General features: G+C 38.9%; 1 protein-coding gene across 2 annotated transcripts; it reads right to left on the bottom strand.

Annotated features, from left to right (window-relative positions):
- Positions 1–26,182: 26,182 nt before the first annotated feature.
- Positions 26,183–116,783, bottom strand: USP25 (ubiquitin specific peptidase 25). Of its 2 annotated transcripts, XM_072333221.1 has the most exons (26): positions 116,610–116,783; positions 98,127–98,204; positions 97,001–97,145; positions 87,886–88,009; positions 82,196–82,358; positions 67,016–67,102; positions 62,403–62,540; positions 61,798–61,874; positions 61,009–61,082; positions 59,364–59,512; positions 55,550–55,677; positions 54,450–54,545; positions 53,845–54,006; positions 51,871–52,079; positions 51,313–51,383; positions 46,931–47,159; positions 45,638–45,835; positions 44,885–45,024; positions 41,884–41,997; positions 39,961–40,056; positions 36,244–36,422; positions 35,327–35,405; positions 33,335–33,414; positions 28,606–28,729; positions 27,765–27,960; positions 26,183–27,260 (listed from the first exon to the last, which is right to left on the bottom strand). In XM_072333221.1, exons 1-26 carry the CDS (start codon positions 116,652–116,654, stop codon positions 27,088–27,090), a joined length of 3,354 nt encoding a protein of 1,117 aa, XP_072189322.1. In that variant the 5' UTR covers positions 116,655–116,783; the 3' UTR covers positions 26,183–27,087. The 2 variants fall into 2 exon arrangements, with proteins under 2 accessions (XP_072189322.1, XP_072189330.1); XM_072333229.1 differs by lacking the exons at positions 39,961–40,056; positions 41,884–41,997.
- Between the last annotated feature and the right edge of the window lie 27,396 nt (positions 116,784–144,179).

The raw sequence follows: 144,179 nt of genomic DNA, 5'->3' as shown, positions 1-144,179 counted from the left end.
TAGTTTGTCCCTTTGGTCCCTGGACAACAGAATGTAATCATTTTATTTACAGTATAAATTGTCCTCCTACTGAGAAGGATAACACTGCATCCCAGCAGAGAAAGTTCAGTGCACTGTGTACAGTGCAACTTCATTTATTTAATTTTTCATAACCCACAGAGAAAAAAAGTTAACTAAAAAGACAAGAAAGTTAATTGCCCTAATTCCTTCTGCACACTCAGGAAAGGCATTCCTTTGGGTTTACAGTCTCAGGAAAAGAAAGCAAATGCTACCCCCAAACCAAGCAGAGTGAGGAGACAAGCATTTGTTAAGAGCATGTTGTTATGCCCCTACAAGACAGAATGTGCAGATTGCCTCTTCATTCTCTCCGAATTTTTAAGGAAAAAATAGAGCTCACACCACTCAGATAGTTCTAAAATACACATACTTACATTTTACAGAATTACTTGCTGTTTCAGAGAGTTATTAAACAGTCTTCCTGAGGATTAACCAACTTTTACGTATTTAAATCAAATTATCCAATGGTCCACAGATAAACCCTTTTGCATTCTCTTGCATTTTCTGTGGAAAACAGGTATAATGCTAACCTTCCTGTTTTATTTATAATATAAAACCTCCAATACATATCTGTTAAAACTTATGCCAACATACGTCTTACTCTTTAAGAAATACTAAGTTAAAATAACTGGAACTACATACTGCTGAGCCACACAGAATTCAGGGAGCAAGCAAACACCAAAGAAGCTTCCAGTAAATGGTGTAAGAAGCAATTAACCAATTTGTATTTAAACCAGAATAAGCTTCCCCTGCTTCAGTTACAGCTCTAGTTTTAAAATCAAAAAGAGGATTTTAAACTACACTAAATCACAACTGATTTATAAAACACTGTTTAAAACACATCATCTCAAACAGCCAGCATTAAAAGGTGTAATGGTGGCTGGTTTATGTAATTTATGCTTTCCCCTCTGAGGGAAACAAAATTTGCAGGGCTTCACTGGAGTATGAGCTTCAAATGCAGGAAAAAAAAAAAAAACAACTGGCTTAAGCAGCTTACCCTGAATGAACAAAGTAAAATGAAACCCTTTAAACACAACAATACTGGTCATAAACACTTGCAGTACAAACATTTGCAATTACTAATAGCTAACTACCTGCCGATTAAACTTACTGCACCCTAACCAGTGTCTGTACTGACATATCACACTATTTCTTTATACTAAATGGTGATCATTGCAAAGCGTAACTTAAAACTAGTTCCACGAAAACAAAGCATGAAATCCATAGCTGTTTGCAGCATATTCAGGTTAACATCAAACTTGGCCACAGTCTTACTGAAGAGACAGTTATACTGGCATGTCAGTATATAGAGCTAGGAAATGCTGAGAGTGAACTGAAAACAGCTCTACAGTCTTATGTCTCACTGGGGTATTAGACACTAAACAGATTTCAAGGAGGTGTCCGTCTGCACCCCTAGGGATCCAAGGCTGAAAAAATATGTCCACTCCTTTTTGAATCCTTCCTTGTGGCTTGAGGCTCTGCCTACCTTGTCCTTAGGCTAAGTAGTCTCTTACCTGGTTCTTTATTTCCTTCTAATAAATTGTCTAACTTTTCATTAAACTTTCATTAGCAATAAGTAACACTAGGATGCTGTGTTGCGTGATAAAGAAGAAGGAGGTTTTGAATATATAAGTTGTTATATGCTTTGGCACAAATTTATAATGCAGTTTGATGGATTTCTTTCCTTACAATATTTAGCAAGCATAAATTTAATGCTTTATGGGAACCTTAATTCTTCTCTATGCTTATAAAGCACAGAGAAGGCAGACATTAGGAAAAAAGGCTCATTAGCCTCTGCAAACCTTCCTTCCTACTCCATAATGCCCCCATCGAATGCCGTGATCACAAACGTATAGGATGGGAGAGGCAGTCCAGCCAGTGAACCTGGACATAGGAGGCATAAGGGAGAATGTCAAATGAGGCAAATGTCATTCATTCTTGAACCTAGTCAAAGCAAAACACTTTGTGGATTAAATCATACATAAAAAGCAGCGGATTTGATTAGAGAATGCCAAATTAAATAAATATTTGAATCACTGTTTTTCCCGAGTGGCTCATTATGTAGCAAAGAAAAAAAAAATCATTTTTCAAAGATAACATTTTTAATTTCTGTGGCAGAAAATCCTGGATTTGGATTTACTATTCTCATAACTGAAAGAACAAGGGAGTTCTTTCCAACAACTTAACTGAAGCTATTCAGCTTGCCATACTGTTCTACTCTTCTCTTACCTAGCCTCCCCCATATGATTTGCAAAAAGATTTCTTGCCAACATAAACAATGCTTTCATACTTTGATTGAATTTTGAAGCAATTCTTTATTTCTTCTACATAAGGCCAATCAAAAAGAAAATAAGCATTCCTTAGCCAAAGTGGCATTACAGAACAACATACTCAACTGTTTCTCACTTAAGTGATGGAAAAATTCACATGAATAGGCAGAAAAAAGTGAGCAGGAAAAGAAAGAGAGAAAAGCAATTAGTAATGAAGAACTCAAGGAAGGAAAAGCTCACGTTTCCTATAAGCAGAAGAGAAGTGCATGTGTGCAAATAGCAGAAACTACACAGGGAAAAGGGAGGGCAGGAGAATAAGACAGAGGTTTGTTTTTAGTTTAAATTACACATGGATTTTTTTCCTGGAATGATACTGTAGGCTCACCAGTAACTCTTCCTGATAGGTTTACGTGTTGCTTTGTATATTTATTTATAAAAGGCAAAAATGTTAAAATGCTGAAGTAGTCCCAATTCAGTTTGATATGCCAAGATCTTGTCAGCAGTCAATACAGAGAATATCTCTGTATCATATAAAAATAAATATTTATGTCCTTCTGTGCCAAGTCTGAATTACATCATGCTATAGTTCAACACGGGGATTCAAGTACAACAGCAAGTTTCCTAACTTACTGTATTTCCAATATTTAACACTGGGGCTATACAAAGACGTTTTTCTTAAAACAAATAGTGACAAAGACTGATAGTAAATGCTGTAAGTTAATCTCAGAACCATGATGATATCAAACCACTTGAGCATTGTATACAGTTTATGGTATGGTACCATCCCAACCTTTCAATGGAATTACAGTCTTGTAACTAATCTCTCCCTATCAGTTACACTGTGCAGAAACTGTGAAGTCCAAGTACAAAGAGACTACAGGTGTGAATAATTGCACTCGAGACTTTTCCCCCCACCATATTTCTAAGCCTGAGAGTGATAAATGGCACAGCAGTTATAAATGGGCAACAGGGTCAGTGGAACTAAAAGCTGAGAGTTCAAAGAAAAGTCACAATTCTTAAGAGTTCAGGAAAAGGCCAGAGACTGATGTTGCAATGTTTCATTGACAGATGGCCAGAGTTGTTATATTCCAATTAAAGAAGATAGTTGATTGACAAATAACCATGGTAACACAAACATTACAGCCTCAGACCATTCAAATCACCTTCCTAGCCTCCAAGTGTTATAGTTTTCTCAAATCCATGCAAATTTTTTCTTTGACAAAGACTGAACAGCCACAAATAAAATACCCCAAAGAGGTTCTTGCAATTGTGAAATGAATCATACGGATTCAAGTAAATCAATCACATCGAAATTGGTCCACATGATGACAAAATCTAAGATGGACTTTGCCTTTATGTCTGTGAATAAGATTTATCATGACAGACTGAAGGCCAAATGTACTGACAATTTAAGTATCTAAAATGAACAGAATTCGGGAATTGTAAGCTAGACACATAAGTTCGAAAGGCTGATCCAGGAAGCAGCTTAACTAAACAAATCTGCACATGCATCTGAATTTATACCTAATAAATAAAGAATTCATAAGAAGAATAAAAGCTTATCTTCAGGAGGAATGCCTGAACAACATTTGCTTGGGTACTTAAAAAAAACTGGTTTCTTGTAACTGTCACAATCCAAGTGAATACATTGCACACAGGAGTATTTTCCATCCTTGCCACAGTAGCTGCACAAATGTAAAATAAAGAGATGAAAAGGGTTGGCTCTAGAAGCAGCACAGGCAGGAGAGAACTCAATGACGTGGCCTTTTGCCATTCTCACACAAGAGGAAATGATAAAACGGTTCCTCATTTCAACCCCAATATTACTTCTACTTTTTAGATAGCTGCCTACCATAAAAATAACCACTGCTGTAGGACCTGGAACAATCCTGCTTCCTGCTAGATAAGATACAGACTCTAAACAAGCTAAGTTGGAAGCATTTCCAGAGACTCTCCAGCTCTACAAAAGATTTGCTGAACAGGCTGCATTTCCAGGCTTTGCTCAGATCTGCAGGCAGCAGATCCCCATGATCTTATATCATGATCTTAGGTTCTTTAATTTGCAGTACTAGGGCCTAAAACTGGTAATCAAATCAGACTGCATACTGTACGTACATAAAGATTTGCATTAGGCATTAAGTTACATTTAATTTCTAGATTTTCCTATCCAAAAGAAAGGACCTTAATTTTTGCTTGTTGCTTTTCAATACATCTCTACAAAATAAACATTTAAATTATCACCTTTCTTACCCATTTTCTAAACAAATAAACAAACAAACAAAAAACCAAACCCACAAAACCCAAGTTTGAGTAGTAATGAACCAGAACTAGACATATATGAAGCCTGCTCCAAAAGTAATGCCTTCAGTGTTGGTGGATGTTGGCGGTATGATAGTAGAGGTCAAACCTTTCCACTATATTCTGTCACATTTTGTTGTGTGCAGCAGATGACAGCAGACAGGCAGTCTGACAAAATAGTGTTTGACATGGAAGTGTGGATGAAGCAAAGGTCTAGCTGAGCAATGCTGGACCCTGGGCCAGGGATATCTTTATCTTTCTCTAACACTCCCCATCTCTCTCTCTCTCTCTCCCCTCCTCATTGTGTTCCCTTATAAAACTGTCAAGTAATTGAAAAGCTTATTTTGATTTCTTATAAAGTTGTGTCATTTAACTGCACAGCTTAGACAGATATAATTGTGAGAGTGCCAGTTCCGTTAAGATAATTGTAGTACAGAGATTCTCCTTAAAATTCATGGATGTGTTGGATCTTGAGTGTTGTTTCACCTTAATCTAGCTGAGGGGATTTGTGAATCTAGTCACCCTTCCCTCCTTTTCCTCATGTGACATGTAGTATTATGCCACAAGATTCACTAAGATGGAACATGAAGAAATTTCACATGGAACAGCTATTCACACCATCTAAAAATATTATCTAGAGATTTGTATCAGCTTCTGCAATTGAATTATACAAAAGAAAAATAATTGGCCATGATTGCTATCATATTATAGACTTACATTATGGATTAAATATCCTAGTAATAATAAAAGAATTCACCTACAACATGAACAAAATGGCAACAGTATTTAAAACAACGTGCTTAGCACTGAAGATTAGCGTTGTGATGGGAAGAAGGAACACTGTTCACAACATCCAGAACACTGCTAAATATTACTTTAATTATCACTCTTAGATTTCCTTCATCAAAGCATTCCTTATGGTACAGGGCTTCAGCCTTGTTTTTCAGAAAACAACTGAAAACAGTATAAATGTTTTTAAGTAAAACATTCATACAGCAAAAAATGGGGAATTTAATTCCCCATCTCCCTTACTTGTATATACAGACTGAACACAGAGTCTTTACGTATTCATATAATATTTGGTTACAAAGTTCATTCCCTCATTACAAATACTAAATGAGGAGCTATTGAGTTTTCTCACTGAAAGGATGCTACCTTTCTTGAGCTACAGATTGCTGGAGGGTCAGAAAACATCTTTCTGAAGTAGTACTGTATGTTGATACATTACACATTCTTGCTTAAGCATCCACTAGTGGGCAATTGTCTGAGTTAACACTCGGCTACATGGAGTTGTGTTACAGCCTGGTTACAGCTGCACTAATAATGCTGGAACTGGATACAGACCCAGTGTCACAAACATTACACATACCTTTAGTAGTCTCATATTCTCCTATGTCAGAGAATTGTATTTACTGTATCACTTCTTTCAGTATGCTTTGGAAGATATCTGAGAATGAGGGACATCTGGTTATGCAACTCAACGTTCACCAGCATTTAAAGATACCTTTTCAAAGAGGCAAGCAAGAAAGCTTGACTCATCTATAAATTATCTGCAACTTAAAATGCAATGATTTTATTTCATTTTGTTCTAATCACTGGAAACAAGCCAATATCTTGAATACTCAGCCAGGCACAGTGTGGGCAGACTTTGTTTAGCCTGGTTCCCCCATGCTTCACAGCCAGCAGAATAGGAAGGACACATAAGAAGGCAAGGAGTGAGCAGCAATAGTTTGATAAGATGCTCAGGTGGACAGTAAAGGGAAAAAAAACAAGCAGGAGATAATGAAGAAAGACAAGAGAGTAAGGCAATTGTTACATTTCCAAATAGACTGATCTAGAATAGAAGAGTGGTTCCAGCTTATAAAGAAAATTAAAAACACTGAAATTATTATCAGCTCACAGAAATCCACTGTCAGAGAGTCATTTCTTCCTCAGCTAAGAATTTCGTAGTTCATTGAGGACTATTTTGTAGAGGGATCTACTATAAATACATTATCTAGGATATCACTCAACTTGTCCATAATTCCATTGTCTCCTTTTGCACTTCTTTCTTTTCCAGTTTTGTCCCTCATTGCCTACATACCTCCCAAAGCAAAGCTGAGACCTAACAGACAGCATAACTTGCTACAGAACCCTGATTCACTGCTAATTTCACATCAGGATGGGTGAAGGCCTCCAAACTTTGTCATTCACACTCAATTATGGACTCATTTAATTCACCCTAGCTCTAAGAGCACACCTGCCAGCCATCAAAGACACAGACTCAAGCACTTGATTTGCTTGACATGAGATTTTGCATGGCAGAAAATCCTCTGCAAACACAAGGATTGTGCTCAATCCTTTTCAAAAGTTAATTCTTCTCAGTGATTCAGTAAAGGAGGCTGAACCTTGGTCTCTAGGACTCCAAAGCTTTTGCCTGTTCACCAACTACTTTGGAGAAAGTATCTCCAGCTCTATCAGAGCTATTGCCCTTTGTACAAACAGAGTGAGAGACCCAGCCTGTGGATAACTGGTGGCTGGGGGAAATTGACTTAATTTATTCAGGAGAAATGGTAATCTCAGCCCAAACTTCAGCCTCTCAGTAGAAGCTTTTCATGATGGAGTTACTTGATATTTGGCAGCAGAACATCCACATTCCTATTTTCCCCTATTCTCTTCCACCCCATAAGGTGAGTTTGGGATAAATTTTTATGAATTAGATGAGATTTCTTTCATTAGAAAATTCCCAATCATCTCTATTCATACAAGGCAGACACAGGGCAAATGAAAAACTGAGCACTCTGACAATGCCTATGCAGAAGTAATCTGTCAAAATGAAAACCAGAATTCAGCTTTAGGGAGGTCTGTTTTTTCCCTGATAATTTCAACCTCTGAGACAGAATTAGCAATTTGCAGAGCAAAGATCAACCTTGTTTCAGAGTCTAGATGTCAAAAGCTGGCAATTGTTGCAAGGTAAAAAGTGAACTTTGAAATCATGAACTTTCTTTTAGGACAGCGTAAGTCCTTATCACTCATACTTAAATGACAGTGGTTTTTCTCCAAAGTGCAGATTACACTCAAACTCTCTTGCAGAAGACTGAATTTTATCCTCCATTTGGAGAATATTATTCAAAAAAAATACAATCTGGCACTTCAAAAGAGACATTTGACTTATCCTTGTCTCATATGATTGCCCCTTACAGCCCTCAAGCAACTGCAGCTTTGGGAACATTTCAAAGAGAAATGTTCTAGCAACATGTTCGTATGACATCAGTGCAGTCAGACTGAGCCACTGTAATCCACATTATCATACATTTGCAAGTGCACTGCTGCTTAACTATACAGATAGCTTAGTTTTCCCAGCCTTCTTTTTAAGCTGAGGTACCTAATGGTGCTGATATTTTACGATGCAGTAAAGGTGCGTCCATATTTTTCTCTCCATTGAATCTGAAGCAAAAATAGCTGCAGCCATTTGGGATATTAATAGTTGGAAAACATCATGATGTTCTTAAAGTTTGTGTTAAAATGTACTCCCTAACTCGTAGGAAAGCAATCACCATCTTTCATCTCAGTGAATTGTAACATGCGTATAGGCATATATGTATCACATGTACATACAGTTTTCTTTTTTCAAATTTAAGTGATAGCACATGCAAACAAACACATTTTGGGTTGTGTAAACACTTTGGGTTGTGTAAACACTCTGAAGTAATTTCTGTATTTGAAACGAAAGACAAAAACAAAAGACAAAAACTAGAATTCTCAGCGTGTCTTTCTGCACTTCATTAAAGCGCTTTGTTATCCACACTGCCTTCTGTTAGGTTCTCAAATATTCTCCATCCGATTTAAAGCCTCATATCAAAGTTACTGAGAGGAACAGAATTGGGTCAACACATTAAACTAGACCTTTCTTTTACATCAGCTCCCAGGCAAATCTTCAGATTTTCCTTGTTATATACAAGGACGTTAAGAAGGTCTTGTTCTTTCTACCTCAGTGACTTATTCTTCCCACATGCAGATGCGGTAAATCTTTAGATGCTGGTTAGTTAAACATTCCAGCAATAGCAACAAGATCTTAATAGAACAACTTTGATTAATCAATCTTATTAAAAAGTGTATTCTTTCTTTTCAGGAATCTGATTTTGCGATGCGATGTGATAGATTAGAATTACAATTCTTAAAAAAAAATGAGCTAAAAAGGTCTGTCACCTCAAGATACAGACACAAATACAGACACTGTGTTACTGCATTTGAAGATTCATGAAATATGTTTACAAAAATAACCTGTCATGTTAGAAATAGAAAAAGTTAAGGAAGCACTAGAAATGACCCAGACAGAAGAGATAAAGAGATGCTCTTCAACAAATACCTGAGGGAAATAATTATTGACCTGGATTTTTAGTCTCTTTTTTCAATGCAAAACACAGTTGAAAAAATCTTGCTACTTTTTCTTTGGGGGGGAAGGCAGGGAAACGATGTGGATCCTATTCATAACCTTTATTTGACACGAGCCACAGAAAATCTGGAAGCACACATTTGGCTGACTTGCTTCATTCTACATATACATATTTTAAAGGAGTCTGGTTCACCTCAGCTGCTCACTGTCAGTCGCAGCCTGGGGTCCAGCACTCTGTCAGGTTCTTCCTCCCATAGATTTCCGGATAAGGAAGCACCTTGTTCTGCCTTATTTTTCCCTTGCAGGAGTGTGTGCTCAGGTACCCAGTCATTCTCATTCAGAATGAATATACAAAGCTCACGCATCTCACAGATGAAGGCAGTGAACCTACAAACACATGCGTGCTTAAGATTGCACACGTGAGTAATCTCAAGGAATTCAGTCGCATCATAAAGGTAAGTAACAGGGAAAGCACACAAGAGGTCATATAGCACATTACCACTAGAAAAAGCATCAGACACCATCTCCACTATCCTGCCTGCTCTTTCCAGTATTCTTGCTCTCATCCTGTCTGCTAAAAGAGACTTCGATTCATGAGGATATTAGATGCTGTATGTATTGCTATGGGGGTGCAAACCAGACAGTTCTCTTGCAGGAAGTTCTAAGTTGCTTGTGAGAAAGTTTACAGTAAACATATATTTTATTTTAATAAAAAACAATGGATGCAGAGAAATCTGGAGCCACTAGCCTGCTTATTGTTTAGGTCAGTTAATTCAACAGGAGATGTAATCGCTTACAAAAGATTTTAAAAGGGAAGGAGCCTTGTAGGCAGGCTCTGAGTCATCTCAGATAGACATGGGAGGAAGAGCAGAACGTGAATACAACAGTGAGTTCTGAAAGATAATTAAGTAAAACCAGAACCATATTGTTCAGGAGACTATTTCCAAAGAGCATGCCATTTGTGTGTGTTTGCATTCAGTCAGGCCCAGACAGACATTCAAAACCTGATCCAAACTATAGTAGAATGTGCAATTAAGGAATAGATTCCACAGCAAAGATGCTAAAGTTTTTCTTCACTGTCAGTTAGAAAGGTATAGTTTATAACATTGGAAAATAGCCCAACAGTAGTTATCTATACAGCTTCATTACTATTCTGGTAGTAACCAGAATGCAAATACTGGGGTCCTAACAAATAATGACAACAGATGAGTCTTGCCACTGTTACTGCCACCTGAACATGCTCAGTAGCTTGCATGACTGGACACCAACCATAGGATTAAACTAGAAAAGATTCTTCCCTAGGCCGCTTTTGTTTACATTTTGGGGGAAAAAAAAACAACTATTCTGTTCTTCATAGTTACATAGCCCATCGGAGAGCATTTAATAGTCTTCCTATAGCTCAACAGTACAAGTTAATATTGAAGATACTGCTAACTTGCCTGGAAAATCACTTAGGAAAACTCTTACCTTATGTGGAGGAGACAAATTAAACCCAAGTTTGCAGCTCGAGCCATTCTTTTCCTTCTAAGGATGAATTTATCTCTTTTCAGTTCAGTACCTCTGTGCTCTCTTCTGACCTAATTTTGTCTGTGATAAATGCCAGGGTTTCAGTGAAGTCACTTGAGCTCCTGTAAGAAAAGAACTGAAGTAAAAAATGAATGCACTCAACATTCCTGCTCTGACAGATTGCTTGTCAGGACACTAAAAGCCTTGTAAGGCTATAGGTGAGGTAAAGCCTCTGAACTGCCATTATTCAGACTAAATTGCATTTCAGTTTTCTACTAATTATTCTGTTCTAACATAATGAAGTTAAAGCTCATTCAGACTGAACAGGTCTACAATTCGTACAGGCCTGATACAGACTGTTTTATAGGATTCATTCCCAGGGGAATCACATGGCTAGAGGACATTCAAATTAAATTTCAGCCTTGGTTTAGATGGGAAAAAGACAACAATTGCATTCTACTGAGAGACACTGCAAAAGTGGCCAAAGAAATTCCTCATTTTGACTGCTTTCTTTTCTTCCCTTACCCAAGCAATCTACAAGGAATGATTTCCAAATAGCATGAAAGACTGAACGCAGCTGCATCTGCTCTTGCAGAAATGGGCATGAAATGACCACGAGAAGTAACATGCCACTTCAACCCTTCTGGATGGGCCCTGCCCTGTGATGAAGGATCTGCCACCAAAGCATATGGCACAGCTGATACCACTGACTAGATGAGAACAAAAGAGCTTCCATTTCAGTATTCTGCTCTTAACATTAACCAACAACAGATTCTAGGTGAAATCCCACGATAAGGACTTGATAATTTTTCCTCAGTGCACCCACCTTCTCACACCCCACAGCCTTAAGGCATGCTGAACTCTGAGGGCTGCTTTAAAAGTAATGCCTCCTATGTTGGCCCATGATGTCAGATGCAGACATTGGTGGCATGACAACAGAAGTCTGACCTTGCTACCTATATCCTGTTACGTGTTGTTTGCATGTGACAGATGGCATCAGGAAGGCAGTCTGGCAGAATGCTACCTGACATGGAAGTGCGGATGAAGCAAAGGAGTGTCACTGAATTCCTCCATGCACAAAAAAAATGGCACCCACTGACATTCAACTTTTATGGAGACCAACCAGTGGATGTGAGCACAGTGAGGCAATGGGTGATGAGTTTCAGCAGCAGCAACAGTGAAAGCTCATTGCTGGTGAAAGTGGCAATGGCAGTGACTGGGTGAAACACTGGCTGGATGGCCAGGCCTAAAGATTTGTGCTCACTGGAGGTAAATCCAGTTGGTGGTCAGTCACAAGCGGTGTCCCCCAGAGCTCGGTACTGGTGCCACTTCTATTTAACATCTTTATTAACAGTCTTGATGAGGGGATTGTGTGCACACTCAGTAAGTTTGCAGGCAACACCAACTTGGGAAGGAGTGTTGATCTGCCTGACAGAAGAATGGCACTACAGAGGGACCTGGATAGACTGGATCGCTGGGCCAAGGCAAACAGTATGAGCTTCAATAGGGCCAAGTGTGGGGTCCTGCATTTTGGTCACAACAACCCCAGGCAACCCTGCAGAGCTGGAGAGGAGTGGCTGGAAAGCTGCCTGACGGAAAAGGACCTTGTTGTACTGATACAGTCAGCTGAATATGAGCCAGCAGTGTGCCCAGGTGGCCAAGAAGGCCAAGGGCATCCTGGCTTGTATCAGGAATGGTTTGGTGAGCAGGACTAGGGAAGTCATCCTGCCCCTGTACTCAGCATTGGTGAGGCCTCACCTCGAGTACTGTGTTCAGTTTTTGGCACCTCAGTTCAGAAAGGACACTGAGGTGCTGGAGCAGGTCCAAAGAAGGGCAACAGGGCTTGTGAAGGCCTTAGAGAATATGCCCTGTGAGGAGAGGCTGAGGGAATGGGGGCTGCTTAGTCTGGGGAAGAGGAGAGTGGGGAGAGACCTTATTGCTCTCTTCCAGTATCTGAAAGGTGCTTACATCAAGGGGTTGGTCTCTTCTCACTGGAGACAGGTGACAGGACAAGGGGAAATGGTCTCAAGTTGTGCCAGGGTAAGTTTAGGTTAGATATCAGGAAACACTTCTTTACAGAAAAGGTTGTTAAGCACTGGAATGGACTCCCCAGGGAGGTGGTTGGGTCACCATCCCTGGAGGTGTTTAAAAACCATTTGGATGTGGTGCTCAGGGACACAATTTACCGGAGGGTTGTTAGTTAGGGTAGCATGGTTAGGTTGTGGTTGGACTCAATGATCTTTAAGGTCTTTTCAAACCTGAGCGATTCTATGATTCTATGACTGTGTTGAAAAATAGTGTTCTACAACAACTAATATGTGGTTATATGATACATACACTTAATTCTTAAGAGCATTTAATACAAATATTGCTAAAGGATTTTTTTTTTGACAGTAGGAATTATACCAAATATTACTACTTTATTACAATGACCCAGTTCAGCAATCCATTACAAACATTCCAGAGTGCTTTTAACTTGCCAGGAAATATGTAAATCTATACAACTATTCTTCTGAGGTACTGGTTTCTTAAACTACCAAAAATTTGTAGTTAGGAGCAAACACCTATTAAAAGGAGAAGGTGTCTTAATCTTACCTGACCCCACAAGAACAAACGTTGTCTGTGTAAGCTGTTATCAAACATTCATTTCAAAATGAGATTAGCTAGAAATAGATATTTTCATCAGAAGAGAAAATTATCTTCTACTGGAACAGCTCCATTTTTGCTATGATGTCCCCACAAGCTCTGAAAAAAATAAATAAAAAAATAAATAAAAATTAAAAAATTACATAAAAAGAGTAAACAAAAAAGTCACCATATTTTTGAATGAATAGGATTATCAAATTTCTGAGCTGCTACCAAAACGCAGCATTACATGTGTAAAGAGTACAATGTTTCCCAAGCCTATAACACTAAAATTCCACAACGTCTTTAAAGGTTCACTGAGGTTCTGAAAAGTCAACATTTAATAATGCATATAAAACCTGACTTCCAGATGACCAAGAGAGAACTTTAAAGAGAAAATAGTCAATATTTAAAACAACCCAGCTGAACTTCTTCTCTTCCTTTGCTGCTAGAAAGATGGGTGCTAGAAAGACTGCTGCAAAACTGCACATGCATTATTTAGGTAGCATCAAAACCTGCACAGCTACGAAAGAAAAATAGGTTTGTGAAAGTTTTCACTGTTTGTGTTCTCACTTCTGAAGGAAGAGTTCACAGCTTCCATACTCTCTGTTGCTTAATCATTTCTTCACCCCTTAGAAAAGCATCTGGACTTTCAAAGATGGTTTGAGGAAATCAAGTGTTACCCTCCAGTGTCAATGATACTGTGACATTCTGAAAGCTCAAACTAACCCCATATTAAAAAGAAAGTTTAAAGAGTTACAGGTCTATTAATTGTTCATCACCTTGCACAATCCTTCTCCATTGCTTTCACAGTACATAAATACCTGAGCTAAACAGAGTCCTATTTGCAAAAGCACCCCAACCATGTAGAACTTCACAGAAAACAATTTTGATTTTAAAAATAATTTAAGCAAATATCTCAACACAGAAATTTGGCACCCAAGACACTTTCAAAGCATTAAAATTTAAAGGCCTCGGTGCCTCGTTCCCTTCTGAAAACAGTAATATTTTCTAGTGTTCTTTTCTTAAAATAAATTATACTATTACTTACACGACACACCACCAGTATCAGAATATCAACTAAGGAAATAGCAGCACCTTCAGAGCTTCTTATTGCTGTCGTTATGTTTTTGGTACTCTTTTTTATAGCCGCATTTTAATCTGTACTGGAATTATTCTGGCCATTAAGACTTATCCTCAAATTGCCAAATGAGACTTCAGGAAATGCTGTGGGGCTACAGTATTGGAGGGAAAAGAAAGTCATGTTCTAAATGTGTACCTTGTGTTGCTCTCTGCCTTCTATGATCAATTACAGAGGGTGATAGTATTTCCAAAAACTGGGATTCCTGAGAATTTTCTCCACTTTAAAATCAAAAAGGGCATTAAATTTTGGATTTGAAGGTAGAAATGCCAGAATTACAATTAGCATTACTATCTAAAGCAAGTTCCTGAGAGAGAGGGAATTCAAATGATCATCATTTTTATTATTACTACTATTATAAGGGCACCAGAAGTACTTAGCACCAGAAACTAGCAACACTAAGACCACCAAGTCTCACTGCCGTCACATCAGTCCCACAACAGGACTCCCAGCTTGAGGTGCTGCACAGTAATTTTGCAGCCCCACGCTGAAGTTTTTTGCATGGAAGCACCAGCTGCATGACAACAACTCCCTGCAAGCGTTCCCCTCTCCTTCAGCAGGAGAGAAGTACAGCTAAATAAGGACTAAAGGCTGGATCCCAGAAGCAGTTGTCACTGAACGGTCATCTCAACTAGGCTGTTTTGTGCTGGTATCCAAGTCGCTGCTGTTGTTTATACAAACAGTGATCTATGGTAGCCATGTAAAAAGCCATGCACAAAATGATTCTGGTTGCTGGAATCCCTCAGCACAAAAAAGGCTCTAACAAAGGAAAAAAGGCGCAAACACGAAGCTGTAACCAACACTCCAAATCCCACTTTTATCTTTAGTATTTACTTGGAAAAAAAAAAAAACAACAACACAGAAAACCTTGGCTGAAATTCCATTTAGCACAGAAATAGCTAATAGCTGAGTAATTATGGCGTGCAATAGGGAACATAGGGAATTATTTAAATACTGGCATAATAACAGTGAATTTTAATTGACTTTGACATTACTGTATGGTAGAGTGAGTGTTATTCTGCTTAAAACTATATTTTGAATAACATTTTCTTTTTTATTACCTATAAAGCGATAACGTTATCCAAGAGAAGACAAGAGATTAGACTCGGATTGTGAATATACTGGATACTGAAGGCACTCTGAATGTGACTGCGTCCCACACGGCCCTCTAATATGTACTGAATTACTTGCAGACAAATCTGCTCCTATGACAACATATGGTCTTCCAGAATTCTTAAAATGCAAGTCTGCAGGCTTCCATCTTTTGCTGAATGTGCAGTATATTTTACTTTCTCCTTTGTGGAGAAAAATCAGAACACACACACATAGATACACATACATTTTGTACCAAATACCTGACTATGGGCAGCAGCTATTTTGCCTAATCTGTAGGAGGAAGAGATGAAGCCTGGCCTGGCAGCACACAACTGAGACTCGCTTCCTTCTAACTTGTGTGGAAGCTCGTGGTTTTAGAAGTAAGATTCAATACCCTGATCACAGATGCACGCCTCAAGGTAGAAATGGTGCTGAGTACCTCTTACTTTTACCACACAGAAAAGCAGAATCACAGAATCAATAAGGTTGGAAAAGTCCACTGAGGTCATTTAGTCCAACCACACCACGCCTTCTGCCCACATCCCTCAGTGCCACATCCACACGGCTCTTGAACACCTCCAGGGACATTGATTCCACCATCAGCCTGTGCCACTGCCTCACCACTCTTTCCAAGAAGAAACTTTTCCTAATGTCCAACCTGAATACACCTCCCAGTGGTCATCAACTTGACTACAGCAAAATACAAAGACTACAGGGAAAACAAAAGGAACAATTTGCTCTGTAACAAGGCATGCATATAGCTAGTGCTAACATAAGGGAGGGTAAAACACTGTTTGGAGCTTGTAAGCAATGCTGGTTTTATTTCACTTCCCTGAGCAATACAGGTGGCTCCTTCGGAAAAAATCCCATATCTCTGTTCAGTATGGTCTAGTATTAGATATGAAGGTTTGTGGCCCTGCCCGTGGCAGGGAGGTTGGAGCTTGATAATCCTTGAGGTCCCTTCCAACCCAAGCCATTCTATGATTCTGTTTGGCCTTTGGTGGTCACAGGTTGCTCACTCCACGTTAAACCCAACAAATCTGCACAAAAAGATTTGGCACACAGTCCCTTGGCACCATTTCACCAAGAAAAATACAAAGAAGTCTGTTTCTCAGTACTCCCTCAATTAGGCCCAAGATGAGAAGTGTTTAAAATAGTCTCAAGTTTTACCAGACATTTCTCAGTTTTCACCTTGAGGTGAGAAGCAAGAAAATCTCCCCACGCAATCTGCTGCTGAGCATTCCAACCACAAGCACCGCTTCAGTTCCTTGCTTTGGCAAGTTTCTCCCTAAGTATTTGGTAATGAGCACAAGATGCACCTGAATGAACCTATTGCTCCCTTTCAGCAGAGCATGTGGAAGTGCAGCTCCGTGCTAGAAGTACGATATATTTCCTCTCGCTCAGAACTGAGGCTTTGATAGCTTACCCTGGTAGCTGAAGGTTGCTGTCAGCCCCCAGACTTTCCATGTGCAAAGTGATAGGAGTCCATCACCACCAGACTAACACTGTGTCATCCATCCACACTGCAACACAGCCCCCATGGAGATCCCCGTGGAGCAGGTGAAGAAATGTCTTCAGCCAGGGAAGCAGGCAGGGAAACAGTTAGCATGGAGCAGATGTGGCAATAGTAAAAAAAACATCAGGCAATGCTCCTTAGCTTGAACACCTGGAATGGCCTCATGCTAGCCTCAGTTCTGCAGCCCTCGCAGAGTGCTGTGCCTTGTGAGCAGGGGAAGAATATTTATTACAGCCAGGACAAAAAATGCAACAGTCCAGGTCTTAAGAGTTTTGTTGTCCTGCTGCTGTGGCGTCTCTTTTTTTAATAAACATTTACTGGCTCTCCTGCCCACATGACTTCATACACCATGGAGTTAAGGAAAGAAAGAACATTTCAAAAGTCCTCAAGCATGTATGGCAATGCGAAATGCTCCCAGGAACACCCTGGTAGAGATGGTACAGCAGAGTCACATACCATCTAACTTTATAATGTTGATCATGAGTACATCTACACACCCCAGGTTCTCTCTCATGTTTTCACAGGTGTCTGTATAAAGCTATTTTAAGCCTTGCACATGTGGGACTGAGTGACACAGAGGAACAAACATTTAGCAGGACTTAAGTTCATCAAGAATGATAAAGTTGCCAGCAAAAATAAAAAAAACACTATATGTACCTCCCAATACATGCAGCAAATAAGATGCTGCTTTCTAGCTTTTGCCCCTGCCAACAGCTTTGGCCATTTTAGCCTCCCTGTATGTTCAGCTCTTTAGAACCTTATTATAGGAGGAACCTTTGGACTGTGGGAACATCACATCATGCACCAGATGAAAGGTAAACACGATGGCAAGACAGAATCAAGGGGCAGAAAAACTTCAGGGACAGTTTTCTTTCTCTATTCAGGACACTGGTAAAACCCTAGCTAGTTTCAGTAGCGGTCAGAAATACAACAGGCAAGATGTCAGGCTCTTCAGTCACATAACCATCCCAGTGAGATGTGCTGAGACTGAACTTGTGTGTCAGCACCCAGAGCACTGCCTTGCTCTTCAGCAGCTCACACTTCATTACTGCTCCTACCATCCCATCAACAGCAGGTGGCCCTTGCCTGCCCCTCTACTCATCAGCCCTGTGAATGGAACCAACACTGGCTGAAAATTAGCTCAGTGCTTGCTGACATACCACCCCGGAGAGCCTATTTAAAAGGTTAATAACTTTTCAAATCCAATTAGAGAGTCTAATTAGCTAAAGTAATCTTTGGTCTGCCTACTTAATCTCAAACTAGGTAAACATAATGAAGATTAATCCCATCAGTGTTTCTTCTTAGGCACCACACAGGGCGCTGAATACTGCTGAGCACCTCTGTTAGCAGGTAGGCACTCTGAGGGAGCCTTCATCTGAGCAAGTCTAAGTAAAGCAGAAGAGCTCAAGCCACAGACCTGGTGTAACAGATGGGATGCAGTCACTTCAGTCCTGGCAAAGGTGGTAGGGGACACTGCTGTACATACTGGAATAGAGCAGTTGCATTTCTTCAGCCTGGGATTCCTCTGGAGGTTTTCCCTTCCTTACTTTGACCATGCCAGATCACCTTGTTTTCAGTAGCGCGTCTTCACACGCATGTATTTCCAACAAGGCAGTAATCCTGTTAGTTAGTTACTAACACACTAGATAGCTGGCAACTGGCTCTGGGCATCCCCTGACACCCTTCTCCATCATAGGAGGCACGCTGGCCGTTCCTGCTAGAGATCAATTGCCATCATAAACAAACAAGTTAAGCTCCCAAGAAATATGTCTGCCCGAATCCACTACACCAAGGCGGAATGATGACATTCGCAACATGCTGGGTTACTTTTAAACACCTCCCAACACACCTTCCATGGCCCTCTTGATTACAGGCCTCAGCAGGCCCCGCTAGGCTCATGTGAATGCTTCCTGGGAGCCCGCAGGTCCTTGCCAGCGCCATATTTCTGGCACCAAACTTAAAGGGAATTACTGAGGAAACTACCCGCTCGCTCAGAACACTGCACTGCCCGCCACAGGCCATTCGAAAGAGCAGAACGCCGTGCGAGTTAAAGGCAGCACTGCCTACACCAATGAGAGCAAACAGCTGCAAGAAGCCGCCCACCACTCCTCAGCCAATCACTGCAGGCTTTTTATGTTAAAATCTACACCTCGTGTCTAACCCGAGCAGGAGGTTAAGGGAAAGGAGTCAATGTGATTCAGGGGAAGACAGCAGCGGCAGAAAAATGTGCAGAACCGCTTCCAGTTGCTACGGCCAGGGACGGGGGGGGGAACGTCACGAGCAAAATGAATGTCCGCAGCCCCGCAGTGTGTGCCTTCTACCCAGCCGGGCCGGCACGGCGTTAACAACGGAAAGGTCAAATTCGTTTTAAAACAATCCTAGGTTGCTAACGACTCGCTCAGCTTTGCTGCAGGGCCAAGAACGGGGCGTTAAAACACCTCAGACGCCGAAACAGCCGCCCAGCAGCAGCGGTCGAGACGGCGGCCGGCCGGCAGGGGGCGCCCGCACCCCGCAGTAGCTCGGGAGAGGCTCAGAGGAGGCGGCGCCCATGGAGGGCGGCAGGTTCTGGCTGCCCGCGGCCGCGCACCTGAGGCAGCAGCAGCCCGGGGTTGGGTCCAAAAGCGAGCGGCGTCCCCAGCTTTAGGTCTGGGGCTACTCATCACCCGAAGCCAGACCTGGATACTTTCAGTCGAGGCATTAGCAGGCTGCGTGCCCTGAGAAAACATACCATCGCTGGAGTTACTGACACGGTTGCTGATAACAGTGAGCCATCTAGAACGAACAGCAGTATAACCACCACGGGCATTACAAACAACCATTCCATAGGAAACCCACGGGCGCTGTAAATAATACATACATTTCATCCACTTAAGAGAAAGCTATCCAAATTAATGCATTCACTTTAAATGACTTGTTATATAGGTCAGCTGAAAAGCTCAACAGGTAAGCCTGCTGTGAGCCCAGCTGCCAAAGGTGGTGCAGGGAGCACACACCACCCAAAGCCCTATCTCCCATTACAGCCCCATGGCTCTGCCTGACGAGGCTTTAAGTCTGAAAGCTGATGGTTTATTACAGAGAAGTTTTTGTGGAATCCTGACACAGCTTTCTTGTTACTGGGAACTACTCTTTGCAGGGGAAGCGCTGCTAGTGAAGGGAGGGGAAGGTGTCAAGTCACTTAATCACCGAACCGAAATATAAGCAATAACTGAAAATAATCTGAAAATGCCATAAAATTTGAAGGAGAGGCATATGTTGCCATGAGTCATTCAGAACAACAGCACAGCTGAGATTACTCAGTGGGCGCAGGGTCAACACAGCATCCTCTGCTTCAGGGAGAAAGGACATCATTTATCTGTCAGGACTGTGCCTGCTTCTCCATCCCGGCAGCCTTGGAGTTACCATCCTGCTGGTGATGCAGAAGAAGACAGGGGATGGATGACAGATGTCAGTTACTCCTAAAGAAAAGGCTCTTCCCAGCTGTCGCTATCATTCCCACCTCCTGAAATGGCATAGTTGACTCCCTCAGGCTGCCGTCCAAAACATGCCCACCTCCTCTTCTGCAGAAGGGAGCCCAACTCATACTCCTCTCATGGCAAAACTCAGTTTTGATGACTTTGATAAGATGGACACAAGAAGGAACTTTTTCTCTCAGAGTGGTCAGGCAGTGGAATGGCTGCCCAGGGAGGTGGTGCAGTCGCTGTCCCTGGCGGTGTTCAAGAGGTGTCTGGATGAGGAGCTACAAGAGATGGTTTAGTGGTTTGTTGTAGCTGTGATAATGGGAGGACTGTTGGACTAGATGATCTTGTAGGTGCTTTCCAACCTTGTGATTCTGTGCTTCTATGGCTTGAGTCTTGATCAAGAAGGAATGTAGTAGCCTTTACTCCCTCTTACCCTGCAGAAACCCCGACAGAATACGAACATCGCTCTCTGTTCACACCTCTGAGTGTTTTTGTAGGTGTTAACACCTCTAATTTCTTTACTGAACTCTGCTGAGATGAAACTCCATAATACTTTCCCTCTGGAAAGATGTCTTAGACTACAGTAGCTGGGAGCCCTCAGCAGTCCAGCACTTCCTTTTAGACATTCTTTGTACAGCACCCTGTTACAGAAGGCTTGTAAATAGTATTCACAACCATTAGCACACCATTTAAAACCAATCTGTTCACTCTTAATAGCAGAAATAAAACAGATTAGCTTAAAAGTGGCTACGTTACAAGCTTCTTGTAGCTAGAACTTACCATTTCTTGGTAATACAATCGCCATCTGAACTCATTATACTTTTGTGCTTATAACCAAGAATTGACATCATATAAATAAAAAAAACCAACAAGAAGCCTCTTTAAAGCAAACAAGTATAAAGCAAAATACTTAAAACACTACAGAGCAGATAAAAAAAGTACATCACAAATACTTTGGAGTCAGTAATTTTAGCTGTATGCCTTCTCCATGACAGAAGACAGAAGAATAAACATGTTATCTATGCAGTCTATACTACCTATACAGGTTGCAGCCTGTTTTTAAGATGAGTCAGTTTTTATCACCTAGTTACTTCAATTTTCTTAGGAAAAATATTGAGCTCTCCAATGCTTGTTAGGCACCAACGCCTAGGGAGAAATTGGTTAGTTTTACTTTGTTACTATTCAGGAAACATTACGGTTCTTCTCTGTCAACTACAATAAGCACAGAATCAGGTCCATCACTTCCCATTTCGCTTAAACAATTTTACAGAGCATAAAGCTCTAAAGTCTCCTAAGAAACTTGAAAACAACAGACTGCGATGGCAAAATAATCACAATTGGTACTATTTTGCTTGCTCAGTGCAAAGTAATTGAATAAGTGGCCTACACCAGACCAAAAAAAAAAAGATGGGGAAATAAAGGCAAAAAAGTAGGGTCAATGAGTTCTTTCCACAGCACAAACTCCTGTACGCAAAGCATATTAAGGACTCCATCCAGCATACAGTCAGCGAAGTGGAAAACTGTCTGCATCATCTGTTGAAATACCAACAACCACCAAATTTAAATCTCCATTGGCTGAAAGCGAACACGCATCTGTGCCTATATAATGGCAGACCTTAACCTCGCATTCAAAGGTTATGAAGAGAATAAATTCCCTTTCAGAAATTCCAGGGGAGCTGTACACATACCAAAGCAGAACTTACTTGTTAAACGTGGACTGTGAACACAGAAAGGAGGAAATGAGACTTTTGACCATCCAAACTCAACTTGGTGTACTCAAAACAGTATTCTCCCCCTCAAGGAATGGAGGCTTTGGTACATTAGCTGGTGGAAAGTTGTATTTTCTTTCCTTTTCATTTCTTTTTTTCTCCCTAAATCATCTGCTTCATGAGATGCAACACTTAAAAATACTTCTGAACAAAAGAGTTTCATACCTAGATTACAAGAATAAATTCTGTTAGGCTATTAAAATGTACAAGATACCCAGTTACACAGACCAACGCTCCTCTCAAAAAACTTCACTCTCCAACTTACTTGCTGAGTTGCAAGTTGCATATTCAAGTTGCATATTTAAAGTTGCATATTCAGCTCTGAATTATTTTGCTTAGAACTTGTAAGTTTTTTTTAGCCTAATCCATATAAAAGTTTATTATGTTTATATAGTAATTCCCTCCATCGTATAATTATCTGTAGAAAAAGAAAAAAAAGGCAAAACACAAAACACACACATTTTTCAAGCTCTCAGTCCACACACCAGGTAGAAGCTTCTCTGACACCAATTAAGTTCACAGACAGAAATGCAACCCTTGTTCCTTGAAGAAAATCCACAGAATTATTTTTTCCCTCCCTGTCGACTGCATGTGAGTGAAATATAAATGGGATCAGAAAAATTTAAACACAGGTAAGGAAAATCTCCCAACGCGATAGGAAATACATGTGATACTGAACAGCATAGCCTCTGCAACCTCCATAAACCTGGATAGTAAGCAGGGTACTTCTTGCATTTCTACAACATTCAGCTACCAGACAGCATGTGTGTGGACTGTGGTTTTTCGGCCTCAGATCCTTCACATGCAAACACACCAGAATGGTTCCAAGGAAAGCACTCCAGTACCTGTAAGCGGAAAGTTACACTGGTACGGAGACGGAGGCTGAAGAACAACATTCCATACCACAAGTTCTACCTGGTAAGGAAGGCAAATTAGGAGTTAAAATGGAGCTATGGGGCAGGAGAAATAAATAAATTAATAAGAATGAAGTTGAATCCTTTATTTGAAAGGTACTTCAATTAAAATATAAAGGGTGAGATGAAGGATGACCTTCATCCATCATAGTCATGATGATTCCAAGCAAGCTGTGAATGCTATCCTGACAATAAGCCTGTCTCATTACAGAATTCGCAGCCACTGAGAGAAGGATTCGAGCTGATCCTAACCACCAGAAAGCTAGTCAAGCTGCACTTTCAAAGCACTGTCTCAAGAAGCTTTTTCTGGGGAGAACTGCATCACTTTCTGCAACTCACAGTGAAGATCTGAAATCTGCAATAAAGAAAAGTTTCTATTCAAGTCCAGGAAATCAAATGCATGACACTTAAGCTGGAGCATACATCTATGGTCAGAGACAGAAAAAAATGCAGGTGTTTGCAAAGTCCTTTTGGCTTGGCTGTCATAAGAATCAAAACTGAAATAGAACAGAGCCATGCAGCAAGGTTCTCCTGATGGAAACCCAGTTTGATGAATATCAACACTGCTGGTTTGCCCAGCAGTTGAGATCAACGTTTTCAGTTAAAGGCTTATCCATTAAACCTTGGATTTGGGAAGCTCTTCAGGGACATAATGCATAAAGGAAAACTGGGCATCAATCATAGGAGAAACAATTTCATTTTGTCTGAAGGAATGTGCATTTTGCTACAAGACTTCTTCAAATAAGAGCTTTTACATGCCATGACTGATACCCAGTTTTCTTGCATCATTCTAGACAAAAAGAGGATATATTTAAAAAAATAATAATGATGCATACATTACTTGATTTATTATATACTTAGTGTTGGAGTTTTTCACCAGCATTCCTGACTTGTGATTATATAACACCTCCACAGACACCTGAACTCACTGTAAAGAAGCTAAATGGAGAATATGAACCACTACCATCACCTTTCTTCAGAGACTTTTACTTTTGCTGGACACACTCAGCTTGTTTCCAGTGTGCTACTGTTTATCTCATCTGTGTGCTTCTGACTGCACAAAACCCTTCATGCTTTCAAGAACAAATCTGCTGACTGTATCAGTCATTAACTGCAGTTAAAAGTACTGGCTGACTAGAAAGCCATGATGACTCAGTAATGAACTTTCAGTATATAACCTTATATCAGGTGTGATTTCAAGGTGATCATTTCTAACAATTTCAAATTCATACCACCAATGCTTTTCTCTTCTTCAGACTAATCCTCCTGCTGCTCATGGTCTGCTAGGCTGAAGCTAATGCATCTGCATTAAGAGCTTTAACTAGAAATTACATGATTTCTGACAATACCAAAATATTAGTGAAAGCAAAACAATATGATAAGTCACCTGAAATGAAGTCACCTGGAAAAAAACAAAATAGCACACATCTGAAAGACTGCAGAGCCGCGGCTTTGGGGGTCCTCCACTGTATGAAGCAAAATCCGGATGAATACCACTGCATTTAATACCTGCTGTAGGTGATTCTGTAAATGAGCTTTGTGTGAATTCCCCTATAAACTGAAAAGGCCCAATAAAAATCTGACATTCTCCATTTTTAAAACAACAACAAAATAATCTATATATTAAGGAGTCAAATTAATTGCATGCATTAGTACCCCACAGTTGCTTGTATAGGTTTTGTGCTAGCCATGGCAAATACAGGCTCTATTATTACAGTGAAATAAGTGAGCTTTAAAAGACAAAACAGTACTGTAATTACTTCACTGATGGTTTAGATTCATACACAGTACTCCAATATAGCAAAATACATATATAGTATACATATTTATTTACTTCTGCTCTACTGGACAGACCTTTTCAGTTCTACTCAGAATGCAAGTCATACTCTTAGAAACAAACAAAAAAAAGTAAAACGAAACAAAATCTTGTCCTTGTTTATGTCCTTGTAACTTAAATATCTCAGCTATTCTTCACAAGTGAAATATCTGCTTCCTGCTGTCACCTTAGAAAGAGTGCCTTTTCTCCTATTTTTGTCACAGAAGATTACGCAGACGCTGTGGCTCTGTCTCCTTCAGGGTTAGAGAGGAGCTTTCCTTAAAAGCTTTCACAAACAAATTCAAAACCCGCTAGCCATAAAGAAATAGAAGCCTTCTTTCACTTTTAGTTGCTTTCACCGTTATTTGGAAAGGCAAAGGACAAATTTTAAGTGCTAAAAAATACACAGTGTTAAGAATGCGTATTATTCAGGTTCAAATGAAAGCACAACTTTCAAATGCATCTTCAGCATTTTCAGAAGATGCATTTATTCTTTCCTTGAAATGTGACATTTCATACACAAGTAGTTTCAGGTCTAAGAAAGAAAAAGCTTCTGAGTAGTCCTGTGATACTAATAGCTCAGTTTAATACAACTAATGGGTAGACTGACAATTATGAAGCACTTCAATACTGGAAAAAAGAAGAGGAAAATACTCCTGGGGGGGTAAAAAGAAAAAAAAAGGAAAGAAAACCTTTGAAGTCAAGCCCACATTCTGTTTACTATATATTACAGCCCAGTGTTTTCTCAAGAGTGAATAGTTTTCAAAACTGAACTTAGCTTTTTCTTGAATGTAAGCTGCACACACTTACTCCCACTACAGTTCTAGGTGATCTGAACTCAATTAATCCTTCCTCCTTCTCTCTTTCCTCAGTTATTTTGTTAGCAGAAATGAGAATACTCTCCACTAGAAAGCTTGCAATGAGAAGTTCAGTGCCGCTCCAATAAAGCCAACAAGCAAACATTCACATATTTTACTGTTCTAACACAAAATGTTCTCTGTAACGAGTAAGAATGAAAATAGTGTCAGGTAACAGGATTAATTAAGGACACATTAAACTTCTTTCTCCACAAAATAAGTAGCACTCTTTGTTTAAACTAGACAGAGTTTCAGTTCTACAAAACAAGCCCCGTAGAACTTTTCTTTCACATCCAACAGAAATGTGATTAGGACACACATCAGATTTCTCAGATTCTTGTTGCATCAATAGCAACACATTTCAAGTCAGGGATTAGTTGTAGTTTTACTTCTGGTCATTTACATAGCTAAAATACCTGGGTTATTTTTTGTTTGTTTGTTTTTAAAAAACAACAAAATCAATTAACCCTTAAGATCCGCCAAGTCCACTTTTTCAAAATCTTTATTTTCTCTATTCAAATCAACTCCTAAAAATTTTGCTTAGAGATTTTAATATATTTCTAATGAAAATAGTTTTGTTTTTTTTTTTTTCTTTCAAGCTTTTTCTAAGAATAGAAGTGAAGTATCATTGTTGTTTTGCTTCAGAAACCAGTCCTTGTCATCAGAATACACGTGGCATAGCCACACACACACACACACAGAAGTGTTCAGGTGCAGTATCATAAAGATCAGAAAAGTATATACAAAAGAATCCCAACCAGAAGTATATAATACTGCGACAGTTTTTTAGTATATTCACATACAGTAATCTCTGACTACCTTCATATAACTGTCCATAAATCCTGAAGAATCTTGTCTATAAAATGGAGTTACCCATCAATATACTGTATCTCTCCTAAAAATGCCCATATTTTACACTAATATACAAGGTATCTGCTTGCAAACACAGAAGTAGCCATAAATAAAACTTTATTCTTTCATTTCATTTACAAGCTACCGAGTACCATGTATTTACACAGCACTGGACACTTAAAGTAGTTGCAGTCACAAAATGATCCAGACAGCTGTTGATAAAGTAAAGGATCTTAAGATAAAAGCAAAGTAATACTGTAACAGAGAAGTGGCAAAAAAAAGCAGTTTTGCCATAATTATCAGACTTGCAAGTTGCATCAATTCTGGTTGAAACGACTGAGTGCCATGCGATTCTCAGCTTTAACTGTTTGCAGTCTGGCTAAACTTTGTACAGTCATTTCTCTTCTGCAGTTATTAAAATAAAAAAAAAAAAAAAAAAAGTTAAAAACTATAGCAGCAACAAGCAAACCCTGTGACAGGAAGGCAAGGTTTAAGAACTAAAAAAGTTTATACAGTGTGCTCAGGAAGGTTGCAGAATTTATCTTCCATCAGCTGGAGTTCGACTGAGTGACAACATGATTCGGGCGTATCTTTCACACAGTTCATGTGTGGAGTAGGAGGGTAACTTTGGCGGGTCATTGAAACCTTTAATCTCTGTAGAACAATCTAGTAGTTTTGGCAGGAAATCCGTCAGCTTTTCTTGCAAGTTAGCTGCAAATGAAAGAAAAGAAAACAATCATAAGCTTTTATGTCCGCAGGTGCAATTTTCCTCTTCCTGACCCAAACTGACTCTTTTTCTTTCTTTTTTTTTTACAGGGATAGGAGTATGAAGAGTTTCACTCGGAATAATGCACTTTCTTCAGTGAATACTGAAGGACACGTTAGTTCCTAGGAAGATGTTAGCATAAATACCCCTTCAAAGGGTCTATCAACATGAATGTCTTTCCTTTTGGGGAAGAAAAAAAAAAAAAAAGAAGTTTCCTTTAAGGACTTTGTTACATATAGAAAATATCGCAGAACTTCATTATTATGCATGGGAAAAACTGCTGTTCATTTAAATGTGTACAGTATTACTCTAAAGTCATGGTAATTCAAAATATGTTAGCAAAACACAAAAGATTCAGGCTCTGTTCAAGACACAAACCAAAATATTTTAAAAAGTAATAAATAAAAATCAGGAGCGTGTGAGCACCTTATACTTTAATAAATACTTACGTTCCATTTCTTGTCCAAGATAGGAACACCAACGATTTCTCATATCTTCCACAGCAACAATATCTTTTTCTTCCATTTCATCCACCAGAAGTAATGGCAAACATGGGACAATAAGCTCATTCATAATGATCAGGCCATTGTTTACTTCCTGATCATCTCCTGATTCAAACAGTGCTGCAGCATGTTCATTTAGTTTCTTCACGTACCACCACAAAAAAGAAATTCTTTAAGTATACAGCATTTCAAAATTCACCATTCTGTTTTTGTTTGCCTTATGGCAAATCTGCAATAACAACTGAGCTTTAACGTTCACAGCAATGGTACATAAACTTTATTAAACCATTTGATCTTGTACTACTCTCCTCAGGCCACTTCAGTTGATACCTGCCAAGTCAACTTTTTCAGCTACTCCTTTTCAAAACTGAGGTCCTACTGTCTGCTCTTGCCTAGTCTTACGATTGCTAAGAAACAGGTGACACAATCAAGGAAAAAAAATCATACTCTGCTGATACCTTTTTCTAAACATTGGCATCCCTGTCCAACTGCAATAACATTGCAAGTTCACCCACCAATACTGCCCACTGTTGCTTCTACCTAGCCCAGACACAACAGCAGTGAGAACACTACTTAGAATGATAAGGAAACTGATTACTTAAAATAAACACATGCATTATTCTCACTACACACATTTCTTCCTCTCACCTTTTTCTTATTGAAATCTTTGTAATTTTTAACGAAAATGCTTTGGCTTTTGGTTTTTTGAAAATATGGCAACATTGCCTAATTTGTTAAAGCTATGTGGAAAATTCAACTTTTGTAGTATATTTCACCCTTCACTTACTAGCAAACATTCTCGTCTGTAGTGAGATATCAGCTCTTCATCATGCCCTCTGTATGGGCCTTTGGACAAGAGTTCTTTGTTATTCTGGTAAGCATAGATAAGGTAGAGCAAGGCTTCCATATAGCTAAAGCAAAGTAAAGAAACAAAGTTGTTAGATGCAAATCCAGGTAACACCTATTTCAAGTTAACTACTATGTTCTTCATAGGATATGCAACTTCACTTACTTGCTTGACTGCAAATCCAACCCTCCCCATCCATCTCTTCATAATGTTGCTTTTTCTACCACATATATTCTTCTTTTGTATAAATTAGAACAATGTATTTTATTATCAGGCTAGATAACTTGCACATGAAGTGTGATCCAAAGCTCACTGACATAAACCTATATCATTTCACCCACTTCAAAAATGGCTTTGGATTAACCTTGAATATGCATGAAAGCTTATTTTTTTCCTGTATGCATTTATGTCACATTAGAATTGATCTTCTATTGCCACTACCCTGACTGCGTTCTATGCCTGAGCAATAAAACTAACCTTAAAAATAAATTGTGAACTTTCAGCCTCGCTAACTTTTTTTCTGGACTAGTGAAGTCTAAAGCGACGTAGGATGCCACAAGAGCATTTCAAAATCAGAAGTATCTCTCTATTGGCATTTCTATCTGTAACCTAAATGCAGATAATAAAAACACGCCTAACTGGTAAAGGATAAGTAAAAGAGGGCCTAAGAACCTAACTGTTAATAATCAACAGAGATCTCATCACACCCCGTTCAATCATCTCCCCTCACACTACTGCATACTATTTCTAGCTAACATCTTAAATTGTTAGTCCACTGACTTGCAGAAACCGAGTTAAGACAGACAGCCACTGAAAGCAGTTCAGGCAACTATCCTATAAACAAGCAATTAGATGTCTCATTTTAATTCAAACAACTAGAAGAATTGGGAGAGAAATGTTCTAATGGAGCATTAGAAGAACAGTGTATTATACACTCGTAGTGAGAACAGAAAGTCAAAGTTAGAGCTTAAACTACCAATACATCAAACTACTAAAAGTGGCTAAAAATTATGTGTGAGCACACAGAGCACAGGGTACATGAAGAATACGTCAGAATTTTCCAAAGTAGGCAAACTCGAGACTTACAGTAAGGCCTCCCAACAAGACAACATAAAAAAAAGGGAAAAGGTTACTTTAAATAGCAATGGTTGCTTAAAGCTTTACTTTCAAATATCACTATTTTTTCTTGTAATCCTAAATATTTCCTACTTAATATATGACTTATGTACAATTGCTACTCTCTCTCTTTCTGTCCTCAAAATACAGAACTGTTTCTATTAAAGCAAGAAATCCTATGGCCCTCTTCTTAAGTCCATGTCTGCTCATAAAATCTCTCCAAGCCACAAACTAACGCAACTAACTTGACAGCAGAAATGTTAATGTAGGAAGACAGTGGAAAACATGACTGCAAGAAACTGGGACTGATGGATACAAAGCCAGAGGAGCCAGACTTTCTATTCCTTTCCATTCTTGGTTCAGTTATTTGAGAAACTGCAAGCCGAACTAACGATGTCAACAACTCAGTTGATCCAAATTAAAAACTTGTACCTGGCAGCTGCTTTATTCCCAGATCCTCTCTCCCGCTCTGAGAGTTGCGTAATCCCTACCTGAACCAGCAGCATTGCTACCTCACAGGAAGGGAAACCATTTATCATCATTATTGTTGTAAAGCCAGGCTCAAATATCTTACATATCTTGAGAATTCCGGGAATGTAACTTTAGCTTAAATTAAGCAAATAGATGCTAGCTTTTCACATATGAATTGCATTTAGCTTCCAGTTCGTTAAGTCTGAACTTAAAATGGCATGCGGAATTATGGAGCTCACTGGGTCTAGACTTTGGAAAGCACAGGTATGGATAAATTAAACTTTAACATGTCCTACAAATAAATAAATAGATAGATAGATAAATTCTGCCAAAGCTGAAAAGTCAAACTATTAACAATAAAATAATAATAATAATAAAAAAAAATAGAATCCAACTGCTGCTAAGGTCTAGAGTTTATTTGCTTTTCGGTCACTACCATGAGAACAAGCTACAAGCAAATGCCCTGCCAAGGTTCCTTAGTTGACTACATTCACCTCACCCACAGCAGTTTCCTACTCAATAGCACAGTCAGAGAAGGTATGCCTAAGGACCCTTCAATTCTTCACCTGCAGTGAAAAGGCCTTGTGAATCACCATAAAGGATCACAGTGAACTCTGAAGCTAGGCATGACTCTTAAATCATGCATACTTTCAGGAAAAAACTTCAGCAAAAAACATACTCCAGGTAATTTTCAGAAATACTGAGAAACTATTGTTTCCTTTGCCTTCAAAGTACAGTCTTCCATGCCCAGCACTCCAGTACCAACACCTCTAAAAGTAATCTATTAGCATGGTAGAAGGAAAAAGTAAAAACATTTTTAATGTTTTTGTCTTTGCTCAGCACAGCACTATTGAGAAAATCAGATTCCCTGAGTAAAGGCTGTTTTTTTGGCTCCATCTAGAGACTGAAGGAAAATCAGAATAGATGATCAGTTTAGTCTCATTTTCAGAATATGGACAGTAGCACTGTCCTCTAAGAATATAACAAGTTGTAGATGTCGGTAATTACCTCAGGTGTTTGGGAACCAGTAGCTGAAACATGGGAGTGTCATTTCAACAGACGCCTTTAAATTAAGTCAATGGATACCCCATCCTCACTCATCCTTTAAAGCGCGTTTACCTCTAATCTAAGTGTCTTTGTATTAAATACCACTTGAAGTATTTATGAAATTGCATTCACTGACAAAGGAAATGAACGCTACACTTTCCTGGATGTTAGATGAGTCTGACAGTATCGTATTTTTTACATTTCTCACCAATATCAAAGTGTACAACTGGTCAATATAGGCTTGTTTTCTACCTGGGTCACTCGAACCTTTCAAATCAACATAAAAACTAGATAGCCGTAACGAAAATGCTGTTCAGCACATACAGAAACTAGTTTATGGTTTCTGTTAATTTCCCTCCCACTGGACCAAGGAGAATGTATTATTGTAAGAAGTGGAATAGTGAAAACACTGCAATTTTGCAGCCAAAACTGTCATGCTGGAGACCTAATGTTAAGGAACCAAAAGTACTTCATGCTTGGAGCATTATGTCCAGGAAAAGCAGGATTCCTACACACCACATTGCTTTCTTTTTTTCCTCTATAAGGGATCCAGCAATACCAGACTGTTTTGTGTTGGCTTTTTTTTTTTCAGTTAAGCCAAGCAATCTTCTGACCAAGTTCTATATACAAGCTGTTTAATACTAACAAACTGGGATGTGCCAATTTAGATTATTAGTAAACATACTAACATTTACTAATACAGTGTAGCAAACCTGAATTATGGGCTCACTGTGTTAACCACTACATAAACACATAACTTATTACAGAAATAAGTATGTTATTATCATTTTGTTTTGTTAGAGACTTTTTTCTCTGGAAACATACAAGACAAGAAAGAGAAACAGGAAGCAATTTGCTACACAACATACAGACAAGAAACTAAATTTGGCATATAGATACCACAGAATGGCTTGGGTTGGAAAGGACCTTAAAGACCACCTAGTTCCAACCCCTACACTAAGGGCAGGGCTGCCTTCCAACAGTTCAGGCTGCCCAGGACCCCATCCAACCCAGCCTTGAGCTGCTCTAGTGATGGGGCATCCAAAGCCTTTCCACGCAGCCTGTGCCAGTTCCTCACCACCCTCTGAGTAGATTTTTTTTCCTAACATCTAATTCAAATCTCCCCTCTTCTACGTCAAAATTGCTCCTCCTTGTCCTATCACTACCCTCTCACATAAAAAGTCAGCCTCCCTCCTGCTCAAAAGCCCCATTTAATTACTGAGAGGCTGCAAGGAGGTCCCCACAGAGCCTTCTGTTCTCCAGGCCAAACAAGCCCAGCTTTCTCAGCCTTTCAACAGAAAGGCTCTCCAGCCCTTTTCTCATATTCATAGCCCTCCTCCGGATCCACACCAAGAGCTCCGTGTCTTTCTTGGGCTGGGGGCCCTTGGCCTGGATGCAGTACCCCAGATGACGCCTTATAAGGGCAGAATATATGGGGATAATCAACTCCCTTTCCCTGCTGGCCAGCCCTCCTTTGGTGCAGCCCCAAGATACAAGTGGCCTTCTGATCTGCAAGCACACGCTACTTGCTTATGACAAGGTTTTCATCCACCAGAATTCCCCCAAGACTTCTCTACATGGCTGTTTTCTGTGTGTTTCAATCTGTACATGTATCTGGGACTGCATCAACTGAGGTGCAGCACCTTTCACTTGCACTTGCTGAGCCTCATTAAGCTTGTGTGGGCTCCCTTCTCAAGCTGATTCAGGTCCACATATATGTGTACATATGGTACAACGGAGGAAAGATTCTTATATCTGAGGAATACAGAGACCGTTCAGAGTAGGAGAGAAGAAGAAATAGAAGCGCTTGTGGGGCACTGAAGAGAGTTCATGACTTGATAAGGGACGAATAAGTGGAACTTAAAAGCATGAAGTTGTAGGAAACTGATCTAGATGTGAGACTGAAGAAATTAATTAAATACAATGAAGAACACATTAAGCAGTTCTTAATTTTCATAACAATTTTTAACTTAATCAATGTTACATATTGCCTTCAAATCACTCTATCATATTTGAGTTCTATACTACCACTTACCTCTTTTTTTGGAAAAACTCCAATCCTACCATGAGAAACATGGTTGTTTCCCTGAAATTTCTATAGTCTTGATGCCATCTCTGCATATAAGAAAGGGTATATAGAATTTCATCCACAAACATGAAATACAAGTATTTTACACACTTAGTGCTGAATACTCACAGTAAGTGATAAGGACTCCTATTAAGTTTATATGTTGGAAATGTCACTCTGAATCCCCCCTCACTCAATGAAAATAAGATTCTTAAGTTCCTACAATATTTCTAGATGAGTTTCCGGTGGGATTTTTATTAAAAACATAAACAAAACACAGGAATGCATTACCATTTGAACTGAAAGGAACACAAAGGTTTTTTTTTGGAGAACCACAGTCAGAATTATGAGAATCGCTGCTTTCCCCCCTCAACAATGTAGAGGCTAACAGTCTGTTTTTCTTCTTTTCATTACACACAGTTCTTTACTCAGAAAGTGAAAGAAAGCTTATATATAAACTTAATGTTAAGTTTCATTTAAGAAAGACATACAAAATGCCTGAACACATGCAATAAGAAGTGACAAAAAACCCAAATGGCTTGTACAGCTTGTTGAGTACTTCAGACTGTGGCAATGTTAATGTTGGTGCAAAACATTTAACTCGCTGCATCACCACTTATACAAAGTGACTACTAATACACTTTACAGATGACTGCTCTATAAGAAAAGATTGTCTTTTTTGCAGTTGGTTAACAAGCTTTTAATCATTCATTAATAGTTAAATAAGGGACAACATACCATAATATATAGCCACCTACAGATTCAACACAAAAAAACTTGAGAAGAAAGGTTCTATGAAATGTGAGTCTTATACTGGACAATGAGTGATACAGTCTTCAGAGTTATCACCAGCTATCTGCTTCAGGAAGGTGGCATGTGCCTTTAAGGGAAGAAGATTCCTCCCACTCCCTCATTTAAAGCTAAGCCCAGGATTGTTAATTCTACTTGTGCAATGCCTTACAGGAAACTTAAGTTTTCTGAATTGTGTGTAGCCTCACACAGCCTAAAAACACAACATTATGAGAGTTCTTTCACCATAGCCTTTGAGGGCACATTTTAATGTAGTAATATGTACTGTAGTTTCTAAACCTGGTAAACAGAAATGACAAGCTGGCATTTTTTGCTGTTGTTTTTGAAGGCAAGATTACTCCCATAGTCCTCCTGAACAAGCTGTTTTGGACCTATAAGCATAACAATGAGGTTTAAGTGGTGTATTGGAATCTACCCAGGATATAAATACGGCCTTTTCAGAGGCCTTAATGAACAATATCACAGAGAACTGGAACTTGTGTTGCAATGACAGCTACAGAGTTAGCCTTAAATATCAAATGAAGCGTTTTAGCAAATATAAGGCACACTTGTATAATGTCTTCAATTTACTCCTTTCTTTGTTTTCAAAGGTTTTTTTGTTTGTTTGTTTGAAGTAGCACAGGAGAAAAAAATAAATGCATAAACTGAAAATGTATGGTCTTAGCAAATGAAAAGATGTAGAGAAAGGTGTTAGTAAGAAAAAGGAAATGGTTGCAAAAAAAGCTGCATGAAAAGCACAAATGTGACCCTGAACCCTGTGACCCAGTTCTCTAGATGTTTAAAGCTGGCCTTAGATCCCTTTTACTCCTTCAACTCACAGCAGTTTCTGACTAGAGAAAGCCAATTGGTTCACACGGTGTTAAATTATGAAATACTGTTAGTGACGTCAAAGCACATTAAGGAGTATGGACAGAATCAGCCTTGACATTTATCTGTGGTTCATGTCAAATCTGACCTAGAAATTACAGATGTGGAAAAATTGGCTTTAGATCAACTGGTCAGAGCAGCTTGCCTATAAGGAACTTATAGGAAACTATAAGTTTCAGGAACTAGTTTCATCTTCTCAGTGTAAAATAAGAAGATAAATTCAGCATATTGATAATTATTTAAAGTTACAGTTGTTTAATTTACAGCATAAGAAATACTGACCTCGTATTCCTCCATGTTTACTTCATCTGGCTTTATCATTTCAAGCTTAGCTTGAGCAACCTTCATTATGTTACGGCACCTTATAAAAAGCCACAAGAAATCATGAAAGAGAAATTTTCAAAGAATATTATCTATATGAAGACAGCAAACTCAAACAGTTCAGAATACAGCCTTATACAAAACAGCATGGAAACACCGTGAAAAATCTGCTTGCTACTACCACTGCACAATCAGCAGAAGGCATGCTTTTCAAGTACGTGATAGACATTCATGCCACTTAGGAATTACTTCCTGGTTTATTAACTAAAATGTTGCATTACTCTTTTTTTGTTCTTTCAAATTTGAAGTTCAGATGGCTTGAAGCTCCCCAACTCTCACTTTGTGAAAGTAATACTAGAGGATTAAAACCAAAGACTGAACAGCTGTCAATAATTAAGAAATCAGACTAGCACTCTCTACCTTTCATTTTTTTATTTTGTTTTAGTAAGTATATGACACTGTCTTGCACTTAAATAAGTTACTCGTCTAGACTGCTGTCCCATTTTAAGAGATGCCAGGATTTGTTTTCTACTGCTGACTTTTAGGCCAGTGAAGAATCATGGCCTTAAGTGTTCCAAAAAACAGATACAGAGAACTGTATACAATTAGGAGCAACACTGAGGATTTTTCCTCACTTTTTACAAATAACAACCCAACTTCTTGTTTACTCTTTTTAATAGAGATTTTTATAAAGATTAGAACTTGCATAAAATTATTCTTCTACGCATTTTATACTTTCAAGCTATTAACTAGAAGATAAAGCCAAAAGTACAAACTCTTGTTCTTTTCACTACATGCATATCTGAATATAAAAGAGCATCTTTACACATCACAGAACTCAAACAAGCACAGGAAAAGAGACATGCTGATCTTATTACCTTTCATCAAAGCTAAGATTGTGATCTCCAAACTGTTCCAGTAACGTTCTCTCAATTATCTTCTTTGGTGCCTGGTTCTGGATGAAGTAAACTATTGCATGACGCAAACGGTAATCGCATTCAGGTGGTGGATCTTCCTGGGCTAATTTTAGCAGTCGCGTATATTCCAACTTAATTGCCTAAATAAATTTTAAAACATTCATTATTCTTTCTGGCTTTTAACTCAGACTTTTCAGACAGTAGGAGTAATTTATGTCCATGGCCCACTGACTACAAAAGAATTTTAACAATTCCATACCCTGCCCTTTTAGCAAGTCTGAACTACAGTAAAAAAACTGACAAATGGCAAAGCTGCTCCTGCCTCTCCCTGATGAGGGCTGCCAAAACCCCAAGTGGACCTGTACTTCAAAAGCAATCCCAGTCCTGCACTATATCACCCCTGAGAGAAGGTTTATCTAGACCCTAAAGAGGCTTCTTTAAGCATGCACTGTCCTAAAACAGTATAAAAGGCATTTTACTTTAAGGATTTTTCTAACATCTCTGAAGACCAAAAAGTACCCCTAATACATAGTTGAAATGCCAATACACAAATAAATTATATGTAAAGTTTAATGAACATGTGTGATTTTGAAAACAGCAAGTCAGAACAGAAATCACTGCACATCAAAAATTTTCTAAACAAAATACTTCAATATGGTTAGTATTAGCCTCCCATAAGGCAAAGACAGGTTCCTCACTGAGTATTTTAGGTCCACTTTTGAGCTTATAGGAAGAGCTCCCTTTGCCACACACTAGATTTTAATAAGTCTTATCTGCTATGTTTGTTAGAAATTATCCATTGAAACTATACAGCACAAACAAGAACAACAATGAGAAAAATAATTAGAAAAATGGTGACAAATGTTAGTATATTCTGTAATTTCTCCTTCAAAATATGGAGGTGATCAAACTGCTGTCTAATATTACAATCAATTTGAAACAACCGACCTAACACAGTAGTTTCACACATTAGTAGTCTCAATACCATATACATAGAAAATAAAGCCAGGCAGAAAATGCCCTATTCAATATTCCAATTCCCTTTATGCCTCTACCTGACAGTAGAATATTTCTTAACATTTAAATACTAGAAATCCGGGCTAATAGCCTCTACCAAGAAACATTCTGTTTTGAGACTGAAGACATGAGTAGGTCACTATTCATATTGGTTTAATCAGAGAGTGCATGGAGAACCTTGAAAGAGAGGAGAACATTCTGCATTCATATTTTAAAACACTAATGATACACATTATTATTAAAAAAGAGCTTTGGAGAACCAGTGATAATTATCAAAAGTCACACGCAGTGTTTCTATTATCTTACATCATAAGACATTCTACCATTAGAAAACAAACACAGATAACAAAGTTATTAAAGCCTCTTTTCTGAGGTTGGCATGAAATAAAAAGCTAATGCTGTCCTGCATTTAGTTCTTCAGAGAATTACCCAGATAGGAAAAATGCAAGGAAATCTAGATTTTCAAATACATATTTAGAAAGAAGGTAAATGTTATGCTCCAGATTCATAAATTCTACACACTAAAAGAAACAAAAAAAAAACAACCAAAAAACAACCAGTATTATTCCTTCAAACAAAATACAGGAAATAAGTATTGTGTGCCTCCGGTGGCGCAGCGGTAAAATTCCCGTTTGCAACACCAGGGGGCCCGGGTTCGAATCCCCCCCTGTGGAGCAGGGGGTAGAAGTGCCGCTCTGCTACACAGAGGGCTCGAATCCCGGGAGTTGGACTTGATGATCTCTAAGGTCCCTTCCAACTCGCACAATACTATGATACTATGATATGATACTATGATAAGTTTTAAGTTTCTCACTAAGAATGTTATATAAAAATCTTAAGGCAAACACACTGCAATAAACTGTGTATAAAGTTTAGAGACATATGACTGATCGATAAACATCTTAGTTGCTTTGCATCAGGTTAAGCCTGAAGTCTGAAATGTAAAGTAGGACTCAAACTTTGGCAGTAACAATGACTCTCATCAAATGGGCTTTATCTGCATTACACTTCAATAAGAACATCACAGAAATAACACCCAGTCTTTTGTAGATGCTTGTTATAAAAAACAAAGACACAAACAAAACCAGAGCAGAGCCGCATAAAAAATATCACAGAACCTTTCTGATAGCAATTCCAAGGAATAGGAGGGGTTTTCACCTCACACATTTCAAAATACGAAACCTGGCAGTAGGGTAGAATCACTTCATCTGCAAACATCCAGACTAATATGTTACTAAAAAATGAAGTATGTTTCAGCAATGCTAAGTTGCTTTGAACAGGACTCAGGAGGAAATGAGAAAGGAGACTTCTACTCTCTCCAACATTTCAGTTTTAAAAACACTTTCTCAAAGATAAATTTTACCCCCAACCTCCACATCTCAACCGAGCTTTTCATCAGAATGCTTTCATCATCAGAACACAATTAACGTTAAAAATAAGTAAATAAATCAGTGTAATTAACCTTTCTGAAAAAGAAGTTTGCGCTTTTTGATTTGCTTTGTTTTGTTTTTAATTAAAATAGCTTCTCATTAAGTGTCAAATTTGAAAACACAGCACTGAATGCCAAACAAAACCTATTTCATTATAGAAAGGCCATGGCACTTGTCTCTTCGATGCCTGATGGTGGGCATGATTAACAGAGACAAATGCAACACAGTTATAACACTTCAAAAAATGTCCATTTAAAAAAATGCACACACACAAAAAAACCCAAAAAACCCAACCTACCAAACATAAATAAAAAAAAGAAAAAAAAAATAAACAAGCAAACATGAGATGTAAATTTTTTCCACAGCAAAGGATCATAGAGGTGGCTTGGGATTTTTGTTTTGTTTTCGCCTTGTTTTGGGAGAGGGGTTCAAATGTTTTAAATGTTTTCTTTCAGCACAACTGCACCATAAAAATTAAATGGAAGATAGAATGTTACTCAAACTTTTTCCTCTCCTCCAGTACATAAAAATAAAGCCTCATATTTGAGAGGATTCTACAACATGTGAAAGTAATTCCCTTTTCATACTCTGAAAACTCAAAAAATTACAAGCTAAAATCTCCAGAAGTTTGCTTATTTAATAAAACTAATGCATCTTTTAATCTAGTTAGTGTGTGGACTAACAAGCACGATGAGCGTAACATCCAATTCCCTGTAACAAAACGCTGCATAAATAAACTGTATTGACATCAATGCCATTAAACAAAAGAAAAAGATTTTGATTTACTAAAAATCTTTTAAGGACAAAACAAGAACATTTCTCTGAAATAAACAAGTGACTAAACACTGGTGTACCCTGTTGAAAACACTGATGTCCCAAATAGTCCAACAAAGACATACTTATTATTATGAACAGGGGAAAAAACCACCAAACCTATTCTTATTGATTACCCATCCAGGTTTCATGCTACTTGCGGCTATTATTAAGATGTTAAATACAAGACGGTATATAAGTTACTGAACTCAAGGCAACACATTGCTAAATCAAGATGGAATCAGCTATAGATATTTCTCCCTAGCAGCGTTTATAATTTAGTTACTATTTAAATGGAAAACTGATGCCACAGAATACTTAGATGTGCTGGAACAGTCTTAATATGCATCAAAGGGTGGAGGGAGAAGGTATATCTAACATAAAAAGTCAGAGAAAAAATTGAAAATGTTAGTTGTACCTTAAAGAACCCTGCTTCTGGCCCACACCTGTCATAAACATTCCTGGCTTTACCTATAGCCATGATAATACCTTGCATGTTCGGGGTCAGCATGACCTGCCATAAGGGATTTAAGGTAAAAGTTTGGAATGATTAATATTTTAAGTTTTAAATTCAATATGCTTTTAGTCTCATGCAAGATAAAAAAAAAAACAACTTAATCCATGCATACACTGACATGGCACAATTCAACACAAGAACTGTTGTGCGTGTTCTGCAAATCAATCACGGCACGTGTATATATTTTTACTGCAAAACATATGACTTAAAGGAAGCTTAACAAAAACTGAACAACAAATGTGTCAAATACAGTTTGAAAAGTACACGGTCAAAACCTCTAAGGAAAAGAGCATGCATTGGTTCAGCATTAGTATCCATCAGGAATTTCATACTGAATGAGTGCTACCACATGGCTACCAAAGGATAAAATAAACTGTTTCAGATAATCATCCATTCACACTTCATATGTACTAGACACAAACATAATGAACCACACTTTGTGTATTTCAACATCAAAGTAAATGGACTTATTGCTACAATCACAATTGGTCCCAGAAGCATTTCCAGACAAGTTTTTAAAGTAAAAACCAAAACATTTAACAGACACAAAACCAAACATAACACACACATCTCACAGCTACTCACATCAGTTGAACACAAACAATATGATACGCGTAGGATACTCAGAGGGGCCTTTCCCCTTTGCTTATCTGTGAGCAAGGAAAAACACTCCCTCCTTCCCTGCCCACAGTCTAGCTGACACAGCTGGCACAGCAACAAAAGCTGGCTGTAAAGAAGTGAAGATGCCCTAAAGCCTCCAGAAGAGCTTCCCTACACATAAGAACAGAATTTAAAAAGCAAATACACTTACAAAAGAAACAATAACATGATGAAGAAAGTTACCACCCTCTAGAAAAACAATGGCAGGTGGTCAAGACTGCCTAAAAATTAAAAAGGCACGTCTTTAAAGGCAGAAACTGCACATTTGTGAGAAGACTAATCAGTGCAATGATGGCATTTAAATAACTATTTCCCATCCCCCACTCTCAGTTGCGATTGCTCATAATTATGGGACAGAACTTCCTGAAATATCCTTTTCTGCAGCAAAGCAAAAGCTTCTCATAGCCTACCAAATAACACATACCCAGGTAGCAAAGAATAATAGCTCTAACCCCAAACCAAAGCAAACACGGAATAAGCAGTGTTAAGGCAGAACAGTTTGACACCCTGGCAGTGCTGCTTTCAGTTGTTAAAGTAGGCCAGCAGAAATTATTGTCTCCTGCATAATGCAACTCCATCATCTGTTCCTCAAATAGTATCAGGGACACTTACCACTCTGGGTCTGAATTGCAAAAATACCAACAACAGCAATTTACTGTTTCAAGCTTGGGAAAAAAGTCACTTCCAGCAGCCATATAAATGTCAGGTTATTTCTGTAGATAATTAAATCCTCACAGTCTAAAAAGCTTAACAATGGCAAATAAGACTTGAACATTACCTTAGTTAGACTGACAAGAAAACACAAACATTAACACCACCGCTCTCTACCCTGATATTGTTAAACTAATGCAGAAGTCTACAGGCTACCACTAGCATTTCAGAGACTATCTGGCCTGGCAAAAACATTCAACTTCCACAGCTAAAGAGACAAATATACCTCCCGTGTACACAGTACCATGCAAAGCGTGCCCAATTAGAGTAGCTAGTGCTTTCCTTTCATACTTCATTACCAATTAAGACATCACTACAATTACAAATCATTAAGCATATAGTTATGCACAAATTTGTTAGGTGTCATGATGTGCAAACATGCCAAAAATTCTCATCAGGCAGCACAAGAAAGCACCAAGTAGGAGCGGTGCACACAATTGCAATCAAATGTACCTCATCGTCATAACCCCCCTCCTCTGACTCAATCACAAAAGTCCCTACATCAGGAATCGCCACCTCTACAACTCGCTGGTTAGGAGCTGGTTGAGCTGAGGCATTATGAGAGCTCTGCAGAAGAAAATCATGATCAGTACGTGTGCTGGGAAGGGGAATCACACAGCAGAGAAAATCACAGTGAGACGCAAACCAACAGGCTGATCAAATAAAATGGAACGCGCTTTTGAAGTGCATTTCTGACAAAAACGATAAATATCACTTACACTCTCTAATTACTTACAGTTAACTTTAAGTAGCACATTTTACAATTAAGATAGAATTATTTAAAAACAAAAACAAAAACAATAACAACAACAAAAAAAAAAACAACATTTTTTCCCTTTTATTCACTAATTAGATCTTCATAGGCTAGTAGGCCACAATTGCAGCTCCGCAGCAACAGATTCAAGGCATTTTTTTTAAAGGATGAGTCTGTGAACCACCACTTCTCTTCATATTGTCATATCCTCCACCAAAACGTTACTAAATATAACCGAGGTATCTGAAGAATTCATGCTAAGAAATGGTACAAAGTCAAAGGCTAACATTTTCCGATACACTGGAAAAAAAATACAAAAAGCCTCTAGAAATTAAGGTATTAGAAAGAATATTTAAAGGTGAGTCACACTCAACAGGCCTGTTTTTTAGAGAAATAACTGCACAGAGATCCAAAGGAAGATCATTTTAGTCACTGAAATTCTTATGTTAACATGAGCTTGTAAACAACGGAGATGATCTCAGCTACTGCATTCTATCATTTTATGATCGCCAGTTTACAACACTCGCAGCACTTCAACCTCGACTCTAATCTGAGCAATCACAGAGTGCAGAAAGAATTCTGTGCTGCTGTTCTCCAGCAATCACAATGGCTTTATTTTCTAGTAAAAATTCCAGAAACACACTATCAATTTACACCCAGCACTGTAGAAATACAAAGGAAGACTGCAGGGAAACAAATAAATAAAAAGAACCAAGGGCAAAAAATGGACACAAATGGTCACGTGGTGAGTAACCAATAATTCTGTGTGTTATATGTTCTGATGTTGTTTTTCCTCTGTCTAAAATGGACAAACAAAAAGTGAAGGAAAGGGATATGTGACTGCACACCAGAATGAAGATGAAAGTAGAATAATTAAAGAATATGATGATACACTCCAAAGTAGCTCTTATCCATTAATAGAGGAGCCTCAGATTAGGTAGCACGCAGCTTTATATTTTAACAGTTTAGGGACTCTGTAAATAAGAGAATTTGTAGGATTTTGGTTTGTTTTTATGTTGTTGGGTTTGGTTTGTTGGTTGTTCTATTGTAGGTATGTGGTTTTTTTGTGGGTTTCTTTTTTTTTTTTTCTTTTTCCTTTTAAAGAACCATTCTCTTTGTTGCAGAACAAAGCAGTAGAAAGCAGAATAACTGGGAAAAGTAGGCCTTTATCTGCCTCACTCGGTGGTTTCCCAGCCACTATCTTGCAAAGATCTAAGGGTGATGATTGTGTACAACATCTAGCCTAAACAGAAAAACTTGATCCGTGGAATTTGGTTTCTAAGACTCTTCCACATCCTGCCAGAGGGATACCCAGAGAGCCCAGAAAGAGGACAGCATCAAGCAAGACATTTTATCGTGACTGGATATCAGCATGGCTACCCCCTCAGAGATCACTCATGCTACCACAGAGGTAAGTATGAGAGGTATTAATATAAGAGCTAATTAATATTAAAAGCAAGCTCCCCCTTAGCTGGTTTCTGCTCTGAGAACTCAACAAACCAAGTATGCAGTAGCCTAAATTATTAGTGGTAGAGTGCATCTTAATGTATGATTAATTTCCCTCCTGGCTCAGATTTAGCAGAGAAAGCATGCTCCTTTGCTCTCCTCACACCACAGGAAAAAGGGATAGAACACATTTCAGGTAGAAAATCATTTCAGCTTTAAAAAGAGTTTCCTGTTGTCCCAAAGCTATCTGGGCCCAGACTGCTCTTGTTTAAAGAAAATTCGTACCAGAATTTAGGAAACGTATCAGAAATTTTGAGCACGTTGTTTGTATCACTAAATTGTTTGTTTCATTACGTATCACTATTTGTTACTAGCTGTGTCCAAAGAAGCCATACTGTACATTTTGCATGTCTCATTCTGTGGCATATGGTTTCAAGTCAGACAAACATAATACTTTAAAAGATATATTATTTTTCTGGCAAATATATTTGGCTATTCATATAGAGAAGCAAGACATACTTGCTGAAAGAAAGGACTTAAATGTTTGTTTCTCTAGCAGCTCACAAAGCAGTTAGTTTCCAATTTCCAATCAGTATTTATTCAAATACGAAGTGAAAACAGTATCACCCAATAGTAATTGTTATTATCATTATAATACATGCATCTGCTTAATCACAAAATTAATTTTCATGAACTTGTGAATTTGCACTAAAACTACAGAATACCGCTGAACTAAGAGCTTTATCGCATTTCAGATTTTCTTGGCTATTTTTGAGCTTTCTTCCATAAACAGAATATTCAGTTAAAAAAGCCTCTTTCTGAAAGCTATTTTAAATTCCATAGCTCTTTCAGGATAACTCACATTCTCAAAGTACTCTGGTAAAAATCAATGTTTAAAGCAGTCTTTTATACGGAATGTCAGTGTTAACTCCTTAAAATAAATTGAACCATCTAACATTTTGAAAAGTTGTCTGATGGTGGGCACAAATATGATTCTGAGCAATGTACTGTACTCTCAGCAAGTACTTCAATCACAGAGAGTACATCTATTTACAGTATTTTACTTCTGCTATGCTCATTAACATAGTACACAGTTTCTGGATGGACTTGTAGTGTTCAACAGGCCCTGAAGAACAAATATGTTTTTGCTCATTTTTGTTTCTCCTCCCCTCCCCCTCACCTTTGAGCAGCTATTATCGCTTGCACTTGCAAAATCAAAGAAAGAATTATTTCAAGCTTGAAAACATTCCTCACCGTATCCATTATAGCTTCTGGACCTCTATCTTCTTGTTCAGCTAAAGCTTTATTGATCGCTTGTACAGAATCTTCTTTTAAGTGCTTTGAAAGATCAGTTCTTGATGGCTGCTCTAAATATTCTGGTTCTCCTGCTTGAACTTAGTGACAGAAATAAGATAAATTCCATATGTTAACAGAAGCATGAATTCTAAATTCATAGTTTTATCTGGATCATCATTTCATAGATAAGGTAACCCACACAGAAGATGCAGGGTAGGTCACTGCATTCACAAATCCAACTTTTTGTCAGTCAGCGTCTCGTGACATTTTGAACACTTTCATACAAATTGACTCATAATTTTACGTTAGGAACAAATACACCTGGTACTGACTAGAGAACTGTTAAGGCCTGAGCAAGGAGTGTTCAATCACATTAGAGACAACTGAGAAAAGAAATGAGGATCTACCTAGATTTTAGTAGTATACAAAATGATCTGCAGATGCTTGATTTCCAGGTATATTTTCACTTTGGAAAATAATCAAAAAATCAAAAAATTAGCACAAAACTGGAAGGGAAAAGGCAAAATAAGATAAAGAAATAAAATGAAAAAAAAATAAAAGATTAAAATTCAGTTATGCTGGTCAAGCAAATAACTAAAATTCAAGATTACACAAATCAGTATTTCTTCCTATTTTAAGCAGCTAAACAATTTATTGCAAACCAACCATTTCTCATTCTACTCCCTTTGCAAACAAGTAGAAACAGCTAACCTGGAGCAGGTGAGGGTGCTGGAGCTCTGGGAATCTGAGATAGCAATTTTTCCTGCTGTGCTTTCTGAGCAAGTTCTGCATCCCATTCTTCAAGTTCTTTTTCAAAACGTTTATTGTCTTCCTTGACATAATCCCTTAGATCAGAAGGCAATGTGTCCATTCCTACAAGTATCTGCCCCGTTTCCTTGTTAAACTCCTCTGTAGAAAAGTACAAATCATATTTCAGACAAAAAATAGGGAGAAGAAAAAAAAATGTTAAATTTTCTCAAGTGAATCACTTAAAGCATGTAATACTACACCAAATCTCCCAAACTTTCTCACTTTTAAGTTTTCCTAGCATCTACTGAGCACTCTCCTGCTAAAAGAACATATTACTACTGCTCTTTCAATCCGGACAAATTCTTAGGCATCATCATCAGGTCATTACTACTTTGTTATTGAGAGCGAGGAAGAACTGTAACAGGCTGCCCAGAGAAATTATGAATGCCCCATCTCTGGAGGCGTTTAAGGCCAGGTTAGATGGGGCCCTGGGCAATCTCATCCAGTACTTGATCTAGCAGCTGGCAACCCTGTCTGTAGCAGGGGGGCTGGAACATGATGATCCTTGAAGACCTTTCCAATCCAATCCAAGCCATTCTATGATGATTTATTTTACAATTCTATAAATCTGGCCATTTTCAGTCAGCCCCCTAGCAAACGTTAACACGGTCTATAAAACTCATACTAAGGGCCTTTCCACTCCCTCCCAGTGTTTTCACAAGAGCCTTACAATCACATATAACTACATGACATGAAAAAAAAATCCAAATCCATTAATTCCTTTAATTAAACATATGGTTAGTAGGGATACGCAGGGATGCATTTCAATATCCTGCAAAAACGGTCATGTTTCCACTCTCCAATAAAGTTCACGTGAGTCCCAAAGCTTATGAAGAAAAGATTTTTATGTCAAGAATCACTTCTGTATTTCCTTATTTCTATTCTATTCTTCAGGAGATAACACTTCCAGAACACTGAGCACACGATGATCCAAAATCTTACGAAATTAGCAAACTTACTTAATTTTGCTCTCTTAATAATACAGAAACACTGCAATTATCTCTATTAATCTGAAAGTTGAAAATAAATTATTTAATCTGCAGAAGAGATTTCACTGACACTTATGACTATAAATTGCATTTTCAATAATTTTTAAAGCCATTTTGAAAATCTGGAAATCCACCAGGAAAATGCTCTCCCTATAAATGCATTCAGTAATTCTGTATCATGCTGAAAACATAACCACAATGTTACCTTCTATCAAGTATTGTTCCTTATCATTGATATACATCAAACAATATGCACTGGCATTCCTGTAACCACCAAAAGAGTCCCGTTCCAACTCTTCCCAAGTTGACTTTGTCACAGAAATGTCATTGTACTTCATCCATCTGTTCTGATGGTGGTCATAAATATATGCCCAGTAATGTCCTGCATTGGCTTGACCTTCATGAACCAACACAGCATGCAATCTATAAGGAACCTACAAAAACAAACAAGAATCATCAAACTCCTTTGTCAGTGTTTTGTTCTGATTATCCAACAATAATAACTGCCACATGAAAAGTAACACAAATAAAGAGGATCAAAATATGACAAAGGAAAACCAAAAAGCTAAAATCAGCAAACCATTATGCAAAATAACTTTGAATTATTTAAGTTACCATTATGAGCTAAAAGAGATCATAAGTACATGAGTAAGAAGCCTGCAGAAGAAATGTTTGCTCTGTTATCTTTACTGCAAGGTAACCTCTTCTGTTAATTTCTTACTTATTCTTACTGTTCTTCTATCTCCAGAAAAAAAACAAAAACCTAAATATGTCAATCTTTAGCACCTAAAGTTTGCTCCAGTTCTGATCCAATAACTTTATACTAAATTTTGTAAAGCATATGTGAATTCGAGGTAATGAACCTCATGCTTTCTATGTGCTATAAAGCGATTTTATTTGAAGGCATAACTGGGAATTTTAGTACTTCCATTTCAACAGAGTAAAATCCCTCTAGTGTGTCAAATGTATCATTAAAGTACCGCAAAGCGAAGGCTGGAACACATAAAGAGGTCCTCTCATTATCCTCCTGCAGAGAAGGAAGATAATTTTTTGGACCAATGTAAGAAGTATCACAGGTTACATGTACTCATTGACAAGTGAGAGGAATGAAATACTCAGCTCCTACTTAAGTCACTGGAAATCTGAACAACAGAGAGTAGAATGAGTGCTTCCTTACTTAGAAACATTTTAAAAGTATCTTAGTGGTTGGCCTGTTTTAACCTCCTGAAACAGTACATGCAACATAATAGAAAAAACTAATCTTCCCTGCTATGCACAGCATGCCTGAATGATAGCAGCTTAGCTAGGATGAAAAACCTGACAACTTTCACTGCAGTAAGTCTGTACTGTGGATTTTGCTACTCAAAAAGCTGCAGAAGATATTAGTTATAAGTATCATTTAAGCACCAAAGTAATCAGTAAACATAAATACATGCCCAACTATGACTTAAAACTCCCTGAAGTTATTTTTAACCTCATTACTCTCTTTCAGACTATATGGAAATGCTTTAGATTTTGCAACCTCCCTTGAACTGTAAAGCTGGCTGACTGCAGTGCAGCTAAAGTCAAACAGATTGTCATCCCAGAGACCAAACCACACTGTAAATCTCTCAAACCCAGGAAGAAATTCAAGCAAGTCCTTAAATCTGAATGTGCCTGGGGGGGGTGTTTAACATCTCATCAAAACTGTACAGAAGTTTTCTTAAGATGACTGCAAATCCAAGCACATGCATAAAAATATACGCAGATCTTGAATAAAAATGTTAAACCAAGTCTCTTGAGACTTCAATGATAAAATTTCTTAATTATTAAACAGAACAGTACTGATGAATTTAAATCCTTACACTTTCCTCCAGCTCTGGAGGGCTGGCTGGCAGTCATCCATGCTCGATTTCCAAGCATATGCCCCTCAAGAGTCCGTGACTGAGGGACAAGCAAGTCTGATACACACAGGCATCTCTTACAATACGCCATATACTAATGACAATTAAAGGCCGAGGGCAACAGACCAAGTAAACATTAAGTTTCATAGCTTACACTTAGTACTTACGAAACAGAAATGGAACTTCAATACCTTCCTCACATGCAGTTACAGAACAGATATATCAGAGCAACAAAACAAAACAAAACAAAAAGAACATACCCCAAACCAAAATAGCAGCCTGGTGGAAAAAATTATGAAAATCAGAATGGCATCCTTGCAATGGTAACAATACAACTGACACGAAGAATGCTTCACAGTGTGCATCACTGTCCAGCTTATTATTTTAAGAAGAGTAGGAGGATTACAAACAATAAATCCTAAGACGAACAACATTTTCAAATGGCACTTGTGACATTTTTGTATGACTTTTTACATGATTGTATGGCTTTACCCAATCCAGATGGCAGTGAACTTGTATGTTGCATGTTTGAATAGCAAAACCAGCGTAAGTGGATAAAACTACCAGTCTAAGCATCATCAGTGAATAGTCACTATAGCAATCTTCTTCACCATCAAAGGCCAATTTGGGTGTATTTTTCCCTTTTTGGTTTCTACATTAGAAAACAGAGGGTAATGTTCCTTCTTTAAGATATGCACAGTAACCTACCATACAGATTACTGCTAAAGTCATCTGTGGTACCAGACAACAACCACTGATGTCAGCTCTGCTCTTTAAATACAACAGAGTTCTTTGAACCCTAAGACAGAAAACAAGCTATGAAGCTCTCTTTAGTACAAATTGAGACTTGATGTTGCTTCTCCAGCACCAGCTGGCACCTCATTTTCCCCCACAGCACATTCATGGAAGGAAGAAAACAAAAGAGGAATGAAATTACAATGAAGTGGTCTACTCATTCAGGAGGAGGAAGCAAAATAAGGAATTTATGTCACAAAGGGAATATTTAACTATTGAACCTGTCTGAAATCACACAGACTGGAAGTGAAGATTACTCTTCTGCAGCTCAGCTTTTCCATTTGCACGCATACTTCGGCACAACAGCAAAGAAGTGAGTGCATATAGCTGTCTCCTTTCCCTTGCCTCCCTATATATCTGAGCAACAGGATAGCTTAATATTCTTCCATTCCCTAGGAGAAGATTTGTAGTATTGATCTTTTCCACGAAAAGATACAATTACAGGAAGTAAGAGCTTTTATTCTGTGAGGCAATACGGTCTGGAAACACAAAATTAGACTTTTTAAGGAAGGTATTTTTATTTGCAGAATAAATAATAGCACATTGTCACGGGTTAACCCGTGAACTATATGAACTATATATGAATATGAACTATCTAAGAATCTCCTTACTTTCTCATCATTTTTACCCTTTATTCGAAGGAAACTACAGATGCTCAGAGTCCCTTGTCAAAAAATGTCCCCTAACAATCACTTAGCAATATGCCTTGCCGCTTTCAGGTGTGGCACAAAACCACCCTCAGCAGAACTACGTTTTCCTCTATTTCTGGAATTTTCTTTCAAAACAGAATAAAATCTACCCCACACAACCATGTACTAGGAAAAAGTGTTTTACTAAGTAATCTAATTTTTCCAGTGTAACACATCCAAATGCATATCCTCTTATAAAAACATGAGCCAACAAGGGCTACCTATTTGGGCATGAAAACAACAAATTTCTTCATTTTAGCGTTATATAACACAGAGTGTAGCCTTCCTGCCACAAGTATTATTAAAAAAAAATAAAAAGCCTGCCAGTAACAAGATTAACAAAAGCCATCTTGCAAAGTCTACCTGAAACTCTAAGCAGCAGAACTCAGATGCCATGAACAAGCTGTGTTTCAAATGAAAATGAACCTCAAGGAAAACTAAACTAAATAGATCTAATTTGGAAGGAAAACAGTTCCTTCTATTAACAGAAAGTAACAGAGTTAGTAAGCTTTACCCTTAAACTTGTTTAAGTGAGTGAACATGAACATATGAACATGAGAAATAAATACTACAGGAGCCACCATTCCAGAGTAAAGCATTCTAAAATTGCTATTTTGATTACAGAGCAGAAGAACTGCCCTAAAATTTTCCTTAGATTAACAAAACAGACAAAGGGAAACCAAAACACTGAAAAACAAAAACAGTCACTTTGGCATTAACTTAATTATTATTATAGCCACATTATTAACTAAAACTAGGTGCTGTAAATTCCCAGATCTCAGTATGGAAGTTGCAATTTGCAATGGCAGTAAACACTGAGTATACAGCATAAGAAAATAATAGTTTTGACACCAAAAGGAAGTTACACTACCTAGCAATCAGGATGAATTAGACTGAGAAAATTCTACTGTTACATGAAAACTGAAGTTCCGCATTCAAATCAAAAGACCTGATGGAACCTATTTTGGTTTTACACCACAAAGTTGCTTAAACTTACATACATCATGTTACGTGCATCTCATGTCATGTAAAATACCATAATGTTGTCTTTCATCTGACTGTGCGTAATTAGAAAGCTTGCAAGACCCATTATGATTTTCCATGTAATTTCTCAAGCCACTGTATATAACAATTGCATTCTCGCTCACTTCTCGAGCATCTAAAAAATTTAGTAGAAGTGACAAAAACATCTACTTATCTGATGCAGAAAACATACTTACTTGAATCATTGTTTTGTCAAAGTACATCAATTCAATTGTCCGATGTATCCTAGATATACTTTCTTGTAAATCTAAAAGAGAAATAAGAACAGAATTCCTTTTCTATTAGGCTGCATAATTGTGCCGAGCTACATCTTTATTTTTTCTCATTAAAGGCTCAAAGGTACATCTCACATTTCTGCACCTGCTGAACTACCTATAGGCCAAACGCCAAATCTCAAATGAGAAAGTAGACAGAATGATTGTGATCCACTGTTGCTCATTTCCTAGAGCTCAACTAATTCCACCCCCGCTGGAAAAACTACCTTATTTGTTTTCCCCAAGGCATCAAAATGGACCATAAGGTCTACCCATTCTGAAAAAGTTTTGCTCAAAAATGCGCTAAATTCTTCCTCACTGAAGGGGCCACTCTGCTTCCCCTCCTATGTCCTAGAAGCAATTTCAGAAGTATAAAACAAACAACTCAGCACAAACACAGACATTAAGACTAGTTCTCTCCCATCCGAATTCCAGAAACCCTTTCCAATTCCAACTACATTCTCCAGGTTGTGGCAATACCTCTAGTGTCGTTTTCTACTTCTGTCCTCCAGCGATGCAGACAGCCTTCTAAGACAGAAAGCTCTTCTTCAGTGATGTGCCTTGGTGCCGGATGCATTGGCAGATCAGGAGGAATTCGTGATTGTGTGAATGGTTTATGTATTACAGATCTTTGTACAGGAGATGTGCTTGGAACATCTGAAGAAGAAGGCCCCTGCTGCTCTATTGTGCTGCATTCATTCAGAACATAAAATACCAAAACTAAATCAACAAGTACACAAACTAAAGGCCATACTATAAAAATAAGTTTTTCACTTGACCAGAAACATTTTAAAGGTAATTACAAACAGAGCAATCCAAAAAAGGCACTGAAAATATCAATCCAAAAATTGCTTCATAATGGCTGGAAACTCTGTGGCGTACATGTTAGCACAATGACAACTATGGTTGCTATTATCAAAGATAAAGGAATTGGATCAATCAAGCCACAATTTGCTGTACTTGAAATACTATTCAACACTTTCAAATTATGTCACAAAAGTTGTCAATGTAATTTGAAACACTTACTGCTATACTGCGGACAGAAAAGTTACAGCAACTTGGTTCTTGGTCTATTCACCATAAAATCCAATAAATATAGTTCTGTGTTTAACAACTTTTCATGCCTTATACCTAGCAGGCTTTCTTTTCCTGATCACCTGGCAAGAGGATATGTTAACTGAAGAGCAACAACAAAGAACCTCTAAAATTTATGGCACACTGAGAATTTAGTATCAAACCATTTGAACTTGCTTCAAACGAGTTTTGTAACTCAAAGTGGCCAACTTATGAAAACTATACAGAAGCAGTAGAACATCAAAAACATGTTACAGATTTTTCTTCTCCCATTAAAAAATATGGTGTTTACGTAATCCTAGGCATAACATGAACCTGAAGATCTTCCTAGCAATCCACTACTTATTTACATGGGGTACGGCATCATGATAAAGCCTGAGGAATCTGGAATCTTCAGTAGCTGAGAAAGTTGACAGAACATTAAGAGCTCACAATGTCACTCCATGTAACGTGTTCACGTTTCTACAGGCAGACAAGAACAGTCCTAGTATTTGCATTTTTACATAATGAATTTTCTACATAGGAATATAAACAAAGAAAAGCACTTTTGATGTGGTATGTCAAGCAATCATCAGTATCTCTCACTTTTCTTGTCTCATCAATTAACAGTAGTTACATCAGCATTATGTCAGTAAGATTTAAAAATATTTTAAAAGCATTTTAGACTACTTTTCTTCACTTCTCTGTAGTCCTAAGATAAACATCTTGACTGAACTAGAACCTAGAACCCTACTTCCAGAATGCACAATAAAGAGCTCTGTTAGAAATTGTTAGTGTCCACCAATTCTAATTGATACTCTGCTTAATTAAGTATTACTAACAGTTTCCAGCTTCAACAATGAGAAGAATATTGGACATTTACCTCCTTAGTACTTTGGCTATTATGAATTTAAAAACTCATACCATTAAGGTACTTCAGAATCTCAGTCAGAAACGTAAGGAGCCAAGCAGAAAAGTTTAAGCCCCAGGCAGAACTAAAAGGAAGTCTACACCAGAAACCTGGAAGCTCTGCAGCACACACATACTGCCCAAATTCAGATTATTAATACATTCCACCTGGGAAACAGTAACCTCATCAGATACTGTGATTTGTTTGGAACTGTAGATGTCCTTTCAGGTAAGCAATGGACAATGACCTGCTATTAAAAAAACTACACAAATACTGATGTTTAGGACCATCGAGCACTATATTCCCTGTGTTTTGTTTCAAAGTGGAAGTTCTCCACTAAAGTACTTATAAGTGAATTAGACAGCCCTGGATTTTTAACAACTGGTTAACCCCAGGAGACGCCTACATAGCTTTCTTCCCCTCTCTCTCAGCTGCTGGGTTTCCACTGAGCACACTGATGGCATCTCACACTGGAAGGAAAGTGTGCTTACCTGGGTGAGGTCTGGGCAGGCAGCGTCCCACTGGAGGGGGCACTAGCACCCAGGTCATCCACTGGAGACGTACACACCGGCTTGCTGGAGGCAAACTCCAAGGCGTACTGCAGGACATCTACCAAGGGGAATCGTTTAGGACCAGAACCATAGCTTAAATATCTGTTAACCATAAAATGTATTAATGCCATCACTCACATATACAAAAAAAAAAAAAAAAAAAAAAAAAAAAAGAAAAAGAAAAGAAAAAAAGGAAAAAGAAAAAAAGAAAAAAGAACAAAAGAAACAAACAAAGAAAGAAAAAATAAAAAGCCACAACCAAAATCAAAACACACACATACATACAAAAGAATAAAAAACAAAGAAAAAGGATTTTTTTTTCTGGTTGACTGCAATTAAATAAAGCACACTTCTCCTAGCAAGTTTCATGCATCACAGCTACCACAATTAAACAATTTCCAAAAGAAACACTAAAAGAAAAGATAAAGCAGTGAAATTTAGAGCACCTATCTACAGTCAAAAGTGTAGAGCTGAAAGGAGTTATTCTGTTCTACAGAGCCTATAACATCATTTACATTTACATTGTGAACAGTTATCTATAGTACCGTTCTAATCTCTGCTGTAAAACCGTGAGATACTCTTTGAGTCTCTTGATTTCATCCCGTTTAATTCTTGTTAATTCTCTGTTTTTGTGCATGTATCTGTAAAACATGAAGGTTACAAAGATACATCAGCTCATATCATTCCAGCACTGAAACAGAAGTCTGCAGCCAACCTTGCCACTTGGCACTAAAAAATTACTCTCATTCTCCAGAACTTGTTTTACCTACAACATATTAAATAGTAAAACAGAGCTGAGAAGTAAATAGTGAGCCAATTAAGCCTCCCACCATACCTTTCAGTAGAGACTTTATCCCCAGTGTCAAAAGCTCTGTTCGTATCATGGATGTGTCTTATAAATGTATTACAGACATATCAGAAAAGTTCTAAATTGACTGGTTTTAGTAGCAGCCATGAAGCAATATTCTTGTTTCACTGTTTAGGCTCACAAATTACATTCAGTAGCTAACTGAAAGCCATGACAATAGTTCACCTCTACATACAGACACCATGCACTGATGCTGCAGATCCTTACATTCTGAGTATCTTCATACCATGCAGTCTATCTGGAACACCATGAAATAGCTGACTTCTCACCCTCTTTCCCGAACTGACCAATAAACACTGCAAGACAGTGACATTTTTCAGAGTATTTTGCCCATATATACAACTATCTAGCAATAAGTTAAAGACTGAATCACAAGAAGGTTATGGCAATGATGTAGCATTATGTCTTAAATTCTCATCTATGTCTATTTTCTGAAACAATCACTAAAACCTACGAAATTACAACCTTTTCAGCTAGTACAGAAACCTACTAGGTACACCAGCAACTTTACTAAATTCGTGAAATTAAATTTATACTCATACTAAGACTTTGTTGGTAACAGACTTTGTTTGGTGTGCCCCCAGTGGCGCAGTGGTTTAAGCTGCTGCCTGCGGCACTGGAGGGCCCGGGTTCGAATCCCCCCTGTGGCGCAGGGGTAGAAGTGCCACTTCGCTACACAGAGGGCTCGAAACCCGGGAGTTGGACTCGATGATCTCTAAGGTCCCTTCCAACTCGCACGATACTATGATACTATGATATGATGATAATATACTGTACCTGTCCAGATACAAAATTGGAGGAAATTCTAATTTGTTGTGTATCTTCTCTGGTCTCCCCAAAGCCTGATTAAACTCAAATCTTGACAGCTCGAAAGTTAAGACAGGAGGAAGCTCAGTGAACCAGTGCTGAACAAAAGAAAAAGACAAAACCCCACAGTGAATGCTTTTGGTAACAGAACTTCAGTAACAATGGTACAACACTTGCATACTGACACAGCTATGGAAGAAATTACTTCTAGAGAGTGTATCAGCATAAGGTTTTCAAAGTTCCCACCTTTTCAACTTCACTGAAAATAGAGACAACACGTTACCCATGCACATCAGAGCATTTCAACTCACCTACTGCTTATTGCATTAGATTAGAGAAAACTGGAAGGCTTCTTACTTTTTCACATTTATCCCACTTGTACTAAAAGCAATCTGCACTTGAATGTCCCTGCCTTTTCAAGTATCCTATTCTCCTTTAACTCTCAAAGGCCATTGAAAGGCTTGTTTATGAAGTGTGCTTCCCTCAAGTTCTTTCAGATTTGAGTTGCTGACCCTTTCACTCAACTGATAACACTCGAAGTTTCTAATGACCTCCTCATAACCAAGATCAGTAAGTGTTCTGTGCTAAGTTAGATAGGTGCTTTCACTGTTGTAAAGCTGATACTTTTTCTTGAAATCTCACTTGTACAAACAACATCTTTTACAGTTTCTTTTCATTTCTCTAATCGCTGCTAACCTGTCCATTAACAACCCATGCTATTATCACCTCATCCCAGCTTCCTCTGGCTATTCAACATGAGTCTATCCTTAGCCTCTTTTTATACTTTTTTTCTTTTTTTAAATAAACACAACTGAAAGAAAAACTCAGCTCCATCTCCAGCATTAGAGTTTCTTTTTTTCCCCCTCCATTCTCAAAAATAAAAAGCCTGGTCTATCCATTTATGGATGTGTAATACATTTTGTATGTCTAACCATCAAGGCAAGCTTTTGATTGCTGTGGGCATGACTGTCACAATTTTGATGTGAGTGCCCAATGCATTTGACTTGGGGCTCATTTCAAGCCTTCTATTCAGTGAAATGTCTCAAATCTTATTTCCATAACACCTCCACAACAGGCTTTTCTTTCTTTGCTCATGGTTAAAACAAAACTCTAGACTAAATTCTCAGCGTTCCATATCTCAGAGCAACGTTTCCTCTTTGCTCTCCCTTAGCAATCACACAAACAGCTATCAAGGAAGTTGCTGAATTTTCGTAGTTCGTTACCATCAGGATCATTTCTCTTCCTGCCTGTAAAAGGAACTGCCTTGTGTTTTCTTGCCTATGTCAGCCTTTACTAACTATTCCTTAGTTTTAAAAGAGACAATTTATTATGTCTTTCAACTGCTTCACACAGTAGTGTATTTTATTGCTAAAATTAGCAAAACCAAATCACAATGCCTAAAGCCCTTCTACTGCAAGGTCCCCAAACTATTTGATGACTAAACCGCTAATGTGTTGAAGCTCATCAGCATCAGCAATGCTGTGGATAAATTTGATCTAGTTTTCTCCACACTTTGAACCCCATGTGCACACACTGACACCCATCTTCTACTGAATTTGGATTTAAGTTCCTTGAGACAGGCAATGCTCTCTTTTCATGTTTATTAACTCACATGTGGATATCCCCTACTGCATGGTTGAGCCTTTTACACACTACTTTTATAATAATAGTGAACTAGCTAAATATCCCATTAAAATCAGTAGTGGGAGAAAGGGTGAATGAATCTTAACACACGACAACCACATCAATATCATTACCTTTAAGCTTGATATCTACCAACTCTTAGGAATGCCACTTGAGTCTTCCTCAACAGAGACTCACTTTGATAAAACTACAACTAATGCAGCTTCCTTCAGTAATGCCTAACTTTGAGGCACTGATGTTTAAGCAAACTAACAGCTGCAGCCACTCCAAATACATTATTTAAGTCCAGGGAAATATAACGTATTTAGATGACCCTATAGTAATAACAGTGTTTTCTAGATTAGGACTTAATGTTTCCTTTCTCATTTTGCCACTGTTGTCAGTATCATTATTTCATTCCATTTTCACATGCTAACCTAAACCAATTAAAACACAGCTTCACAGAGCTCAAAGATTAACACTCTAGAACAGTATGTGATTATCCGTCCATCCCCTGTAGAAATATTTTTTACCATTAAGGGTTGAAAAAAACAAACCCAAAACAAAACAAAGTCTGACATTTCTAGTCAAGCGTTAACAACTGAACTGACATTTTATGCATGAATGCACACAGATTTTAAGTTCAAGACAGCCTACCATCTATAAGATGGACAATATTGCTCTTATTGTACCTACATACAAGATTTTACCTCCCTTAAAGAAATCAGAATTATGCCAAGATATTTATATAATTTTTATTCTTGTTGTTTTATTTCAGAAAACATACTCAATTTTTAAGAAGTCATTTATATAAGTACTGGAATTAAAAAAAAATAAAATAAAAATTGAAGGGCCTTGGGAGTGAATAACACAGTAAGATCCGTAAATACACTTGAAAATGTAATGATTGAAAACGTACACATTTGTTAACATCTAATTTGGTTGATCAGTATTTGATAAGCATCAGCTGATCAGACAAAGCAAAAGAGGTGCTACAAAACTTCTGTTGTTAACACAAATTTTAAGTAAAACTTCAAATTGGAGGATGATATCAAAGCGCATCCCTGGGGTTAGTAATTAAATCCTGCATGCATACTGAGATTACTAAAGGCTGCAATATTTAATTATTGCAAACAACTGGCATCAAGGACGAAAATGTATCTGAATTTTTTATTTAAACAGAAGAAACCTCACAAGATTTTACACCTTTTAAGTAATTGTGATGAAACGTGAGTGAGTGACTGTGTGAAGCACAAGTAGTTCAGCCTTTGAAGGAAATGGGAATTATTTTATTTCCACACCAATAAACCACAGGTTATTGAAAGGAGTCCTGCCAGAGAAAACTGCTGGACATTTACAAGCATGCCAAGAAAAAGAAGGGACAAATACACTTCTTTGTCCTACAGCTACCATCAATCCAATTACCTCTATTCCCTAACTTGTTACTTCTGCTCAAGAAATTTCATTCATCACCTTGACTCAACATCACAAACTGCCTATCCCACTTCCTAGAGGGGTGCCATCTTATTCCCTCTACCCATCCTTACAGCACACTCCAACATTTGGGAGGAACAGCACTGGGACATCTGGAAGGAGATATTGGAAGGAACAGCAGCTCTTAAGAGCAAATGCTGCCTGTCCACTGCAGTTAAAAAAAGAGAGGAAAATTGTCCACTGCAATAGGCAGAGGAAGATGCTAGGAAAAGCCAGTAAAATGGGGGAGGGGATGAAGTACAGAGTGCTAAGAAATTACAAGAAAGAGCAAAGAGGAATAACAACTCTTTGAAGCAATGGTCAAACAGGCAACATACACATGTTGTTTACAGCATGTCACAGGGCAGTAAGTCAGTAAAAACAGTGATCAACTACCACAGGGCGTTATAAACATGACATCTTTGGAGATCAAATATCAGCAACAGGTGGGAACCAGTCTCTGCCATTCACTTAAAGCAGTGCTATCATACAAAAGAATAAGACTCTCAATACTCAAAATAAGGTACAAGCCCCCAGAATTTACAATCCAATTATGCCAACCACCAGAATGCACAGAAGAATTAATAGTGGTTACAAAACAAAAAGGAACAACAAAAAAAGAATCCCAGTGAAAAACATAGGGCACTACAACAACATCCTGAGAAGCGTTCAGAAGCATTCAACTCACCTCCTGACCAGACTTCGCAGAGTTCTCTGAATGGAGGGATTCAATTTCCCCTTCAATCATTGCAGCTTCTAGGCACTCATGCAAATCTTTAAAGCCATTAACCTGTAGTGGATACTGGCCAAACATTTCTGTGTTTTCGAATTTTTTACCTTCATAGAAGAAATTAAACAGGTAAGGTGCTAAGAATTAATATTTACTTTTAAAACAATAATAACAACCCAACCACTAACAAAAACACACACCAAAACATCTAAGAAAACTAACACAAAGCAAAACAAAAACAATAACAACTACCAAACAAACAATTCTAGGTGACCTGGCCTAATCTACTGAACAATATTCTTATTCTCTTACTGAGTAATTGACTCATATGTATGAAAACAAGGTAATACTTTCCTCCTTAGATAATTTATTTTGTTTCTATATGCAACCGCAATAAACATAACTCAGAATGCTTTATGTGTGTAAAACTGTAGTGCTCAGTCAAAGCTCTCTTGCAAATAGCAGCTGAATAATAGAACCTGCACAGCATCAATGAAGTCAATGCAATTGCGGTTAAGATGCAGCTCTTCGTATAAGTATTTTTTTTGCAAAAACAAACCACAAAAAGAGAATATTCATTATTTCTGTCCTGAAAAGTAGATCATAATGTGGTAACACTGTACAAGCTCAAACATGAAGAGAAATACAACTGGCAAGTAATTTCAATTTATAATTTCAATTTATTTCATCCTGAAGTCAGTAACAACTCTTTTCACATCAGACAGTTTCCTTGGTGTTGTTTTTTTTTGTTGTTCTGTTTGTTAATATCTCCTCTATAGAGACGTGACTGGGAAAGACAAAAGAATCTAAAAGCAAAGGAGTGAGAATGCTGGCTAACAGCATGGAATTCAGAGAACAGTTTTTGAGTCTGACAACAAAGCATTAAAGTGTTCCAGGCCAAGGGATAATGTGGAAGACACTTTAAAGATTATAGGTTCTTCATTCAAATGCATCTCAACAATTATTCGCTCTCTGTAAATATTAAAAATGCTTTCACAGTTTCTGGCCACTGGTAAATATAAAATGCTGCATTTCCACATCTTATATGCTGGTCAGATAAAGGAAAGCTTGTTGTACAGTTCTTTGACTCCTCAGCACACTCTCTGACACTGCCCTTGAGCAAGTTTCCAGTGGTTCCTTGAGCAATACTTAAAAGATTAATTATCCAGACCAGAAACTGTGCAGACAAATAAAATTGAAAATTCATTTAAATGAAGAAGATTGCAGGAGACTAGCTCAATAAAATGTAGTCACTTGTCTTCTGTATACCTCCCGTATACCATTAGCAAATGACAAAAATGCTCTGATGGTCAGCACCTGTAATCATCTTTGGTCTGCAACTCACCTGAACTTCTACTACACTTCAGGACACACTCAGCTTTTGAAAGGTACTGCAACAGTCATTCATAATGGCTGAAGTTCACTGCATTCACTGTTAGTCTCGTCTTCTCAGAACAAACTGTTTGACACAGACTGCAGGCATATTCTCCAAGTGCATTTTTGCAGACAGCTACAAAAGCTACAACTGCATAATTCAACTATGCATTTAGACTATCACTGAAAAGACACCTGCACAAAAGTCCAAGTAAACTCCAGCACATACCTTCAAGTACACCAACAGCTAGAAATCGTCCATAAAATAACTCCACCATTGGGTTCTTTGGTTTCTCTCCATCCCTGAAAACAGAAAGCACATAAGTACAAGATCACAGAAAGCCATAAATTCTAACAAAAATGTGTAAGATATTTTAAATTTATTATAGAAATGATGACTATTTTACTTAGTTACAGTTCACTGTTTTGTACTTTCCTCTAATGGTAATAAGAACCATTCACATATTTGCAATAGTAAGTAAAGTCTGAAAATTAAGTTTCAGAAGCACTTAATTCCAGGAAAATTTGTATAAATCGAATTCAAATCAAATTAATTTGAGTGTGGTTAAATTGCATATAGACTTCTAAACAACTACTTTTTCAGACACCACAGAAACATATGCTCAAAAAGCAGTTTACAGGCAGATGTTCACTTACACAAATTATAACTATTCATCTTCTGAGAAGAAAAATATGAGCAAGATTTTGAAGAATATGAACTATGGTATTGAAAAACAGCATTCAAATGGAAAAAATAAAACTTAACATTACTGACAACACATATCTCTACTGTTTACGTATTCTGGTCTTCACTCAGTAAGATTTTTAACAAGAAAGAAGAAGGCAAAATAGAAAATTCAGAAAATCGCAGGTATCAGCATACAAGGAAAATTATATTTTAACTAATACAGCTACAGGCTTGGATCGTTTTCAGCCATACAGTTAAAAGCAGATTTCTGCTAGGCTTGTCTTTTCCTCAACTAAATGTTCAATACACAGAGCTAAAAAAAAATCTTACCTCTCTTCTTCAGCTTTGATTTGGAAGGCATCTTCTAACCAATCTAACAATTTGTGTGTAAATTCGCTAACATCTTGCTGTTGGAAAATATTAAGTGATCAGTAAACGTTCACATACAGTACAGAATACAGTGAAGTGTCATTTTGCAATATCAGCATAGCAGTATTTCCCCCCTCACCCTCCCCCCCCAACATGAATTCCAAAGTCACACAATGCCTAAGACTATGCCATGGTTTGCTCTTGAGTTTGTTGGGTTTGCTATGTGCAGCTCTTAGAGCAAATTAACATTCTCATTTTCCTCAGCCTCTACAAAGTCTTGTGATAGTTATTACTTGGACTCAGCTTTCACACCATAGCTGTTCAAAGGCATCCTATGAATCTTATTGTTCAAACCCTTTGGCATCCAACAAACGATGACTAATATTACTTTCACCAGGCACTAAATTCAGCACATTGTTGTAATGAAATACCTTAACCATATAACCTCATGCAGGAATAACAATACTTCTGAAGAAATGAAGTATTTCTGAAAAAGGCAAAATCCTACTGTTATATGACTGTATGAGAGCATACATAATTTTGAATTAAAGAAACGTTTAAATTACCTGTTGAGAATCATTTGATTTAAAAGCATCTTTAAGAATTTCAACCGCCCTAGATGGGTCGACGTATTTTCTTTTTGAACCAACCAGAAGTGCAAACAGGTACCTCAATTCACGCATGAAAGGCAAATTCCTATGTTCCTGTATTTGAAGAATTAAAAATATTTAGTAAAGCAGTAACAAAGATACAGTTAATAAAAGCATTAGTGAATGAACTAAGAATATATTTTGCCAATTGTCGGACTAATATTTAAGTTTACTTCCAGTACTACTGTGTTGCCTTTTACTTGTCAGATTTACCACAGAACAAAGGCATAGCTGAGCTTGGCAGGGATCTCTGTGTTCATCTGCTCCAACCCCTAACTCAAGCAGGGTCAACCGGAATATGGTGCCCAGGTAGCTTTTGAAAATCACCAAGGAGAAAACTTCACAACTCTTTGGGAAACCTGTGCCAGAGCTCTGACACCTACACACTGAAGATACGCTTCCCAATGTTTCAGGAACATCCTGTCCCAGTTTGTGCAAAAGACCTCTTGTTATTACAAAATAATGTCCTATTTACAAAATAATGTAGTTATCTGGAAAGAAAACTACACTTCAGAAACTGAAAGCTTTTTGAAATCACATTGAGATGTGACTGCTTAGCTTAAAATAAAGCTGAATGAACAACTGGACAGATCTGTTAATCCCAAAGCCTACTGACAACTAAAACTTATACACTCAGGGGAACAAGCCCAAATTCTCTATGCTTATTTTTATTAGGTCTGTATAATGAAGAATAAGTAAACTGAAACACAATCAATCACAACACAGATTAATCCACTGGTTTAATGTGGAGACTGACTATCATTCTTAGTCCTCAGTGGGTAGTAGACACACTTGTGAAACTAAAACCCATGTAATATCCACTTGTACTTAGAACGAAGTATCATTCAAAGAGCACAGTTGTCAGACACCCATCAAACTGGAATTACTTGATGACAAACATGCTTATCAAAGGCCAGACTTGTTTAGTTATCCCCACATCAGTACAGAATGCATAAAGCTTCTAGTACATAAAGGCTTTATTTCAGCTTGAAATACCATGGCAGTGAGGAATTAGAACATAATTATAATATTCATAATACCTAAAATCTAGTCATGTAAATCCTCAACCAATTTTCTTGCTCTTTTAGCCCACTCTGCAAAACACCAATTATAACCAATGTTCACAGGAAAGATCAAAGACTTCATCAAATGCCACCCTAACTCCACAATGAATTTTCATAATTTAAGAATAAAATTTAGTCTTCCATTTACATTTTTGAAACATTCCACAACTATAAAACAGGGAAACTAACTGCAATTTGTTCTGGAAATTTTCATAAAGTGATCTATTGAAGATGAACAGAATTTCCAGTTTTACTTACATTTACCAAGAGTCTTCTGTATTACCAATTATCTATTCATATGTGTAACATACACAATTGACCACAATACTCTATATATCACCTCTGTTATATTAAATTGCAAGTACATAGTCAAGGAACGCAACTGCATCAACCAAATTTACACTAATGATTTGGTTGACTTTCAGGCATAACTGTAGTTTTTGGTTGAGCAAAATGGCACTACTGATTTCAGAAAGAATTTATTTGGATATTTATTTGGAATAAATATAACTGAAAAGTCTAAAAAGGTTTTCTAAAACTAGTGATTTGAAAGAGCTCTCTTAATGCATTTGTCATGATCCTTGACCAGAATATGCGCAATGATTCTCACTAAACAAAGCCTAAAATATTCAAGTGGATTTAGCTGGGTCACAAAAGTTGTATGTTACATAAGGAGTTGTGTATTAGAGCAAAAAGAACAGATTGAGGAAACAACACAGCACAATGGTCTCAATTTTAAAGTACACTCTGCTTGCAACAAGAAAAAAGTTGAATTCAATTTTAAATTCAAAGTTATATGGAAAATTATTATCTAAGATGTTCTCTAATTAATCACCTATCTTGCCTGCGTAAGCAACTCCTAATGCACTGATGTTGGGACAATTTATGATTAAGAAATACTACTAAAACAATCTACATATTTAAAACATAACAAGCATTCATTACTGTCAAGCACTATGCCAGCACGCTGGCATACCAGTAATGTTGAAACAGTGGATGATGTCCTAACCTGTAGCACGTTAACCCTTTTCCTGCAATAACTGAATGTTTCTTAAGGATTCACTCAACACCAAGCATGTACTTGGCCTTCCTGATTACACCAAAAAAATACCTCATGCTTTCATATGGACAGACAACTAGGAGAGCACATAGGATGCAGTAACTACAGAGAATCATATTTTGTTCTACAGGAAGAAGCTGAGTAACACACTAATGAAGAAAAATTAATTTCAAAATGGAAGAAAAGTTGATTTGAGATTTGAAGTGCTTGTTGAAGTTTAAAAGTCAAGACAAGCAAAGTTCAATCAGCCGAAGTGTGTGGGGGTTCTGTTGTTTCTGTGATGTTGGTGGTAGTTTTATTTGTTATGTCACAATTTTTACCAATGATTGCCAGATAGAAAATTTTGCATGCCAAATTATTCACTGTATCTGAATTCAACATACTGACAAGAGATGACAGAAACACTTCACTGTGCACTGAAGAGCAGCCACGTGCTTTAATTCTGTACCACAACACTGTCCCAATCCTAGCATTAAACTCCACTTTCTGACAAGAATTAAAACAAGCTGTAAAGCAAGGACTTGAAAATCTGAGGTTATTAAAACTTGTTCTGTGGTCAAGGAATATCAGTCACAACCAGGATTTAACACTAGATGGGGGGGGAAAAAACAAACAACACACCACACATACACACACAAAACAAGAACGTATCTCCACCACCTACAAAAACAAAACAAAACAAAACAAAAAGAAAAACATCAGAGTGGATTAAAATATTTGTTAAAACGAGTAAGCAGACAGATGTAAATCCCAGGGCATTTTTATTCTTGTTATTTCTCTTCTCAAAATATTTTAATGTTAATGCAATCCTTTTTCAGCTTCAGGTCTGAGATACAAGTATATGGATTAATTACAATTCCACTCTGGAATCTAAGTTAAGTTTAAACATAGGAGAGGATATGAACTACCGCCAGAGATTCTTACTAGCAGGCTTGCAAGCAAGCAAGTTTCCTACATGAATCCTATGATTTGCTGTCTCTTCATTTCATACAACCTTAATATTGTTTGTCATGATAAGAATTTCTAAGAAAAAGCACTTTAGAATTGCTAAATGCATATGGCTGTAGTGGCAATGCTTGAGTAACATATTTCTCAAAGACAACAGCTTGTCGTTATCATCTCTTACACATGAACTGCCTTGCAGGAGCAAAGCATGATTTTATCCCGTCCTTCTTACTAGAATATACCAGTCTGCCATCCCCTTGTAATATGCTCCTAGATCTATCGATGCTGTATTTTCACAAAATCTCGTGATTTAATGCAAACAGTTTTTCCTAAAGAAAACAAGTGACAACTTGCTCTTTAAGCAGAGGGGGGAAGGGGTGGGAAGGGAGGATTATACAGCTCTGACTGAACATGCAGCTTCCCTTTTATGGTGCATACCTAAAGGTTTAGAAAATGGACACTATCTCTATTTGTTTTCTTTTGCTTTTCAAATTGCAGCTCTTAGCGAACATTCCAGTCAATCTTCCAATGCCAAACAACTTTAAGGCAGGCTGTCAACATGCTCTCTTTGTAAAATCTTAAAGAAATGGACCAAAGACAATAGTCTTATTTCTGGGTATGCAAAAAATTCACTGCTCTGCATTGCTGAAATTACGATACTAGATGTTTTTATATAACATACAGCAACTTCCTCTTCCCATTTCTTCCTTATAAAAGAATGGGTAACACAGAATTCATTGTGTTCCCATGCATCTTTCATCAGAGGATATCCTCTAAAGGAAAATAACTTGGTCTATTTTGTCCATCAGTTCATGCCCATTCCTCCACAGTAGTCAAAGATTACAAGAAATCTGAGCCAACTCCTCTACTCCCCATCCCATATGAATACCACAATGAACACTGAAGAACTTACGTTTACTATCACCTTGCTAAAGGGCTAGAAGAGGTCAACTAATAATCAACAGCTTATTCTCTGATTTTGAGTTGCAAATAATTAACACACACATTCCATACCAACAGTAACAACATTACAGGTAAAACTACACTAATCAAAACTAAGCAGAGTAACCCTTTTGGGTTTTGGCTGCCCATACCTGCAGTGTGAGGATCAGAATACAACATATTAGTTCATACAAACTACTTTCACATTAAAACTGCATACTCACTAGCATCAGTTCTACCACAGCTGCACCAGAGAAGCCCATTCAACCAAACTAGTCTAGACAGCATACTATACTTAGCATAGTACCTTAAGCAAATTCTATAGGCCAGGAAGTTAAGAAAGTACTACTCTATTGCATAGACAACATGTTTTAGTTAAGAGCTGTAATAGAACGCTCAGAGCAATGTTTATTGGCATCTATAAAACGTGCTAATTTGTGCTAAAGAGCAGTACAAAATTCAATTACAATAGAGAAATATCCACATCAACCACTAGGGAAAGTCAGCTTCTAATTTACCTTTTGGTTTCGGGGCAAGTCTTGAGCATTCGCAGGAGGATTGAAATTCAAAACTAGCCTTCGAAACTCCAGTAGGTTAAATAATGACTGAAAAGGAAAAGAAAAAAGTGATCAAGCACTACTGAAAACAATAAAAAAATTCTTCAATTGTGACAATAAAATAAATGCTTAGCATATACAACTAAAGTTTCATTTCAGAAGCTGCATTATTTCACTCAACCTGGTGAAACATATTTTCAACATTACACAATTATTAAAAAAAAGAACAAAAACAAAACCACAACTCCCCAGTAAAATTTAAAAAGATCTTAACAACCATGTGAATGGGACAAGAACAACATAGGATAGATAGAATAAATTACTTTTCTACAGCAAGTATTTTATTAATAACATAGCCATTAATTTTCCAGTCAAAATGAATGCTTGTTTGGCCATGGGAAATTAGTTTTGTAGCTTCTCTATAATCTACTTCCTCAGTTGAGAGTGGCTATATCTTTGTAACCTAAATACACCTGCAATTATTTATAATTTTTGCATTCTGTCAATTCTTCCCATTACTGAAGGATATGAATAATGCACATTAGAGTAAGGAAACTGGGCTACTCAACTTGGCAAAGAACTGCTGTTATTTTATGAACAACAGGACATGAAAACAGGTTTCTACTGGCACACCTACAAAGAACATAATACTGCAGAACAGAGCCTGAACCAAGACAGTAAAAGAACAAGACTTTTGATCACAAGAATAAAAGTTCAAAGCAGTGGCTGAGAATTAACATCCTCAGCACTTAAGTAACTGCATCCTTGCTTTTCAGTACAGAAAGAAAATTCTTCAGTTAAAGCTGAAGTTCTGGAGATTCTTAAAAGTAATTTAGGCTTAATAATATCACTTTATTACAACAGACCAGCATTTTGATGAAGAAAGGGTCACAAAAAGGATCTAATTTAACTATGTATGCTCAGAGAAATGGAGGAAAGACCCTCTTATTCATTCGACTTTATTCATCACTTTTGCTTGTACAATCTACAACATTGTTTTTTTTTTTTTCCTCTGTTCACATATTGGCTATTTATGCTGGAAAGGCAGAGCTTGACAACCTGGCAGTTGAGTTTGATCATGCAACTTGTCCTACAAAAGATATGTCACAGACCACAACGGTTTTCACAGGATTTCAACTCCATAATGCACAGAAAGTGAAACCGATGCTATGAAGATCCACTGGGTCTATTCTAAGAATTTTAAAAAATTTTGAACAAGGTAAACATGAATTTATGAGAAGCTGCAGCATTCCCAACTCTCCTCATAAAAGTACCTTCTCTGAACTTGATATTTTCCCATACACCAGAGTATAGAGCATCTCCAAAGTCAGAAGTCTTTCAATGTTATCCTTCCTGATGTCTTTACAGTTAAAAACAAACAAACAAACAAACACTCCTGCTAAAACATCAGCAAGAAAATACCTTTCACATCTTGCTAAACCAATACAATCAAGTAGGCGAGTTTTTATTTTTTTCCTTTCTGTTTTGACATTCAGAATACAGGTTCCCCTTTTATCCTTCCTCATAGAGAGGGAAGATTAAAACAGAGTTCTTTATTTACTTACTCAAAGCACAGAAAATGTTAATATTTAATTCAAGTGACATTCCAGAGGTTCATATTAATTAAAGTTATGTCTTATGATGTAACAGCATTCCACTTGTGGGCTCTTCATCAAGTAAAACATAGCAATGTCTTACGTACAAAACAAAACAGCTGTTGAAATGTAATGTCCAAAGACTGACCTCTCTCCACGACTAACCCAAGTGCTATCAAAGTGCACAGTACAGAAAATTGTACCAAAGTTTATCATTTTTGCCTGGCATTTGACCCACATTTCTTTCGTATGTATATCTCTAAACCAGAATTCTCAACTGGGAACATGTAGCTCTAGTAAACTGAACTAACCTTTTTCTGCAAACGGTTGAGGATAATTAAGGACCGATACATCCTTTTTTTTTAGCTTTATTCCATTCAAAATTATTTTGCGGGTTTCTTAAAGGTATTGAGTTACTAAACTTTTCTTAAGAAACAAAAGTTAGTTTTACATCTTATACTGTGCATGTTTGTTCCGAGATGCAGCAAAACACTCATACAGTATTTCACTGCCCACAATGCTCCTGCTAACAGCACAGTCTCACATCTTAGCTCTTCTATGCCAAACTATATCAACTTCAGGAAATTTCTCTGTATTTAGTAGAAGAACATTTCCAAGCATACAATATCGGCATGCCCGAGACCAACCAGTTTTTGCACAGTTAAGTACTTCAAAAAAGAACCTCACAGGACATAAAAAGAGCCCACCTAAATCCTCCTTGCAGCAGTGTTACAGAATCACAGAATAACTTAGGTTGGAGAAAATCTTTTAGAATAAAGCCATTTCCCTGGTCCTATCACTATCAGATCATGAAAAGAGTCAGTTCCTCTTTCACTTATAATGTCCCTTCAAGTAGTGGAAGGCCACAATGAGTTCACCCCAGAGCGTTCTCTCCTCCTTGTTAAGAGAGATACTCCAGCCCTCTGATCATCTTTGTGGCCCTCTTCTGGATCTACCCTACAAGCTCCTCATCTTTCTTGTGCTGGAGGCTTTACACCTGAAGGAATCTCGGTACAAGAAAACAAGCCTGATCTAAAAGGTGGATATTTCACATCTACTGGCCTTGATGGAAAATAAGACCATTTACTAAAGTATGTAAAAGTAACACATGCAATAAAAATTCCTCTAAATGTTGATGCTTTTTTTTTTTTTTCCCCCCTCCAGTCTATTTAAACTTTCAGGATCTCTCAACTATTTTACTCTCCTGAAGAACAACAAAGTTCAAGGATTCTATCAAGACTGATTTCTAACACTCACACAAGTTAAAAACTAATAATAAGTCTTACACTTAACTACATTAGCTTACAATAAAATTAACATCGTACACTGAAAATTAAGCTCTTTGTTGCACTTAATTATTTCTAATTGTACAGTAGAACTATAGAGATATTAGGATTGAAAGGCACCCATGGAAGTCATCCTGTGCAACGTCCTACTCAAAGCAGCATGTCATGGTTTCATCCAGAACTGAGCCAATCATACACCATTTGGTTGTTGCTGAGTGATGGGTGCATGCCTGGGGCTGAACCAGGACACGCACTGGGGCAGGGCCACTACTATAATAGCATGAGGCAAAGGGTGGGGCCAGGACAGTGCCTGAAGGACAGCAGGGGTCACTCCATATGATGTGGCACCACACTGAAAGCCATAGCAATGAGGGGAGCTGGCTGGGAGTAGCACTGCTTGGGGGTTGAGAGTATCTGTTGGGAGGGTGAGACCTTGTGCTGCTGCAGGGCATTGTGTTGGCACTGGCTGTCAGTCAGCAGGTCATAATTGCAGTGAGACGCATATATTGTTGTTGCCTTTTTTTGTTTCTGCTTTCCTCTTCAGTCTTAATAAATAAGTTTTTATCCCATGAGTCTGTTCTGTTTCCACTTCTCTCCCCCATCTCACTTTGTGGGAGAAAGTGGTCATGTGGCGATGCTGAGTTGCTGCTGGGTTTCACCACAACACAGACCAGCCATGATATCAAAGCAGACCGCTCAGTACCTAGTCCATGCAGATTCTGACATCCTTCAAAATTCAACAGAGCCTACACAGTTTCTCTGGACAGCCTCCTCCACTGACTGACTCTCCTCATGGAGAAAAGTGCTCCAAAAAACAAGGCACAACTGTTCTTTTAGATCCACCACCTGTGCTTTTGTTCATATGGTCCATGATGCAGCTGGCCTTCCCTGCTGCCAGAGCAGGCTCTCACTCAGCTTGCTGATGGCCTGGAACCACCAGGGCTTTCCAGCAGAGATGCTCTCCAACTAGTACAGCCACAGAGACTTCCTCTTTCTTAGGAAAATGCATTTGCCCTCAATAATTCATAATGCTCCTTTCAGACCATTCCCGCAGACTGCAGAACTCCCTCTGAACAGCAGCTCTGCCCTCAAGAACATAAACTGGGCCTCCCAATTCATCTCCTTCTGGCAACTTCACTGAGCTAAAGCTGACCATCCTAGTGACTTGCATTGGCCAAGTAACCTCTGACTCAGTCCTCATCTACTGTTCAAAAGTTGTTCTCCCACAGCTAGGCACATGAATACAGAAGACAGTAGTACGCATTAAAATTACCATGAAAATTGAGATTTTTAGACTACTGCCTCGTACTGTGTCAGTTTTGGGAAACAAAAGAATAACAGAAGTGCAAATGAACAAGGAAAAACAACTCTATGTCAGTTCAAGGAGTTCAAGCTAATGGTGCTGAATGGCAACAGAACATTTATGGTTGTCTTGGTAGTGATGTGGACATACGAGAGCTGTTCCAGAAGGAACATCTCCTATTTTATTACATTGGTCCATGACGTCAGAGGCAAATGGTGGTGGTACGGCAGTAGAGGCTGAACCTTCCCACCAGTATTCCATCACATTTTGTTGAATGCAACAGATGGCAGCAGAGGGGCAGTCTGACAGAACGGTGTCTCATGTAGAAGTGTGGATGAAACAAAGGTGTGTCAGTGAATTCCTCCATTCAGACAAAACTGCTCCCCACTGACATTCACTGACACTTGCCAGATGTTTATTGGAGACCAAACAGCAGATGTGAGTGCACTGAGGTTGGTGTATTCCAGCAGTGGCAACAGCACCATGAAAGACAAGCCACGTTCCAGACAGCCATGTACAGCTGCCACACCACAAAATGAAGAAACAGCTTGATCAGTTCATCCACGCAAATCTCTTATAGGCAGTGATTATGTTGAAAGAGTGTTTTGTAGCTGAGAATTTACTCTATCAACTAGCGTTACTGTGTTATTTGTATCCCATATTGTAGATCCCATGAAAATATATAGGAGGCATTGCTTTCAGAGCAACATAAGTATTTTCTGTCATGTCAATGTGAATTTGGTAGTTGCAGCTTCAAGAATATATTAGAAACATTCGCTTTTCTGAGTAACATATAACCTACTTACATGGAGTCCAATGATTTCAGAATATAAGCCTCCTTGATTTCACTTAAAACATCCTGCCCATCCCCTTTTCCCCTCTTAATGTCTAGGATTATCAAAAGGACCCTGGCAGAATTTAGGTTGGCAAAATAACAGATTAATTCTTAACAAGAACTGTGATGCTATATTAATACTGCAAGAATATAAATTACCAAATTAAATCCATAAAAGCGTAGTATGCAACAGAGATCATTAACAGCTGCTAAGAGTCCCAGAATAGTAAAGGTACTGCCATCAAACATACTTGGAGAGCAGGAAAACAGTAATTCTGCATCCCAGTAAAAGAAAACATGCCAAGTTGTTGCATGTGGCTTAAGGCAGGCACTTTCTAACGGATTCTTCTAAGATCTGTTAGCATGGGGCACTAAAACCAGCTATTTCTGGGACATGTACACATTGTTTTCCTTGATTAGAAACATTTTATTTGTTTCTACCACAAAGGGCAAAGAAGCTAAAATTTCTGAGCAAGAGATGATGATTTCTAAATCATCTAAAGTTCACATAGTTCAACTAATACATATAATACAATGAGCATAGTTATCTTCTTATTCATTACAGAGATTAAGGTCAGAAGGAAGAACCTTCAGATGATTCTGTGAAGCTCACACTGAAGAGATTCAGACTGCTAATTCTAAACCAGTCTGCAGGATGCCAAAAACATCTTCCTTTCACAGAAAATCACTGATGACATTGAAGTAGAATGACCACACTTGACCAATGCCATAATAGCTGCAGGAAATCAAAACTCTTCCTAAGGTGATACACTAGTAAAAGAAAATATCTTGGTTACTAAAAAAGCTTAGCCAACAAAATAGGACATGCACAGGCAGAGAGCTGGGACAGCACAGACTTTTGTAAAATATGGTCATCATTGAGGTTTCTCTTACAACAGTCTCAAGAAGAGCTGTGTAATTTCCATTTTTGTGGCATGCTATTTCGTAGGCGCCCTTTCATGAAAGAGGACTGGATTTAAAATGAACATGAATGTCACCACTAGTGTATGTGTGAGTAGCAATACTAACGTGTCTGCAGCAAATATTAGCAAGGAATTTGTCCAAAGAAGTGTTAAGGCTTAAGATTTAAGAGGAAAAAAATATAAACTTGAATTTTGGCAAAGAAAATTAAGGACTTAATTTGGCTACAAGCCACACATTAAAAAATGTCTTATTAGTGCAGCTTAAAAAACAAGTCTTAGGAAGAAGGAAAGAATGTGCATTCATACAGAGTTGCTTCAGGTACTGGCTTTTAGCTAAACAAGATTTTGCGTAAGACAAAAGCTTACATACACATTAACACACTAAAATACTAATTCACTAAGATAGCATTTAGTCATTTTGGCTTTTTGTGCATTTCTGATTTTATATTTACTCAGATTTTAAAGCCACAAAGAAGAGACCATATATACCTTCATTCTGTACAGCAAGAGTAAAGCAATCTTCAAGAATGACTACTGTATTGGTCTAAAAGCAAAGAGCAGAAATAGAGTTCTGCCTGTGTCACTAAGTACATTATTCTGAATAGTTTGCCTTGGCCAACATGACAAATTCAACTTACATTCTTGCTTCCTTTATAAGCAATTTTTGGTGTTTTACTGTACGCAGAGCTAGTATTAGTGAGGTCAACCGAGCATTACTAGGGTAAACTTTCTCATCCATGCTGATAACCTACATCAAAGAAAATGCAGAACAATATGGAGCATATGCTAACACCTGCACATGTTAGCATATACTTAAACTTACTACTTACTGATATTTGAAGTGTTCAGAAATAAAACGCTATTGCACTTATGCTTATTAGTGATTTAGCACTCCTACAGACTGAAGAGTGAGCATTAGTGCCATTTTGCAAAAACACAAGTGGAATTTATAGCCAGTGAAGTTGCTTATCTCCAAACCTCAAGTCGTTTGGGCTCTACACCACTAATTTAGCAGCATTGTTTCTCTCATCTTTAAGGCCTTCCTCGCCTTTTCAATTCAATGATATACTTTACTTTGTAGTTCATATTCTTAAACCTACTCTTTTGAAAACAGAATTCAATGAATAGGATTGTTTGTTGCCACTGCACTCTTCTGCTTATGCACTGTGCTCCTTCCCACCCAGCACACCCATAGAACTTACACTGGAGCTGCTTGTTACTCCATTTGTTCAAGTCTTATTCATGGTAAGTGATAAATCCTGTTTATTGGAATAGTGACTAATGGCAGCTATTAACTGTGGTCATCTGACCTGTATTTAAGCTGATACATGCATCATATATCAGTAAAACAACCAGCAAACACAATACAACATGAAGCAGAGTATATATGAATATTAATGCTTAAACTAAAATGAAATTGACTACTGTAATTTATTTGCATATAAAATGACATCTATTTTACTTATAATGTAGAAAATAATTAATGTTAAAAATTAAAGAGAATTTTAAGTGTAAGTTTCCTCCTAGGTACTTCGTAGCCCCATGTACTGTCTTCTACCATTTAATGAAAAAGACCTTACAAAATGATGAAATCACCCAGAGCATAATCTTGATGCTGACTATTTTTCTGTGCATTGATAGTTTGGCACAGCTTTCCTGGGAATCCACATGTTCTTCAGAAAACTGCATTTAAGGAAGAAAAGGGAAAGTCTTGCAGCTGAATTTGTGCAGAACAATTCCACTCGCACAGTAGAGTCAGGAGAAAACTCAGAATTTTCAAGTCACTGAGACACTCAATCATAGATCTTAAAAGCTTTGGAAAGTACCACAAAAAGCATATTTAATCATAAATGTTCAACAGTTCAGCATTCCAAACTGCTGAAAACCAGCTTTAAGCTGTCATGTTTTGTTTTCTAGAAGGCTTTGCTGTAACATGGAAGAAGATGGAAAACAGTTTTTGCACTGTTTGATCGAGAAAGTCAGACTAACCTAAGAACTTTTGCACACTTGGGTTAAGTCAACATTTTAAATCAACAGCTCACCATAGTATTACTGGACTGCAGTTAGAGAATGTTTACTCATTTAAAGCAACAAATTCAGAACATGACCATAATTCAAAATACAGATAAGCATGACCTGAGATGCTTCCAGAATAACTCATCTTATACTTGCGTCTTGGCACGTAATAAGAAATGCCATTCAGCCACTCCTCTGTTACATGTTCAATGCACGAAAAGATATTCTGTTAGGACATAAAGTAACAGCCAAGTTTTCCTAACACAGTAACAGTTTTGAAGTTCTTTCTCAAATGAACAAGTAAACAACACACATAAGGAATTTTATTGCTTTATATCCTCCTGAACCTAGAAACTGCACAAATACTCACAAGTCAGCACTTCTATACCATATGCTTTATTCTCATTAAATAATCCTGTTAATAGTTAAAGTTAAGGCCACCATCCATTAACACTTTCCAGTACTTCACAAAGCAAATTTGACATTATAATCTAAATACAAAGGAAGTCTGAAAAGCCATAGCAGAAACAAGAGAAAACTGGCGCCGCAGAGTGAAGCAAAAAAGGAAAGGAATATCCCATATGAAAGGATTACAGGATGTCTGAACGCAGAAGAAACAGACTGATTTTTACTCAGCAGTGTAACAGGAATAATAGTGGAAGGAAAGAGAGAACCTGGACTCCCAACATCCTTAACTCCTCTGTCTATGAAACTCAACAGAACAGTTTAAACCTTATTCTCCACACACTTCCACCCCAGCTGTTTTGCGGACAAAAGAGAAGAAAGAAAATATTATGTCAACGACAACTGGAACTCAGAGACTGCAAAAGCCCTTCAGCATTCAGTCTGCCATTACATGCCCAGGGAAGCAAGATTTATCTACAGTGAGCGTATCAGCAACTCTTTCACATAATAATACGCTTTTTGATATCATTCGTCACAATCTCCTTAATTCAACATGACCAAAAGGGAAAACAATTCAAAAATTAGATTCACACTGGAAACTGCTTCAAACATAGTAAGAACGGTAGCTGAGCCATCAACCATGAGGAAAACATTTCCTTGATTCACAGTCAAGGCTGAGAAGACTTCCTTCTTCCCAGAATTAAATACTTAGGATGTAAAAGAGAGCCAAGCCCCAAATACACTCACATCAAGAACGAAGAGAGATTTATCCTAAACAGAAAACAAGAGTGGAACACCTGAGATACTGTTATGAAGTCTGAAAATAATAGTTGAAGGGCAGCCAGGGAAAATTATGCTTTTGAAGACTGAAGCCTTGGTTCTGCAAGCTATGCAACTTAAGGGAGGTAAATATTAACATCGTATTTTGGAAAGACTAACTTTACTCTGAAAGACTCCCATAGAAAAGGCAATGGAGACATCAAATCCCATTTGTCTTACTGAGATAACTCATTTGCTAACGTAGAGAGCTCCAATCCAAATAAGCACTTCGGAAGATGGGAGTCCCAAATAAATACTGCACCTAGTACTCTAAATATGGGACAAGGGGTGGCAGAAATAGAACAGCATCTACAGTACAATTCTCATGTGATTCATACACACCCCTTCTTCCTTCATCTGAACTTTGTACCAGGGCACTGACTCCATGGCATTCACTCAACACTCAGCTACTTGATACATCTCCTCTGACACATTTTTCAAGGGGTAAACACATCTATAGCACATTTCCTGCTTCAAACTCAGAAATAAGTTACTCTTATTCAATGTCTTAAAATACAAAATCTTGTCAACAATGTGCACAAGCAACAAGCCTAAAGACAACAGTCTCAGTAAAGCATGCACCCTATGAATTCTACTACTTCTACATCTTAAGTCCTGCAAGCACTTCATTCATGTTTAGAATGACAAAAAAAGAGACAATTGGACAGGCTCAACAAACATTAATCTACCTGAACAGTATCAAGTATGTATGGGTAAATTCATCAGAAATGTAGGCTTATTGAAAGCCAAAATAATGGAGGAAACTGATGAGGGACTTGATTAGTTTACTGGCAGATAAGAATTGAACGTGCTTTAATCCAGCTTTGTTTCTACACATATTCCTGAACGCTGTTTTCTAAACTCAAGTTATTATTAAGTTTTCAACAGCAGGACAGACTTTTACACACAAGAAAAATATTAATGTTGATTCTAGTGATACTGAATGTAGCTGTTGAAAATAAAGTTTTGCTTTTGGAAAGACTTCCCTTTTCCCTATGAAAGAAAATGCCTTCCATGTATACATGTTTCTTTAACACATTAAAAAAGTCAGTATTTCTAGAAATGTTTAAAACTTGTTAGCGTTTGCTGTCACTCACTGCCAATGTATTTTAAGGTATTTCATGCTATTAATGCAAATACAACAAGCCACTGATAATTGCATTTGACTAAGTTATCTAATTGGTGGCTCTAAAAACAACGTACATTGCATACGGAAACTGTCAGCATGTCAAAAGCATATTCCTTTTTAAACAAGCAGATCTGAAAGAGAAGGATCTATTTTCTCTGCAACTTAGTTTTAGATTGTATTACACAATATATCATTGTGACTGACAGTAGTTAACATTTAGACATTGTTGACCTATGCGATGTGTCAAGTTTCAAAAGACTCCTAAAGAAAGCCTGAAAATATTTCTACACAGTCAGTGCAACCCAAGGATTCAGTTTGTCCCTGTGGATAAATAAATACAGTATTAGCTAATGCTCTAAATTAACATGCATTAAATTTCCTGGGGTGGCTGTTTGAAACACAAGTCCTTCTTGCTGACAGACAATATTAATAACCTAAATTTTCAACCTACTGAAGTTATAAACCTTTCAGTGGTTTACTTGAATTACATTCTACAGACCTAATTAGGGCCAAACCACTGTAATTCCTGATGCCACAGATTTTCATACAATATGGATGATGACCACAGGAACTAGCCAGTCCTCCTTATAACCAGTTTTCAAAGTTTCATGTCAGGTATAAATAACACGAGATCAATAGGTCTAGATCTTTTTCATTCCATGTCCCCTTTTCCTTATATCAATGGCTGATGAATTAAAATTCAAATTCCCTTTAAAAAATTTCTTTAAAAATCTGCTATCTCCTATTAAGAAAGAGCACACTTTATGAAAACAGAAATACACACAAAATCAGTAGTCTTGAGATTCTGAACTGTTATGGAATGTAAAATCTGATTACACAACAGAGAAGGTAAAATGCTAAATCGTATTAGCTCTGCAAAGACCTTTACTGAAATAAAATGCTCCTCTGTAGCAGAACCAGGACAATTCTGCTACTGAAAAAAAGACCTATGAATGAGAGGGAATAGGGAAAGGAACAGAGAGGAGTAAAGCTTCAAAAGATCCCAGGAAAACAGAAAACTCAAATGTGATAATTCATTAGATGCTTAGAGTTCTAAGAACAGGAACAAACTGCCTTAGGTGGTGAGGGAAGTAGAAGGGAGAGCAAATACAGAAATAGCATCAGTGGGACTAGGGAAGTGACAATCTCCCTATATTTAGCACTGATGATGCTTCCTCTCAAATCACCTCAGGTGTGGGTCCCCCACTATACGAGAAAGTATTGAAGTGCTGGAATACATCCAAAGAAAGGCAATGAAGTTGGTGAAGAGTCTAGAGAAAAAGTCTGATGAGGAGTGGGTGAGGGAACTAGGGTTGTTTAGCTTAGAGAGGCACAGGGGAAACATTACTGCTCTCTGTAACTATCTCAGAAGAGGCTGCAGCGAGGTGGGGGCTGGTCTCTTCGCAAATGCAACAAGCAACAGGATAAGATTAAATTACCTCAAGTTGCACCAAGGGAGGTGAGATTTAGGTTGGGTATTAGGGAAAAAAAAATCTTCAGTGAAAGTGTTATGAAGCATTGGAACAGACTGCTGAAACAAAGGTGGGATTCCTCCATGCAGGAAGAATTGCAACAATTGATGTTCATCAGTGCTTGAGGAACATTTATTAAGACCAAGCATAGTGAGGCAGTGGGTGATGCATTTCAGCAGGATGACAGTGACTTAAAAGACAAGCCACATTACAGACATCCATGCAGACTTTTATGAGCATAGCATGACAGCTCCTGCTCATTACTGACAAAAATGCACAGTCACACATGGTGACTATGTTAAAAATATATATATATGTGTGTGTTTTGTAGCTGAGAATTTGTTCTATCAAATAGCATTATTGCTCTCTTTGTATCTGCTGTAGTTCCCATGGATATAAATAGGAGGCACTGCTTTCAGAGCAACCTACATAGTTCAATCACCATCCATGGTGGTATTTAAAAGATGAATAAATGTGGTGCTTAGAGACAAGGTTTAGTAGAAGTATGAGGCTAACAGCTGGACTTGACCTTAGAAGTCTTTTCAAACCTAGATGATTCTATGAACTGACAGAAGGTGGTCTCCCTGGAGCCTCTTCCTCTTTAGGCTAAACAACTCCAACACTGGCAGCCTATCTCAAAAGAATGGGAGAACCACCTCCTTTGATCTGTTGGCCATGATTCCTTTGATGCCATCCAGGATGCAACTGCCTTTCTGGCTGCAGGCTTATGTCAAATATTTCGTTCACCAGTAATCCCAGCTCCTTCTCTAGAGGACCATTCTCCATCACTTGTCACTAAAACTGTAGTAATGTTAGGGATTGTCTCCACTCAGGTGCAAGAATTTGCACTCTGCCTTCTTGAACTTCATGAGGTCCTCCCAGCATGCACTGCTGTGAAAAAGCCCAGCTCCAACTTTTCACTGGTAAGCAAAGGCCAACCATCCCAACACTCCCAAGGGTGACAATTTTGCCTTTCTCCAGTTACTGGAAATTTCTCAGCCTTTCAATTACAGTAGCCTTGCTAAGGCTTTGCCCTCTTCCCTTAGCTCCACTGGACAGAGCTCAGTGGGTCCAATGGACTTTCATGGGCCCAGCTAGCTTCACATAACCTCTGACTCAGTTCTCTCAGTTCCACTGCTTATGGTTCATCATTCACAGGGAGCTGAGAGACCTTATTAGTGAAGTCAGGCCGAGCAGACACAGAATAACTCAGCTTTATATGAGCCAGCTATCTCTAAGTCAACTGATTTATTCAGGAATAGCTCCAAGTTCTTCTGGTTCAGCTTTTTCCAACTAGTACAAGAAAAAAGAACAAGTTCTGTTTATCATAGATATCCTTTGACAGTGATAACTCTAAGTGAGTTTTCACTTTCCCAACACCTTCTCATGCTTGGGTAATGTTTCCAAACTCCTCAGTAGCTCATCTTTATTTCTAAATCTTCATTGCCTGTAAGTAAGGCTTTATCCACATTCTCAACCAGATCAGGTGCTCTGTAAAGATGGCACCCTGTTTAGTCTGTTATGATCCTCTCCTTTGATCCTGACCAATAAACTCATCTTAACAAGTTTACCTTGTCCAATATAAACACTACGCATATTTGAACTGCTTTTTCCCAAGGAAAGCAATGCCCTGTCTTGTCATCCCTGCTTGCCCACCCTGAAGAGCCTTATCTGTCCATTGCACTACTCAATAAATTCATATCCCCCCCCCAGCGCTGCTGGAGAACTTTTCCTGGTCTCTCAGCAAAACAGCTACTAGTGCTAGAGAGCACCTGGAGAAGGACATGAAGGCTGACATTGGTTACAAACAGGTTTTATATAGACTCAGTAGTCACCTTGGGGAATAAAAAAAAAAAAAAAGACACAACTTGTTCAAAGAGAAACATGAGATAAGTCTACAGAAATGTAGCAGCAATCAACTTTTGTCTTGTCTACCAACTGACATGAAGGTCACCAGAAAAAGCTAGTGAGAGCCAGGTTCATAAATAAAAGAGGCAGTTCTTCAGGTAGTACAGAGCTCAACTACAGAATTCCTACACAAAGGACCCCATGAAAGAAAGAAGACTGCAATGCTGAAGGGAGACAAGGACATAACAGAGAAATCCAGGAGTATTATCAACTAAAACTGCAGAGGATCAAGAAACAATGTCTCAAGATTAAAGCAACTGAAGGTTCTGATTTGATTTTTTAACAGAATAGTAACTCATTCTGTTTGTATTCTCTGTGAGAATGCATTTGTGTAAACTGTCAGGCAGAACATTGATCTAAATAGATTTGGCCAGAAGTACAACACTCGCTGTTAAAGAAACAATGCACTCACTAGAAGTGCTTCACTGAGTTAGTAACCTGTAAAAAAGTGGGTATTAAACATTTCATTTGATTCCCCTGAAAATCACAGTAATGAAAAAAAAACATACTGAATTTGCTTACTGTAAATAAATAAAATACAAAAAACATACTGCATTCCAGATACAGCTGCAGATGTTTGTGGTATTGGATGATTTTGAAGGTATCTACAAAAGCATATGTGGATTTAAAAATCCATAATCTGATAGTAGAACATTATATTCCACAAGACAAGCAGCAGTATCTGCACTTACCTATTAATTCTATCTTTTTAAAACATAATTGTTTTCTAATTAAGTTATAAAAAGAATCCTCCATGTCGGTAGTTGAGCTAAACAATCGTTCCAAGTCAGTAACCAGCTGTACATACACGAAAAAACAGACTGAAGAGCTCATATACTGACCATATTAAGTAGCAAATCTCCAAACAGATGCAGAGGCATCCATATCACACCTTCCCATTCCTGTTTCTCAAGTTTCATTGTCTACCATTTATTTCTTCTTTTCCGCTACTCTGCTACACGTCTCCACGTAGCTATGCTACTCCATGTACCTCAGTCATATACTCCATGGCTGAGGCTCCTCCTTTCCCAAACCTAGTCAGCCACCACCTTCCAGTCATTTGCATATGTTGCTTTTATATAAAAAGTCTGTTCTTTATCCCTTATCCAATTTGCATGCTCTTTGGCATTCACAGCTGTCATTGATATCAGTATGAGCTACAGGCACTCAAGATCTTTAAAGACTCAACTCCTTGTCTTCAACAACCTTTTAATAAAAAAAATCATTAAAAACTCGCAATTTGAAGCTTTACTTGGTTATGCTGTAGTACTTTATAAACTTCAGACATATACGCGAGCATGTTAAGATACACAGTAAATAAAGAAGTACTCAAATATGTCTCATTCAATGCCCTAAATTTCCTAGAAAAATAGATTTCTTAAGTTATCCCCTCAGGATAACTCGCATCATGCTAAATATAATGAGAAGCTGACCAAAAAATGGTGCTTACCTGAATGACAGCACTAAACCAGCATGTATTTCCCACATTCTTCAATCCCACCGGGCAGTTGTCTTGTCGCTTCCGATCATAAGGGTTTGGAGAGTCACTCCATACCTCTGGATGCGTCCTCTTTAAACTTGCTTTGTTTTCTGCAATACTGGCTTCTAGAACTCTTTGGGAACAGAAGGAAGGAAAAAAAAAAAAGAAAGTGAGCCAAAGCAAAAAAGAGACACAGTAAAACATTTTCGTTTACTAAAGCAGACATCTTAACTGCATCATTTGATAAATGATTGTACTGAACTTGGCTTTAAAATGGATTTACAAACAATCTTATCACTTCAAAAAACAAGACTATTTTACAGTTAGATATATTACAGTTAATTCTGTTACCTTTTTGAAAAGTAATAGCAGAGAGTGAGTGACCCTACTACAAGAACTATCGATACAATAGCCATATCTGTAAGTCATTAATTATTTAAGAATCAGATTCAAATATGATGGTTAAGAAGCACTTTCAGGCAGCACTGAAAGCTGTAGCACTTTCATCTATAAATGCTTTCATTGGTATGTAGGGCACAAAGTCATCAGTACTTATTTTACTGACAGGAAACAGAAGCTACCTAGATAAATTTCAAAAACGGACAACGTTTTTATTTCCATTTTTGCATCTTATGTCATAGTACTAATTGCTTTCCAGAGCTAATAGTTACTTTATATTTGCAGAATGCCCTTATTGGACAAATCTGACAGGCATTATGCTCCCAAACTCAGGCTTCACTTCTTAAAGCAGTTTCATATCAGCACATATCCTTCGACTTACGACAAAGCACACCTTAAATGTAATTTGTGGTCATTATGTATTCTAAATAGAAAGACAGAAACAGATGCACTCAGGTCATAAAACAATGTTTCAGAATCATAATCAACTTTTCCTGGTGGGAGACACTAACACTGCTACTATCCCCAGTCATCAAGTCCAGCTATTACACGAAAGACTAAGGAACTATTAAGTCTGACAAGCACAGCGTTGCAGGAGCTGTATGACAAACACCTACGTAGTCTGTGCAGCCTGAAGGGTTGCCCTCCATGATTCTGGGCTCACTAAACCTCAACGAAGGACACACTTAGGGTAGGTTCCAAGCAAAGTTCACAAAGGACAACAACTTGAACACCTTCTTAAAAAATATATATTAAAAATAATAAACAATAATAGAAAACACAAAAGAGCAGGAAAAAGCTCACACTACACAGCCATCGGTTTCCTAAGTGTTACATTTTTTCTTGGCAACATTCTTGTGAGATTAGCAAAAGATATGTTACAAGATATACTAGAATGAAGAAGATATGCTAGAATGAAGTATAAAGGGACAAAACCTGACTCCTAACGATTTAAAAAACAAAAAAACAAAAAAAACCCCACCACTTCCTTCATTCAAAAAGTGTCAGACAGCCAGCATATCTCTGCTTCTAGAGTAAAAGCTATTTGATGAGGACATTAAAATCAAATTAAAAGTCTTACAGATTTAGAATACTTTCTCTTTCAGGACGAATATCTAAATTCTTGTTTAAACTAAACTGAAAGGGATCTTTAAAACTGCCTACAAGACTGACAGACCAAAACAAATTTAGAACTTTGCAACAGGCCCAAAACACTTTTCTTACCACCTTCACTGCATGCAAACACTCAAACATTTTTTCCCTCCAACTTCAATAATACTTCTAGATTAATGTTCTGAACGTGCATATTCTCAAACTGCTTACAGAGCACAATAGGCCATTAAATCGATAAGTGATCCTAACAGCAACTTCTTTCTCATACTTTTTCTTTTTTATTATTATTATTTATAGCAATTAAGGATTTCGAATGTTCTAGAACCACCTGAAATCTAACTGCACATTTTAATAACGTAGTTGATTCTCAGAACTTCCTATTTTCCCTCATTTTTACCTAAAACATTATTTGTCTTCAAAGAAAATATGCAATTGCTGTACATTCTATAATGTCAAATTCGTTTGGGGCCAAAACGATAGCTATGAGAGAAACTGGAATAAAAGTGAGCATATTCAAATTGAGCCTGGTGATCAGCTCAAACCAGTACAGCAAGTACGCCTCTTCTGTTTTACTATAATGTTCACTAGAACTGAAACACTGAAGTACTGATTTGAGATACTACCTTGACAAAATATCTTGTTCTCTCTCTCTTCAACAAGATGAGCAACTTTACAGAAAGTCAGCACAAGGATTTAGCAATTCCGATCAAACAGCTCAAATACCCTCTCTACAACCATACAGGATCACAGCAGCTGTCACCAGCAGCAGAGCCATCAACTATGTGCAACGAATGGCATGCCTCTAACCTCACTGGGCCAAAGGTTTCCCCACCTCCAAGTTTTGGAATCTTGTTCAGAGGGTAATTTTCAAATAGAGGTTAGTTAATGCCAGGCTTTGCATGAGACTTGAAAGCAGTGTTTTATTTCTCTCAGTAACAAACTAGGTATAGCTAAGCTGCTTTCCATAGTCATTTTCAAGGGGCTAGCTAGATAATGCAGAAAAGCTAGGGCAAAGTATGTCCAGAGGATAACAGGTCGGCCAAGCTACTTTGAGGAAACTCATCAAGCATGCTGAAGGGAAGTTCAGTAGCAGGCTACTCAGCAAAAAGATTGTAACTCTCGTATAGCTGGACAGTTAGGAGTATCCTCAACCCTACATTCCTCACCAGTTTCACATTCTATCCATACAGACAGTGAAGAGTTCCCACCAGTTTTCACGACCATGTAAAAAAAAAAAAAATAGTAATAATAATTAAATGCTCAGGGACTGCACACATCCTTATGCCTTCATAGTACAGGCTTTGATTTTAACAAGGCCACTACTCTTGGCACAATGCATGTGTCAGCTAATTTCTCCTTTCAATCACCTTCCTGACTCTCCCAGTAAAGATCTATCTGTCCAGTCTCAAACTCCTTCAATCCATGAAAAATCATACAAATGGGAAAGGCTTGTTCACGTGTGCAAGTACACTGCAAATTCAAAGGTCCCTTGGAGATTTAAGGGAGAAAAGTAGATAGCTCTAAACACATTATGTACAAGACGTTCAGCTTTTGGACATTTGGACATTTTCAGCTGCACTCCTCTTAAAACCTAAATAGCAATCTGATCTGTCCCTCATTAAGCAACACAAGGCAATTACATTGAGGAAGACAAATTCTACATGTATTACAACATTAATTACACAATTCAAGAAATTCCATTAGGGCTCCTTCTGAAACTTTAACAAAATCAGTGCAAGTCAGATTCCAAGCCAGGGTGAATAATTTTGAAAGAAATCCCTCCACGCCTATATTATTTATATATGCACACATCCTACATTATTAAAAATATTACTGAGCTCCTATTTGATTTCTGTTTCTTATTTAATTAAATGGAAAAACAAAACCAAATGGCTTCAAGTTTGACCTGTTTACAACCATGCTGTTCTACTTTTTGTTTTTACAAGTCCTGCACAGATATTGCGTTTTCTATTGGAATGCCAACATTCTTCTATGGGGTGTTAACTACAAAGTCAAATTTCTTCTTTTTTTTTTAAAAAAAAAAAAAAAACAAAACAAAACAGTCTGAATCCTGCCCTTAATGAAAGTGATTGAATGGCTCAGAGCAAGAATTTGGTTTTTTTTTGTTTTTTTGTTTTTTTTTTTTACCATTTCAAAATAATTTGCCATCAATTCAGGGTGTACCTTGGCATGTAACTGAATTAATCTAGTACCTCAACGTTGCCAAAATCCCACATTCCCACTCCTCCATGCCTCCATTCAGAAATGAAGTCTCATCCCTTTTATCATGACAAGACACGCTTCGCACCTGTTCCTGAATATTCTTGTATCGCTTCGGAGCTGGACTGGTACAACAAATGCTCCAAGGAATACCACAGCAAGCAGAGAAGATGCATTACAAGCAGTATTCCATAACCCCTTGGTAGATGCAAGCTCTTAAACTGGCACACACTTTTGTGTGCAATTTTGCCACCAAATATACCTTTCTAAGAACTTTGACAAAATAGAAAACCAATATTTTTCTCTCTATATAACTGAAATGTGTCTACATGCTTTTGTACATTATGTGTGGAAAAAGAACTCATACTATTCACCATCTTCTAGAACCAAAAAAAGCATGCCATAAAACACGTCAAATAACTAGTTGTAGGGTAAGCAGGTAAGACTAAAAAGGACTTTTTAGTCTGAGAAATGAATAACAATGGCTACAGGAAAAAAAAACTAGATCTTCTATGTTTACAAGAAGCAAACACAGTAAAAGCAGTCAAAAGCTTGGGAAGAGATTAAAAGAGAGAGAGAGAGAGAGAAACGGACTTCCATACACAGAAATAGGTCCATATTTCTGAGCGACTGCCTAAATCACTACTCTCTAATTATGACAATTCTGCCCTTCAAAAAGGAACATGTAAGAGCTGCATTTCTAGCTCAAAACTGGAAAGAACTTTTTCCATTCTTGTGAACACATGCATATCCTGAGGTCTTAGGAAAACAAAACTACCCTTTAAAACTTATTGTAATTATTAATGAGAATATAAATCTTTCTCATCCCACATTTCTTTCCAAAAATATCTAATACTCAAATAACTAGATGGTTTTTGTCACAAATATCAGGGCACACTTTGTTGGAATGCTTATGCTCAAAATCAGTGCATTTTGTTATATAAAGGAAAATGAAAATGACTCTGAGTAACACTAGCCATATCCTCAGAATTGGACTTAAGTGGCTAAGCCATTTTGTCTGCCTAATACAATGCACTGAAGAAAAGAATTACTGTGGTAAATTCACCCCATGTAATTTTTATTTTTTTTGGTACAAGCAAGCCATACTTAGCCTTCCAGCCCTAGGATCAAATCATTGCCATTTTTCCTCAGAAGAAGGCCAGCCACACACGAAAAAAGCAAAACCCTTCACACACAACCCTACACTCAGTCTTAGTCCAAGTATCAAATATTTCATAATCATATCTATGTTTATATATAAATATACACTATACAAAGATACTGTAAAATTTATTCAAGGTTAACTTGCAGACTCTCATCATTCCAAAGCTGCAGAAGTTAAGTTCATAAAACTTTAAAACAAGAAGTTACTTCACGTAAATCTAATAAATCCGACTTGTTAAAAAGTTAGTAACATAATTTATCAGCTAAAAATATAGCAGCTGTTCTTAGCATACTCAAGCCATAGCATTACAACCCCCACTCCCCCAGATGTAGTGATAGAAGAGGTAAGAAAACGTTACTATAAAATGAGCAGTGTAACAAACAGGATAGAGTATTTATTAGCTTTTTTAAAATGTTTTTACTTTGTCTGTTTTTCATTGCTTGTTACCTGATATAAAAGAGAAACCTTTTAAGTCCTACTTAACTATGACCACATACCCTCAATCTCCATTCACTTCCTCAATATTTAAACAAATACATCAACATGAAACATACTATTAACTCCTAGCCCACACATAATAGACTATTTTCCAGTTTAGAACATATATTATATTAAAGCAATATCCTGAAGCCAGGCATATAAGTAGCACAAGTGAAAACAAACAAGTTATTCTTTGTTAAATTAGAAAGTATTAAAAAAAGCAATACAGGCCAATCTCCAACTCTTTAATTTAATTTCTGCTTTACATAAGTTTTTTGTTTACCTGCTAATGGCTTGTTCCTCATCTGTTATTCCAGTCTCCCTGAATGCCCTGTTTGATTCCTCCAAACTCAAGGCAATTGCCCTCTGAAGATCATCTTTATCATCTCCAGTGAGATCAATCACATCTGAAAAGCAAAACTATCTTTCTCAAAATTAAATGTGAAACAGAATGAAAGGCAAGTCTTACTGTAGGAGATAGAACCCCCAAGGACTGCTGTTCTATATTTGAGTCCACCCCTCCTGTGGTCTGCTCTCTTCCAACAACTAACCACGCCAACCACCTCAAAACCAAAGAAAACCTCATCAGTTTGCTCTTACTAGGACATGACAATCAACAGTCATTTTTCCTCCTAATCACTTTAGATTTATCCCGCTGTTTTGTGAAACTTAAATACCTGTTGTTTCTGGAAACCCTTTCAAATAAATGCACTTAAGTGTATTACTTCAGCTACCATAATCACTTTCCTCCAGGGCACATATGGTGAAAACAACCTTCTCTTTAAAAATGATACCTGAAGTTTTTCCTTCTCTGAGAGGAATGTGTGCCTAACTTCCCCGGAATACAGGAAGAAGCCCCACATTCTACAAGAGTTTCCATACATGGGGACTTTCACAGTTTCACTGCATGTGGGACATTTTCTGCCCATCCTGTCCACATATCCATTTTCTAAATGTATTTAAATCTGATTTCTTTCTGCCAGAAGTATCCTTCTCAAAGGGGAAAAATAAGAGAGTAAACAGAAAAATCAAAGTAAGGATCTATACTTAGACAAGAGCAGAACGCTGGATGGGTTACTAACCAGGTAATAAAGTGAAAAACAGCCCTATTCTTATCACCTTTCCAGCTCAGATTAACTAAAGAATCAGATTCTTACACCTTCTGCACAACCCCATTTCCTGGATGTGGTAAAAGCTTGTTTTCCCCTCTGGAATAAAAACAAATGCTACTGCCCAGACTACAGCTCTAAACCAGGCACTCACCAACTGGGCACACAGACACTTTTCAGCACAGTCATGGACAAGAGGATTGCCTGTCAGCTGTAGGAGACCTTCAGAAAAATACAAGGTCATCAGTTACCCTGATTTCAAGGGCCAAAAACTACTTTCTGCAAGTCAGACAGATGGAAAGAGAGGGGAAAGTACAAAAGTGACTTTCAGGTGTGGTGGCAGACAGAGGTACACAGAGAGTTGGCACCATACCGTTTTCCTTCCCTACTCAAAGGAGCCACAAAAGAGATTGCCCCCTAGTCTCGGGTCTGAGTGTCAGAAGTTGAAAGACTGCAGGAGGAAGAGAAACATATTCTAAGTCGATGGCTAGTCATGAAGAGATGAATCTATTCCCAAAGAGCTTCTCTGCTTGGATTCTTATTTTTTTCTTTCCTGGATGGATCAGCCTGCTGAATAGAAGAAAGCTTGCACTGTTTCTCCAGGCTTAATTTTCTGACGTTTCTCACACTGGACTCAAAACACAAAAATTATAATTGTGCATTAATAGAAAGCATGATGGCTTGTCCACACAGAACCCTGAAACTGATGAGAAGCTGATGAGAAACTAGAAAATGAATGTTTCTGTTAACAGCAGCATCTTTAAAAATTAGTTTCAACTAAGGCCCTTCTTCTTCCAAAACAATGATGAGTATCAGTTTCACTTAGGAAACTTTCAAAGGAAGCCCTCTTACCCACAAATTAAACCATGAGATCTGTCATAATCTGAAAGTATGAAAAAACACTAAGACCATGCTTTATAATCTTGTTCTTACGGTTTCATAAGAAACAGTCAAACATTCTGGTATGTTAAAAGGTTAACTCAGATGTCTAAATTTCTCCTTCTTAAGTACAACAGGAATCATCAACAGAGGTCAGAACCACAGGAGTTTTGATATGTGAGCTGCCATGCAGAGAACAAAGTAATCCAGACTAAAAGAGTTCCTCAATCTGGGTCATATACGAGCATAACTTTGTTCTACAACCTGTGAGCAGAAGCAAGGGTAGAAAGGTCAAGAGCAATGACAGTGTCCTGTGATTACACATGCTACCTATTACACTCTAAAATGCATTGCTTATGTTTTAGTTTCCATGCATTCATAGGTAGTTCCACACAAACACCTCATCTCCACTGGAGAATACCTGTTTTTTCTGAGAATTACAGTAGAGGTCTCAAGCGAACATAAAATAAGCTATTAGCCACACGTGCTGGTGGTGAAGCAAGGGATTAAAATAATCACTTGCTTATGGATAAGAAGAACCCATTAGCTAATTTCTTCTAAAGTAAGAGCGATGAAACCTTTTTGACCTTGGCATGCTGATGGACAGTTGGCTGAATACCAGCCAGCAGTGTGCCCAGGTGGCCAAGAAGGCCAATGGCATCCTGGATTGCATCAAGAATGGTGTGGTGAGCAGGACTAGGGAAGTCATCCTGCCCCTGTACTCGGCATTGGTGAGGCCTCACCTCGAATACTCTGTTCAGTTTTGGGCACCTCAGTACAAACAGGACATGGAGGTACTAGAGCAGGACCAGAGAAAGACAACGAGGCTTGTGAAGAGCTTGGAAAAATCAGCCCTATGAGGAGAGGCTGAGGGAGCTGGGGCTGTTTAGTCTGGGGAAAAGGAGGCTGAGGGGAGACCTTATTGCTCTATTCCAGTATCTGAAAGGTGCTTACAGTGAGAGTGGGGCAAGTCTTTTCTCACTGGTGACAGGACGAGGGAAAATGGCCTCAAGTTGTGCCAAGGTAAGTTTAGATTGGATGTCAGGAAACATTCCTTTAAAGAAAGGGTTGTTAAACACTGGAATAGGATCCCTAGGGAGGTGGTTGAGTCACCATCCCTGGATGTGTTTAAGAGCCTTTTGGATGTGGTGCTCAGAGATATGATTTAGCAGAAGGTTGTGGAGTTAGGGTACTACGGTTAGGCTGCAGTTGGACCTGATAATCCTTGAGGTCTTTTCCAACCTGAGCAATTCTATGATTCCATGACTTTATACAACAGTAAAGAAGAAAGATGGACAGTATTTTCCAGAAAAGAACTCACGATACAGCTGAACATTTTGCAGTGACAAAAAGCTCCCACTATTATAAAGACCAACACAGGAAAATTTAGCAAAGTCAAAACCAACTCCAGCTTCCCTTACTTTTCCAATTTCTTTGCAACTTCCCGGCTCCTCACTCTTTATTAATTTATTCCACAATTGTATGTGTTAAAAGATGTTTTTGCATTCATATTACAGTAATTATACTTTTTCAATATTAAGGCACCAAATCCCTGACTTCTACTTTCTTTCAGAAAGTCAATCAACAGAAAAGTTTTCTTTGGCATGCAAGGATTGGAGGAGGATTCCCTCCAGAAATGTTAATTTAGTGCATAGAATGTTCATGATTTGCATTAAAGAAAGACAACGTGACAAAAATCTGCAGCCAGATACTACTACTACCTGTGATCAGTACAATTGTACATCACACAGGATTTCCCTGCTGTTGACTTCTGCCAGAAAAATAAGTTCGGTGTCAGATGATCCATTATAACTACTGCATGTAAGCTCTTAGCTTGTAGCAAACATAAAATAAATGGAGATTTAGGCTGATGTATTTTAGCCTGTGTGCTGTTCTTGGGGCACGTCCAAGATCTTTTTCAACATCTCACCTGACACAGTAACTCACTGAGTTGCAACAGCTCAGGTATGACTTGAATCCTAAAGTGTAAACAAGAGATTTCAACAGAAGCCGTAATAAAAGGGGAACAATCTGAGACTAAAGTGCTCTTTAAAAAATACATATATATATATGTTTTAAATCAGTTTACAAAATAGCACAAAATGCATCCTTATCAGCAAGTCATAGATTATACACATACACTTATAATACTTGAAATTCATGCAGCCTTGCTGTTGTTGTTCATTGGTTTTAGTAACTTTATGACTTGTGAACTCTTACAGAGAGATTTTTGTTTTAGTCAGTTTTTTCAGATGTGCAATTTCCAGCAGTTAAACCTATATAATCATTTGGTCTTAAGGATGGAATTTATAAAGGTATAAAGAAAAATAACACTCTAAAATCAATCACCAGGCTTTTAACTTGATTTTATTTACCCCTGTCCATTAGGCCAAAGAACACCTCAGTCCTCAGCAGGTTACACTCACAAAGGTATTTCTTATTGTAAATAAGAAATTTGAAAATGCAAACATGTTCTTAATTAAGCCATGACTCCAAAGCAAACAAAGGAAGTTGGCTTTAAAAAAAAAAAACAAAAAACACAACACCTTTATGAAAAGAAAAACTGCACATCAAAACAGTTTGGCTTAGCATATTTATGGTGTTTATTCAAACAAAATTAGAATGTAGAATTAATAAGCTTTTCTATTAAGCGAGGTATTATTATTCCACAAAAACGTCACATAACGATGTACACTTCTGGTCCATAAAGCCAGCTTGTAATTGCCATCCTGAGCTGCATGTTGAGATTTGTGACAAAATCATTATCATATGTAATAAATACACACACACACATATATATATACACCCATACATCAATCTTTTTGATAAAACCTTACCATTCTGCTTATTTAGGAAGTCTCCTTCATAATTTAAATAAATGCTTCTTACTTGATAATTGCCTAGGTCATTAAAATAATTACTGTCTTGTTGGCTTATTACTTGCACCAGGAGGAGGCTGAGAGTGAAAAACTTTGAGTTTAAGTAGGCTGGGAAACTCAACATGAGGGACAGGTTCGAAGTAGCAATTAAACACAAGGACAAGCGATAAACAACCAGTGATGCAACTGCAAGCACGGGGAAAGGAAAATGAAAGAGCAAGCCTGATGGGTTCAGCAGGCAGGTGCCAAGTACAAAAATCCTGCAAGACTGCAATTTGAACTCGCTAACATTGTAAGAAGAGTAAGAAATTCAGATAACTTTATTTTCATTTACAGAACTAAGCAAGATATATTCTACAGCCTATAATACAGCGTTAAACATCAGGATGGATGTGGGTTCCTAAGAGAAGATTAGAAGAATTTGTTTGTACGTTCCAATTTCTGTTAAAATTGGATGGGGCAAGAACACACAGCACCCTCACACACACTTAGCCAACCCAAACAGCTCTGACAAAGACTGCTTGAAATAACTAGCAAATATTAACCACCAGTGTCTGACATCAGTTTCTCCATCTTAGCCGTTCCTTCCATCCTTGCTATCATGATGACAGCACAGTGAACTGATGATTCTCGCACCAGCCAAATTGGGAGGGAGAGACATAGATACAGTGCAAAGGAACAAGTGAATCAGTAAGATGAAAAGAGAGCCTCAAGGTACGAGGCTCCTGACATTCTGAAGCAGGGTATCCTGCCACACCATGCTGGAGACATTACCAGGAACCTGAATAGGAGATGACACAAATAATGCCTGAAATAGATGGAAGTGTCATGAAGACACAGTGATATCCAAGTTGGCTGCGATGACAGAATAAAATAGTGTAAAATTCTGCTCACAGAAACAGTAAAACACACAGCTACAGAATGAGGATTGACTAGGACTCATGCCAAGATGGACTCAGGAGCTACAGTTGATTGACTTTCACCTTGCAATTCACATCATCACGGTACTGAAAATACAAAGTGCTGCACTGGGATATAACAGAATACTATATAGACATTTAGAGAAATTATTCCATTCTCTTATAAGAGCTTGGTTCTTGTTCTGATTGCTGATATTTAAGAACAATTAGAGAGGATCTATAAGAAAAGCAAAGAAAATATAAAAATGGCACTAGGTAAAGAACGTGGACAGTGCTTTGGAAAATTTGGGCTCTTTGTCTTAAATTAAGAAAACTCCAAGAGGACACCAAGATAGATCATCTTGAGCCATGCAACCTCTCAGCTAGGACAAAAGGGACGAACTGTACTCGGATCTCTCCACAGGGGATATCACAATGAGCAGAACTGATAAATCTGAAGAAAAAGAGGAATTTAAGGAAGATACTAGGAGTCAAAAAGGTCTATGAAACACCAAAGCATGCTGCTCTGAACTTTTCAAAGCCTCTGGAACACAAGAGCTACAAAACAGGTTATATAAACATCAGCTGATTGAATGACATTCTGAAATCACTGTGAAGGAACATGAAGATATTAAAAAAACAGGTCCCTAGAATCAATGAATTCTACAACTCTCTAGAATTGGTGTGTGTGGCATTTTACAATTGTACAGTGTCCTTATAAAACGGCTTCAATTTTTTTGTCTTGGCTATAGAACATGCAATTCATTTTTTTAAACAAAATTCCTGAGTTTTCAAAAAAAGACTGGAAGAGAATTTGTCCTGGCAGTTGCTTCATTCAAAGACAATACTTATGTCTTCTTTTTATTCTGCTGCTTCCTTGAACTCTGGGTTCTGCAAGTTTCTCAAACAATGAGAAGGAAAATTGATATATGCTTAGCAATGCAATAGTTCTGATGTGCAGCCACAGACAAAAATTCACTGAATTAATGCAAATAAAAATTTCTAGAGATATCAATGAAAACATTGGAAAGTACTACTTCACTACTTCTTTTGTTTTAAATAGGGTGCCTAGGATGTACATAATTAAGGAGAATATTAAAGTGATCATAGATTAAAAGTCGTTCACATCTATGTTGCAGTGCTAATATTTAAGCACTTTCTGCTCTCAAACAGATTGCAGAGTAATACCAGCTATGCAAGGGGATCAGATGAAGCATGCGTCATTTGACATGAAAAAGCTGCACTTGCAGGTGCTTGCACGTACTGATATGTGAGCTGCCATGCAGAGAACAAAGTAATCCAGACTAAAAGTGCAGGTGCTTGCACGTACTGTTTTGAACACAGGCAAGAAGGCAAGTATCATGAATAACAATGACTGTGCAAGTCACTCCTGGATTTTAAAGAGACTAAGTATTTCTGCAAACTACTTTCCACACTTTTCACAACTGCTGAAATGCTTCATAAGCTAATGACAAAAAATGGTTTTCTTTATGCCTCCTACCATTTTGAACGTAACTAAAGTGCTCAGCTGAGTGACTACCATCAGGTTTTGAAAGAACCAACGCAGCACAATCCAGGCTGATTGTTAAGATACAATTTCCTGTTATATACACTCCTATTTTACCCCTTAACTAAGTAACTATTACAAAGAAACATCAGTCAATCCCACTGAATACTTCAGATGTGCTGCATAAAAAGCATATGTTCAAAAACTTCTGTAAGTGACTGGAGGTTTTTTTTTTTTGTGGTTAAAAAAAAAAAAAAAAAGAGCTCTGATATTTATCTGTTACTGTCTCATCCTCAGTTTGAATGATCTAACTTCCTGGGACTGCAAACCTAGGTGACTCATAACTTCATAAGTGCCAAATACATACACATAGTTAAGCAGTAAGGAACGATAAGAGTGACTTATAATTATCTTCATGCAATTATGTGTGATAGGAAAAGGGAGTCAAATTTAAAAGGCAAGATACTGTCAGCAAGTCCACATAGTTTCTGAGATGTGGTAATAACATTCTTTTTAGAAGGGAGCGTCGATCACTGAAGCCAGAATTCAAGCCTGCTTACAACCCTCTAGAACACAGAATATCCTGAAATCCAGTTTGGAATCTTCAAATAAAGAATTATTCTTTTCAATATGACTGCCAATCACTATTAATTTTGACTCTGCAAGTTCAACTCTTCCTTGTCTTATAAACCATGTCACTCCATACCTTAAATAAGGTTGAATAACACATTAAGTGATGCCAAAGCTAAATACTTTGATTAGCAGGATTAATAATAAATCTAATCAAATGCAGACTGCAAGAGATTCCAGTTTTCTATTCCTCCACCACAGTAGATTTTTGTTACTGGAGACCACATCAACAGTTGTTAAGTCCATCGAAAATAGTTTCTGCTAACTCAACTGATTTTCTGACACTACAAATCAAGAATAGATGGGATTTAATGTGCGTTTTCTTTTTAAAATGAGGGGAAAATATAACTTTCTAAGTGCATTTTATGCTAGTAATATCAACAACTGAAACACTGTTTTCACAACTGAGACGTTAGGAATAAACTCAATCCCAGTCTACAAGAATAACGAGCTTCTTCCGAGGTGTCAAGGACAAAAAGATAATTGTAATGAGTTCCAAATAAACGTTATTAAAATAATTTAAAACAAAAACAACAAAAAAACAATAGTACCACCATAGCTAACCCATGAACAGTGAACTAAAGGAAAAAAGTCCTGCTGTGTCTGAAGCTAAATATTCTACTAATTTCATAAAAGCTACATAGATGTACTACTCACATAATCAAAGAACTAATACATATTTTAACTAAAAATACTGCATGGCAAGTTTTAGAATTTGGGGAAGAAAATACAGCATCAATAAACTTAGCCTTTACAATCCTTCTGCAAAACTTTAAGTTGGCTTTTGTTATTTCCTATACTCACTTGCAGAACGAACTTAATATGCAGGACCATAGTGACACAAAGCTTTTCCTATCAGTAGCTTTCTTATCACCACAGTATAAAATATACAGTTACTTTAATGTTTCTTCCTTAATGTTTCTCCAAAAAATTAGCTATGCATCTACCTAAGCAAAGTAATTGAATCTACAAAGATGAAAAAAACAGTTTAGTGAGACCTCACATATCAATGACATTAAATTGCTTAAAAAGCAATTTTTAATATTTATTTCCCATACTGAATACCTACTCTTTCACTACAAAATGCAGATCTAAATGCAAATCTAAACTCATACCAATCTCTTTGGAAGGTCACCCCTGCCTGGGCAAGGCTATCCTTACGCATATTAGGAAACACATTCACAGACTCTTCTACACAACTTTTTTTTTTAACTGTCAGACTACCTAGGTTTTGCTGTTAATTATGTACTGTATATCCCACAAATAAACCCTATAATAAGGAGAAAAAATAATAATACAGAAAGATAAAAAACCCAGATATGCACCCTCTGACCATCAGTTTGAAGAAAAAAAAAATAACCAAGATGTTGAAATAAGGAATGAAAGAATAAGTAATAGGCTCAGAGTTGTTAAGTAAGACTCATCAGTGAACTGACAGGCAAGTTTATTGTTTCCTTGCCTTTAAACTAAACTTATGAAAAGAAAAAATACTTACTCGTATCTGCCTGGCTGCCCACACTGATGTATCTGTCATTTCCAGGAAGTGCTGTCTGATAGTAAGTTGCCTCCTCTTGCTGGGGTACCTTGGCATTCTTTGCAGTGAGGAAAGCCACAGCCAACTCCAAATTGCCATTGCTGTCCTTTAGCCATATATTTAAAAAAAAAAAAAAAAAAAGTAGTGAGAATTTCTCCACTTTTTAGGTGAAATATTAGTTAAAAAAAAAACAAGCTTGGAAACTTTGATCTTCTTCATATTTCACTATTTCTAACCAAAACAAATAAAAATATTCAATGAAAACCAGGATATTGTAGCATAAGTCAACCCTCCAACTTGCACGATGACCACACTCATCAACTTTAACAGTTAGCCATATTCTTCCAAAATTTTTAAGTCCACAAGTACTAGCTTTTGAAAGGCAGTTGTGTACATTATTTAAGCTGAATCAGAAGCAACAACTATATCCATGTTTCAAATAGACTAAATGATTGTTGACCATTTATAAATGGCTAAAAAGCCCTGCTTAAAAGAGACAGTGGAAGTTTCTTTGTATCTGTCCGAGGAAAGAGAACACAAATCTGCCACTCTTTCATTACCTTGCATTGTGAAGGAATGTGTGACGGTTGCAAAAGCAGGGAAACAATGCCAAATTAGCAAAAGGTGACAAGTTCAGGAAGAGTTCGTTGTTCTGCACACTAAGCAGGATCTGTCTGTGCTAGTAAAAATTATCTACACCTTGATAAGAAAACAAGAGTTTAACTCATCAGGTGTCAAGCAATTGTACTACCATCAAATTACTCAAAAACACTTGAGACAAAGGTTAGCTTCTGGGCAAGTCACGCCATTCCTGTCTTTTCATGTTTGATCACCAGACTAACTTTTTTTATTCAGTACCAGAACAGATCAGGCCTGCTTCTGAAGTGAATTATCCATCACTAATTCCACTCCACCACCACCATCCCCCAAAATACATCTAAAAATGAAAAATTAATTCAAACTGGATGGAAGGAAGGAAAGACAGAAGAAAGCAAGCATGGCATTTTTTTGTTTGTTTTCACCATCAGCTAATTACAAGATGTAAGCATTTAGCTACATGTAGGAAACTTCCCAACAACCATCTTACCTTCAGTGCCTGTTGTAGTACCTGGATGTCATTGATACCAGTGATCTCCCTCAGCTGATTCAAAAACGTCTGCTGATGCTAAAAACAAAAACAGATAAAAAACATTAGGTAAGAGTCAAATAACAGCAAAGCAGAGTTACTGATGGGTGTGCTTTCTACAAATATCAGAAACATCTCTGTATGAGCTCTATGCACAGCATGGGTAAAAGGAGCCTACACAAAGCAGTTAGTTCACCTAAACAAATTAAATTTTACCTTGGTCTTCAAGGGCAGTAGGGGCAATAGTTTATTTTACTCCCATCAAAACTGATTTCTTCAACTCCTAAATACCCTCAACTCCAAATTCTTTAACATTCACACCTCAACACTCGGAAAGTCATCTTTGCTGAACATCTACATCTTTTAGAAGAAACGCTCTAAAAAGTATTCACTTTTAGGGAAAGACTAAAGCGAAACACTAGGAATCAGTCTAAACCACCTTCCCAGACCAGCTGAATTCAACTCTCACAAACTGAAAATCAGTCAGCATCCGTGGTAGAACTTCAAGTAATTCTTGTAGTTAGAACAGAGGGAAAAAGAGGCTGTAACTTACACGTTCACTGCAAATGAATTTTGATATAAATAAAAATTTGTTCCCAGCCCTGTTTACAGCCAACAGCTGACACTCTCCGCTCATGTTCGGATATCACATCACAGAAGCAAAAAATAGGTACTTGGCTGGGGTAGTCCTTGCACTTCTCTTAAATTCTGAAACCATCTTAACCATTAAAACCATGAAAACACAGAAGACCGATTGCTGTTCCAAACTAAATGATTCCATTCTTCCTTTGAAAGATGAGAAAAGAGCTTGGTGGTACTGGCAAGTTGTTTCTCTTTTTTGTTGTTTGCCCACCACAAGCTGAATTGAAAACAATAATTTCATCTATAAAAAAAGAAGATTTTGTAAAATATGGGGTTTGGTTTGCTCAACAAAAGGCGTATTTCCTATTAGTGACAAATGAATGGTCTCACGTTGCTCTCCAGATTCCATTTTAAAAAAATAACTATAATTGTCTTGCAACCACTTCTAAGACGCTTCTCTTTACTCTAAGCTCTTTGGAATCAAATATTCAAATAGCCTCATTCTCTCCTTATCACAGCTTTGTATAGAGGAGGAAATTAAATACTGCATGAATGCTGAACTCCCCAGTGTGAAATTAACCTGGCAGGCACCACTTCATGCCCTAATAAGTTAAAATAGAAGGCGTATAGTTCAGGATGTTTATGAATTACATACACAATCCTCCCTTCATTTATGATCCTAAGGGACGCGGCTAACAATCCAATTTGCTTTTCTTCTTTTCTTTTTAAAAGCCCTGCTATTGGCACAAGGGAAGAGAAGCGATGAGGCAAACAAACTCCCACTCTCTCCCTGTCCCCCGCCTCCTCATTTGTTTACTCCATGCATTTCACAGCACTGTACAAAGGCAAGACTTGTTTCCCTTATAAAGTCTGGTAAAAAGCAAGGAAAAAAAAAAACCAAACAATAAAACAGGAGAAATATAATAAAGGATATTTGGGAAAAGTATTAAAACCAAGCAATTCAAGGGCAGCTGAACAGCAGTAGATTTATCTGCTTTTGGAGTAGCTACCAACAAGACGATTAATAGTTGTAATATAAAATACAACACAAAGTTACAACAAATTTCTGTCTTCCACAATACATACAACACTTGGAAAAGCTGAGAAAGAAGACTGAAGGATAATTCAGTTGCTCACAGAGAGTGGGAAAAGGCAGAAGAGACAGTTTACCAACAAACAATCTCTTAGCAGCTCAAAATATTGGCTGTTAATTTATGAGCACAGCTGTGCCATTTAAACCTAGACATCTGCAGTTTATATCCAGATTCCAGGACTCTGGTGCAAAGCTGCATTTCGAGGCTCCCCTTCCAAGGACATCAGCAATTCAAAAATCAGAACCAGGCCCATGGATGCTCCTTTGCCATCCAGATATTACTTAGATATCTAAATAAATACAGATATATAGAAAGACCAAAAGATTAGGCACTCCGCTCCGTAATTTCTGGCTGGTAGTTCAGTGAACTCCAAATGACAGAAATTAAGAGGAAAAATAACAATTATCCTGCTGTACAGGGAGCTAAACTGCCCTGGGCCACCTACACAACAGTACTCATACAGGTCATTACGCTCTTTTTCATAACAACTGACAGCGCAGACAATTGATACCTAGGAATAACAATCACACCCTTTCTTCATTCATCAGAGGACAAGTTTACATTTACTTTTTACTTCCCTATTCACATAAGAAGATTAAGGAATGTAATCATATCCGTAATTCAAAGATTCAATATTACACTCTAATTTAGTGCATCTGTAGTAGTATCTGCATCAAAGTCAACAGAGCCAGACACAGCTACTGGTGCTGAGATCCACTTCAAGCCTTTTAGCTCCCAGCTGCCTACATCCACTCCTGTTTGCCATCTTCACCCCTGCAGTTTCAAATGTATGTGACAGGTTTCACAGTTGACCAATAGCTCAGATGCCGCAGCTTACTTAATGAGAGCCTCACATATGCCCGCAGTGTACATGTACCACTGTACGTACGTAATACATACACAAACACACACCAACAGCATTTGACTAAGCTCCAAGAAAACTCCAGAACTTGCTCTATGTCAACAGATTCCACTGGCGTTAAGTGCTGCAGGGTAACCCAAACCCTGGCTGGGGTGAAGGAGATGATGGCCAACAAAGGCTCACTGATGCCCCAATCTCCAGCTGTTCACAGCCCTGCAGCTCTCTGCCCCATCACATCATGCAGCACGCCAGCTCCCCAGGGTTTTCATGAACAAGCTTTTCCCAGCCTTCTCCCTTCCTCTGCCTCCCTGAGATACATGGTATGTATCTCAGGGCTCTCAGCTCTTGGAAGATTTAAACTAACAGGAAATTCTTCCATTTTCCTGGACAAATGCCAAATTTGTACATTAGGAATGCATGTCCTTATTTCCAGTTCTTTCCTTTTTCAGCCATCCCTCTCTTCTTCTCAGGAAAAGCCCAATTAAGATTATCTGGTTTATAACCCCACACAATAGCACATTCAGTAGCTGTGCCAGTGCTAGCGAAGCAGAAAAGGATCTACACTATTATCTGCTTAGGAAGATACTATGCTGAAATTAGTCCCACAACAGTGCTGTAAACTCTGTCCATCTCTCAATGCTTATTTGGATAAGTTTAATCTCAAAAACCAACTAATTCTGAATTACTCTGCAAATGAATTTTTAAAATAGCCAATTTTTGAGCTGTTTATTTTCTCAGCTCCTCAACTTCTGAAGAAAAACATATAAGCTTTGGCTTTATTAACGGCAATGCTGAAATATGAATATTTGCAACACAAGCACTTTAAAACTTAAGACAATAAAGCATGCCATGCCAGTTTCCAACAGAGAAGTGAGATGTTTTGAAGTAAATGAGATGGTCCAACCATTACTAGAAGAAAACGGGGCCTACTGCCTCACTGCACAGGTCATTTGAAGAACAGAACACAATGAAAATGAACTACATGCACCTTTTCCTTCCCAAGGGATGTACATTTATATGAGGGACAGACACACAAAAAAATAAAATGGAATAAAAATCACAGACACATGCCAATCTTGACTCATTTCCTCCACATAAAACCTGCTCACTTTTCTTTCTGAAGCAACACTGATCTGAAAGATCTATTTGAAGGAAGAAAGCCCAAGAGACTCTGCACATTAACCATCCTCCAAGTAGGCTACTGGCCAAGTTCTACACAGGCAAAGAAAAAGTAGTCCCTCCCATAAAGGTACCCTACTTGAACACTGGCATAACACACAGCCCCACTCCTACCATCTGCTCTGTCAATACAGAACAAACGTACAGAAATACATAAATTCTGAAGTGTGTATGTATATATGAACATATACACACACACACAAGAATGTAATATTTTGCTATTGCAAAGACCAAGCTATATCCCTGCATTGGCACTGACTTTTTCATCCTTACAGCACCTTCCTAAAGCACAGACTAATTAGGTTCCCCTGCCTGCTATCTACTGACTTTCCTTCTGCTCAGTCAAGAAAAAAGAGAAACCTCTGACATGACATCATATTCATCAAGAAAATGGGTAAAAATATCATTTGATTTTTATACACACGCAAAATGCACCCCAGCTTCTGCTTGGAAGAAAAAAAAAGATCACCTGCAGAGAGAGAAGGATGTGCACAGAAGCTGGATGGAAGTTTTCAGCCTGTAACTGCTCTGCCAAGGCTGCCAATTACAGCAGCAATTGCTGCAAAGCAGGCAGTGAGTTGCCTGGGTCTGGGCTGAAAGCAAACGTACTTCAAGGAAGCAGAAGGACACAACTGTAACTTTCAACTAACAGCAGCCTGAATCAAATAGAAGTTTAACAGGGGAAAATGCTTGAGTGCATTACTTCTGTACATTCAGTCCTCCGTGAAAAGTTCAAGGCAAGATCGCATTTAGTCAGAGTTATATAGCCTGTGTTCATAAGACTACATTCAAGAATACTCACTGCATTTCTATAATTTCCACGAACAATCACAAAACTGCACTACTTCAATTGAAAATGCTGAGTGACTTTGCAGTGAATTTCAGGATTTGACTTGAAGGACTCAACACAACACGGAGCATGCATCCACATAAATATTCACTATTCTGAGCCTCATTCACTATATCTGAGCCCCACTGACCCTGCTTATTGCAGGGGAAGTCAGACTAGATGGCCTCCAGACATTCCTCACAACTCAAAGGATTCCATTTACTCTCTTCTAAATATAACATTCACCTCTATTTATTTAAACCTTTTAGATAAGATTTTAAAGGGACACTTGAGGAGTTTGGTTAATACATATTTACTGACAATAAGTGTATGGCAAACGCAGCCCAGATACATACTTACAGAACAGCAAAGTTAAACGTGAGTCAAATCATCACCCAGATGGCAACCATTTTTGCAACAAGCAGAGAACCCTGTCAGCTCACAGCTGGTGAATTAGGGTAGTTTGGTTAAGTTTCGGTTGGACTCAATGATCTTTAAGGCGTTTTGCATCCTAAGCAATGCTATGATTCTATGACTTCTCAGGCTATTCCATCCTTAAGCAGGCCTAGTAGTTTCACATCCTCATATTCACATGAACACAACAGGAAAGGAAGGAAACCCCAAAACTTGGTTTCTTATACAGCTGCTGGGAGAGAAAAGAAGGGGGAAGTATCTCCTTATATGGTTTTCCGAGGAAAACATTTAGGTGGCTAAGAATTGGAGTAATAATGAAGAACTACTAAGTATATGCATACTGTAACACAGCACACAGAAAACAACGGAAACACACTGCTTTAGAAAATCCTCTGACCATGTTTATCACATTATGGAAGATCAGCTCTATATTCCAACTCCACTGCCCCGCAGTTTTATTACTTGGATTCTTTCCAAACCAACCCATTCTGTGATTCTATAATCATGATTCCAGCTCAGTACAACAGAACTTCCCAGCAAAACAATGTCAAGTGAGGCTTGTCCTTCTGCTGTTTTCATACTAATATCAACATTAAAAGTCCCTCTATTCCCCCCCAAATCTGTTGGGTTATTAGAGCATTGGTGGTGGGGGTCTTTCAAAGCACAAACTCACATTACCAGCAAACTAGATAAAATTTAGAGGGAACCCAACTGTAGACAGCTGCTGTGAAATTGCCCACCCTGACAGAATGCTCAAGTCTTAGTTCATGTCCTCACCACAAATCCACATGCTTGGAACCAGCATCAAGGGAGCTGCCAACAGTATATACAAGCCACAGCAAATTAAAACCAATGGGCTCAGCAACCAGTGACATTATATACATGGAAAAAAAAAAGAGGCTAGAAGATTATAGGTATACAGCCAGCTCTTCAGGTATATATCATTATAAATTCCAATTATTATTATTATTACAATGACTCCTGGTCATTTTCTGTTGTGAAAGTATTTTTTCTATTCCTTTTTTCTCTTCCATTCACATATACATACACCATCACAGAATCACAGAATGACCTGGGTTGGAAGGGACCTCAAGGATCATGAAGCTCCAACCCCCCTGCCTGGCAGGGCCACCAAACTTCCACATTTACCAGATCAGGTTGCCCAGGACCCCATCCAACCTGGCCTTGAACACCCTCCAAGGACAGGGCATCCACAACTTCTCTGGGGAGCCCATTCCGGGACCTCACCATTCTCCTAGTCAAGAACTTCCCCCTGACATCCATCCTAAATCTACCCTCATTCAACTTAAATCCGTCATGACCAAATGTTAACCTTCATAGTATCAGCCCATGCAAGATCACTGAGATAGAAGCTCTCTTCACAGGAAAAATGACAGTCTAGGATATCGTAATTTCAGTGCATCTATCATTACAAATGTACTTTTGATTGTGTAAAATAATAATAATGAAAATTAGTCATTCTGAGATCTAAGACAATGCTGTATATTTTTAGCTCCCTGCTCTGAGATTATTTTCCTTGCATCTCAACCACAGTTTAACATCTCATGCCAAACACCAGTTATTTTCATTCACGTTTGAGGGACTTTACAGCCTTATCACCCATTTATTATCCATCTGTCACTAAAAGGCAAAGACCTACCTCTCATCTCACAAGCAGCAGGTCAGGGTTTTGTTTAAATGATTTTTAAATGACTTTTATTCCCAGACAACCATCACGATTTCACACCCTGCTCTGCATGGTATGAAAGAGATTCCACTAAAAAACACCAGGTGAGTCCTTTGTTCTTACTCTGCCATTACAGTAATGACAACATCAACTGCTCTAGCAATAAACAAACTTTAGAAGCCTCGAGTTTGCTCAAGCCAGCAGGATCCCAGTCTGCAATACCTGCAAATAATAAGGTCTAGTGATACTGTCAGACCGCGAGCTGTTTCTGAAGAGGCAGCTGTGCTTTCCAGGCTGTGGCCCCTGCCAGTACCAGTCCATGCATGCGTGGCCAGGTGCCACCCTCTCCTTCCTGTTAGGCAGCACTGCCCATTGCCTAAAACTCCAGCAGCCTGCCACAGGCTCTTGCTACACTACCAGAAAACTGTTCTTTGGTTTTAATTCATTTCCTACTGACTTCGTGAGAGCCAGAGCAAGGGAGAAGACACAGCCAAGACTGCAAGTGTATAGGCTGGATCAAACTGCTGTTCAACAGCAGTCTTGTGAAACAGAATTGTTTCTCTGCTTTTCTTTTCTTTTAAATCCCATTTTTAACTGAGTGAGAGAAACTGAGGGGAAAAAAAGTCTCTCACAATCTTTGCCCTACTGCAAAACCTTACTCCAACAGACGATGAATGTAAAATTAATACAGCAGCACAGCACTTATAGTGATCTAATGCTCCTGATATAGCCATAGAGTACACTGCACACCAGGCAAACACTTAAGCCCATGCCAGGACATACTGCAGCTGCATGCTGTCCAGTATTCCAGACCAGAATGGTCACTTTGATTGCAGCTGTTAATGACCAACATCAAAGAGCATGCTGCTCATAAGCTCCACGAGATCAGAAAAGATGTCACAGATTCAACATGAGAACCCTAAATAAAAGTTAAATTGCACTTTCTAAGGCCAGCCTTTATAACAAATAGTCCACGGTATCTAATAGCAGGGAGAAAATTAGGAAAAGCAATTTCACTCCACAACCTGATTTGAGAAGAAAAAAAAAAAAAAAAAAAAAAAAGGAAAAAGAAAAAAGAAAAAAAAGGGAGGTAGAAAGGATGAGGAAATTCTAGTTGAGCAAGACTCCTGCTGATAGCATCAAGTCACCAACAACCTGTGGCAGGACCAAAGCTATCACTGGCACAGCTGCCAAGAGAAGCTGTGGTGCCTCATCCCTAGCAGCAGGTTGAATGGGGCCCTGGGCAACCTAAGCTGCTGAGGGTGGCTCTGCCCACAGCAAGGGTTGCAGTTGGATGGGCTTTAAAGTCCCTTCCAACCCAAACCATTCTATGATTCTTTGCAAATTAAAGTTGCATCGCCTTCCTACCAACAACATGATACCAACATGTTCCTCATCAGAACAGAAATACTGAACTCCTACAGCAAAGTTTCCAATCATTTTCCACACAGAAGCAAAAGAGCTTTCAGCATGTTTGCTGGGAGTAGAAGGTGGCTGCATAATCCTTCCCTGGTCTACAAGTAACACAGAAGTGTTTGTACAGCGCATACATACTCTCAGCCAGCATTAGAAAGTAGGTGGCACAGTTACCAGTCTTCTTCTTTACAGCACCTCTAGAAAAAGCTCCAAGGCAACATGCCAAGGCAACAGGATCTGGAACTGGTGACAAACAGGGACCTCTGTCCATCTTTAACATCATGAAACCCAGAGGTTATCCAGGAGGCCAACAGACTGGTACCTAAAGCAGCAGCCCAGTCAGCTTCAGGTGATGGGTGATATGGTGATTATTTTGGAAAAAATAAATAAATTCATTGCCAGGAGCTGCATTCCCAGAAGGCATTTCATTTTGGAGCTGCTTTCACGCAAATAAAATGAAGTTGAACACAAAAGGAAAAAGAAGTCTGTTCTCACCATCTCCTCCTCTTCTGTAAAGAATGATGAATGCCACATACCCACCCTTTGCCTGCTGCTCACTCTTAAAGCACACAGACAGAACGCACCTGAGTGTATGTGAATACTATGCTCAGCTTCCACATAACACTTCCATCACAGTCCATAGAATGGTCCGGGTTGGAAGAGACTTCAAGGATCACAAATCTCCAACCCCTCCTACCAGGCAGGGTCACCAACCTCCCTATTTACTAGACCAGGTTGCCCAGAACCCCATCCAACCTGGCCTTGAACACGTCCAGGGACGGGGCATCCACAGCCTCTGGGCAGTTAAACACAACTTATCAAAATGAACTCCTAAAAGCAGTTTTATTCTGTTATATGTCTGTGTCTGAATTTCAGGCAGGTACCTCACTTCTCTTGAGATCATACAGATGTGATAAGAACACCTATCACAGAAACCACATACAAACCTCAAGACTAGTATTCACTACTCATCAGAAGCAATAAATGGCATTAAGTGTAGATACACAATTCACTGTTCAAAACTTCCAGGCTTCAGACCCTAAAGATGAGTAAAAATCCTGTTTAAATCAGAGTGAACCATGTGGATTATGGGGTACAACACAAGCGAAATTATGACTTTATTAGTAGGAAGGAGCCACGGAGACATCCAATGCTACTATATGGTATGCATTGATTCCCACAAATTCTGCCTAGACGGAGTCAAGCAATACAGGACAACTGAACAGCAATGTAATAAGCCTTTAAAACACCACTGCTCTCTGAAAATCTTCTAATAAATACATCAAATGCATTTTTCTGTCTTATATACATGTGTGTAAGGTGGAATGATACAAACATAGTAACAGATATTCAAAAGGTTATTTATATGGAAAAACTCACCAATATGGATGCCTTCACTGGGAAATGCTGAGGCAATCTCCAGCAGGGAGCAATCTCCAAGAGATGCTGCCTTAGTGGTGGTCAGCCCTGTCTAGAGGAGGTGGAGTCAAGCTCCACCCCTTCTGGGAGCACAGCTAAATTACTCTCACCTGTGCTCCCACAGCTGACCCGACACTTGCCTCAGCTGATTAATCAGAGGTTCAGGCTGTGATTACCAATTTCCCATACAATATGCTTTTACAACATGACTAAGAAGGTTTCAGGTCTTTAAACCTAAGAAGGTTTACAAGTACCATCTACAATTACTTGAAAACTGAAGTAGAGAAAACTGATTTTCTTCATAAGAAACAGCTTCAAACGTGCACTGTATACATTTTTCATCAAGAATCTACCATCTAAAACTATTTAGAAATCTGCAATAAACAACAGCATCAAGTTAAAGCTGTGCTCTTCAGAATTAATATATATATATATATTGCATATGGCTATTTCTGCTACATTAAGAAAAAATATTTTATATATACAAGTTGATGTCAGGTGTTGTTTCCAGATCTAACCTACATGCACCTCAGCCTTCAAATTATTCCGTATCACACACTCACTGGATTCCATTTTTCTAACATCTTTACTATAAGAACACTGTTACAACTGTAAAAACTCAGTGTTGCAACCTCTCGCAACAGTCCCATCATAAGACAACACCTGGTTTCAAGAAAACATTCGTGCTGATGGCTTTCAGCATTCTCCTGAATTTCAACTAGTCATGTATGTTACTCTGAAAGTAATGCTTATTTTCATGGGAACTACAACATGGGATACAAAGAGCACAGTAACACTATCTGACAGTGCAAAATCTCAGCCACATAAGAACATTTTTCAACACAGAGCTGACTGAGATGCTCTTCATTTTGTGGTGTGTGACCACTGTGTATAGCTGTCCAGAACGCAGCCTGACTTTCACATTACTGCCGCCACTGCTGAAACACGCCATCAACTGCCGCCTCACTGTGCTCACATCCACGGGTTGCTTTCCATCAACATTCAGCAAGCATTGATGAGTGTCAGTAGGTGCCATTTTTTCTGCATGGAGGAATTCAATGACACGCCTTTGTTTCATACATAATTCCATATCAGACACCATTCTGTCAGGCTGCTCCTCTGCTGCCATCTGTCACACAGCAACAAAATGTAACAGAATATTGGTGGGAAGGTTCAACCTCTACTGCCACACTACCAATATCTGCCTCTGACATCGTGGGCCAACATAATAAAATCGGAGGAACTGCTTTCAGAGCAGCACTAATGTGACTGATTTGAGACTGATAGTCTCAAAGAAGTAACAGCTATGAAAACTCATTGATAAAAAAAAAATTAAATAAAGCTTTCTTGAACTGCAAGATTCCAAGCCTACATTGATTTAAATGGTTACAAAGCTCGAAATTAGTGATGTTCCTAAATACACTGAAATCAAACCCACCATCACAGAGACAGGAACTCACTAGGACTGCTAGACAACTGAAATTACCGCAATGACATTTTGCACCAACCTGCCTTTCACACTGTTAGGATCAAATTCTACCTTCATAGCACTTCATAGAAATTTAACTATTGACTTAAAATGTGTTAGAACTTTGAAGCCTAAAGCCGCAGACATCACACCACATTTACCATGACAATAACCACGTTGTCATCTATGGGAAGATACAGCCCCACAGCTCTCACCAGAAGGCAGTGTGAGTACCTCAGTCACCCCCAATGCATGCAAACGGAGCTATATTCCTTTTATTCACTTCTAAAAACTGGGATAGCGAGAGCAGAAAGGCAAGACAGACACGATTACTCTTAAAAAGCTGCATAAAACTTGTTTGTTGATGGCCAGCCATGACCTTTGTCCATCTACTACATGTTCTGAACTAAGGCCCACGGTACCATGAGAACATGGAAATCTGAATGCTGTAAAAATGCAACATTTTAGGTGGAGGTTACACTCAACCATGACCCAAACAAATGCTGCTTTCTACAACCTTAACCTTAAGGTGCATTAGCAGAATGCAGCTTTTGACAACATTTGTTACCTTTATTAATGTTATGCTAAAGACATTAAAAATCTGAGAGATCTTGGAATCACCAAGGTTGGAAAAGACTTCCAAGATTCACCAGTTCAACCACCTACCTACCAATATTTCCTTGCTAAACCATGTCCCTCAACGCAACATCTAAATGTTCCTCAAACACCTTCAGGGCCTGACTCCACCACTTCCCCAGCAGCCCATTCCAGCTACTGACCACTCTTAGAGTGGCGCAACTGAAGGCCACCCCCTCTCATCCTATCACTAGTGAGATAAAAGGCCAACTTCCACCTTGCCATAACCTCCTAACCTCCTTTCAGGTAGCTGTGAAGAGCGATAAGGTCTCTCCTGAGCCTCATCTTTCTTCAGACTGAAAATCCCAGCTCCCTCAGCCACTCCCCGCATAAGATTTGTACTGTTCAGAACACCTTGTTGCCAAGTTAAGAGTTGCAAATATTCACCAAAGAAAAAAACAAAACATTAAGAAATGTCATTTGTCAACTAGTCACCAGTAAAAATATTTCCTTCTGTTTGTCACAAAGCCTGAGTTTGCCCCATTTTGCAAGGCATGCTCCCACTATTCCACTCAGCAATAAGCTGTTGTAGTTCAGTCTCGGCTTCAAGTTAGTTTGTCACTGTACCTTCTTGTATTTTTAAATAATCCCTTTTTTTTTTTTTCCCTAATAGAAAAGATAGAGTATATCAGACAAGTTCCAACTGTGCTCTTTGTTTACACACAGCTAAGTACTGTAATTCAGGTTACCGGCTTTCCACTATTAATTACCCTTGCCTTATTAACCAGAAGTTTGCGTGTGTCGCAAGGACAGTCTCAGCTACCGCCCTATCTACCTACTGTGCACACAGTTCTCAGGCAGAAGTTGTGAGCAAGCTGCATTAATTTAATCATGTTCAGTGAAATTAACACGCGCTCCAATCAAACAGCTTCCACTCCTGGGTGGGTAGCTGACAAAGTGCAACCACCACCTAATGGAAAAAGCCTTTACTTCCTAGCAGGAAGAAAACCGAAGTCTATCCCAAATTCATAAAGCCATCTGTTGTGACAGCAGCCTTTCCTGGTGCTCCAGCCTGTTACTGCAGCATGCTGCTGCCCTGCTCACCCCAGGGACAGAGAGCAGCCCCCTGGGGAGATGCTGACTCCAGAATATTACACCGGCAGTTCAGACACTGGGTTCTGACAGGGAAGTTTAGCACATCCATTTAAAGAAAAGAAAAACAAACAAACAAAAAACCTGAAAGGAAAGGAATGAAAAAAACACTGACTTCGTTCTGACTTGATGGAAACTTTGCCACACTGCACAATCACACTGAGCAGGAGAATAAGAAAGTGAAACCGTTCAGAATACTTTCGTTTCTCAGAAAAGCAAAGCTGCCGTCAGGAAGGTCTTCCCAACGCAGCAAGAAAGAAAGACAGGCTTCTCTGTGTCAGCCCACATCCCAGCAACACAGACAAGACACACTGTCCCACCACTCTGAATTTTGAGATCTCTGAGCCGTAGTAATTGAACCACAAGATGTCAACAAGAAAAAAACGTATTTCAAAAATAAGCTACCTTTTAAAGGAATATCTTCCTATGTGAAAACATGCAAGTGAATACGTTGCCCTTAAGATTCTGGTTTACTTTTTCTGCAAAGGAACACCAGGAATGTCACGTGCGACTCCTGGCTTTTTTGCCAGGCTCTGGGAGCTGCAAATCAGCTCCTCACCACAGAAAGCAAAGAACAGCAAAACAGAGGAACCCACAAGCACATAGGGGGCACCTAGAAAATTCCAACACTGACACTAATGGGCTGACCATGCTCATCCCAGGCACCGCTGTTAGTTCAACCAAGACTTGGATCTGTCCTAAGAAGGCAGCCCTGAGCTGGGTCAGGGTGTCGGGGAGGTTCCACACCAGAACCAGATCCCAGGATCATGAGGCTGAACTAGTCCCAACCCACAGGGAGTATATAAACAGGAGGGGGAATGACTGTTTACGAGAGTGGATAGCGATAGGACAAGGGGGAACAGTTTTAAACTGAGACAGGGGAGGTTTAGGTTAGAGATTAGGAGGAACTTTTTCACACAGAGGGTGGTGATGCACTGGCACAGGTTGCTCAAGGATGTTGTTGATGCCCCAGCCCTGCAGGCATTCAAGGCCAGGCTGGATATGGCTCTGGGCAGCCTGGTCTGGTGGCTGGCAACCCTGCACATAGCAGGAGGGTTGAAAGTGGATGATCATTGTGGTCCTTTTTAACCCAGGCCATTGTATGATTCTGACACTCTAAATAACTGAAGTTATGGGGTGAGATTCCCATCAATTAATCAAATAGATGGACTTGCAAAGCTTAGGTACAATCTTCAGCCAGAAACAAAAGAAGATTTAGACAAGAACAGAAGTTTTAAAAAATGATACTCCCTTCCTTGCTTGTGATCAGAACTCAAGTCTGACCTGCTCATTACATTCTGTCTTCAGTCAGAGAGGCCCACAAACACTGACAATTTCACAGGATTAGAGATGCTACTTCCTCCTTTCACAGATCTTTTCAAGATGTAAGAGAGCAAAAAAAGTAACAGTTCTATTATCCTCCCACTTACCTCTACAAAGCACTTTTAGAAATGTGAAATATTTTGCTATTATAAGATATGAGTAATTTGCTTTATGACCTCTTCATCCAGCCAGATGATAATGACAGTATTATAGTTGTAAGCTCCTGCTACCGCCACCAAAATTATCATTGAATATATGTGAAAGATTTTCCAGAATGCAGTAGGTTTTAAGCTACCGCTAAAGGTTTCAAAAAGGTGCAGATTCATAACATCTAATGCTAATACAACAGCAACAACAACAAACAGGAATAAAAACCAAACAAACTGCATAGCTACCAAATCAGTGATAACTCTAACAGCTCATAAAATGCCAGAAAAACTCACCAGAACATTCATAACATGGGAAGCATTCAACATGCCAGCCTGAGGAGACTATCTAAAAATACTCCGTCACTGGTCTTTGTGCCTAGCTCTAGCTTTCAGAAAACAGACCTGAGTCTGGACAGACGGTATAGCTCTGCATACGGTATGAAGGTTTTTAATAAACATCTTCTAAATTACCTAACAAGATGTGTATATCTACATTGGTGACTCAACTGCATACTACAAATAATTAATGCAAACTACTGAGTAGCTGGTGACAACGCGGGTAGTACACCAGTCTGGTTATTCTCCTTTCTCTGGCCAAAAGAGGTCATAAAACTTTCAGTATCAGCCAAAGCAGGTCTAACTCCCCATATCCAAGCCCATCGTGATTAGCTGGTGTGCCACATAGCCCACACAGAGGCAGTCTGCACATGGGGAGATACGTCATTTGGCCCCATTACATGGCCCAGGGAACACTTATCAGATGAAGGAGAACACCTGCAAGAGAAGCTCTGGTCACATGAGGAAACGTGGGTCCACGGGGCAAATGGCAGGTCAGGCAGCCCGGAGCTCTGCTGATTGTAACACTGAGATTATGAAGGCTGTATGGTTGCTGGGAAGGTCACCAGCTATCAAGGTGAAAAACAGTACAATTCACAAATACTTTCTGCATGTACCAAATGCCGAGGGGATATTCTCTGAGATCAGCTCCTGCTATTCAGAACCAACGAAACATCACTGTTACTGTTGCTGGAGACACATGACTGTATCACCTTCTGTACGAACAACTGCACAACATTAAGAAGTTAGCAACTATTGCTTTCAGCAAAGAAAAGCATTTACTACTATAGCACTACACACTTCCAATAAGGACATCAAATAGATAGGTCAAGCACAACAGAAATACATACACTAACAGAGGTTTCTCACACCCTGAAAAAGAGCAAAATAGAAGGAGTGAATTGTATTAGACCTCACATGCATTGTTTCTAGTGCTAAATATCCTCAAGGACACGTGCTTCTCCAAAATAAAATAAATAAATAAATAAATTAAATGAAAAGCTGATATCTAACTTTATTCCACTACTCCTGTGATGTGACTACCAATATAGTGCTGAATCACAGGTCTGAAATAACAGGGGAGTGGAAACAAATATCCTTTTGTTTCAGGGGAAACTAAAAGGATTGATGAAGTATGCTTTAAATCCATGTACACACTAACACTCAGCCCTTCCCCAAAAGCAGTAGAACTTGATGATACACATAGCTGAGACGCCAGCTATCGCCCTCTGAAATCCAGTTTCTCCGATCTGTTGTCACAAGATGACCATCACAGTAATTACGGTTAGGCTGACACACTGCTGAAGCATGTCTGACTTCTCCACATCATTTTTTCCCCCCAATCACTAGAAAATTACCTTTAGCCCCACCCCTGCTCTTGTATCCACTGCCCCAGGAACAGGGATCAGAGAAGGGCCTCCACAGCACAAGAGACTCTGCAGCCACGTTCAAATTCTCTGGGCTTCATGTGGTAAAAACAGACAGCCTACAAACACCCCACCACACTGCAGGATCACACGGGATCTGAGAGTGACAAGAGTAAAAAGACTGATTATTTGCTCCCGAAGATAAACTACCACTTTCAATGAGGAGTCAAGATGATCACTCAACATGAAAGAATTTCCTTTGAACTGATCCAAATTCTTTGAGTGTACAACAAACTAAAGACAGTGGGAAATGGGCTGTTTGTACTTGGGGAATTTATTAATAAAAGCGTGCATCTCCCAGTACCGCTGAAGTTTGACACACACTTCCTGTATGACAGTAGGAAAACATCTGATGAACAATGTTGGGAACCAGAGTTGTGAATAAGGTATGCTGGTGACTCAGCCATCTCTTGGAAATCCAATATAATTCTGTTTAGATGTGGTCTCCTCACACTAACAGAAAACAATCACAACAAACTTTGAGGTCTGCAGAACAAACTCTCTTTATTTACGGAGCATGGGACCTTCTTCTTCTGAGGGAAGATGATGAGCTAGTGGTAATCCCTCCAACCATGCCTCAAGCCACTGTACTTCCATACATTTTCTTTTTAAGTGAGAATAAGCTGTACAATATTAAAGTCTGTCACCCAGTTAGCTGCTTGTTTGCCTCACTAAATAATGATACGCTTTGGAGTCAAACACGATTTTTCGGCAAAATATTCTCAAGTTTGTTTCCACCTCCCCCAGAATGCAACTAAGGATGAAGTAGGTAATAAGGAATCCCAGTAAAATAATCACATGGTTCAACAGAAATAATAAAAGCTGTACTATGAAAAAAGTTGGTAATTTTAGACAGCTTCTGTAGATACTGTAGTAATTTACATTCATAGAGAAGTGCCAGCTTTAGAATTCTTCCTGACTTTAATTCGCTGTATATGGCACCCAATGACCCGTACGATTCAACCCCCAGCCACTTTTTAAGCTTATTACACACAACTGTAAAGGTGGATTGGAAGGGACCTCTGGAGACCACCTTTGTCCAAGCCAGTGCTAAAGCAGTTCCCTAGAGTAGGTTGCACAGGGAAATGTCCAGGAGGGTTCTGAATATCTCCAGACAGGGAAACTCCACCACCTCTCTGGGCAGCCTGTTCCAGTGCTCTGTCACCCTCACAGTAAAGAAATCCCTGAAACTGTAATCCTCCTGAACTCCCGACCTGTAAGCAATAGTTCCTCCATAACATTTTCCCTGTAGTGCAGCTGATAGACTATTGAGTCCTAGAAAGGTGCAGCAAAGATTATGTAACAGAACGTCCAATACAGTAATTAAGAGATATTTAAGTAAAGCATCAACAATACATTTTGTGGAAGACCAACTTCTCAGGAAAGACGTCAGATAAATACCACCAATGAAGAAGTATTTAAATACAGAAAGCGCAACAGAAGCCCAATCAGCAGAAGCCTGGCATGCAGTCTGCTAGCTCTCCTCAACTGAAATCCACATCAACAAAGGAAGGAAGGGACAAAAACGTCCATTCAGCCCTCTTCTTCCTACAGAAGCTGCCAAAATATATGCTCCCAGCTGACAGCAGCCAAGAGATACCTGCCTCGCCCTCCAGGAGAGCTTTGTGAATGCAAGTTGCACCACCTGGACCAATTACATCTTCAACACTGCTTATGAAGTGTAACCATTGCCATTAAACTTCCATCCTGACTATGCCAATGCAAATCTACCTCCATGATCCCACAAAACCAGGACATGCCATAGAAAAAAAAAATATATATATACTACAGGGGAGAGGAGGCAGGTCTGTCCTGTAAGCAGGGCTGGCACATGAGCAAGCAACAGTTACCTTCAGGGGGGAATAGAGTGCCCCGTGGTTAGATTCCGGGATCCTCTTCCCCCTGCCAGTCCCATTTGCTGCAAGCAAAGAACTACAGAGGGTATCCATTTCTGCAGAGCTTTTTCAGCAACTCCCGATCCACATTAAAAGATGTGTAGCACTGCCACTCGCTCAGCCCTATTTCATAACGTGCATTAACACAGCTCCTAAACACACCGCTTTTCTACTTCAGTAAGAGAGCGTCACGGCTATGTATGTGTCACAGCCCCAAAATAGCTGTCACCTTTCGCACACACTGCTCGGCCTCGGCATGCCGCGCACACGAGCATCCTCCAACCGCACGGAGCGGCGGGCAGGCCCTCCCGCAACCTCGGCACCGCGCTTTTCCCCCTCCGCCCGCAGCCAGGAACGCAACAGGCCCGCACACCCACCCCGGGGCAGCGGTCGGTCGGCTCAGGGCTCGCCCCGCAGCCGGCGCTGCGGACAGACCCACGGCGCGGGGGACCGTACCCGGGGCGTCCGCGGGCCGGGCGCAGGCCTGGCTGCCGGCAGGACCACGCTTCCCCGGGTGGGGAAGGCGGCGGCGCGGGCGGCCGTGGCCCTGCAGGGGAGCGGAACAGCCCCGCTTAGGCCCGGGCTCGGCCGGGGGCAGGGGCTCGCGGCGCGCTCGGGGCCGGACAACGCTCTCACCTTGGCGGCGCCGCCGGGCTGCAACACGTTCTGCTCCACCGTCATGGCCCCGCGCGGCTCCCGGCTGCGCCCCGGGCTCGGCGGGCGGGAGACGGTGGCGGCTGGGCCGGGCCCGGGCTGGGCGAGCGGAGAGGGAGGAGGAGGAGGAGGCGGCGGCGACGGAGGCGGAGGAGGAGGAGGGGCGGGAGGGGGAGCCCGAGTTACCGCCAGGCGGGCGGGCCGCCGAGGCGGGCGGCCGCCATGGGGCAGCGCCGATCGGCACAGGCCCCGCCGTCACTCCCAGCGCGGCCGCCACCGCCCAGCGTGCCCGGAGCGCGGCCTACGCCGCCGGCCCCGCCCTCAGCTCTTCCGCCGCGGTTCCCAGCGGCAGCGCCGCCCTGCGCGCCTGCCTCGCCGCTGCCCCTGCTCGGGCTGGCTGCCCCGCGGCTGCCTAGCGGGAAGCACTGCTGGCAGCGCCTGCCTCCATCTTGGTGGCGGAGCCCGCGCACGGCCCCGCGGGACGGCCCGGCCCGAGACGGGGAGCGGCTCAGTTGCCCGGCCGGGCTCGGCGGTGTCTCCGCCCGAGGTTTGCTCTTTCCCCGGCCCGGCATTCAGGGAGGCGGGAGCTGCTGCAGCCCGTCGAATGCCCGCGGGAGAACGGGCTCCGTGCAGGGCCTGGCGGCAGCGGCACTCACCTGCTCCCTGCGGCTACCCGGCCAGCGACTTGTGTGCGGGAGGTGTCCTGACACGGGACCTGAGGATGCACCTCGCCTCCCCCATAACGTTTGACCGGGATGGCTGCGAGGTGGCCGTAGTCAGCGTGAGGGGTAAATGGGAACAAATGGGAGCTGCTTAGAACGATGTATGTGTGTGTGTGTGTTGAGATCTGCAAATTATGGCACTTCAGATGAACGGCATTATGGAAAAATAAAGACATAAATAATTTATTTAATACCAGTTTGTGGAGTCAAGAAAATGACAAGAAGCTGGGTTTGGAGCATCCTTGCAGCCGGAAGAAAGTAAGTCATAGGAAGTGCAGGGGATGGGGGGGGTTGGGTATCTGTATCCACTACCCTCCTCACTCAGCAGTCTGCAGGCCCAGCTGGTTACAGCCACAGCTGCTTCCCCCTGCCAGCCCCTGGCACTGCATGGACAGGCCTGTGAGCCTGGCACAGTCCAGGAGATGGTGAATGTGTCCCACTTGAGTTTCTTCATTGGTGAAGTCTGATCTGTAGGAAAAGCTTGGGAGAAAGACTCACCTATGTTCCAAAAGCTCTGCAGCTGCAAGCCCAGTACATTGAAATGAGTTGTGTGCTGCTTGTCTGCCACACAGAGCATTTATGACTCAGTAATTCAATTCCTTTCCCCACATAAGATGAGGTTATCAGGCAATGACATCTGTGCAAGCTCTTAGTCCTTAAGAAAAGTGCCAGTTTTTGCACAGCTCATGACAGCCTTTAAATACTGCCTTAATTCACTGCAGTTTCTGAGCAGGAGGTGTTGCAATTTGATCGATAGTTCCTTTTCTAAGGTTTGGTGCTCATAGATTGTATCAGTTTTAACGTTTCTGCTTTTTATGCTGCAAAATACAAAGCAGTTTTTAAAATCAATGCTCCCTAAGAGTTTATTGCGCAAAAGGCGAGAAACAACGAAGATGATATAATGAGATCAAAAACAGCTTAAAAATTGCTTTCCTGGGAGTAAGCAGAAATTCTCTCTTCTTAGAGCAGTGTCTTTGTGTAAGACTGTGAACAGCAGGACTTCGGTTTGTTTTGAGAAGAGTTTCCTGTTGCAGTGCTAGGCTGGAGTGCTGGACCAGTTCCTGATCCCTTCCAAAATATAGATTTACTATATTATTATACAGCTTCTTCTACACTGCATGTTTTGTTGGTGGTGGGTTTTTATGTATGCTGCACTATTCATAATCCGATAACTTCAATTAAAAGCGTTAATCGCTTATACTCTTTGGAAGTATTTGCTTCGGTGTCTCACTAAAAACAGTACTAGAAATTCTTTTGCAATAATTTGTTCAAGTCTGTTTCCCAGGTAGACAGAATGGATCCAAAAAGGTGTTGAAAAGAATTTGCAATTTTTACTCAATTTACCTCAAATCGAGATAGGATGACAAGGTATCATCTTCCATTAAATTCCTTGCCTTTTCTCCTTCCTTCCCCTCACCCGTTCCCAAAAAGAAAGAGTAAAATGCAATAAATAAATAAAGAAAGAAGCCTGATGAACACACCCCTGAGACACTGATCTACAACTGAAACACATCTGGGCCACCATACTGGTGGAGCTGAGTTTCGTGTTCCTTTTGTGGCATAAGTTCTATGTGAGGTACATTTGGCGCTAGAATCTGTATTTTGTCAGGCCACGTTTAGAAAGAGCTGTTGACTCACTGATAGTGTTCCTTAGTATATGTAAGGAACGGTTGTTTCAGAAGAAACTGAACAAGAAGGCTGCTTGATTTCTAGGGATCCTTCATTCCTTTTCTGCTTCCAGATCCAGTTGGCTGGAACCCACATTCATTTTGTGTATGCGACAGAGAATTCAGCACAGTAACTAGATCCTCGAGCTGTCACTCCTGCAGGTACTGCATGAAAACAACCATACAGGAGGTTGCTTTCTTAAATCACATAATTTCATCTAACCTTCTGCACAGCAGTACCCGAGAAGTACTGTTTCTGAGACATGCCACCTTAACAAGGAACCCATGGCCTTAACATTCTGCTCTCCTCCTGCTAGTCTGCAGCAATCATTTAGCTGTCTCATATCCAGAGTTGGGAGCGTTTTACTGCTAGTCATATAGGTGACAGTGCACAGAAAAGTGATCATAAAGGGAGCTTTTTGGTCCACAGGAAAATGAAGGCTGTGTGATTATGTTTGCTTATGAGCCTCAAAAGCTGAAATTTATTTCCTTTTTTTTTTTTTATCCCTTCCTTGTTCCTTGTCGAGTTGGCTACAAGTTGGGTAACGTACCTTACTGTACTTTTAATATCTCAAATAGATTTTACAGGCTAAATATTACCGTCCTGGAAATTTGGCCTTAGTTTCTCCTCACCTTTTAATGGTGAGGCAGGGTAGGGTATCGTTTGCCACCACATTGCAGCGTCTGGGTGCAGCCCTCACCTCCAGCTGCTCAGTGCCTTCAGGAAGGATGTCCTGTGTGCTCACCCTGGCCACCAGCCCCCTAGAGAGCAGATCCACCTGAAGGACAGCTGCAGCTCTACCACCCCACACCGCTTGTTTTTCTGCTAGATCACTTCCCCAAAATGGTTCACTGGCTGGCAGCTGAACAGCTGTGCCAGCCCAAAAGAGAGGGTGACACAGGCTCAGCAATAGCACACGTTGAGCTTTGCTTCACCCACTTCTTAAACCAGGCAGTGACTGCGCCTGTCTGCAGACTGCCCACTGCACGCAGGCTGTGTTCCTGTTCATGGTTCTCATGGTCTTCCCATTTGTATGAAAAGAAAAGAAGACCTCAGCCAACCACAAACCACTTTTGCACATTTTGTCATATAAAAAGATCGTGTACAACCAGAAATAGCTCATTATTTCCCCTATTGTGTTTTTTTTTTGTTGTTGTTGTTGTTTTGTTTTTCAATAGGTTTGTTTCTGTCTTTAAGCTCATCATTTATTTAGGACTTTAATTATACTGTAGCTACACTGATTACTTCCTGTGGAAGTACAACTTCTTGGTTTTCTTTTCCCAAATGTGTGACCTGTTATATCAGCCATGAGAAAGCAATGCTATGAAACATTAAATGCTATGAACACACAGCATTAATCCTACAGAAAAGCTTCTTTAGATGTGCATTTAAGAAGCCCATTTTGGAACGTTTCCGCTTATATCTTTTATCTTTGCAGTAAATTGTTCTGACACATGAAACAAAAGCAACACCGCTCCAGAAGCTTTTTAAGCACAACACCTTTTAAACCAAAATGTTAACAATTACTCTCTGTATCACTGGTGAGTGTTCAGATGTTGCTTCAGTGCCTGCAAAATCTCCTGTTGGTTACTCCTGGTGGGAATCAAACCAAAAGATAAGTAAAGCTGTAACTCAGGGAAAAGGGCAATCAATACACAAAAGCCCTTTAAAAACAAACAGTAAAAATAAAATGATATGAATGTAAGCTTTGTTACTGTACAAAACAGAGCGTCGTACTCCATGATGTATGTATTTTAAATGTGAAGGTCCCTCACCTTCCAGTTGGTTCTAGACAGCAGCTGTCTATTCATATGCCTCCAAAAGTCAAATATTATATTTAAAATAAGCAAACAAAAAAAGACAAGTGCAGCTGAATTCCACAGAACCCACCTCTGGATTCTCAGAGAGCCTTAAAACCTGCTTTGATTGCCTTATCTTAGCCAGCTTCACATTTGATTTACTTTCTTGACCACTCCTGTGCACTGATGACATATTCCACACAGCCTTCCTGAGAAGCAATAAGGTTTTTTCCAATGTGGATAAAGGTAATTTAGAGCTCAGCGCTGAAAACTAGTCGTTCCACTACGCATTACCCATTATTTATCAAGCAATAGCAAGTTTCAGAACCTTTCCCTAAAATGCTTCTTTCGTTGGAAAGGTAACTTTACTGGAAGACATTTCACAGCAGATTATTATCTCAATTGAATCCTAAATTCAATAGCAATAAATAATGAATAAATAATATGTAAATAGTATTAAAATAATAATAATTGTTAAAAAAAAACAACCAACCTTTCTGAAACTTCAGCTAATGATTTTTTCCAGTGTTTAGGCTGAAAACATATCAGCTCTTTTATTTTTTAGCATCGTGAGAGTGTGACATTCAAATATTCAGGGTCTAAACAAATTGTATTGGATTATAAAATAATTAAACCAGTTATGCAGAAAATTATCATTTGTTATTATTTATTTGTACTTTGTTTCTTTGGTTTGTCTTTTTGTTGGTGGTGGTGGTTTGTTTGGTGGTTGGTTGGTTTGAGATAGCAGAACTTTCAACCAAATAAAACATCACATTTTCACCTTCTCAGTTATTTCCTTGCTTTATATTCAGGCAAATACTTATTGAATGTAATGACACCCACTTGTACCTCCTGGACAAGTTTCCCCTGCACACAGTCATGTACATACATGCACTGTTCCTTAATTAAATAATGAAAGATAATTGCTTCATTAGCCAATGACTTTATGTTTGATGGTCTATGTGGACAGACAAAGTTGCTCTCCATCAGGATCCTTTAACTGACAGCCAAAACCAGAAGGCAAGGCTGGTGGGACCAGCATAAAATTTACATTTTTTACTCCTGCCATTTTTTTCATGACAGTTTGTCTTACCATCCATAAACTGCTACTTAAGGGTAGAGAGATGAAAGGATCCAGAGCATGGAAGCATATTATTTTATTGATGTGCATAGATGAAAACCTTTGTTCAGGTATTCTGTTCTTAGGGTAACCAAAACTCTTCAGGTAGTTGCCTAAGCTCCGTGCCCTCTTGGATACTGAAGGTATTTAGATACTGCGAGGTGGGATCTACAGCATACAAACTCTGACTTGCTAAAATGCTGAAAGAAGCAGAAGCCTAATATCCTACCCTACAACAGACTGTGAGTCTGCTTTTGGACAGGTGGGAAGCTGTTCTATGTCCAAATTCATGTTTCACAACCCATACTTAATGATTCATAACCACCTCCAACCACACCACTTCCTGACTGCTGCACAGTCTACAGCCCCCGTTTCTGGCCGCTCTTCTGCAAACAGGGCTCCAAACCATTGGTGATGTAGGAGGACACAACACCCACATCTTTCTACCTCTTGGAAGAAGACTTGAAACACTATGAAATTAAAAAAAGAAAAACAAACATCACTACCAGTTCCTTCACGGCCTGTATCTTTCAAGTAAGCACCCAAAGCTGCTATGTGTCATGTTGATTCATTCCTGCCAGCATGCTGTAAGTGCACCTACTAGCATCCACGGGAAAGGTGAACCGGGGAACATGTCTTCCCATATAGGAAAACTGCACTTTGCCTTAACAGGATGGAAGCACAACATCAGAGAAACAGATCTTCACCAGCACTTGAAGATCTTATCATTAAAATGTAGGTGGGATTAATAGTTCTCAGCCAGCGTCGCACAGAACTTCTCAGAACTTCTCATCAGTCTAGATGCAGTCATTACATTTTTTTCAGTTTGTTTTGTTTTGGCAGGAAATAATATATTCTTTATGTTATTTCAGTGGCACGTGGTATCAAATCTGTTTACCGACTACCCCAGCATCAGCTTTGTAAGGCAGTGGGCATCTGAAAAAATGACAAAATATCTGTTTCCTTTTCTTCTCATGGTTTTAACCAACAAGCTTGGTTCAGTTCACTTTTACAGGCTGGTGCTGACAGTTACAGATCGTTTTCACATCTCTGTTGTATGTGTGTCTCGTCAACATTTATAAATATCTGAAGTGCAGGTGGGCGTGTGGATTGGGCCAGGCTCTATTAACAGTGGTGCCCAGTGACAGAACAAGGGACAATGAGCACAAACTGGAACACTGAAAGTTCCATCTGAACATAAGGAAAAAACTTCATTGCTTTGAAGGTGACGGCACTGGAACACCCTGCCCATAGAGCTTGTGGAGTCTCCTCTGGAGCTATTTGAAACCTGCCTGGACACTTTCCTGTGCAAAATACTGTAGGGAAATGCTTTAGCAGTGGGTTGGACAAAGATGATCTCCAGAGGTCCCTTCCAACACCTACAGTTCTGTGATTCTGTGATCTGACTTGTTTTATCTGGGTACAGTGTCCAGTTTGCTGATTAATTAGTGAAGGTTTTCATAATCTATACTGGAAAGGTTGCCTACCAAAAGGAAAAAAATATAAAGTTCTTAATCAATATAAAACTGCCCTTTCAAAGCCTCTTTAGAGGCAGAACTGCTGCCGATGCCGTTGGGCACTCCACATGTAGCTGTATGACAAGATGAAAGCCATTAAACAAATATTCAATTATTTTCTCTTTGTATTCACATGAAGGACAATATTGGTCACTGTGAGTAAGCTGGCACCACAAAATCTGTCACTTTATATCACAGAATCATAGAATGGCCAGGGTTGAAAAAGACCATAGTGATCACCTAGTTCCAACCCCCCTGCTGTGTGCAGGGTTGCCAACCACCAGACTAGGCTGCCCAGAGAATGTTATATATCCTAATGAGATTTTTAGACCCACTTGAAGTGAACAGACCAACTAAAATCAATCATTTAATATGTGAAACACTTTAACCTTCTCCTGTGAACAGTGGACTGTTCTAGGTCTCTTCCTCATCACGTCTGGTAACAGTAATGAAACCCATCTAATAGTACACTCAGCTTAGTGACCTTCACTGATACTACTGCATCAGACAGCAGACGCAAAGGCTTTAAATGTTAAAACACGAACAGCTGGGGTGAAACATAAGACTGAAAGGGTGACACATTTGAAAAACTGGAGCCTGATGAGATGAGATGGGGTCATAAATTGTGTTAGTCATACTGCATGACATATGATCTCCAGTGGCACTTGCTTCTCAGAGGAGGTTTTCATTGACAATCCTTTGCGCAGCATTTGGAATAATATTTAATACAAAACCCGCTAAAAACATATTCAACTTGTTATACTATTGCACATTTGTTACACGTTTCCAAGGAAAACCATTCTGTGGGCTAGCCTTAGTGGCATGAATCTCAGAGTTTGTAGAGAGGGGGTGAGGGAAAGATGTTACAGCACCCAGGACTGTGTAGCACTGCTCAAGCACGCTATACATGTGCATGCTCAATATTATATTCCAGAGAATCAACAAAGCAAAGAAAAAAAACAAACACAAAACCAACAAACCTCCAAAGGCAAAACAAAAACAAAAACAAAAACCCAACACGTATGTAACTAACATAAGAATAGTCAAAACGAAGACAGTGAAGTCATCCATCACATGAACAGGATATGGGTTAATTATTTAAGCATAAAGGCAGGGGAAAATGTAAAAACTTTCTAACTGTAGCAGGTCAGCATTACAGGTAGGTAGAGTCTCATACATTTATCATAGTGTTGCATCTAGAAAACAGAGGTAGAGCAATCAGTTCTGAGGGTTCTGTTTATTTTTATTCGCCAAGGCTGAGGGATGTCAAGGCTAAATAGCAGTATAAAGGGGTGGCATTATGCAAACTGTAGGACTTACACAGTGTCAGGGAGGGAATGTGGGAAAAATCCCTGCAGTAGAGTACAGTGCACAGGCACTCTGTGTGCCCCAGGCTGGATGGCCTTAACCGTGACATCACAGCTCTTCTCCTGCTCTGTGAGCCTTCCAAAATGGACACTTTCATGTGGTGATGGAGAAGTTGTGGTGCTGACTAAGAACATGAGTTCCATGCATGCAATGACAGAGCAAGACAAACAGAACAAGAGATGCAAAATTCCCATTCCCACCAAATCTTCATATGCAATAAGGTGATGAGTTCAGGTAAACATATCTTATATGGTATGGGGATGTGCTGTCCACATTGTTATTTTGCTTGTTTTACGTGGTAAAAGAGAACGTAAGCCTTTTTTTCTATTCTAGGGTATTCTGGTTTCCACAGAAAAGACACTGAGTTGGCGTAATACCCAACTGAAATGTCTCAGCATAAACTACTAGGAAGTTCAAATGGTGTACCTACTGATTTAAGTAATGACAAATGGTTGGGTCTTCATTAGAGGAATATGCTGGAAGGAAAACTTTGGATATTTGAAGACCAGTTTGTATGAACTATAAAGCTGATTTCAGTGCAAGCACTCATAGATTTGAAGATTCATCTGGAAAGGCGTTAGGTGAAGGCATCTCTTTTATCAGAATCAGTGCCACTTTTTTCATCTATTCGAACTTTTTTCTTAAAGCCACTCATTCTTTTTGGGAAGACCTACACATAAATTAATGGATGATGTGGCCGTACTGATAGGCACGTCCCTAAGACTTTCACAGGTAACCATGAGAATTACTAGGAATCAGCTGAGAATCTTACCTTTCCAAATCATTACTCTCCTGCTCTCTAGTGAAGCCTGGACCCACAGCTTGTCATTGAGTCTGCTCCACTGCGCAATGCAGGCTGCAAGGGTAATGATTTGACTCTGAAGAAAATTAGTACTCCAGCTGCTTACAATTGCAAATCTTTCAAAATGTGTCTTCCCCTTTCTAGCCCTGCCAGACAGACATCCTTATGACAAAGCAGGAAAAGACAAGTTAAGGAAGTAGACTTTATCAACTCATCTATTATTACTTCTTAGGAAGTTGCAACACCTGGTTCTGACACAGCTATTCCTGCAGCAGCCTCATCACAACAGATACTACTCTCATGGGCTTTCTGGAACTTTAAAAATGCAGGCAGTTAGAATTGGGCTCATCACACTGATAGTAGAGGGAACTTTGTGTTTGCAATCTATAGAGCTGACTCCCTCCTTCTAAAAAGCCAGTCGCACTCTCAAATACAGTGCTGTAATTTTAGCCTAGTTCCCCAGAGAGTCTGTGTGAAGAAGATGTCATGACAGACCAGCAGACAGCAGATACTTGCTGCCATGGCTGGAGCAGCCTCATTCCTTCTGTGTCTGCAGCAAATTGCTACTGCCCAGTGCCACCAGACCAGTTCTATTCATCAGGAAACAGAAAAGAGGTGAGCTGGGAGAAAACATAAATACCAGAACTGTTGCTAGTACAAAACTTACTGCCTGGGTCTACATTTAAAGCAAGAAATTAACAAACTCCATCTATAGAGCAGCTTAGGTAACATCCGGCCCACCTAACTTCACCTAACTCTTATCTTTTCATGAGGAGAGTTGCAGCAGAACTGCTGTCATGTTGCTGTCTACACCATTCATACAGTCAGAAATTCTACTTTTTCTTGCAATTCTACTTGACTGTTTCAACAAATAACAAGAATGTGGTTACTACAGAAAAATGGCCCTCTCCCAGCATTAAAGTCTTACAGCAGATAAACTTGTAATTGAAGACAACTTTCCAGCTACTCCAGGACAGTGGCAATAGCCTGTTCGAAAAAGTGATATTTTCTGAATGTGTGCATATGCTATGATGCCATTTAAGTGGTGCCACTCCTTGCATAAAAATCACTTTGCATAATTACAGACAGTTTTGCAAAATATTTATTTGCATTCTTTGGTGTCCGTCTACCACATAGTTCTTCATTTGAGAATGTTTGTAACAGCCTTCTGTTATAGCTATTTAAATGGGGCTAGATATCGATTTCTTCAACACCATGAGAAAAAAAAAAAGTTTTAAAAAAGTGTAAAGATCTTTGGAGATTCAGGCTACAGAAATACACCCGTGACAGAAATGGGTGATGATTTAAGGCACTATTCCTTTCTTAAACTTGTAAGCCCTTCACAATTTGCCACCATTTGTTTGCCAGGAAAAAGCATCCCCACAGAAAAGCAGCGGGCTGGGGCTGTGTGCACACCTCAGATGCAAAGTCCAGCAGTTTTCTTTAAAGTGCTGATGAAAGACTGCTTGTGCAAAGGCAGCAGACTTTGTGCTGAGACATGTGCAGGTGTTCCATCCTGCCAAGCCAGCTGTGGGAGGGGAAGCTGATAGAAAAGGGACAGAACAGACAGCTGGAGGGGCTGTGTCTCAAACAATTACAGCTCGCTTTGCCAGACTGTCTCTGTCCGTGTTCCTGGATGGAAAGAGTGGGTGAGCTGCTTTGGTCCAGGAATAAACAGGAGCTTTATGTATAACAGCATATTTGCTCTACAGATGAAATAAACCTGTGATAGCTCCATGTCCAACCAGAAGAATTCAGGATAATTCTGATTCACTGAATTCAGCGTACCAAGTTTGCAACATCTCTGGACTTCTCCTAAACTCAGTGTAGAACTCTGATGATGCCTTTCCACAGCTACTGCAGACAGCTGAGAGCAAAAGACCCCTGAGTTTTGAGGTTGTGCATCATAGCCACCAGCTGAGATGATTAAAAACAGTGTACGTGTTTACACAGCGCAGAGAGGTGCTGGAACTGCAGGCAGCACCACAACCTCAGCACAGCACAGTGCCAATAAGCACACTAGCTAGCGCACACACTTCCAAAGAGCCACCCACATTAGTGCAGCTGGACTGACAGCAATGCTATGTGAAGATGAAGCATAGATACATCATCCTGGTGGGCTGCAAGGGAAGCACAGTAAGTTTCTTCATTGAGATGAAATGCACATTAAGAAGGAAGAAAAGCGTAAAGAGCACAAATCATTTATGATATATACACAAGAGATTAATGGGGTGAGAGAGATAACAGACAGAAAATTATAATATAATCTACTGTACATCATTTTCAGGATTCACCAATACTTCTGTGTCCAGATTTGTATTTTGTTAGTATTTCTCCCTCCCTTTAAATATTTTGTCCTTGTTTTATCTTATGTTTTATCTTCCATTTCCTTTTGCTCTTTGCATCATTTCTTCCCATTTTCAGAGTACTCTTAAAACTCAGTTTCACCAAAGCTCCTTTTTGTTTTGCACATACCAACTTGTAAAATGCAGGAGGCAGCTGTTATTCATTTTCATAGATATAAACATAAAACTGAAGTTGAAGTAAAAGATGTTGACCAGCTGAGTTTTTTTTCATGCAAAGACAAATCTTACCGTAAAGCTGTAAAGAATTGTCCTGCTGTCCTTCTTATATCCAATGTTAATTAAAATATGTATCTATGTAGTTTTCAGTGTACCTCTCCTATGCATAAAAGCCAATAGGTAGAATAGGAATGTTCAGTTGCTATATAATGGGAGGATAATTATATATAAAAAAGCAACAACAACATTCATCAAAGTATTGTTCATTTAGATGGAAGAGCTGAGAAGTGTAATTAAGGTTAACTTGAATGTGAAATTGTATGTCCATGATTAAGTATCCATACAAACAGATAGATGAGATTTTTAACTTGACTATGCAGACTTCGCAACCTGGTTGTTTTGGTAGACCTCACAGACCTGGTTCTACTAGTCTGTTAGCTGCACAGCTCCAGTGCTCACAGCAGGTTTACACGGTATAGAAGGGAGGTGATATCTACATTCTTTTGTATGACTAAGTTGCTCTGTCATGAACCTACTATATACAAATGAAGATGTAGGACAAGATTCTTCATTACACCCACGAGAAGAAGTAATTCATTTGAACAGAAAAATATTTCAGACATAGCTTGAAGGGGATTCTGAACTAGCAGAGACATGTTCATTTTGTGACAAACAGTCCTCGAAGGTTTACACACTCCTACAAAGTCACTTATGTAGGGGAATTCTAGCTAATTAATTTGGCAGACTGGATTTCTTCTTCAGCCTACAAAGTGATGGGAAATGCATGACCGTGGCACAAGGAATCTGCTTCTACAGGAAACAGATCAAAAACCCTGGTGAAAAAAAAAAAAGCCAGCCACTAGACAGTTATTATATTCAAAGAACAGCGCAGTCAATGCTCATTACTTAGCAACTACTTGCAGCGCATAACTATTCTTCTTTATGTGGTAGTTTCCCACACAGAAGAAAGAGCTAATGAGTGGGCTTGGCTTCCTTCAAATTAATGACATGTGCCTCCACCAACACTTCCTTCACTTATGTAGGTGTTCTTTCAAATAGTAAAACTTCCCAACTTTCTATCACTGTCCAGCTTTCAGTGAGACCTATGGCAAAACATGTGATGGTGATTCATGAGACATCCTAACAGCTCGTCTGACATGATTTCTTTGTTCCAAAGGTAATACCGCATTTAAAACATACAGAGGTCAACTGGAACTAAAAAGTTCTCAGATGTCAGCAAGAGAAGAGCAACCTATACTTCAGGTAATGGAGAATTTTGTGCTCTGTAAAAGAATAATTAGTCTAAGTTGATTAATACAACAGCTTGAGGAGATATCTCCCATCTACTTTTATGGAAGGACACAACTAGCTTCAGTATTAAAGAATTTTTCTGAGCAACATGTGGGACAGAGTTTCCACACATGGTTCAGCCAAAGCCAACAAAGAAAGCAGGTGGCTTGGGACCATCTGTCTGATTCTAATTCTCTTGCATTTGTGAGTTGACTTTTCTCTCTCTCTCTTTAAAATAATCAAAATAATTTAGTCATAGGAAATCATAATTAAATGGGCCTGTCCTGGAATTGGATTCTCTATTTCAAAAGCAATCTCAAGTTGTCAATTTTTTCCAATTTCAATTTAAATTCTATTTTGCTGCAATTGCAGAAGTTTTCATTCAGAGTTCAGTTTTCTTTGTATTAAGTACAGCAACTCACATTTTATTAATTTTTAAATGCCTCAAACATTCCGTTGTGGATGCATGAAATAAAATTTGTTGTGCGGTGGTTGGTGGGTTTTGTGTGCATGTTGTTTATTTAATACTTTACTAGCTTATTTAATGCTTTATTCTTCAAACAGATCAACTGTGCATTTTTCAAAGCATTTCAATTTGGACAGAAACAATGCTACTTTAACAAGAAGACTATCTAAACAAGTTATATTAAATACCTACTGCATTTGGTATATATCTTTCTCCGTTTAGAGTTCCTAATCAGCCTCGTGTGTGCTCCAAAGAGGAGAAAGAAAATGCTGGCAGTCATTCTTTAAGGCCTTAGTTCAAGACTTCATTTCTTCAAAAATATACTTGTTAATATTGCGTTGGTACCTGTTTATAGCTGAATGAAAGATGCCAAGAAAAAAAAATGACAACCCAACTGTGCTTGAGTAAATGTAAAAATCCATGGCATTTTAGAAGGCCTCTGCATAGTACTGAACCACTGGAAAGAATTAAGTGAAGAAGCCTTGCCTCCTCTCTCAAAGTCTTTTCCATACGAGAGAAGTTTTGTAAAGCTCTCACTATAAATCATTCTGCAGCATTACCAGGAGCCAAGCCAAACGTACTCTAAGAGCAGTTGTTGGTTGCAGACATACCTCTGATTAGCACTTTAAATTCAGCTTCAAACCCTTTTGATATCAGCCTTCACTTTAGCACATTAAATGCCATCTCTTTGAGGGGGGATCATTGTGAAAATCCTGATGCAGCAAATTTCGCAGCTGACTGATAAATTTAATTCATAAGATAAGTCGAAGCAAGGAGCTCTAAAATGATCACCCATTTATATACATCTACTATATTTTAAAAGGACTTGAGACTTGTATTCTACCTTGAGGTGATCATTTTTCACCTTAGCCCAAGGACCAAAATTTCAGAACACGCTGGAAATCTCTCTACTTACCAGACACAAGTATTTATATACTATAAGCTATACATCATTTATATACTATTTTGACAGGCTTAATTTTCTGCTTATGTAATTCCATTACCCCTTGATACATATGGCCATCCCCTTGTTATGTAGAACTGTAACTGCGCATAAGGAGGATGAGGTCATCAGTTAAGTTGTGATACACCCATTAAACAGGTCATTTTGAATAGCCTCAAATAAATAAAAAGCCATCTAAGTAAAATCAGTTTCTCATCTACCTAAATGTTAGGCTGCCACATTAACTGAGAAATAACGCCAGAGAACCACCAGTGTCATGGAAACATCAGGCATGACCAGACGAGCTCCATGTGGTCAGTATGTGAGACAGCAATGGGGAGATCAGAGGTCCTGGGGTACCTGGGCCTGCTCGTGAGACAGGTCCACAAGCATAAGGGCACAGTCAGTGCTTTCTGAATGTAGATGCTATCATCCACAGCTGAAACCACAAATGGAACAAAGAATTAGTCAGAACTTAGCATCATACAATTTGCCTGGCAAATTTGCATGAGCAGGAAGATCTTACCCACAAATGTCAGAAAAATCTCATACAATATACTGTAAAAACAAAAGATAGGCATGACAGAGAACCTGCAAAGTGAAGGACAGACCAACACCCCTAACAAGAGGTGATCATCTCAGTGGACTGCAAGTCAGGCACATGATAAGGGAGGTGATTCTAGCTCACTACCTGTTTTGAAACAGTGCTAAAGGAGACAAAGTGAAGATACATTGACTAGAAACTGATATCCCACCCTTTGTTCATGTCCTCCTCACTCTGTAAGGAGAGCTCCAGACCTGGAAGCCAGCCTCTAGCACAGGAACACTGAGACCACCAATGCAAACCCCTCCTACATGCCAAGGGTGTCTAAGGTGTTTTTCTCGTCACTCCCACAAGCCTCCTCAGAAGGGTGTAAGAGAATTTGATTCCTGATCAAAAGTCTGACTCTGGTCAAAATCTCCTAGGAGATCCTCTTTCTGTTAACTACAAAGGGATTACTCTGAACTTAACATCATAATTTTGTTGACCAAGATTAGTCTCCTGCAGGTGAGGATTGTAAAGTTCTTACCCTAATGCCTCAAGGCATTTCCCTTGGATAAGATAGATATATATATATATATATATATATATATATATATATATATATATATTCATGTCTTAAAAGGTGTTTTCGATGAATCAGTGTTTGGGAGTCAGCCAAATATCCTTATATAATTTCCCAGAAGGATGAATGACAAAAACTTCTGTTAATAGGAATGAAAGATATAAGCAACCCGCAATCTCTAGTAAACTCTCTAGTCACTTCCAAAATCCCTGCCATGACCCCATATCTCTTGCAGTGAACATTTTTCTCTGACTGTATTAATAAAACACAGAAAATTACTGATGCTATTATATATCACTAGAATTGCAAAAGCCTCATTCTGAATGGAGGCAAGAAAAGGGTATCATGTCTATTTAGGAGACGTAGCAAGCCAAATAAATAATAGCCAGACAGTTCTTTAACACTGCTACGATCACTGTATTATGCTACACAGAGGCTATAATAAGACAAGTGTTGAAAGCAGCTTTGTTTATTGTTAACCAATGAGCTTAGAAGAGTGAAGGATTCCTGTCACAAGGCAGGATATAAGGAAGAAAAAATAACAGTGTACTTCTGTTACTGATTTTATTCTGTAATATTTTGTATAATCCAAGTAGCTGATGATGCTATTTTCTTGGCAACAGAACAAGCAACTATTGTAACTAGAAGAAGCTAGACAAATTTCATACAAAACATGCAGTATATGTTAGGACTTTCTGAAAGATCACTGCAAATTTCAAGGTTATAAAAGAATACTGTAGAGAAAACATATATAAATAGAACAGGGAAGAATGGGACTGGACAGGCAAATTATCTCTTCAGCTTTCTCATGGACAAAGTCAGCTGGTGACGATGCTTTGTTATCGCAGGACAACATTTGAGATCAGCCTCCCCTCCTCTGGGCTGAACAAACCAGGAACATCAGCTGCTTCTCATGTCTTGCCCTCAAGATTCTTCACCGCCTTTGCTGCCCTTCATGGGATGCTTTCCAGTAGTTTTAAATCTTTTTTACATTGTAGCACCCAGAAGTGCATGCAGTTCAGGTTCTGTCAAATCAGTATGCCTGGAAATGGTCTCAAAGTACTGCAGATAAGATGTAAGCACTTGAGCATCTAACAGGTCACATACGCTCCCCAAAATAAAACCTGTCTGGCTCCACAGCTCTTCCACAAACTAAGCTTCCAATTCAAGGTGCTTGCTGTCAAATTAGTTGCCTCTTGAGAAATCAGATGCCTCAAAATCTATATTTAAACCCTTGCTGCTACATAATCAGGCTATTAACACCACACACTCGTGCATTCTTAGAGATTTGGGACAATTCCACAACTACTATACTCAGACTGGTGTTAAATTTCGGAGTCATTTACTGTGTATTAATTACATCATGTGAGAGTATGATATGACTAGGTTTACTAAAGTTACCTGTGGTACGTAACACACACATAGGGTCTAAATGACAGATTACTTTTTTACGCCCTACTTCAGATCACAACTTACCTATAATGATTTTATAGTACCACCATTCATTGATTTCCAATCTAGTGAAGGAAATAACAGCTAGTTTACAGTTATTACTAATTTCAGTTTATAACATACTCAAGATAGAAAACATCATATAAAATCTCACTATTACTGTTCTTTCTTGTACATCTGAGTGTTGTTCCATTTGTTCTGCTTTGCCCGTGCTTTCTCCTTCTCTTTCTTCAGGTGACAATAAGAACATACAGTGTGCAGTATACAAATATAAAAAGGGGAACTTGAACGTATGGTGATCAAAAACTTCATTAGTTCACTAGACACCCATTGTCATATTTCTCAGCTCCCTACCACTGCGTTTAATAAGAATGTTGGAGTCATGCAGTTTGATTTGCTGAGAAGATATGCAATAGAAACACTGAAAAAGGAAAACAGAAATGATTTCTAATTTTCTGTGTTATTTTCATACCAGCATGTCTTTACCTGGAAAAGGTTTCAATATTCATGTCATATTTTAATAATCAAAGAAACTCTTTACACTCTCAATGATTTCTTATTAAGATGCTAATCAAGAACAGTCTCTGATCTTCTAGCAGAGCCTGAAAGCACTTTATTAATTAGTCAGGCTCTATCTAACTTCTGACAAGCCTTCCCTTGTCACAGGAAAACTGACTTTAAAATTATCTTCTAAGTTCACATCTATGGTGAGCAGGAAGGGGCCTGAATTGTATGTAGGCCATGAAAATCATATGGCAATTTTTAATCGTCGCTAAAAATCAGTGTGTATCCTCTTTAGCAATGGAAGATGTGAACGCTTTGGTTTAGTTGTTTAACTCAAATTTTGTAAATCTATACTGATGCCTGAGTTCCATCAGATACTAAGATGAAACATGCTGTGCTAGACAAGCAGAATGGTAGGTAGACTTGAGACATACTTCTAACTTCTTCTTTCATTTGTCTTCATGCCTTCTCCATTCCAAGTTCTGTAGCTCCTTCCTTCGTCTTTTAAACTTATGCCTTAGAAAGCATAAATCAATAAAGCATTCACAAGAATTATATGATCACCGCAGCTCATCTGTTCTTGTTATATGGTCCATAATTTATCTTCAGTGCGTTTTGATGCTGTCTCAGCTTGAGATTAAAAAATCCTTGAGGTGAGCACTATGGCTTGCTTTCATCTGTAAAGCACTTGCCTTCCTAACAATCAATAACAGAATAATGATAAATTAATAATATTTCCATTCCTTTAAGATCCCCAGTTATACTGAGAAGAACTTAGCTAAAGCCAACAGGTGCCAAAGCTTAAGCTGGAGGAGAACCGCCTGTCCTGGTGGAAGCTTTTGGATTTTCTTCATGCGTATTGACAGGCTGACCAACCATGCTGTAGTTGTAGCCACAATGAGAATACCTGAGCAAGGTCAAATAAGTAAAGATATTCTCTACCCACATTCAAAAGAGCAAATGGTCTCAAAAGGCTGGATCAGGCTGCCCCTGATTCAATAAAGACGTCGTTTCTATGATAAATGTTCAGTTTCCCAAATTTCACTAGTACTACTCAGTACCTTAATGAAAAATTAAAACCAGAGGAGGATTATTTAAAGAACATATTCCAGCTAAATAAACCACAGAGAAGTACTTACATAATCCAGCTCTCTAAATTCACCTCTCACAGGGTATTCTAATGGCATTACAACATAAGTCCACATGGCGTTAGCACTGCCTCACAAAACACATGAAATCCTCTACCTTTTTAAAAGCAGGTGGTTAATTTCAGGTTAAATATCATCCGACTAAAGCTTAACCTGAAACAACGGTCTCCACCTAAATCTTGCTCATTTTTATTTCTAAAACTCAGATATCTAGAAGATAATAAATTACGATCTGGCCAGCAGAGTGCTCTGTTCCGTACATTGACTATCCAGACGCCAGGAAGCCCATTTCTCTGTTTTTTTTCCTTAGGGTCAGATTCTCACTCCAGTTCTTTTCCTAGCAGGTCAAAATAAAGCTGTTTCTCTTTCCACAGGGTGTGAAAGTGCTCCTAACCTCAACCTTTCTGCTGTGAAGTGGATGAGCTAAATCTGGCAACTTTAGCTCTTTGGGGCAGACGTATAGCTCTGCCCAGCCTGATGAATCTCTTACCACCAGCTGTGTTTATCTGACTAAAAGCAAATCACTGAGGAAACATCACCGCCTCTCCAGAAAAGGAAGCAAACAGCTACGGCTCACGTAATCTGCTCTTGGAGCCTCCCGCCTCCCGTTTATTCCTCTCTACATCCCACTGCACTTGTTGAACTTTTACTCTGCTTCCCCATCACGTCAGAAACTCTGTGACTCGGACCTAGTTTTGTCCCCAATCACTTCCCACCCCGCGGCCCCGGCCTGCACACAGCCCCAGCAGCAGGGTTGGAGCTGCGGGACCTGCCCGGCAGCGGCAGCACCGCTGCCCCCGGTGCAGCCATACACCGCAAGCGGCCGCGGCCCGGCGTCGCCACCTGCTGGGCGCCGTTCTTCTCAACCCTTACCCGTAGAAAGCCGGCATCCTTTTCTTTACGGGATCGTGTTCGTACCGCCCTTCACCTGAGTTCAGATGTGTGTCCCTAACTCACCGTATTATGGATTGCTTGCTGGTGCGCCTCCCCTTCTTCAATAGCTGCTTAACCCTTTGCTGCTCTGAGATGGCTGCAAAAACCAGAGGCTGCGTTCATTCTGGCACTGCTTTTCTTGAGAAAGTTTAGCACCTTAAGCAGGCCTACGGTGAACACCTTGCAGAAAACCATTTTGTGAACATTTTATGCTTTTTCCAGCCAAGCTGGTGATCTCCTCAAAAAGCTACACGTTGTTTGCTGACCAGATTATATTTTTGTTTTCTTATTTTTGCAACCATTATTTTTCCTCAGATTCCTTGTTCCACTCTGGACATTCCATGAGTCTACCTAGGAGCTATGGTCATTATTTTGTTACTGAGATTAGCCTCTTTGTTCTCTTTAGCTATTATGAAATTGGTTTCTCTCCTTTCCCATTATTGTGTATTAATCTAAGTGAGGACTGATACTGCTGCACGAACATCTCACCTTTCTTTATACATTGCTGTCAGGGGGACCTTATTGTGGCCCTCCAATACTTGAAGGGAGCTTATAAACAGGAGGGGGGGATGGCTGATTGTGAGGGTGGATAGTGATTGGACAAGGGGGGATGGATTTAAACTGGGCAGGGGAGGTTTAGGTTAGACATTAGGAGGAAGTTTTTCACCCAGAGGGTGGTGACACACTGGAACAGGTTGCTCAAGGAGGTTGTGGATGCCCCATCCCTGCAGGCATTCAAGGCCAGGTTGGATGTGGCTCTGGGCAGCCTGGTCTGCTGGCTGCAACCCTGCACATAGCAGGGGGGTTGAAAGAGGATCCTTGTTGTTCTTTTTAACCAAGGCCTTTCTATGATTCTGTGATTCAGTGCCATCATAACAAAGGAAAGAAGCAGCACTATTTAGTAATACTGTTTTCAAAGGCCAAGCTAGATACATAAATACATTGCCCTGAAAAACAAATAACACAATCCAACAACAAAAATAGCAAAGTTAATGGGGAATTGCAGCGTATTCACCTGTTGGAATGGGAAGTGAGTCTCTGTATCTATGCATGCATGTTTATATGCAGTAGCAGACTGATGGTAAGAATATATTCTCTTAGAGAAGCTTTTAATAGAATTATGGTGAGTTTTACAAAGGCCAGAGTTATGCACTGAAGGGGTGCATTTTCTGTTTTGGCAGGAAAATGGGCAGATCACCCCTTTCTTCATTTCAGTTTACTGGCAAAATTTAGCAAGAAGATCTTCCAGCACTTTATATTTCTACAGCTGCCAACATACAAAAGGTAAATGTGGCAGAGAATCCAAGCATTGTCTTGCTTATAAGCAGGAATTATCTGGTCTGAGTTTAATGATAACCAAAACACCGAAAGGAAGACAGACAAGTTAAAAAAAAATGGATAACTGTAATGAAAAATCCATCCTAGGGTGCATTCATCTTCAGGAATTGGAACATTTTTATTACTCCTCTGGAACAGAAGCCATACTACTTTCTTCTAAGGTCTTATCGTACTTAAAGAAACATCATCAACAGATTCAATTATTTATGAGTGCCGCATAACAGATCAAAAAAGGCATTCAACACAGGCATAGCTCTCTAATTAACAGAGATAGGTTAGTTCTTCAAGCTCTTTTTAAAATGAGACTTTTCCTGTCAAGTATAGAAGTGCATCACTATACAGCAGAAAGGCTAAATTAAGATCTTTGAAATTCCCGATAATAAACATCATCTTAAGCAATATCATGAAAATCTTCATTTAACGGTAGTCAGATTCAACTTCCTAGTTAGAAATAAAATGATAATAATAATAATAATAATAATAATAAAATAGTTGAAAATAGATCTCACTTTTTTTTCTCTGATGTCCTAAAACTGATTTAACCGGTTCCTCTAGTCATTCCAGAATGAGAGACCAAATAAAAGTGCACTAAATGTAATCTCCTTCACATGTCTGTGTTTCAGCTAATGTTTTTACCATTTGAAATGATGACATGAGTTATGTTGCTTTCACCAGATCCAAGACAAGATGTCATAGAGTCATATAACCATAGTATTATAGAATCATAGAACTCATTGGGTTGGAAGGGCCTTGAAGAACATTGAGTCCCAACACTTGCTGTGTGCAGGGCTGCTCCCACCAGCTCAGGCTGCTCAAGGCCCCATCCAACCTGGCCCTGAGCGCCTCCAGGGATGGGGCACCACAGCTTCTCTGAGCAGCTGTGCCAGCTTGTCCTCTTCCTCCACCCACATCACAAGTCCAGTAGACATCTCTTCTCTCGGTAATATTCATTTATTTTTTCCCCTCATTAACCTCTAGTCTACAGATCAAGTCAGCTTGAAACAACCTTTTTTTTTTTTTTTAATTTATTTTTTTAACAAAGATTTTTTCCAGGTGTATCATTGCTCAGAACTGATTTAGAACCTACATAGTTAAACCTATTCAAAATGAAAACAACAACAACCTAAACCCATGACAGGATTCTCTGTCAGAGGCAGCAGATAAAGGTAGAAACAAGCAGCCATGAGCCTGTGCTGCAGATAAGGTGTCAATAAAATATCACTTTAACTTGGCTGTAACTGGTATAGACCCTCTGACCATCTGCATAGTCCTTGTCTCCTACTCCATCTCATCGCTTGTACATGACTTCATTAATTGAAATGTGATATTTTTGGGGCAACTTTCCATGTGGTAAGATATGATGAAAAACTAACAGTCAAGTGAGGGAGGAGAAAGAAAGATTAAGCTGTTAAAACCTTGCATTCAGCTTCCTAATACTTGACTGGATGGATCTAGAGGCACGTCTCAGGCAAACATCAGAACAGCTATTATACAAATATGTTAGAACATCAAAGCAAAAGCTCTGTGTGTACCCTGGTTGATTTCCATTGCAAATACAAAGCTACCTCATTTATTTTCCGGTCTGTTCTCATGATTATTTTAATTTGTCGTGTTTGTCCGGAGGCAGCCGTCATGTTGATGCCATGGCGCGGTGTCACACAAGCTGCGGCCTGAGACACCCCAGCTGGGCATCTCAGTATCGGGAGAATTTATTCATGCCTCATACAAAATGAATTGTTCAGGAAAACTTGCAGTGGTATTTAAGAAAATAGCAAAATCTGTTACTCTGGAATGGTACGGATATTTTAAGAATCCCATATGGGCATATCTCATCTACTGTTTCTGAAGACAGTCGGCATATACCTTAGTGGCAGATAGAAAAATCTTAAGAAGCACTTAAGATAAAAAGCAGATCGTCTGTCGGTCCAGTTGTCCTTCTGCAGGAGAAAAGCTGAATGAAAACTGCTGGGTTAGAGGAAGGGTGCCAAAGTTGACACCTAGCTGCAATTTTATTAGAGAATCACATTACAGGCCTGTCACAGAGCTGCAGTTAACCAGTTTTTGAAGAGGAAGTGTCAGCTGTGATTGTGAAGAGCCATGCAAACACACCCTCAAGCCACAGAGGACTGTAGCTTTAACATCACTGAATTTAACTTCATCTCTGTAGCTTTAACATCACTGAATTTAACTTCATCTATTGTCTATCGCAGGCATCTTCCAGGTGGAAGATGGAAACTAAGGCTGGAAGGGAGTTTAAGAACAGGTTACACTTGGGAAGCTTTTCTAATGGCTCACTGAAATTGATCTTATTGCAATTTCCATAAGCTTGCTGTGTTTGTCAGGAAATAGCAACAATGGGGCTGTTCTCCAAGTGAGGATGAGCCAAGAGTGGCTGCAGCATAGGTGATGCCTTCACCAGCTAGGGCACAGCCTCACAGCGTGAGTAGGGCCAGGGGCTGGCAACAGGGTCTGCAAACAAGGGGATGAACCAAAGATAGGTTCCTCCAGACATAGCAGGAGATGGCACAGGAGAAGGGCTGGAGACTACAGGACATCACAAACTTGAGGCCCATCAGGGAAGCCCTGCAGGAGAACCAGAGGTCCTGGGGCAGGATCTGGGCCGTGGCTTATAACTCAGGGCAAGGAGTGAATATGGTGATCAGTTGTGTTCTTTTTTTTTCCGTGAGAGATGCATCTGCCGTTTCTGTCTTTCATTTGAAATTGCACTCATACTTTCCTGGGAAGGATAGAGAATTGTAAAAATTGTACATATATAAGATCACCCAATTTGGTGTTATTTTATCTCTATATGAGCTGTGGAAGGATCTTGTTTCTATTTGTTGTTTGTTTGTTGCTTTTTTCTTCTTCTGTTTTTCTTTATCTCTTGTCAAGGGTGAGAAGTAATACATTTTTTTCCCCCAATCAGTTTACTCTCAATTCAGATATATGGGCACGTCTGAAAAGCAGTCCATGAGAACTGCACACACACTCATACCTTGCATTGCTACCCTTTCTTTTTTCCATCAAAACAATTGCACTGAGATTACTTTTCTTTTTCCCAGAGGTTGTTAACAAACAATTTGAGCCTACAGTATGGGAAAATCAGTTAATGAGCAAGAACATGCACCACAACTGGCCGCAGTTCCTGTTACGATAGTTGAAAACCCAAATTTTTTGTCATCTTCTTCAGCTCATGCATCCAGCTATTGTAGCATAAGAATTGCCACTAGTGCCTCTGAGCAGTATGTCATCCTCCATGGTTTTCATACATGCTGGAACCAACTGCTTTTTATTTGCTATGAGCACTACTGAATGCTCATACGAAAGAAGTAGGCTGAAATCTGATAATTTTCTCCCCTCGTGTTTTCCAAACTATCATTTGTTCAGATCTTTTCCCAAAGTTTATCTGTGAAAAATTTAAGAGAGGACAGGGCAGACTTGAAGAAAAAAAGAAATATTTTAATTAGCGGAAGACCTCCGAATTTCTAGTTTGCAACATGTTTTATTGAAACTTCTGTTCCTGTTTCAAAGACTATGCAGAGCTACACCTAGGACAGGGTAAGATATTTCACACACATTATATGAACAGAGCAAACACTTATTTAAGAAAAAAATGTATTTTTATGGAGAATAGACGTGTACAGAAAAAATGCATATATTTCAGCAATAGATCCATTCACGGTGCAAAAGCTTCACATCCTCAGCTATTTCCCACATTTTCTGCCATGTTTTATTAAACTAGGAACTTTTGAACCTTTGTCTCTGTAGGGAATTTAATCAAGTCTGATTCACAGGAGTGACAGATATTGTATCTTTTCTCAAAGTACAGCCTAATTCTGCCTTGATGTTACTGCATAATGTATGCATACTTTGCTCTTACGTTCCAGAGTGTATTTTTTTTTAGCTAATATACTCCTCAAGTACTGGAGAAAAATCATCTAAAAATTGAAATGTGTGCCAGTCAAATGATAGAGATTAGTAAAGATTGTTACCTGCATGAAAAAAATCCTTACCTATGCTGGGTGGTTTTTGTTGTTTGTTTGTTTGTTTTAGGTAAAGCATTTATTTTTTGCTCAGATCATGCATACCCTCCATGTCACTATGGCTAAATAAGACTGCCTAGATGGGAAAGAGGATGACTAGATTCATCTTACCTACTACAGAATTTTGACTGTCATCAACTGAGGTCACTGGGAGGAGAACAGGTGGACAGGTAGGACAGGACACATTTCGTTACTTGTTGTCAGGCACTGAACCTTGGGTTTTCTTCATTTGCTTGCAGATCATCTTGGAACATTCTGATTTTGTTTCCTTTACAAAATAATTAAATAATCAAACTATCGATGAAGTATTTTCAGAATCCTGTTCACAGTTGTATTTTGTTTACTTGCTGCAAATGGCTGGTATAAGTTAGGAGCTGATGGTCTCTCAGATTCATCTGATGCATGTTTCTGTCTTATTTTATACACTTTGTCTTTGCATTTTTTATTAATCGTACTGGTGTTTGAAGTTGCAAGTCAGGAGCACAAGACCCATCATACAAGGGTCTTCTGTATTTCTCCCAGTTCTACCTATGCTCATTTGGAACAATCCAGCTCTGCTTTAGAGAGTGCATAAACGATTGGATGGGGTTCACCCAACACAAAGTATGAAAGCACATATTCAACCCATTCATTTTATTTACACTTACTCTGAGCAACTGAACTACAACTGCCTTGTGAGGAAACATTTGAAAACAAAGAAACAACATCATAAAAAAAAGAAAAAAAAAAGAAAAAAAAAAAAGAAAACCTCAACACATCATCTATGGCTGATAGAAAACGAGTTATGTGTAGTTTACAACTATAGACTGCAAGTATCAAGGAAAGGCAGTGTTTAGCATGGTCAAAGGGACAGTCTGAAAAAAAAAAAAAAAAAAGAGTGGTGATGCTTGTTACTTTGGAATTCTGTATTATTAATAAACTGTCCTTTAGCACTACATCATTTTTGCAAATGTTGTGATGTAGAACACTGCATAGCCTTTATAATATATTTATACCTGTGATTTTTTATGTTCTTTGTGCATTTTTTGTTAGTTCATAAATCTGTTTGGATAAATAATGTTTTATTAAATCTTGGGTACTAGATCCAATATTTAAAGGATCTGCCAAATTAAAAAAGGGAGAGACTAGAGAAAAAAAGTCTATGATAGGCTGTTCTGAACAGGTTAACTTCATGCAGATTATTTCTTTCTTAGAAAGGTGCTACAGTGGTGTTCTAAAGACTGAGTAATTGCTCCATTTCCAAGAACCTCTTCAGGCTTTCTGTTTTTTTCAGTACTAGTAAGTTGAGGGCCCAGTATTTAGAGAAAAACATAATTGGACAAAATGTTTGCAACTATCAAACAAGTGCTGCTCTGAAAGTAATGCCTCATATTTTATTATTCTGGCTTGTAATGTCAGAGGCAGATGTTGGTGGAATGGCAGTAGTTGCTGAACCCTCCTGATAGTATTCCATTGCATTTTGTTGTTGGGTGACAAATGGCAGCACGGGGGCAGTCTGACAAAGTGGTGACTGACATGGAAGTTTGTATGAAGAAAAAATGTATCATTGAATTCCTCTATGCAGAAAAATAGAACCTATTGATATTCAACAATGTTTGCTGAATGTTATGAAGACCAGACAGTAGCTCTGATTACAGCTGAGGCTGAGGGCGGTGTGTTTCAGCAGTGGTGACACCGACAGTGGGTCACCTTTGCTGGTGCTGATTTATAACAGTGCAGCTTGCAGGCTCTTGTTGATCACTGGCTAAAAGACATAGTTAAATATGGTAATTATGTTGAAAAATAGTGCTTTGTGGTTGAGCATTTGCTCTATACATTTTTTGTAACTAATGAAGCTCCAAAGAGAATGAGAGAAACCACCCTTTCTCAGGCCTAATCACAAGACTTTTCACTACTTTTACTGCACTGAGAATTTCACTTGAATGTCCTATATTTTTCATGGAATGGTCATAAAATCATACATGTATGCAGGCACTGTCTTTGCAAGACAGTGCAATCAAATAGGAGTAGAAATGCTGCAAAAGATCAGTACAATTAGTGCATTTAGAACCTTTAGTTTCATCTTATCATTTGTTGGTGTTTTGTGTGAGGGTACACTGGGTACGACTAGCTTAAGCTGATTCCTTACCACTTGAGGCAAAGCTATTATGAAAACATCTTAAATATATGTCTACATCAAAGTGTTCCTGTGATTTAACAAAATCAATTTCTAAACTGTTTTGTTTTGTTTTTTTTTTCTCACACATTCAAAATCCAAACCTGGAAATAGTTCAGTTGTCCAACTGAGCTTTCAATTGTTGTGTTAAAATTATTCAACACCACCATAAAGACCTTGATCTCTGGGGGAAGAAAATTAACATTTGCATAACAGGCAGAGCTATGCCCAGCAGAAAAGCCAGGATTCATTGTGTGTGAACTAAGAGGACTTTCTAGGACCTGATTACAAGCTGAAGGGTGTTCCAGTCCTACATACCATGTGGCTGATTTGCAACCCACTATGTCTCTTGAAAGACCTGATCCAAATCCCTCTGAAATCCAGACTGCATGGTCTGACATCTCCACCATGGGCTGCTCTTCCCTGAGTTCAATGGTTGCTCATTTCTACAGTAATACTGGGACTCCTGAAATATATTACAGCATAGGTCTGTCTATTTCTGAGGAGGAACTGAGCTGCAACAGCAGTGCTGAGAGGACAAATACACAGGCGTCCCGGGGAGGCTCTGTTATAGAACCAGTTCTCCATGGTACTGAAAATTGGTTTTCCCTTTCTGGGCTTTTTGGAGTCTTGGAGTGTGTATGTAGAAAAACTGT

This window comes from Excalfactoria chinensis, chromosome 1, assembly GCF_039878825.1.
Source record: "Excalfactoria chinensis isolate bCotChi1 chromosome 1, bCotChi1.hap2, whole genome shotgun sequence".
Lineage (NCBI taxonomy): Eukaryota > Metazoa > Chordata > Aves > Galliformes > Phasianidae > Excalfactoria > Excalfactoria chinensis.
Note: the sequence above shows the minus strand (reverse complement) of the source record. Positions and strands in the feature narration are given on the sequence as shown.

What these genes read in the sequence shown, in the direction of transcription:
- USP25 (XM_072333221.1), bottom strand. Translation starts at nt 116,654, where the DNA reads ATGACGGTGGAGCAGAACGTGTTGCAGCCCGGCGGCGCCGCCAAG. An exon ending in AGCCCGGCGGCGCCGCCAAG is followed by an intron (nt 98,205 to 116,609) that starts GTGAGAGCGTTG and finishes TTTTGTTTTTAG; the next exon opens with CATCAGCAGACGTTTTTGAA. An exon ending in CAGAAGCAGGGTTCTTTAAG is followed by an intron (nt 36,423 to 39,960) that starts GTACAACTAACA and finishes AAATTTATTTAG; the next exon opens with GCAATTAAGTTGGAATATAC.